The 144155-nt window shown below is 38.5% G+C and overlaps 3 protein-coding genes and 1 long non-coding RNA gene across 5 annotated transcripts; 3 read left to right on the top strand and 1 right to left on the bottom strand.

Annotated features, from left to right (window-relative positions):
- Nucleotides 1-28634: 28634 nt before the first annotated feature.
- On the bottom strand, nucleotides 28635-29238 carry LOC131475902 (uncharacterized). The gene is made up of 2 exons (XR_009242547.1): nucleotides 29169-29238; nucleotides 28635-29020 (listed from the first exon to the last, which is right to left on the bottom strand). It is a non-coding gene; the product is annotated as an uncharacterized LOC131475902 (long non-coding RNA).
- A 2539-nt stretch (nucleotides 29239-31777) lies between these two features.
- LOC131475568 (protein NYNRIN-like) lies at nucleotides 31778-39698 on the top strand. Its single transcript, XM_058653787.1, has 2 exons — nucleotides 31778-37495; nucleotides 37526-39698. Exons 1-2 carry the CDS (start codon nucleotides 34873-34875, stop codon nucleotides 38452-38454), a joined length of 3552 nt encoding a protein of 1183 aa, XP_058509770.1. The 5' UTR covers nucleotides 31778-34872; the 3' UTR covers nucleotides 38455-39698.
- A 6934-nt stretch (nucleotides 39699-46632) lies between these two features.
- On the top strand, nucleotides 46633-60720 carry LOC131475216 (sodium- and chloride-dependent betaine transporter-like). Its single transcript, XM_058653172.1, has 16 exons — nucleotides 46633-46749; nucleotides 46838-46883; nucleotides 50939-51047; nucleotides 51180-51319; nucleotides 51599-51726; nucleotides 51872-51975; nucleotides 52679-52791; nucleotides 52854-52966; nucleotides 54225-54362; nucleotides 54447-54549; nucleotides 55133-55233; nucleotides 55325-55492; nucleotides 55577-55672; nucleotides 57335-58005; nucleotides 58117-58235; nucleotides 60716-60720. The coding sequence occupies exons 1-16, from the start codon at nucleotides 46633-46635 to the stop codon at nucleotides 60718-60720; spliced, it is 2271 nt and encodes a 756-aa protein (XP_058509155.1).
- A 1721-nt stretch (nucleotides 60721-62441) lies between these two features.
- Nucleotides 62442-75365, top strand: LOC131476044 (apoptosis regulator BAX-like). Of its 2 annotated transcripts, none has more exons than XM_058654507.1 (6): nucleotides 62442-62847; nucleotides 62931-62961; nucleotides 64643-64807; nucleotides 64895-65027; nucleotides 66490-66594; nucleotides 73957-75365. In XM_058654507.1, exons 1-6 carry the CDS (start codon nucleotides 62820-62822, stop codon nucleotides 74092-74094), a joined length of 600 nt encoding a protein of 199 aa, XP_058510490.1. In that variant the 5' UTR covers nucleotides 62442-62819; the 3' UTR covers nucleotides 74095-75365. The 2 variants fall into 2 exon arrangements, with proteins under 2 accessions (XP_058510490.1, XP_058510489.1); XM_058654506.1 differs by having other exon boundaries at nucleotides 62448-62847; nucleotides 64895-65033.
- The last annotated feature ends 68790 nt before the right edge of the window (nucleotides 75366-144155 follow it).

The following is a 144155-nucleotide window of genomic DNA, read 5'->3' as shown; positions in this document are numbered from 1 at the left end:
TATTAAAGCAACAATAACGATCTTCAATGAGATAAATAAAGCTGTTCAATCAACCTCTGCATGTTTTTGGACTGTGGGAGGAAACCCACGGCCACAGAATGACAACATGCAAACTCCACACAGAAGACCCCCAGTCCACCCAGGATTTGAACCGGCTACCTTCTTGCTGTGAGGCAACAGTGTTTGCCACTAATCCCCCGTGTCTTAATCACTGCAGATTCTCACGCACAGTCTGATGTAAGCGTTCAGATAGTTTATCGGTCCAGACGCCTGGTGCCTTTGTATCTAGTGAGGGAACCTTGAAAGAGCATAGTTTGTGATTTATCAAACAAGTTTTTTTTAATTATTAAAAGAAGTTTTCTGATTTTGCTGCGTCTTAAATGTGAATATGTTTATGTTTCATTTAACAAAGAAAACAGAAACATTTTCTGAGAAACATCTGAGAACATCATCTCCAGGTTTGAATAACACCCTTCAACATTTTCTAAAGCAAACAAATACTCGGTTCATGGTGAAAATAATGGACAGATTAAGCCATTATGAAAATAATCATTATTTACAGCTTTGCTGTAAAAAAGTCTTAATATTCCTGTTATTGTTATTGTTACCATACAACATCCTCACACCATGAATAAACATTACATTACATTACATTACATGAATACACATGAATAAACACAGCAGACTGATAACAAACACATTCTGATATTGAGTCCCTGTATGTCCACATGTGTTTGTCTCAAAGGTCTCGCCGGGTCACACAGAATAGCATGTCGGACCTAATTGGCTTGCTGTTGACCTGCAGTGTTTCCTGTCAGCGCAGTAGGACATGTTTTGTTGGGATCAGGCTGGAAGCCAGCTGCATTCTCTCCAGGATTCTCATGTGTTTAACCCGACATGAAGACATGTTTGAAAATAAATATCCTTTTATAAAATACTTCGGATTCTAATCGATGTGGCTTTTTCACACACTTCCTTGACCAATAATCCTTGTGGGAAGCTTGAAGACAAACACCCGTGTATGACATTTAAACCTGTCATTGCTGCTTGTTTGGCAAGTAAAACAAGGTGTGACTACAACATGGATGTACGTCACTATTCAAGTGTATGTACAAGCTTTTATTTCCACATGATTTAGCTTTGTGTTTGAATCCAACAGGGAAGTATTTGTCTCATTGCTCCTTTATAATGAACAGCTGCTCTCTGACTGTGTATGAACCCGTGTAGTTTGTGGACTGTGCTGCTGTATGCTCAGGCCAGATGCCGCCTCACACACTCTTTCATCAGGTGCAGGCAGGACCCGGCTCGCCTCAGTCACATGGTTTGCTTGTGCCCAAAACTGACACCATTTTGGACAGGCATTGTATGTATGACCCTTCAGGGCTTCCGTAGGTTACTAAACCTGTATATATATCATCTAAAAGTGGTTACCATGCCTCACCACAAGGGGGCGCACCATCCCTTTACCCACTGTCAAGTCTATGCCCTCGCTCTGACTATAGAGACCCCGTTAGTGAGCGAGCTGAATGAACATCGGTAAGAAATACTTAGAGGTGGAAACTCCATGATTAATCACTCAAAGCACCGTCTAATAAGTCTTTCACTGATTAGGAATAAGTCTTGTGTTTTCTGAAGTTAGCATGGCTGCTACATGCTAACAGGCTAAGCCTCGTTCTCAGCACTTTTCTTAAACCAGTCGGAGCTACAGCAAGAGTCCTCTCTGTATCACTGTGAACAGTGTTAGCACAATGCTAACACTAATTGTGAGTGGCGTTACCGCTACGCTAGCTCAGATTTTCATGAGAATAGACATATATACGTAGACTTCGCACTGAGCGATGAATCGTACGTCGACGTTGACGCCATATTGGATATGGCAGATCTGCCCCATAAACTAATAAAAGGAAATGGACTGAACTTCATAAAGCACCTTTCTACAAAGTGCTTTAGGTTAATGCCTCTTATTCACCCATTCACACACACACTAATATATCTGGGAAACAAATAGGCACCAAAAACATGTAACGTTTAAAGTGTTGATTATAAATGTTTACTCCTTATGTTTAGGATATAAGTAAGCACCAAACCAACGTATGTATTTTTCTAATGCTGAGTGTTTACAGCTACTAATGTGTGTAACACTGTTACTGTGTTGATAAATATTGAAATATTTATATTTAACATTTAATGTGTGTCTATAATAACCAGATCCTGAAATATAGATGTGACATGAGGGTTTTCTGAATAAAGAGCACAAACGTTTACATTTAACGGATTTTAATTCATCGTTTTATATTCACATTGATGAACATATATATGTATATATGTTCATCAATGTGAATATAAAAACGATGATAAAAACCCCCATAGAGACTGTGTCTGTCCCTCGACCTACTAAAGTAAAAACTAAAGTAAATAAAGTAAATAAATCAATAACAAACAGAAGAGGAGTTAGACATTCTAACTTAATAAAGATTATTACCAACAATAAAATAGAGTCAAATAATAGCACTTTTAAATGTGGACTATTAAATATAAGGTCTCTCACCTCACAATCTGTTCTAATAAATGAACTCATTTCTGACAATTGTATTGATTTGAAACTGTGTAACTGAAACTTGGTTACATGAAGAAGATTACGTTAGTCTAAATGAGTCAACTCCACCCACTCATGCTAATACCCATATTCCTAGAAGCTCAGGCCGAGGAGGAGGTGTAGCAGCCATTTTTAATACTAGATTATTAATCAATCCCAAACCCAAACCAGGATATTCATGGTTTGAAAGCCTTATTCTTAATCTATCTCATCCTAGTTGGAAATCACAGAAACCAATTATGATAGTCACAGTTTATCGTCCACCTGCACCTTATTCAGAGTTCCTATCAGAGTTCTCTGAGTTCTTATCTGAGTTAGTGCTTAAGACAGATACAATCATAATTGTAGGGGATTTCAACATCCATGTAGATGTTGACCGTGATAGTCTTAGCTGCGCATTTAACTCGCTGTTGGAATCAATAGGTTTTATTCAACACGTTAATAAACCAACTCATCGCCTTAATCACACCCTCGACCTTGTTTTAACTTATGGTATTGATATTGATAACTTAAACATAGTTCCTCAAAACCCTCTCCTTACTAATCATTATTTACTCACATTTAATTGTACAATAATGAACTACAATAACATAAATAAGAAATACTGTCTGATAATAATATGAATACATTCAAAGAGACAGTGCAACCTTTATTTAACTCGGTGCCATATGTCAGTACATCTGAAGGTACCTTTTGTGATTTTACTCCCGCCCTCATAGATAACCTTGTTGATAGTACAGCAGCCTCACTGCGTACTACATTAGATTGTGTTGCCCCTCTGAAAAAGAAGGTGGTGAATCAGATGAGACGAGCACCATGGTTTAACTCCAATACTCGTGCTCTTAAACAGGCGTTACGTAGATTAGAAAGAAAATGGCGTTCCAATAACCTAGAGGAATTTTATGTAGCCTGGAAAGATGGTTTTGTAGCTTACAAAAAAGCCCTACACAAAGCTAGAGCTGCCTATTATTCTTCTCTAATTGAAGAAAATAAGAATAATCATAGATTTATTTTCAGCACTGTAGCCAGGCTGACACAGAGCCACAGCTCCACTGAACCATCTATTCCTTTAACACTGAGCAGTGATGACTTTATCAACTTTTTTGTGAATAAAATAACATCAATCAGAGAAAAAAATAATCATCTCCTCCCTCATATTGGGACTGACTCATCTTTTAGCACAAGAGCTTTAGAAGCACCAGGTGTTCAACTCCAGTGTTAGCTTCTCTACACTGGCTCCCCGTACAGTTTAGAATTAAATTTAAAATCCTCCTCCTCACGTACAAAGCACTTAATGGTCAGGCCCCTACATACCTGAAAGACCTAGGCCGTTTCTCAATACTCAAGTAAGCAAGTATGTACTTGCTTACTTGGGAAGTATATACTTGCCAAGTACGGGAGTACACAAGTATGTGGTTGTTTCTCAATACTCAAGTATGCAAGTATGTATGTATTGTTCTGCTGTTTGAATGGTGGCTGGCGCCAAGTGCTGCAGCCTCATTAGCGCCACCTACAGTGTTGATAAATGAACATATGAAATACTTTTAATAAATGCATATATATGTTGTTATTATTTTTACATTTTAAATATTTAACTTCATTTATTAATTTATTTCTATTAAAATATACAATACAAATAATACAATGTGGAAAATAGATTAGTAGTATATATATATATATGTATATATGTATGTATGACGTGTACAAATATATACTACTCTACGTACTATACTATACAAATATAATATTTACATATTATATTTAAATACAGATACAATGACCGTGCGACTTTAATATAAATCTAAAATTCAAAGTTAAAATAAAAAAAAAACATTAATAATATACAAACTTTCAAACTGTCAGGTCAAAACGTTTCCATTAAAAACAAAATAACACGTCAACAACAAATCTATGGATCACACCGAGCATCTAATGACAGCGACGTCTGAGTCAGCGGATCATTTCATCAGGACAGGCCTAGGTAACGCTGCTCTGTGCCGGGCACAGTGAGCGCCGGGCGTCCGCAGAGGCGGAGCTTATCACCTCCGGCAAACGTCGCTGCCAAACTATAAATACGTCATATCTTCATACACAAACCACATGTTTGAATTCTAAATGACTCATTTCTCGCCTCAGATGATGTTAAAACTTTGTTCCGGGACACAGAAAAATATTAATTTCAGATTTATATTTATATTATCTGCTGCTATGCTCCGCCGAAATGTATTCTGGGATACATGGCCATCGCAAGTACGCTTAAGTCACCTCCGATGCATACTTGGTATAAATGGGCGGAGCGAGAACACTTCCGGGTTTGAGAACCGTCCTCGCTGTTCGCTTACTTGAGAATTGGAACAGCACTTGGACTGAGACTGATGACGTTTTCACAAGTACGGGAGTACGCAAGTACGCACAAGTACGCACAAGTATGGATATTGAGAAACGGCCCTAGTCTTACCTTATCACCCTAACAGACCACTTAGGTCACAAAGTACAGGTTTACTTGTGGTTCCCAGAGTCTGTAAGAGCAGAATGGGAGGCAGAGCCTTCAGTTAGCAGGCTCCTACTCTCCTGTGGAACCAGCTCCCAATGATAGTTCGGGAGGCGGAGCCTCTCTCTGTATTTAAAGTTAGACTTCAAACTTTCCTTTTTGATAAAGCTTATAGTTAGAGCTGGTTCAGGGAAACCTGGACCAGCTCTTAGTTCTGCTGCTATAGACCTAGACTGCTGGGGGATTTTCCTGTGGTGCACGCACATTCACTCTGTCACACTCAGGGTATGAATATGACTTTTTATATGTCATTAACCTTGTCTCTTTCTCTCCCTAGTTTGTGTCCTTCCTTCCTTCCTTCTCTCTCTCTCTGTATCCTCATCTTGCAGGTTGCAGGATCCAGATCCAGTTTTCGAGGCTATCCATATCATACATATCATCACCATTATTATTGTGCTATAATTAAAAGTCGATATCATTAACTGTATAAACTTGTAACTTGATACAGTTGTTGTGTATCTGCTCCTGGTCTCTCTCTCTCTTCTGTCTCTACCTCATCTCCCTCTTGTCCTTTCTCTCCCCCCTTTCTGTCCCCCTCCTCTCCGCTGTCCCCCATTTTCCTTTAACCCCAACCGGCCGAGGCAGATGACTGCACATCTCTGAGTCTGGTTCTGTCAGAGATTTCTTCTTCTGTTAAGAAGGAGTTTTTTCTCTCCACTGATGCCTAGTGTTTGCTCATTGTGTGAACTGTTGTGTTTCTCTACTCTCCTTGATGTTGTCTATGTACAGTGCCTTGAGATAATGTATGTTATGATTTGGCGCTATTCAAATAAAATTGAATCGAACTGAATTGAACTTTAAAAGTTACATAGACGAAAATACTCACATAAAGAACACAATTACTGATCTACAGGCACGCAGTATGAGAGACAATCTAGTTTTCTCTGGGATCCCGGAAAAAAACGAAGAAGACGCAGAAGCGACAGTTAAGAACTTCATTATAAAACAACTCAAACTCCCGGCAGACACCGTCAAAAACATTTCATTCCACCGGGCCCATCGTCTAGGAGGGAGACGACAGGAAGGCCAGCGACCACGTCCGATTGTTGTCAAATTCGAACAGTTTAAACAAAAGGAGTTGGTCAAGAGCCGAGGCAGGGAGCTGCGAGGAACGACTTCAGCGTAAACGACCAGTTCCCGAAAGAGATCCTGGAGCGACGCAGGAGACTGTTCCCGGTGAGAAGAAAGTTTATTGACGGCGGTTCCCGGGCAGTAATAGCAGTGGACAAGCTCTATGTCAACGGTCAGTTATACCGGGACAAAGAGGTAACCCCCTGGCTCTACTAAACACACAGTAAACCGATATATCGCTCACATTAAATCAATACAATAAAACCATAATTAAATCCACACTCACATTATTCCCTCGCTCCCTCATTTAATCCGCCACTAAATTCACAATCACTGCACATCTGCGTAACGTACACCAAGGTAAAAAAGAAGACGGTAAGAATATTGTTGGACTTTGGTTGGTTATTTCTGTCACTGTATCCCTCTATGTGTTTTTCATGTTTATGTTTTTATGTTTTTCTATGTTCATGTATTTATATGTATACTATGTCACAATCTACAGCATGTATCCTTTAATTAATGACCACATCAAAACGAGGCCCCTGCATATAACAGCACAAACACATGCACTCTCTCTCTCACACACGCACATATACATACATACACATGCTGAACGCGTAAACTCACGCACATATGTACATCCACATACAAGCTGTAGTATTGCAGTTTATCAGACAGACAGACGCACACACATGCACATAATACACACACAAACACGTTACAAGCGCGTAGACACATACACACACATCCACATACAGGCTGTAGTTTCGCACATAGGCTGTCAGACAAGCACACATGCACACACACACATGCATACACGCACACACATACCCTATCCTAGACAACAGCACTCGCACATAGGCTGTCAGACAGGCACACACACACACACATACTTACATGGGAGCACACACACCCTGTGTTAAACATCAGCCTGTGCACATGCACAGAAAACACACACAGGCTACACTAGATAAGTAAATATGGTTAATAAGATGAATACACTCAGGCTTGTCACTTGGAATGTGCGTGGAATTGGCTCGAAACATAAAAAACTTAAAGTCCTCAACCACCTAAATAGTCTCCAAGCAGACATTGTCTTACTACAAGAGACTCACTTAGCTAAGTCAGATTGCCAGCTCACCTCATCACAATTTCCCCACATATACACAGCAAGCTACAACTCTAGACAGAGAGGAGTCGCCATCATGATCACTAGAAAATTAAACTTCATACATAAGAACACTATGATAGACCCAGAAGGTAGATTTATAATACTTCACTTATTAATCAATAATACAAACTTCTGTATATCTAACATATATGGTCCTAATGTTGATGACCCCTCCTTTTTTCACACTTTCTTCTCCTCACTGTCCACTCACTTAGACACAACACTGATAATAGGAGGGGACTTCAACATGGTACTCAACCCAGAACTTGATAGGCTCAGTAAGGCAGGAACAACACAGAACTGGCAATCAACAGAAACACTTAAACAATACATGAGTGATTATGGTCTTTGTGATGCTTGGCGCTCCTGTCATCCAGCTGATAAAGAATACACCTTCTTCTCACCTGTACACAATTCCTACTCTAGAATTGACTTCTTTCTCACCAACAGCTCAATTCTATCAGACGTCACAGACACTTTGATTCACCCTATCACCATTAGTGACCATGCACCAGTTTCACTAAAGATAACTAATAAGGCCATCACACCACCAATCAGAAACTGGAGATTTAATACATCATTACTAGATGATCCAAATTTCATCAAATACTTTGAAAAAGAGTGGTTAATATTTCTAGAAACAAACGACCTGCCAGGAACACAACCAGATGTCCTCTGGGAGGCAGCAAAAGCAGTTATGAGGGGTAGAATAATCTCATACTCCTCATTTAAAAAGAAGAAAGAAAACCTACTGGAATTAGAACTACAACATAAAATAAAAACATTAGAGACTGCCTATGCTGCATCCCAAGATGAGAACCTGCTGAATAATATAAGAAAATTAAAACTTGAATTAAACAAAATAATAGAAAGGAGAACGCAGTTCCAACTGGAGAGATTACGCTTGGAAAACTTTGAACATAACAATAAATCCAGTAAATACCTAGCTAACCAACTTAAATTAAACAAAGAAAAAACAACTATCCACTCTATAAAAGACTCAGACGGTAAACTAACCCATGCACCGGAAGAAATAAACAACATTTTTAGAGATTTCTATAAAAACTTATACTCATCAAACAATAACTCATCAAGTACAGACATAAACACATTTTTAAACTCCATAGATCTACCAAAACTTAATAATGAACAGGTTAAGTCTATGGAGTCCCATATCACAATAGCTGAACTAAATGAGGCCCTACACCATATGCCAAACAGGAAAGCCCCAGGACCAGACGGATTCCCAGTGGAATTCTACAAAACATTCTGGTCCATATTAGCACCAACATTCTATAAAATGATAATAAAAATCAAGGAAAGTAACACTCTCCCCACACACATAAATACAGCACATATCTGTCTCCACCTCAAACCTGAGAAAGACCCTTACTCCCATCCAGCTATTGCCCCATCTCACTCATAAACGCAGATCTTAAAATCATCTGCAAAGCCTTAGCAAGGAGACTGGAAAAAATCACCCCCTTCATAATTCACCCAGATCAGACAGGATTCATTAAGGATAGACATTCAACTAATAATACACGCAGATTAGTAAATATAATAGACTACTGCACAATCAATAAATTTAGAGCAGCAGTGGTTTCACTAGATGCAGAAAAGGCATTTGATAGAGTAAACTGGAAATTCCTAATTGCCACAATGGAAAAATTTGGATTCGGAGAAGAACTCATCTCCTGGATCAAAATTTTATACAGTTCTCCCATTGCCTCTGTCAGAACAAATGATCAAACTTCTCCAAGCTTCACTCTCCAGAGAGGCACCAGACAAGGCTGTCCACTCTCCCCATCGCTTTTTGCCATCTTTATTGAACCACTCGCAGCGGCTATTCGCACAAACAAAAATATCAAAGGTATTCAAACAACAAAACTACATCACAAAATACGCCTCTATGCTGATGATGTATTACTTTTCCTCCAAAACTCACAAAGCTCTCTTTCCGAGACTATTGCACTTCTTAATAAATTCTCAGCCATATCAGATTACTCGATAAACTGGGCAAAATCGATCATCCTACCAACCATGACTTCAAATCATCACCATCTTGTCCTCTGAAATCTGGAAACATTAGATATTTGGGTGTAAATTTTTCCTCCAGGCTGTCAGATCTAGCACAATTAAACTATACTCCACTACTTAAATCAATAGAGGATGACCTCCTACGATGGAATTCCTTACCTATATCACTTATGGGAAGAGTTAACACCATGAAATGATGTTCTTACCAAAAATCAGTTACCTCTTCTCAATGATTCCAACTAAACCCTCACCAATCTGGTTTAAATCCTTAGACTCTGCCACCACAAAATTCCTCTGGAAAACCAAACCAGCACGCATCAGTTTAAAAACACTCCAAAAAGCAAAAGCCTATGGTGGTCTGGAACTTCCAAACTTCCACAACTACTTTCTTGCAAATAGGCTTCACTATGTCCAAAAATGGTTTCAACCCAAACCACTGGACAGTCTGTGGCTACACATCGAACAAACACTCTGTAATGAAATTAAAATCTCCGATCTACCATTTATAAGCAAAACCATCAAACGGCATCAGTGCTTTAAAAGCATAAATATAAATACCTCCTTGTCTGCCTGGTGGGAATTTATCAAACTCACTGGGTCCTCGCATATCCCATGTAAATATACCCCAATCTGGAATAATCCAGACATACTACGGAATAAAACAACACTAAAACTCAAATCATGGCAAGAAAAAGGTATAAGGCACCTGGAACAAATTATTCAAGATAACAAATTCATTCCATTTCATAACTTAGTGGAACAATATGGCATTAACAGCAACACGTCCTTTGATTATCTACAAATAAAATCTGTAATCCAGACGAGGTTTAAAACCAGTAAATTGGATCTAGAACTACCTCCAATGATCAAACAATTTCTAAACCTTATGTCTCCCAAAATGGTGTCTAAAACACATGCACTATTGACTAAAAACGATTGTATAATCTCTTTACCAACCACAAAATGGGAGGCGGACCTATCCATCAGCCTAGATGAAAATTTCTGGTTACAGATATCATCTAACACATTCAAATTGATAAAAAATCCAGACCTACAACTAATACAATACAAAATCTTACACAGAACACACTACACAGGACAAAGGATGTTCAGAATGGGGCTCTCACAATCAAATATCTGCAGAAACTGCAACGAAAACACAGCAGATAGCTACATGCATGCTATATGGCTATGCACACCGGTGTATAACTTCTGGTGTAGGATATGCGAGGACCTCTCAGCATGTCTCGAATACACCATACCACCTTCCCCCATGCTATGCATACTGGATGATTTAAACGGAATACATATAAACATGGAAAAATCACACATATTAATCAGTTGCCTAAGCATCGCCAAGAAAACTATCCTCCTGAATTGGATAAACAAGAAAAACTTAAGTTTAAACCAATACAGCAATTTAATTTTAGATCACATCTCTATGGAGAGAATGTCTGCTTCCATAAAGAAACAATTACCTATATTTGATTTGACCTGGACACCTCTAATTGATTATATTTCCTAGGGCGGGTTGGTGACTGTGTCTTCCCTGGTCGGTCTGTGGTGCTGCGGGCCGTGCATCTGGGGTGCTGGGGATGTCTGGTGGTCTGTGTGGGTTGGTGGCCCTGGGTCTACCGTCCCTCGGTGGCTGTGGGTCTGCCCTACAGGGGTCGGGGTGGATTTGTGGGGGGGCTGCCACCTTGGCCTGGGGGGCCCGTGGAGGTTGGGGGGGTGGACCGTGGGCTCGGGCTGGCGCCGCGCTGCGGGTGGGGGTAGGGGCTCTGGGTCTCTGTGCGCTGGGGCCTGCGGGGCGCTGGGGCGGACTTGTGCGTCCTCCATCCCTTGGGGAGGGCATGGTGGGAGGCACACGGGGGGCCGCCTTGCTTTGGGGACCCTTGGGCTGGGAGATGGGGTGGGGCGTGGGCCTGGTCTGGACTGTTCCTGGGCTGTGGGCGGGGCCGGGGTCTGGGGATTAATGCCGTAGTGGCCTGGGTGTGGGCCCGGCCTCGTCGGGGATGGTGTGCTCACCGGGGGCCTACCTTCTGGTCGGGTGTGGGGTATCTGGTCCTCCGCCCCGGCGGCGCTCATGGGGTGCCATGGCGTGTCCCTGGCCTGGACGGGTTGCTCCCTTCTTGGCCGGGGGTGGGTGGGATTGGGGCATATGGCCCTGCCAGTCAGGAAACTGGCAGGCTACTTGGGGGGGGCACTCTTGCCCCCCCCCCCCCACCGCAGATGATACATCTAAACACACACATCTAGGGCACCGGGGGGGGTTGTGGCTGAGCTGATGGGGGGTCGGGGGGTGGGACCATCACATGGTCAAGGTGGTTGCCAGCTTTGTGAGTTGGTGGAGAAGGAGCAAGTGAGAGAGAAATAGAGGAAAATAGAAGAAGTAGATCGGATGACTTCTCTGACTGGATGTTGAAGTCACCAAGAAGAACAAGTGGTGGGCCATTTTCTGGGATGTTTGAAAGGAGGACATCTAGTTCCTCCAAGAAGTGTCCCAATGGGCCTGGTGGACGGTAGATGACAACAATGATTAGTTTGACTGGGTGAGTTACAGTTACAGCATGAAATTCAAACGACTGTGAAGAGAAGTGTGGCAGTGGGTAAAGAGTGAAAGTCCAGTTGGGGTTGATGAGCAGACCTGTCCCGCCACCCAGTGGATCTGGGTGTGTAGGAGAAGGAGTGGGCGGAGGAGAGAGCCGCAGGAGTGGATGTGTTGGAGGGTGTTATCCAAGTCTCAGTGAGAGCAAGGAAGTCCAGGCATTGCTCTGTAGCAAAGCCAGAGATGAACTCAGTCTTGCGGGTAGCTGACTGGCAGTTCCACAGGCCCCCTGCAACAAGGTGTTGGATGTGTGTGGGTTGGATAGAGTGAGGACAGATTATGGTGATGCTGTGAGTGAATGTGAGGTTTGTAATATCTACGAGAAGAAACATGAACAGGAATGGAAAAAGTGCACATATGTGAAAGGGAGAAAAACAATTACAGGCAGGTACTTAGCCTCATTAGCCTCCTTGTTAGACTCATTAGCCTCCTTGTTGTGACTCCAGTGTTTGGTTTACTCTGTCTTTAAGAACAGTGAGCAGGCAGTCTGGGTGTTTCTGATCAGCCAAATGTTGATTGAGGCTGAGAAACTTCTATCTGTCTCGCCATCTTTGAAACTATAAATAACCCTACTGGTTCCCTTTCCCCCTTACAATGCAATTTTTTTTTAAACTTGAGAAAAAAACCCAATAATATTCCAAAAAATATAAAAGATAGGAAAGCTTCAAAATACATTGAAAATGCAACAGCTCCACAGAAATCAATTTCCCAAACCATTTCCCCATGAGAGCTGTCAGATCAAAGCAGAGGACAAGGATATCAAGTTCAGTGATCTGACGTTTTTTTCAGTTAGTTTCATAAAGACTGAAGAATAGAGACTAAAATGATTCATGTGAGCTATTGTATTGACCACTATGTATAACAATTTGTATTCGCATGGAGTTAATTGTACCTACAGATCATAGAGGATGAAATACCTGCCCAGTAAATTATAAGGGAAACTACATCATCTAGAAAGTATCTCAGCAAACTTATACTTGTGCCCACAGTTTATCATCTGACATTTGAAGGAGGAGCAGGATTCATGACGGCATGAATCATGTCACCACATGTTTCATGACGGCATAAATCCTGCTTGTGTAGGTGAACATGTGCTTTGGGAGAATCAGAAAAACTCAGCTTTCTCACACTTGTCAAAGGAAACAGGAAATTCCTTTAAATCCCTGCGAGCCCCACAACATAAGGACCCTTAAGTGCCACAATTGATGTCAGTGATCCGTATTGCATGCTGTTTTACAACAACATTAGGTGAAGTGGATTCCACATGGGAGAAGAACACAGGAACTGCTCACAGCTGCACACACACAGCATGACAAATACTAGGAAGCAGTTTGGAAGCACAACTGCTCTCCTCATGTTAGTCCCTGGCCAGCAGAAAGGGAGAGGTTTGTGTTAAATCAATGATGCACATCAGAAAAGACACAGAATGGGATGAGAGAGGGCATGGCATTCCATGCCCTCTCTCATCACATTCTGTGTGGGTAAAGGAAAAAGATATGTAGGATAGGAAGGAATGGAGGTGAAGAACCTTGGAGCAGCGAAAAGACACAAGAGAAAGCTCATGACAGAAACAAGGAGGTAGACATCTGCCATTATTTTTGTGGCATTTCCTGTCAGTAGCTAGTAAGCTTTACACAGCAGGCTTCAAAAGAGAACATGACTTCTAGAAAAATGGGAAAGTTTTGACCAAAAACAAGCAACACATGAACTTTTTCCTTCTGCGAGGAAACACTTCACTTGTGGCTGAAAACCTTACATTTGAAGAAACCGTCCCTATGTGTGTATATTATTTATATAATTTCTACCTCCACCTCTCCTATAATTAAAACAAATATCCACATACATAATATAAGACTTCTTGCTCATGGAAGTGACCTGCGATTTCCATATAAAATGTCCTTGTTTAGTGTGTTCCAACAACATTGATAAGAGAGGAAACAAACATAACTCAAATGATATTCTGGTCCAAGTCAACTTCTGTAACTTGGCATCAAACCCCTTTGGTCGTACCTGCAACCCTGTGGTTATCGCTACACTTAAGATATGGTTTCAATTTAGGAAACAGTTTAAATTTACTGCTCCCACAGTTTTAACTATGTTTTTAACACTGTTAAAAAATCCAGCGTTTAAGCCCGATTCCACTTTTTCCTTATGGCAGGATAAGTGACTGAAATGTGAGGATTTCTATAGACGAATCTGGCAAAGTACCGGAAGTTAACAAGCTGCCATTGCTGCGGTGGTGTCTCCCTGCAGTATACTGGGACCTGTCATAAGAAGTGTACATTTCTACTTTTACCTGTACTTTTTATGCAGCATTCATTTTGACAACAAAGTCCGGTAGAACATGTGCAATTCCCCGCTGCTTCGACAGCAGTGGGAAACTTCAAATTACACAAACTACACGTACCTTTACCTCATGAAGAGTGACCCTGTCGATTCCCTGGGTGTGCAGAGGACCACGATGTTCGCCAGAAGTGGATCAAAATATTAACAGCACAATAACTTTTGGTTAACACTCGTCAATCTCACCATGAACAGGAAGTGGCTGCTGAGGTTAACACAGTGGAAAAGTCATGTCAGCTAAGCTAACTTGGCTTAGCTAGCTCACGTTAGACTGCTGGTCTAGAGTGTGGTGTTATTGTGAAAGTTGCTCTAACTCGGGCAAACTAATGACCACAATGTAAACGTCAAGTATCTGAGTTCATCCACAACCACTCACATTACTGTCATTACTGTGGAGTACTCGTACTTTTGGTAGTTTTTCTTAAGTCTGTCATTTTACATGACATTGTCATCTATTAATTACTAAAATCCTAATTTGCTCCTGAGTAGTCGACAGTTTGAATGAATCTCCAGACGCTGAGCTGCAAACGCTGACCGTGACTGTGACCAATGTGCAGAACAGAGCAGGACAGACGATCAGGACGGACGACAAACGTTTTTTGATGAATATTGGTGGGAGTCCGCACTGCAACCTCTATTTGTGCCTGTTTGACCTTGATACAGTTTAAAGTTGTATTTAGATGTCTTTATTCGAAGACAAGGTAGTTGTTGTTGATTTAGAATTCCATAAGTCAATATGACATTTGCTCAATTGACCAAAGCACAGGTTGGATCTAAAAAACATACTGACACACACTCGAGTACAGACTCTTTCCCACAGCGGCACACACACACACAAACACACACACACACACACACACACACACATATACATACATGAGCACACCACTAGAATCACACACACACACACACACACACACGTCTGTTACCACTTATAAATGACTGTTTACATTAATACATTCCAACTCTTCTGGACAGACTCCCAGTCTCAGCTCCAGATGGTCAGCTCATCACTGATCTTTCTCCCACTTTCTCTCTCTATGACCTCGGTGTGTCTTCCTCCTCTCATGCTTTTATTTATACTTAACCCATTACTGTCTGAAAGTATTCTAGCCAAGCTAAATTAGCTAACCTCTGTGGAAGATTCCATCCATCTTCTACTGCTTTATGCACCACATGCTCTGCTGTGAAGGATCCTGTAATTCATGAAACTTCAGAAATGATAACTTTTATATGTATGTATTTAGTTTTTGTTTAAAGCTTTATTGAAGAGAACAACCAAACATATGGAAATTTACCATTAAAATAACAGACAACAGAAGAGATATTAGTGCCTATAATTGTACAGACAAAGGCACACCAACAGAACATATGCAGCTCACCACCGTGACCAACACGAGCTATGTCTACAGCAGAGGTCACCAACGTGGTGCCCGCGAGCACCTGGTAGCCTCCCTTCACTTCACCTCACTTGCATGTAACCATATGATCACTCGGTAAAATATCATTGATATTGTTTATAAAAACTGTGATAATCGTTATGAGTAAGCACAGGAATTAATGTGTATACAATTGAATGCATATTTAAATGGTACATAGCATAAAATGTTAATATAGTAGCCCTCCATGTTATTCTCTACCCTTCAGGTAGCTCTTGGTCTCAAAAATGTTGGTGACCCCTGGTCTACAGTGACCTGCGAGTGGCAGTAATGAGCCCAAGGGTGGGCCTGATATTTTAATTATGTGTGTAATAAAGAATATTTGATTATGCCATGTTTATAAGTGTGTATAGTTTTAAGTTATTCATGTTTACAATTAAATGTTCATGATGATTGATCAGCAATTATTGCATTTTATGAGGGCTAAGGATGTACAGGTGATGAGGGGCCCCAATTACACACACACCAACTGTGGGGCTCCGCAGGGAGTATATGCTTAAAAAGGGTTGGGGCGACAGGTGCTTATGGTATTTATGGCAGAAAGGTTGAAATTGTTCAAACATCTTGTTGAAAAATATCCCAGGATTAAAAGTCAGTTTTAACATTTATTTACATTTGATGTAGTTTTTTGTTCAGATGTTTTACCAAATCTAAAGTTACATTATTGTTTTATAATAATTAGTGCTGTCAAGAGATTAAAAAAATTGAGCGATTAATTATGATCTGTAATTAATAATCTAATCTAATTAATCTCTTAAGAAAAGCCCTTAACTTGAGGTATTTTCATTTTTCATTATTACAGATCAAAGGATATAACAAAAAGTGGTTTTATAAAGTCATTTAATGTTTTAACAAACTTGAACAGATGCATCCATTTACATTCTGCTGTGTCCTTTTGTCAAACTTCAGATAATACAAATATAAAGTAGCCTGTCAGTCACAGACTTGTTCTCCTCCAGTTTAATTTGGTGAAGAGCTTTGCTATGGCTCGCTAAATTGCTAACGTCAGCAGCGAAGACGTTAGCAATTTAGCAGACACACACACACACACACTTGTTTGTACAGTGGAAAGACCTGGCCAAGATTAAGGAGGTGTCACATGTGATGTTATGAAATGAAGTTGAACTCCTGTGTTCAGTCCTTATACAGAGTAAAGTGCAGTGTCTGCTCTTTGTCCACACATCTTTTGTCACTTGAGCCTCACAAACACAATGGAACTATTTACATTTCAGTTCCTTTCCAGCTTCAGATCCTTTTTTGGGAAAATCCTGGAAGGAGCCACACTATATGCCGCAAGACTTTGTTAGAAACACATTTACTGTAGGTTCACTTTTGTTTGCCCGTACACTGGCACACATAGTGACAGGTGATCTCATGCTTACATAGATAGATAGATTTATTGATTGAATGAAGAGGAAGATTATAAGAATATCACTGACATCGGTACCATTTAAGTTTTGGACTATTCCTCGTGTTGCTAATGAATGACTACCAATGTTAATGGCGTGTGTTTTTACAGTTAAGGAGAAGCAGGCTTGTTGGTGTTGTTGTCGTTCTGGGGCACGAAATGTGCTCAGAAAAGGTTAAAGGTGACATCGAATGCTTGTATCACACATATATGTTAGTTATGGAGGTCTACTTACATATATTAACATGTTTTCATGATTAAAATCCTCCTAATCGCTGCAAACGAGCCGATCAAAATATCTCCTCACTGACACTCTCGTCAGCCGCGCTGTTTCAGACCAAACAGTTGCTGTGATTGGCCAGCCAACGAGAGCTTTACAACTGTCTTGTGATTGGCCAGGTACCTGGAAGTGACGTAATAGATAGGCCAGCTCTCAGATACACAGCTCCCCCTCTGGCACGGTGGATGCTCTGCATCTCAGCAGCTACAACGAGAGTAGTTCTTCTTCTTCTTCTGCGGTTGAATGTACGCAACCGGATGTGCCCGGACTAGTGCCCGCACCAGGAGGCGCTACGGTGGTGAGAGGAGTGGTGAGGATTTCTGATGACGACATCAAATTAAGGAAGTGTCGATCCGCTTCGCAGAGCCCAGGAAAACAATACAACACTATTTTCTCAGCAGTGGCTGAACTGTTTGTTCTGAAACTTTAGGGTTTCATAAACGAGGTAATGACGCAGATACACACACAAACGCAGCGTTAATTGGAGCTTCCGGTCTATGTCACCTTTAATGAGACTTTCACGCAGTGTGGTTAAAGTTATTTTTTAATAAACGCACAATTGCAAGCACAAACTGTCCCAGGCACGATGTTACAATACCACTGAATATTCGAAAAAACATTTTTGCTAGAAATGCTTCTATGAGACTGCCTTTGGAACGACTGACACTATTACACAAGCCTACTTTGAAATGTGAACGATAGTTAGTCTGTACTGAAGAAGCCTCTTGGATGAGTGGTGAAATGTCTTCAGTCTACAGCTAACCACAGAAGGCAGCTGATGCCAGATTATGTTCTGTGACTGGATCTGAGGAGGATATCAGAATGGCTTACTGGGATTCAGAAAGTACTGTCCACATATGATTGGATCCATTAGGGTGTATGTAAATGATCAGGTCTGAATACAGGGAAACTACACCATGATGTAGCAAGGTGCTACAGAGCTAATCCCAATCACAGAGCGCAATAGTGAAGTAAATATCCCACCACCAACACCATAGCTGCATTTACTGAGCTGAAAATAAAGATTGTGCACATACCTGGCACAGAGACCCTCTGAATGTAAAACACATTGTTGAGAATGAAGAAAGCCCACATGGCAAATGTGCAACACCATGAAACCACTAACCATGAGCAAATATCCAAATGGAACTGCAAACAACACCAGAGGTGATTCCTGAAGGGAGAATCCGAAAGAAGGAGAATTATTATTATTGTTATTATCATCATTATTTTTTTTATTTTAATTTTTTTAACACTTTATTTATTGATTTTTGTTACATATACGACAGTAAAAACAAACAATCAACAACCCCCCCCCCCCCCCTCCCCCCACAACAATCTCAGCAAAGGTTCAACTCAACATAAAGCATACATAAAAAATATACACCAGTATATACCATATACATACATACACTGACCCACACATATAGCTCAGGAGGTGCCACACACGCGAGCAGACATATCATATCCACTCACATACACGGCCCACACATACTCAGAGTATATACATATCCATTAGGGTTTATCAAATCAGTAAATAAGAATTCTACAATATATAAAAATAAATAAATAAAAAGTAATAATAATAATAATCATAATAATAGTAATAAGGAAAAAAAAGAAGAAAAAATCCTCTTTTTTTTTTTTTTGCCCTTTAAGCCCTTTCAAAATCTCTATGCTCCAGCTTCAACACAAGTTACCTCGAGGTGGATGTAGTAGTAACACTTATTGTTGGATTACTGGTGATTACTTTTCCTCTTACTGTTAATTTTTCCAACGCCAGAGAGCTGGACATTTCCTCAATCCATTGACTAGAATGAGGTCTCTGAATGTCCTTCCATTTTAAAGCTATTACACGTTTAGCTTGTAACAGACGAAAGTTAATAAGTCTATGTTTTCTTGCATTTATGAGGACATCTTTGGGATAAATATGCAATAAACACAATTTTGCATCAACTGGGATAACAGATTCTGCCAGTTTAGAAATCAACACAACAATTTCCCTCCAGAATATCCAGAGCTCGCTACACTCCCACATACAATGGAACAAAGTACCAACCTTTTCATTGCATTCGATGCAAATATCTGGTATACTGGGATTGAAATGATGCAATTTAACAGGAGTAATGTAAGTCTAAGCCTAAATAGCCATTTATACTGTAACAGTTTGCATCTGGTATTTATGGTTTGGGTTTGAGCCTCAAGACACGACCTTGTCCCATTCCTCTAGAGCACATACTGTATGTCAGAGTCAAGGCCCGCAGGCCGGATCCGTTGTCTCTGGCCCGCGGGATGATATTTAATTACTATTAAAACTGGCCCGCAGTATTATGTGCCCGCAGCACCATAATACTACAAATCCCAAGATGCACTGCGAGTGCATTGGCGCGTACCGAGTGCCCGCAAGCGAGCGCGATCCCGCGTCTTCTCTTCATGAGCAGCAGCACAGTCACAGTGGAGGACTAAAGATCGCCGTCAATTTTCATCTCCCTCTCCCCCAAAATGGCAAGGTAGAAGGTAGACGCTGAAAACAGGGGGTTTCAAGACAGGTGGGAGACAGAATACATGTTCCCCGAAGTAAAAGGAAAGCCTGTGTGTCTTGTGTGTGGAGACAGCGTGTCTGTTATGAAAGAATATAACTTAAGAAGGAAGTATGAAACATCAATGAAACACACAGACGCACAGAAAGACAAATCTTGCCTAAGAAATTAATGCAACTGTTTTGCACTTTTTCAAGTTTGCACTAACTTTTCTAATTTTATTATAAAAGACAGACATTGGTGAGGATCAGAGCAGCACACTGATTTGTTTTTAATGCATGCTGTTTCATTTTTGCATTTATCTTGCCATTGAGCTTTGAAGGAAAATTACATTTTGCTGTTTACCTGTTGAAAAAAAGAAGAAGAAAAAACGTTTTCAATTTGTTACTGAAAGAGCCTTGAGAAAATATTGCAACTGATTTTATTTATGTTTTGCTTAATTTAATTCAATGATTAATGTTAAGTGCAATATAGGCTGTGTTATTGGTAATGGTTCAATATGTGCAATAATTGCGAGTTTTAATAAACATTGAACCAGGCCGGCCCTCCACTTGTACCATTTTTTTTTATTTTGGCCCCCCGTGTATTTGACTTTGACATGACTGCTGATATCAAGCTGAAGATCATTCTTCCATGCAGACAGATAGGAGTGGGAATTCTCTTTTAAACCGACTAAAAGTATATTGTAGAAGTTAGACAGTTGACCCCTGCCATGTAAATGACTTGCTGTATACTGTTCAATTGTTGACAGTAAGGGTTTCATTGTGGTTTTAATTTGAGAATGCACAAAGCTCCTTATTTGTTAGTACTTAAAGAAATGTTTCCTTGGAAGGTTATAAGTGTGTTCCTTTAGCATTTTTATTTGGGATGAATAAACGTACAAGTACAGTGGGAGTTTTATTGTATTACTTTCTATCTCCACCCAAGCTGGAACCTCTTTACTGAAAAAGTAAAACATAGCTGCTCTAAGTTGGGCTGCCCAGTAATAAAGCTTCATGTTGGGTAATTTAAGCCCTCCCCAGTCATATGGTAAATAAAGAAGAGAAAGACGCAGTCTAGGACGTTTGTTATTCCATATAAAACAAGTAAAGCGTTTTTTTAACGTAGAGAAAAAGGAAGTTGGCAGAGGAAGTGGAATTGATTGGAACAAATACAGAAATTTCGGCAAGATCGACATCCTGATAATATTGATGCGCCCTATCATAGAAATTGGCATTGTGCTCCATCGTTCTAGCAGATCCTCTACCTTTTTTACCAAAGGATCATAATTGATTGACATGATGTTTTCAATGTTTAGGGGTAATTCTAATACCCAAATAAGTAAACCCATCTGGGGCAGCAGCCAACTGTGTATGAGTTGTTGGGCATTCTCTTTAGTCCTGATTTAATAGTAATAGAGCACTTTTACTATCGTTAATTTTATAGCCAGAAAACTGTCCGAATGTGTTCAAAAGTTGATGGAGTGCTTCAACTGAGGTATTTAGGTTTGTCAAGAACACAACAATATCATCTGCAAAAAGAGCCAAACGGTGTTCTATCCGTCCTATTGTTATGCCTGAGATTTCAGGAGATTGACGTATTGCTATGGCCAAGGGTTCAATGGCAAACAGGAACAACAAAGGTGACATGGGGCAACCCTGGCGTGTTGATCTACATAACTTAAAGGGTTTTGAGATATGGTTGTTTGTTATCATTTCTGCTTCCGGTTCAGCATACAATAATCTAATCCATTTGAGATATCCTTCCCCAAATCCAAATCTTTTCAGAACTTCGAAAAGGTATCCCCATTCAACCCTGTCAAAAGCCTTTTCGGCGTCTAATGACAGGATCGCATGCCCTTTAGCATTCTCTTTTGCATATATTATATTCAACAGTCTACGTGTGTTGTAAAAGGCTTGTCTGCCCTGTACAAAACCATTTTGGTCATTAGTAATCAGGTGTGGAATAATTGTTTCTAACCGTCTAGCCATGGCTTTACATAAAATTTTAGTGTCACATGACATCAAGGATATAGGACGATACGATGCTTTTTCTGTGGGAGATTCACCGGGTTTTAATAAAAGAGAAATTACTGCAGACCTTAAAGATGGAGGTAATATTCCTTTTTCATAGGATTCATTAAACATTTCAAGAAGGTGTGGCAGCAATTTTCCTTCAAACCTCTTATATAATTCTACAGGCAGGCCATCAGGCCCAGGTGCCTTCCCGCTGTTCATACTTTTTAGCGCTTCTTTTGAATCCTCAATACACAAGTTTTTTTCAAGATTGGTTTTAGCTCCCTCAGTCAAGGTTGGGAATTTAATACTGTCAAGAAAAACATTTTGTCTTTCTGGATTATCAGGGCACTCAGATTCATATAGATTTTCATAATAACTTGCAAAAGCAGTATTTATCTCAACTGGGTCTATTAGATCTTTCCCATCATCTAGTTTAATAGAGTTAACAGCTCTGTCTGTCTGTCTGTGCCTTCTCCATGCCAAAAGTTTGCCAGCCTTCTCCCCCTGGTCATAATAAGACTGTTTCAACCACAACAAATTGGAAGCTATTTTATTTGTGGTGAGTTCATTGTACTGAGATTTCAATCGTACAAGCTCCTGTTGTTTTTCTGGATCGTCACTGTGGTAAAGTTGTTGTTCTAATTCTTTAACTTTTTGTTCAAGGGTGTTCAGTTGTTCATAATACTGTTTGGATTTGTATGAAGTACAACTTAATATCTCACCTCTTATAAAGGCTTTGAATGCCTCCCATTTCACTGAGGCACTAGTTTGATTTGTATTTAAAGAGAAGTAATCATCTATCTTCCCCCCAAGAAACTTGGGGGGGTATTGAAGCCACTTAGTTTGAAAACGAAATCTCGGTGGTGAGGAAAATATACTAGACACTTGCATCGTCAGTGAGACTGGAGCATGGTCTGACAACAATATACTGTCATACCAGCATTCCTCAATTTCCAATAGTAAACCAGGAAGTAATCAATCCTAGAATATGTTTTATATGTATTCGAGAAGCATGAATATTCTTTTTTAGCAGGGTTGAGGTATCTCCAAATGTCTGTCAAATTCAAGTCCACCATTAATTTCATGATTGTCGTTCTCGTTTGTTGGTGGGAAGTATCAATACCAGTAGATCGATCCCGTATTGGGTCCAACACACAATTAAAGTCACCTCCAATTATACACTGACCAGAATATGTTGATAAGGAAAGAAAAAGATTTTGATAGAAGGCGGGTTCATCGCCATTCAGGCCATATAGACTAATTAGATTGATCTGGGTAGATATTATCGTGCCGTTAAGTAAAATGTACCTCCCTAACGGCTCTATATGTTTATTTTTTATTTGAAAGGGAAGTGATTTATGAATTAGTATCATGACACCCCTCGCATGGGAAGTAAAGCCAGCTGAGTAGATTTGTCCTGGCCACCTTTTCTTAACACTCTTAATATCGTCATTTGTCAGGTGTGTTTCCTGTATAAAGATTATATTGGATTTAATTTGTTTAATTCTTCTCAAAACCTGTTTTAGCTTAACTAATGTGTTTAGTCCTCTTGTATTCCAGCTAGAGATTCTCAGTTCAGAACCACTAATCATGGGACATTAAAATGATTGTCATCAGTTTAGGATATGATGAGCTAAATAATGAGAAAACGAGAAAAAATAAGGCAAAAGTAAAAACAACACACTGAGATCCCATCCCTTTCCAGAACCCCCTCATGCTCTTCTCCAAATGAAGTGCATGCACTAAACACATTGAGGTATTAACTCTGGTTATGTAGAACATTTGATCCACATCAAGAGGAGCAACGTCATTTGAACACATGATCGAAAAATGAAATCGACTGCGAAATCGACTGCAAGCTCGACTTTCAGCGATTCGAAAAAGAGATAAAGTAAAACAATAATAGTACTAATAATAATACAAATAAATACAACCAACTTATTACCATAATTATTTCCCTTAAACTGAATTATAATAATACGTATTTATTAAAGTTATCATACTCAGGGAAAAATTGTGGAAGGCAGAAAAAGAAGAACAGAGGCTGGAGTTTTTACGTTGTCCATCACTAAGTTAACATGTATCCACAGATACCATGCAATATGTGGGAGTAAGAATAAATAATATTATTGAAATAAATTCAAAAGAGAGGGAGAGGTCGAATAAAAAGAACAAAAACAAAAGGAGAGATTATATGGTTACTCACAGCCCGTTTCAGACCAAGATCCTCCTGTTCTCACCAAATTACTGTCCAAGCATAACCGCTAGTTCTCCAAGAAGTTACACATATCCGGACCTTCGGTTTTCTCGGGGAGACTGACCAGTCTCAAATTGGAACGTCTTGCTCGGTCTTCTTGGTCTTGGATTTTGCTAGTTAACAGACCCACTTTTTCCTCCAGCTTCTCAACTTTTTGTTGGAGGGCTGCTGCGTCTTCCTCCACCAGCGAAACTCTCTCCTCCACCTCTCCTATTCTCCTGGAGTGAGACAGCAGCTCTCCTTTAATATCTTTAATTGCCTCCATCATGTCAGATGATTGTTTAGCGATGTCTCCTTTCAATGCGTGAATCGCACCCATTATGTCGCTGTTTGTAGGCACGTCTGCTACAACTTCTTCTTCATTAGCATTAGCAGCGTTGCTACCACTGCTCGTGGCCATGTTAGCATCCATGCTGGCGGCGCTCTTTTGCGTCGACGACTTAGATGCTTGCTGTCCTGATTTAGCGTTTCTTAAAGGCATAGTACTCGACAGGGTTTTTGAAAAATGAAATGTATAATATATTCAAGCCCGTAATCGATATTGCAAGTATTTTTCAGAAAGTTAGTGCAGAGCCAAGTTTACTGCGACTTGTCAGCGGCGCGCCATAACATTAGCTTTGAACTTCTCAGTGTACAACCCAACAGAAAGAATTATTATGAGAAGAAGAATGGTCTTGTTCTTCCTTGTGTTTGTGTAGGTATTCTTCAGGTTCTCCAGTTTCCTGCCACCATCCAAACACATGCAGATTTGGGGATTAGGCAAATTATACACTCTGACCATAGATGTGAATGTGAGAGTGAATAGTTGTTTGTCTCTATGTGACCCTCATGTGGAGGATAAAGCCATAGAAGATGAGCCATAGAGGTGAGTGAGTGAGTGAGTATGAAAAACCTACTGGTCATCTGCAACCCAAGCCTCCAACTCAAGGCTCCACATATAAAAAGCCGGCAAAGCACCTACATCCTTCATCAAGAACACCAGTAATTGACTTTCTGGTCTTGATGACACTCAAAGCTGCTTTACACTACAGTTTTTTACACTACATTCACCCATTCACTCGTACTTTCATAGAGCGCAGCACATTTTCTCATCTTTCACACCCATTCACATGCTGCTGACACAGCCATCAGGAGTTTAGGAGCTGGGGTTAAGTGTCTTGCCCAAGGACACATTGGCATGTAGACTAGCGGAGCCGGGAATGGAACCGACATCCTTTGATGAGTTGAAAGAAGACTCGGTATACCACTTTTGAGGAGCCAGTACATTATGCAGTTAGATAGGTGAGTACACATGGTGGCAAATAGAGGGAATGTTAATGGGATTGAAGGATCCAGGAGTCTAACGATGCAGGGGAAGAAATTGTTATGTAATCTGACTGTTTTGTATCGTATGCCATTAAATGATGAGCATGGATGGCATCTTTTGGGACTGTTGCTGACCCTTGTGTCTTCTGCAATGTCCTGGTTTGAAGGAAGTGAAGTCCCCATGATTTTCTCACTGGTGTTCAGGTAGGAGTCTGGGTGGAGCCTCTGGAGCTCCCTAAAGTGGGGCTCCAGTGAACCTTTAGGGTTGCAGTGGACTTGTGTGGTTGGGCAGGCCACTCTAGTTCTATCTTTTCCACAAGTCATATAGAGCAGTGGGGGCGCCAGAGATCACATGGAGGGGGCGCAGATTTTTGACTGCTCTAAGTTTGTGAAGTTAATATAATTATATTTGTGCATCCCAATCAGACACTCTACTGGATAATTAGAAGTCAGTATCACCCAAATAAAAACTATCATTTTTTTGGTCCACCTTTCAATTTATTAGGCTATTTTATCTATGTACACTGTGAGAATAGGAACAAAAACCTAAAACTGCTGTTTAGTTTAGCATAAAAACCTTTAACTTTTATTCTTTTTTGTATGCGTGCCCTGGACAGGTGTTCCGGTCGGGGGGGCCTGGTTTGTCCTGGACACAAGCAAAGGGGGCTTCAAGGAAAAAAGGTAGAGGATCATAACAGTTAATACAGAGAGAGGCATAACTGTGTGAAGCAGATCACCACTGGACCAAAGCAGTCATGACCAGTCTGGCTGATTTTGTTTTGATTAATTTAATTATAACTTACTAATTATTTATTTAAAATGCAGAGAGGATATGCAAAATGGACATGGAAGTGGAAGGGAGGGTTGGAGGAGCCTTTTGAGAAAAGAGAACATTGTTCCAACCTACTTTAAGTAAATATAAGTGTGATGCACCAGTGTGGTGTGGTTCATCCTACTGGGGATTATTCCAAAATCAAAAGGTAGAGAAACACAGTAGCTGTCTCAATTCAGGGTTTCTCTTCTTCTTCTCCTATTAAATTCTGGCAGGCTGCACACCGAGGGCTTAAATATCCCCCTCCAAAGTTCAAAATGTTTCATTTCAGTACTTTTCCACCTGCAAAGCATGATCACTTTATAAGAATAAGAATAATAAAGATTGTTGTAGAACTAATAATATTATTTCTTTAGTGGGTTTCCAATTAGTTTTAGTTTAATATTGTACTAGTTTTGTTAGTTTTAGTGATGGACACTCCACATTTTCTTGTTTTTATATTTTGTTTAATTTTGCAAAAAGTTAGGATGGATCAACAAAGACACCAGCGTGTGAGAGACAATCAGGAAGAGGTCAAATAAATGTACTTATGCTGTGACATGAGATAGTATTTGTTGGCATGAAATAGTATTTGTTGACATGACATAGTATTTGTTGGCATGAAATAGTATTTGTTGACATGACATAGTATTTGTTGGCATGAAATAGTATTTGTTGACATGACATAGTATTTGTTGACATGACATAGTATTTGTTGACATGGGATAGTATTTGTTGACATGGGATAGTATTTGTTGACATAAGATAGTATTTGTTGAAATGACATAGTATTTGTTGACATGACATAGTATTTGTTGGCATGAAATAGTATTTGTTGACATGACATAGTATTTGTTGACATGGGATAGTATTTGTTGACATGAGATAGTATTTGTTGAAATGACATAGTATTTGTTGGCATGAAATAGTATTTGTTGACATGACATAGTATTTGTTGACATGGGATAGTATTTGTTGATATGACATAGTATTTGTTGACATGAGATAGTATTCGTTGACATGAAATAGTATTTGTTGACATGAAATAGTATTTGTTGACATGAGATAGTATTTGTTGGCATGAAATAGTATTTGTTGACATGACATAGTATTTGTTGACATGGGATAGTATTTGTTGATATGACATAGTATTTGTTGACATGAGATAGTATTTGTTGACATGAAATAGTATTTGTTGACATGACATAGTATTTGTTGACATGAAATAGTATTTGTTGACATGAGATAGTATTTGCTGACATGAAATAGTATTTGTTGACATGAGATAGTATTTGTTGACATGAGATAGTATTTGTTGACATGAGATAGTATTCGTTGACATGAAATAGTATTTGTTGACATGACATAGTATTTGTTGGCATGAAATAGTATTTGTTGACATGACATAGTATTTGTTGGCATGAAATAGTATTTGTTGACATGACATAGTATTTGTTGACATGAAATAGTATTTGTTGACATGAAATAGTATTTGTTGAAATGACATAGTATTTGTTGGCATGAAATAGTATTTGTTGACATGACATAGTATTTGTTGACATGGGATAGTATTTGTTGACATGAGATAGTATTTGTTGAAATGACATAGTATTTGGAAAGGAAAGGAAAGCAAAGGAAAGCAACTTTTATTGTCATCATACTGGTATTGTACAACGAGATGTCGAGGTCAGATGGAGGGTTGATCATAGAGCCGCTGTGACTGAGCGCGCCGCCACAAGGGACCAACCTGACCGAATGTAACTAACATTCTAACATGTTTTGATGGTGGGAGGAAACTGGTGAGCCCAGGGGAAACCCACGCAGACATGGGGAGAACATGCAAACTCCACACAGAAAGGTTCCAGACCAGAGGGGTATTCCAGAAAGCGGGTTATGTGAGAACTCTGAGTTTGTTAACCCTGAGATGAGGGAAACTCTGAGTTATCCGTTCCAGAAAGAGAGGTAACTTAAACTCTGGGTCTGTTACTGCGGTAACTTACTCTGTGAACATAACCTGCTCGCTGGCAGGTTTACTATAAGAAACCCAGAGTTTCTACCTGTCTCCTCCCACACGAAGAAAGCAGTTAGACATGGATTGCCCATTCATTAGAAATCCAATCGACATCGAAGCCGTATTGATTAGAAATGCATTACGTCGTGAGAATCTTCCGACCCAGATTAGACGTTTTGATTAAAAATAAAAGACAAATTCACATGTGATTTGGTTCTTTTTTATTCCCTAAAAGTACAAAAGCAACAGTCAGGATTTGTAATATAGTTCCAACTATTAACATATTTCACATATTCACCTGTTTCACCATGACAATGCCCCCACCTCAACTGGCGTTCAAGTAATAGAATTTCCAAGTCTGTTTTTCTGATTTGCCGGTCCAGGTACACCATTTCTTTCTCGGTTTTTTGAATGGTTTTCATTAGGTGCACCCTGTACAACTCTTTTACCGGCAACTCGGAAACATATGGACGACATTTAATTCCTGCAGTTCTACATACAGATTTAACATGGTATTGACCGAAAATCTCACTGTGTCAAGCTGTGCTCTAGAAGTTGATGGACCCTCCTCTTGGTGATGCCCAGCCATGTTCTGTTGAAGGACAAGAATGTGCTAGTTTGTCCATTATCTATGCTCATCACTTCAGTCTGCATGTCAAACTCCAAATTCCACTCAAGAATGTAAATGAATATGAATGGGTAGAGCAGTGCCAGTAGCTATACATAATATTAAGACACACTTCAGTAGGCCCCTCCGGATCTCTCCCTGTGGCAGCAGACAGCGTTTCCTCATCATCATCATCATCCTCCTCCTCCTCCTCCACCTCCACCACCTCTGTCAGAGGTTTTTCGGGCTTCTGCCTTCATTCTGTTGGCTGAGCAGAACTCAATGTTTGCAATCTGAATTAATATTTATGTTACGTTTAATAGCCTTAGTCAATTAAAAATAAAAAAATAAATCAAAGTGAGGTGCAATCATAGCCTAGCAAAATATGCCTTACCTTGTTGAATGATGTTTTTATGTTTCATTTTGAGCTGCATGCTTCCAAGTCCTTCTTTCTCCTGTTGGATTGCACCTAAATGAAAAACTCAGATTTCATTCCTACTTATATTCATAACTATAGACTATGCTACGATCTTACGGTTAAATGTTACGTCAATGGAATAGTAGATTCAAACTTACGCGTTGACTCGGGCAGCAATTTTCTCCCATGAGGTCTCTCTCTCCTTCGCTGCTGCAGCTGTGTTGCATTCGCGGCGAAATATGTGCTCATATTCTCCGTAGCCCAGCAAAAGGATCTCCAACTCCTTCTCACTGAAATAAGTTGATCTTTTTTTTTTCTCGGTTGTCATGGTGACTCGTGGTATCGGGGCTCCATTGATGATGGCTTTTTATAGTGGTTGTGCACGCACGTACCTCGAGGTTAACATACTCAGAGTTGATTGAACTAACTCAGATCAGCTGTTCTGGAACCGGATATTCAGAGTTTCCCGACTCAGAGTAAGTCAACTCAGAGTTCAGGGATAGACTCAGAGTTTGTTGAACCTGCTTTCTGGAATACCCCTCAGGAATTGAACCCAGCACCTTCTTGCTGTGAGGCAACAGTACTAACCACCGCTACTAACCACTGCGCCACCATGCCGCCCTAATTTGTTGACATGACATAGTATTTGTTGGCATGAAATAGTATTTGTTGACGTGACATAGTATTTGTTGACATGGGATAGTATTTGTTGACATGAGATAGTATTTGTTGAAATGACATAGTATTTGTTGGCATGAAATAGTATTTGTTGACATGACATAGTATTTGTTGACATGGGATAGTATTTGTTGATATGACATAGTATTTGTTGACATGAGATAGTGTTTGTTGACATGAGATAGTATTCGTTGACATGAAATAGTATTTGTTGACATGACATAGTATTTGTTGACATGAAATAGTATTTGTTGACATGAGATAGTATTCGCTGACATGAAATAGTATTTGTTGACATGAGATAGTATTTGCTGACATGAAATAGTATTTGTTGACATGAAATAGTATTTGTTGACATGAAATAGTATTTGTTGACATGACATAGTATTTGTTGACATGAGATAGTATTTGTTGACATGAGATAGTATTCGTTGACATGAAATAGTATTTGTTGACATGACATAGTATTTGTTGACATGAGATAGTATTTGCTGACATGAGATAGTATTTGTTGACATGAAATAGTATTTGTTGACATGACATAGTATTTGTTGACATGAGATAGTATTTGTTGACATGAGATAGTATTTGTTGACATGACATCGTATTTGTTGACATGAGATAGGACAAACACAAATTACTTGGGGATCCACTCCAGATTGGAGGTTGTGCTATTGTTTAAAAGTAAGTGTATTACACACTGATTACTTGACACAGTTAAAACCTGTAGAAGCTGAAAATTGTGTTACTTAATTAACTGCATACACATTTTCTGGATGTGTTTCAAAAACATGACTGAGAGATAGATACATTACATTACATTACATTACATTTAGCGGACGCTTTTCTCCAAAGCGCCTTACAATAAGTGCATTTCAACATTTGGGTAAGTAAGTACTTTAAATATGCCAAACTATGTGGGTTAGAAGAGGTCATATCCTTCTTATGAAGGAACCTGAAGTTATAATATAAGGTCATTATAGCATCACTGAACACAAATCTATAGGAATAGTTTTACTCATGCACTGTGCTTTACTATATTTGATGTACATATTTAACATAATAAATCAGGGAGGACAAACTTATCATGATCTTATACAGTCTAATCTGATGTGTCAATGTTGAATAAAACATCCATTGGTATATGAAGTACTAAATGAGCCCAAACTAGGGAATGGACACAGCAGTAATGTTGTTCCAGACACATCACATAAAAGAGAGAAACAAAGACATTTCAATGCAACATGAGAACTCTTTTCATGTTGGCATACTTGAGGTTTGTAGTGTAGTTTATCTGCCCACTTTACCACACTGAATAACCTTAATCTAACTTAAAGGAAAATGTTATCTTCATCAGTCAAGACTATTTATATTAAGATGAGGACAAAACCAGTTTCAGCTTCAGAAATTCATCTTTGTAACAGCATTAACAGATAGGACTACAGTTTTTGTAGGACTGGACTACAGTGCTGTAGGACTGGACTACAGTGTTTTAGGACTGGACTACAGTGCTGTAGGACTGGACTACAGTGTTGTAGGACAGGACTATAGTGTTGTAAGACTGGACTACAGTGCTGTAGGACTGGACTACAGTGCTGTAGGACAGGACTATAGTGTGTAATGGCATATTACATGCACAAAGACGTTTCTTTAGGTCACACAAGGTTCAGTGGATAGTTGTTTCCTGGGTCACACGAGGTGTAGCGGGCAATTATGAGTTTCCCGTTTTATCTCAAGGTCCCTGTCCTCCCTAGAAACTCCCTGTTCTCTATTGATATCTGCTCGTTCTCACAACACCTTATTGGCATCATATCAGACAACTACTCTGACGAATATCCTGTTTCTATATCACGTACACATATTGCTGAAGACATGTTTATATACGCCTTGTTTCTCTCTGCTCAGTGTTGTTCACTTTGCAGACTCTTCGACTCTGTAAACTGTGCTCCTCTGGTTGCAACTCAGATTAAATCAACTTGCTTGTATTCATCCGACTCAGTTCTCGTGCTTCATCTCACTCACAAAAGTTCCCATAACAATTTGGTGTCAGAAGTGGGATCGTCTGAGAGTCCGTTGGGATCAAAAGGACGCCGGCAGTGCACACCTGGAATCCAGGAGATCTTCCTCTACCTCCAACCAAGTATTCAGAGAGAGGGGACCGGCGATCCAATTGATTGACTGACTGGCTCCACGACGATCCAAGATAAAGCTAACGTCCGATTGAGACGGTGAGATGTTGACTTTCCAAATTCCAAATTTACCAATGATTCATGAATAATGATAATGATTCTGTAATCAATAGAGATAACTTCTTTTTTTATGTATTTTCTGAGTCTGTGGATACTTGCATTACTGCTGGTCATCATTTTCCATTGTTTACTTCCTTTTTGTTTTGGAACTTGACACGGAACTGTCATGTTGTAGGTTTTGATTGAAGGGGTTTATGCCCTTGAAATTGAAACTGAGTTTGTAGGTATAGGTTTTTATAACCTGATACTGAGTTTGTAGGTATAGGTTTTTATAACCTGATACTGAGTTTGTAGGTATAGGTTTTCATAACCTGATACTGAGATTGTAGGTACAGATTTTTATAATCTGATACTGAGTTGTAGGTACAGATCTTTATGGTCTGATACTGAAGTAGGTGAGAACTTTCCACTCTCACTGAGGTAGGTGAGAACGTTCCATTCTCACTGAAGTTAGGTGTGGGTTATAGGCGTCAAAGACCTACACCTAGGATTATTTACTAGAAGTCAGGGACTTACCGGTAGACAGGGTCTATACGAGGTAAATAATCAAAAGAGTCAGGGACTCTTGGTAAAAAGGAAACATGGGTACCCAAGGAAGTAAACAAGCGAAAAATGATCCGGACAGTCCAATTATTCTGGCCATGAAACAAAAATATGGGGATCAAAGTGTTGAATGTTTGAATTACTGGGTGACAAATCATGGATTCCCAGAAGGGGGATCGTTGAGCAAAAATCAACTGAAAAAAATTACGTGAAAGTCTTGAGAAAGAAAGACAGACAATTATGAGCAAAAAGAGAGTGAAAAGTGATAAAATGAGAGAGATTGAAAAAAATGAAGGATGTCTGAAAAAGTGGGAAGATGAATGTGAAACGAGAGAAAGGAGACAAGTGTGCAAAATGATAACATGTATGAAAGTCGATAAGAAAGACAAAGAAAGTGATTTTGAACCTAAGAGTAAAAAGAATTCTCTCTATCCTAAACTGACAGGGTGCGGTCAGAGCTCTCTGGTTGATGACGCTTCCTGGTCCCTCCCTCGAAGACAACCCCCTCCCAAGGCAATGGCTCCGCCTTCGGTTCCTCCTCCATACAACGCCTCATCTGCCATGTCATCACCGATGTCATCCACATCCTCTTTTATGAACACTCCCTCACCAGGCTCCAGTGTCCTCACTTCCTCCTCCCTCTCCCCTCCAATTGCAGCACGCACCAGACAACAATCAGATTCAGCTTTTACGATGCCAATGGTGCAAGTTATGGGTCCGGATGGAAATCCAGGTTTTGTCTACCGCCCATGGACAACTCAGGACCTGATTGATGCAGCATCACACCTCCCAAAGCCTGCACAAGGTGGCGCCGCCATGGCACGAGCCTATGTTCAGTTCATCAAAGACTTCACACCAACCTCAGGCGAAATCCAGAGAGTCATGATGAAATACATGAAACCATCTGATTTCTCCAAGGTGAAAGACATTTTCCAAAGAGATGGCGACTACAGACCCCAAGCGGTGAATTGGGACACTAATGACATGCTGACCATGCATACAAATGCCTGCAGGACAAGAAAGACGCTGAAAAAAAAAAAAAAAGAAAAGAAAAGACACTGAACACAGAGCTATGTTAACTATGCTCTCCCTGAACAAGTTGCAGTACCATCAACTCAACCACTTCCAGTTCAGCATTACGGTGTTTCACAACGAGGAGGAAGAGGCATGCAGAGAGGACGCAGGCCATGGCAAGGAGAGAGATCAGGTCCAAGAATGGGACCGCCACCAGGCTACGATGTGTGCTTCCTGTGTGGCAATAAAGGACATTGGGCAAAGGATTGCACACAATTCCGAGGCCGAGGCAGAGGAAGAGGTGCTCCACCTAGAGGCAGAAATGACCGTTGGCAACAATCATCTGACTGATCTGAGAGACGAGGGAGGGGAGGACCGGATGCGTGCGTCACCCAGACAGCCTACCCTGAACCTTCAGAAAAGGGGAGTGAGAATGACACACACACATACACCACTCACACGCTTACATTGCAGCAACAACACCAACTACTCACAGAGACTATTGAAGTTTTACAGAGAAAATCTGACTTTAAACCTATAGGAACATACACCATGTATGATGACTCAATGGTGCAGAAACTGCCCACTATGATTTTGAATGTTGCAGGAAAAGATGTTACATTTATGGTTGACTCGGGTGCAACACGCACAGTGTTAAAATACTCTGAAATACCTAAGGCCAAACTCAGTGGCAATTTCATGTATTCCATTGGTGCATGTGGAACAACAGTCAAAGAAAACTATACATCTCCAACTACGTGTTCTCATCCTGAACCATTTACTAAAGTAAAGCACTCATTTTTGCTTTCCCACGTCTGTCCTTTCAACTTGTTAGGACGAGACCTGATGATGGCTTTTGGCATCGACTTATTTCGACACCAGAAGGAGTTAAAGTTGTGAGACGAACAACTCCACCCAATCCTGAAGCCTATATAATGGCTAAGTATCAACCTGATTTAATCTCCTCACTGCTCTACATATACCAATGGAAAGTTGAGAGTGTTTTGGCTCTATCTCTGACTGAACGTGCACATGCACTGGTTAGCCCAACTGCAGTTTTCATGCAGCCTGAGGCACTCCATTGCACGTCACACGTGACAACTGACCTTGACAGAGACTATGAAACTGAATGGTGGACTGACATCAACGATACTCTACTGACTGACTCTCTCTACTGGACAGACCTACGATGTGCACTTTCTGTCAGCTTAACAGCTGAACAACAACAATTTTTTCTGATTAACGATTCACATCCACATATTTCGCTTTCCAAAGGACAAACTGATCAATGGAGATATTTAGGTCCATGGACAAAATCATGCATTGAGCTCAAAGATTGGCAATCTACACCCGACCCACATGTGTCATACTCGCCAAAGGGGGGTGTTTTCAAAACTGCATGCAAATTAACCGTGGCTGCTCTGAAATCTGTCTACTTGCTAGACCACAATCTTGATAAAACCGAACACATACACCAAATGCTCTCCGCAGAACAGATCCATCCAGCCCTTGCACGAGTCCCACCCAAATTGTGGGCACAAGGCAAATATGATGTAGGTCTCACAAAAAATTGTGAACCTGTAATAGTCAATCCTAAGTCTGACTACAGGCCAAAACGAGTTCAGTACCCTCTGCGTCCGGAAGCCGTCGAAGGCATTAAACCTGTTTTTAAATCCTTATTGGAAGCTGGTGTTATTATCCCATGTGATAACTCACCTGTCTGCACTCCTATTTTTCCAGTTCAAAAAGCTAGAGAACCACCAACCCTACCCGAGTGGCGATTTGTTCAAGACTTAAAAGCAGTTAATGCAGCTGTTCATGCCAGAACACCAAGTGTTCCTAACCCGTACACTTTGCTTTCACAAGTCCCATCTTCTGCTAAGTGGTTTTCAGTTGTTGATCTATCAAATGCATTTTTCAGTGTTCCTGTTCACAAGGATTCTCAGTACTGGTTTGCATTCCAGTTCAACGGGAAAGGTTATACTTTCACCCGTTTATGTCAGGGTTTCACTGAATCACCAACAATCTACAATCGGGCTTTATGCGAATCATTGTCGCCTCTAGTGCTCTCTGATGGCACTGTGTTACTACAACATGTAGACGATCTTCTGATCTGCGCTCCAACTGAAAAACAATGCATAACTGACACTATCAAACTGCTCAAACATCTGGCAGAAGAAGGTCACAAAGCCAGCTTAAACAAGCTACAATTTGTCAAACAAGCTGTGACCTTCCTGGGTCACATAATTTCTGGTGAAGGCAAAACCATGTCTCCAAAACATATTGAAGCTATCCAAAAGATTCCAAAACCAATTACCCAACAACAAATGCTATCTTTCCTGGGGATGTGTTCCTACTGTCGCGCTTTTGTCCCTAATTTTTCTGAGGTTGAAAGACCCCTCAGGACCTTGTGTCACCAATCAGGCATGACCTCTCGCTCACAACTTGAGTGGACACCGGAAGCAGAAACTGCATTCCTAAACTTGAAACTTCAACTTCAGTCTCCTCCTACACTTGGACTTCCTGACCCAACCAAACCATTCACTCAGACCGTGGATGAACGTTCGGGTTGCATGACTTCTGTCCTCCTACAACCTCATGGTGACAGGCTTCGTCCTGTGGCATATTGCTTGGGTAAACTCGATCCTGTAGCAGCAGACATGCCAAAATGTCTCAGAGCTGTAGCAGCTGCTGAAAAAGCCCTTTTGGCCTCAAGAGATATAGTTGGCTACGCTCCTTTGACTCTCCTTGTGCCACATGCGGTCTCTTTGATCCTTTCTGAGCAGAAAACATCACACCTTTCGGCTGCTAGACACCTTAGGTATCATACGTGTCTTCTTGACATGCCTAATGTCACTCTTAAGAGGTGTACTGTTCTAAACCCTGCTACTCTGCTCCCTCTTCCACAGGATGGTGAGCCTCATGATTGCATGGCTGAACTTTCAGCATCTTGTTCTCCAAGACCTGATCTGACAGAAACGCCCTTGACAAATCCTGACCTTGTCCTCTATGTAGATGGCTCTGCTTCAAGAGACCCAGCTACAGGTCTCTGCCGTGTTGGTTTTGCTGTTTGTTCTGACTATGACGTGATGATGTCATCATCTCTTCCACCTCACTTCTCAGCTCAAGCTGCAGAACTTGTGGCCTTAACAACTGCCTGCCAATTAGCTAAGGGTAGATCTGTAAATATCTACACTGATTCCAGATATGCTTTTGGTGTTGTTCATGACTTTGGTGCACTTTGGAAACATAGAGGTTTTCTGAAATATGATGGCAAGCCCGTTTTGCATCACACACTCATTGCAGATCTCTTAGATGCCATCCTTCTTCCTTCTGCCATTTCTGTGTGTAAATGTGCTGCTCACACTAATGCCTCTGACCCAATTTCTACAGGTAACGCTCGAGCGGATGCAGCTGCGAAGGCAGCTTCTCTTCTCCCTTTGTTTGACTCTTCTGTATCACGTACTTTGGTTTCAGTTTCTTCTGACGTACCATCTTCCCTCAGTGCTGTTCAATCTTTTGCGTCTCCAAAAGATAAGCAACTTTGGAGAAACGCAGGTGCTTCATGTCATTATGGCATCTGGATAGGCCCCGACAACAACCCGTGTTTGCCTTCCCATTTCTTCCCTCACTATGCTAAATTGACGCATGGGTCTGACCATGCATCAAAAGGAGGGATGCAGCAAATGATTAATACATTTTGGTTCACAAAAGGGTTTTCTGCCTATGCTCAAAAACACTGCCAAGCCTGTGTTATCTGTGCTACTCACAATGTAGGCAGGGCAATCCAACCTTCCCAACAAGCTGCTCATCCTCAACCAACTCGACCTTTTGAGCATGTCATGATGGATTTTGTAGAACTAACTCCATCAGAAGGAAAGTCTCATTGTTTAGTGATGGTAGACATGTGGAGCAAATGGGTTGAAGTGTTCCCAGCCTCAAAACAATCTGCCTCAGTAGTAGCTAAAGCCCTTCTTACTGAAATCATTCCCAGATGGGGAATTCCAGCTAAAATCTCCAGTGATAATGGTAGCCATTTTGTTAATTCAGCTATCACTGAACTGAGCCTATACTTAGGCATTAACCTGAGAACACACTGTGCCTACCACCCAGCTAGTGGAGGTGCAGTAGAGAGGGAGAATGGAACACTAAAGAACAAGCTGGCCAAGTGTTGTGAAGACACAGGTCTTCCATGGACAAAAGCACTTCCTCTAGTGCTTATGTATATGAGAATGCGAAAACGAAACAGAACTAACTTGAGCCCCTTTGAGATTCTTTTTGCAACTCCTCCTTCTGTAGGTGTGGAAACTCCCCGATCTCCACCCCCATCAACAGCTCTTTGTGATCACAACACACTAACCTACTGTACCAATCTATCCAAACAGCTCTCTGATATAAAGAAACAGGTGATCGCAGCCCTCCCTGTTCCAGCCAGTGGTCCCCTGCACCAGCTCGAACCAGGTGACTTCGTGGTCGTAAAAGACTTCAGGAGGAAGTCGTGGAGGAACAGGAGGTGACAAGGTCCGTTCCAGATCCTGCTGACAACCCACACTGCTGTGAAGGTCGCTGAGCGGGCTACCTGGATCCACGCCAGCCACTGCAGAAAGGTTCCAGCACCCCCTGCTGGTTCGACTGAAAAAAACTACAAACTCCGGAGGCTGCTAAGTAAGACTTTGCGTTCACAACAGGCACACAGGTGACCAAGGGCCCGAGGAAAGAAGACAACAAGTGGCGTGCAGACGTAGTTTCTGTGTCACCTTCGTGGGCGCAAGAAGACCTACACCACACCACACCCTACACCTGTTACAACATTTCACTGTCTTTATTTTTCACACAGTGACTCTCCCCATGCAAGTCTGTATATTTTTATGTGCTGTTTGTCCAGCTGTATTATTCCTATGGTTAAGAAAGTTGTGGGCTCCTTGTTCTCGTTGCAGATGGTGCGCTATCACATGCTTTCTGTCTCTGCTCCTGCTCCCCAAGTGACTTTGGACGACATAGCTGCTGCTTATGCCCTGACCGAGGACACGAGCACAGACGACTCACACACTGATGCTGACTCTGATGAATGTGTATAAAGGATTTTGTTTGACAGTAACCCAGTTCTCTCTTTGCTATGCTCTACTCAGGATGCTTTCATCCACAAAAACAGCTTGCAACTTTTAACTTAAGGTTTTCCATTGAATTGTATTCTGTGTGACGACTGATCGTAAACCAGTTGGAATGCTCAGTCTGAAGTTTTTGAATACTGTTCTTTTCTCCTATTTGATTGTCATCTGGGATTTTGTTGTGTTATATGATGTGTGCATATTTTGGTAATTCTATTGTTGATTGTGTTTTATTGGTTGTTTTTCTCTTCCTCGTTTATCCTTAAGGATAAAAAGGGGGGAAATGTAATGGCATATTACATGCACACAGACGTTTCTTTAGGTCACACAAGGTTCAGTGGATAGTTGTTTCCTGGGTCACACGAGGTGTAGCGGGCAATTATGAGTTTCCCGTTTTATCTCAAGGTCCCTGTCCTCCCTAGAAACTCCCTGTTCTCTATTGATATCTGCTCGTTCTCACAACACCTTATTGGCATCATATCAGACAACTACTCTGACGAATATCCTGTTTCTATATCACGTACACATATTGCTGAAGACATGTTTATATACGCCTTGTTTCTCTCTGCTCAGTGTTGTTCACTTTGCAGACTCTTCGACTCTGTAAACTGTGCTCCTCTGGTTGCAACTCAGATTAAATCAACTTGCTTGTATTCATCCGACTCAGTTCTCGTGCTTCATCTCACTCACAAAAGTTCCCATAACAAGTGTTGTAAGACTGGACTACAGTGTTTTAGGACAGGACTATAGTGTTGTAAGACTGGACTACAGTGCTGTAGGACAGAACTCACAGACTCTGTTGATCCAGGATCAGGCCTCTGTCATTTTAGGCAAATAAGTCAGTGCCTCAGGTATACATCGTTCGTTCTTTAGGAGACCTCCAGCTGTGTTCGACCCCCTGCTCTGCACAATTATTTCTATTCCCTTTAAATCATGTGGTTCTCTTTATCTCCCTGGTCTTGCAATGCAAAAAGGGATTTTCAAGAAAGTAAAATAAGCCTCGTTTCTGAAAATTGTCCTTGTATTTTCCCTTTAAAGAAAAAGAATCTTTTTGCCCGAGAAAAATGTGCTCATTTTATTTTGTCTTAGTGAGTTACTACAGCTTACTTTAAGCTTGAATCGCCAGAAAACAGCTAAAACAGTGGTTTGGATCAAATCCCTACGGCTCCTGGTCACTACTGTGTGTTCAATACTGGTGTATGTTTAAGAAAAGCAGAGTCTTCTTAAAAAAGAACATTTAAATCAGTCATATATCTGTAGGACGGTGCTTTCCTTTGTGTGCGTTTAGACTTGATAAGCAGCCCCTGCTGGCCAGTAAAATCTAAATGACAACTTTATTAAGAGCAAGCAAGCGTTGTTATAAGCTAATGACGAAACAAACATTTCAGCAATTGTATTACCTTTATTTGAAATAATAATTCTTTACCGTCCAAGAGTTAGAATTTTCTTTATATTAGCTGCATAAAATGCAGCTTGAAGCAGAACTTTGCAAGTCTGGTCGCTTCATCTCTGTGAAGCGCCCCCTACAGTTTCGGAGTACATAGATTAATGACACCATCACAAACATCCATTGTCTACTGTTTTATCGTCATGTAAAGCTCACTGATGATGGTCCCTCTCCGGGCCATGTGCATTTGTTCATGTCCATGCAGGTCACCCTCTGTTTTACATGTGTTATAACACGTGTTATAACACTGCCACAATGTCTGTTCTCACACTCAGTTCAGTCAGCTTCTCACACACACACACACACACACACACACACACCAGCCAGTCCTCTCTGCAGCTGCATTCATACTGTACATACATTTTTTGAACCTTTGTCTTCCTCTCTCACCCCTCATCATCCTCTATATATAACTCTCTTTGCAGACATGTCTATAGACTCTGTGAGAGTGGATCCTTGCTGCAGCAATAAACGACACAAAGACAGCTTCTTTTCAAGGAATCTTTATTTCTCTTCTCCATCGGTCAACCAGACGATTTCCATCAGATAGCCTGACAGTTTGCAGATGTTCCAGTGACACGTCAACGGGGATGAAAATCGTGAAATTCTATTCATTTGATAAAATTCATTGGTGTCAAAATTTTATTTTTAAACAATCAAGAGAGAAATGCCAGTCAGTCATCATCTACCGCTTTATCCTCTGCCAGAGGGTCGCGGGGGGTGCTGTGCCAATCTCAGCTACATCGGGCGATAGGCGGGGTACACCCTGGACAGTTGGCCAGTCCATCGCAGGGCCACACACAGATAGAGACAAACAACCATTCACTCTCACACTCACTCCTATGGTCAATTTAGAGTGTCCAATTTACCTAATCCCCACATTGCATGTTTTTGGACTGTGGGAGGAAGCCGGAGAACCCGGAGAGAACCCACGCACACACGGGGAGAACATGCAAACTCCATGCAGAAAGGCCCTTGTTCCAACAGGGGCTTGAACCCGGGTCTTCTTGCTGCAAGGCGAGAGTGCTAACCACTACAGCACCGCGTGGACCCAAGAGAGAAATGTCTGAAACATAATATTACAAACAGAAAACCTCATGTTTGAAGATCTGGTCCTGGTGCATGATTTGGTTTTTACTGGAATTGATTTGAATAATTAGTCATTAATGTTCATATGTAATGGGAAAAACAAGAGTGACGCCTGCCTCGTAGAAGCCTACTGATCATATTGGTGGAGTATTTGTAATGATGAGCTGTAGATGTCAACAGTGAATCCTTTCACTCTTACATATTACACTCTAGGAGTGTTGGCTTTTACCTTTGATTGTGTCATGAAACAGATCCAAGACTCGAAGTGACGATTGCTTACAATTTCAAATGATTGTGACACAGTGAAAGTGACATATTTGGGGACAGGAATAGTAAACTAGGGGTCCCTGAATAGCCCATAGTAGACATTATGATTTTGCATATCCTCTCTGCATTTAAAGAAATATGATTTTCTTTTATCAAGTCAAAACTACAAGTAATAAGGAAGGAACTGAATGATGAAAAAAGCAAATTGAGGGATAGAGAACACAAATAGGGAAAAGTGTTTTATCACAAAATAAGTAAGAAAAACAAAAAGAAAGTGAAAAGACTGTTCCATAGTGTCCACTCTGTATCCATCTCTCAAAGGTCATGGCGGCCCTCTCCTTAATATGGCCGACCCCCCCTTCCTACCACCATGATGACAATCTGCACTAACCCCCCTCCCCCCAGTCCAACATTACAGCTGTTTCCAGATTCCCCTCAGATCCTGCAGCCCGACTCAACCACACCTTGTGGTTTAGCGCCCCACAATCCCATCACGTGGTCCATTTGACTGAGCATGGCCCCCTTCAGTGTTGAAGGTGTGTGTGCTGAGGTGTGTGCTGAGCAGTAGACGGGACACAACTGAGACATGCGGGACTCCGTGAAACAGAGGGAGCAATGGACCAAGAAGGAGAGAATATATTCTGGCTGTAGCAGGAAATGTGGTGGGTCTGGGCAATGTGTGGAGATTCCCCTACCTGTGCTATAAGAATGGAGGAGGTTAGTGTCAGTGTCACACTTTTGTACCTGTATACAGTGGACAGTGGGATGAAAGTGAGAACTCGGAGAAAACCCACGCACACACGGGAGAACATGTGACCTCCATGCAGAAAGAGCCTTGTAGCAACCGATAATGTAATAACTGTCAATAACATAATACGTCATTACGTTATTGGCTCAACAACTTTATTACATTATTGGCAAGTTATTACATTATTGGTTTTATTACATTTAAATTATTACATTATTGGCCGTTATTACGTTATTGGTTTTATTACATTTAAATTATTACATTATTACGTTATTGGTTTTATTACATTTAAATTATTACATTATTGGCCGTTATTACGTTATTGGTTTTATTACATTTAAATTATTACATTATTACGTTATTGGTTTTATTACATTTAAATTATTACATTATTGGCCGTTATTACGTTATTGGTTTTATTACATTTAAATTATTACATTATTGGCCGTTATTACGTTATTGGTTTTATTACATCTAAATTATTACATTATTGGCCGTTATTACGTTATTGGTTTTATTACATCTAAATTATTACATTATTGGCCGTTATTACGTTATTGGTTGCAACAAGTCTTGTTAAGGCTGGGTCGTGGACCCGGGTCTTCTTTCAGTGAAGGCAGGAGGTGAATGTTTTATAGCTACAGAAATATGTTGTCCACGTCTTAAAAGTGAAAATAATTAGTATCTGGGTATACTATAATATTATACAGTATTATATATATTGTATGTGTGTAAAATAATTGCAGTTTAAAACTGTAGAAATGTTCTATTTGTAAACAAGTCTGAGACACAAATGGGATCATGATCACAGGAGTATATCCTTGGTACAGTGGCCTTGAAAGTGCAAACCAGTATTATAAAGCTGGAAACAAATTTACAAAAGTTAAAACAAATTTACAAAATGCAAAACACTTTTACAAATACCAAAACAAATGAACAAAAGTTAAAACAAATTTACAAAAGTTAAAACAAATGAACTAAAGTTAAAACAAATTAACAAAAGTTAAAACAAATTAACAAAAGTTAAAACAAATTAACAAAAGTTAAAACAAATTTACTAAAGTTAAAACAAATTAACAAACGTTAAATAAAATTAACAAAGGTTAAATAAAATTAACAAACGTTAAAACAAATTTACAAAAGTTAAAACAATTTAAATTTCCCAAAACATTTTTTTACAAATCCTGAAACAAATGTACAAAAGCCACAGTTCTTACGGAAAGGGAAATGTCCCAAGGTCTGCGCGTGACCTGGAATAATCATACTGTGAGCGTTCAGTTGTGACTTACTATATGTGTCATAAGAATGAATACTTGTGAAAGAGTGAGGTTTTGTCATGGATGCTTTATAAGAACTGGATAGAGCTCCGCCCCTTTGGCTCCGTTCATTCCTATAGAGTTGCTCACACAGCGCATATGTCAAAAAAGTTGTGCACAGTCATGATCATATTATTGAGCTCGCCAGACCGTGACCAACACGCAATGCATTCTGGGGGGTAAAGGAAAAATGCTGGTAATGATTTCAGGATTTGTAAAAGTGTTTCGCAGTTGATTTGTTTCTGTATTTCTACATTTGTTTCAAGTTTTGTAATACTGCAGTTCCAGGCCACCGTACCTTGGACACATGAACTAAAAATGTTCTTTGTGTACTTTGGTGCAAAAGAATGAGCAGTTTACAAAGTGACTGCAGATATATGCTTATTTTATTTCAGGCACAATGCAGTCAGCTGATGAGATGTCAACACTTATATCAACCACACTTCATCAAACATGAACTATCTCTCTGAGTTCTCATGTGTGAGCCCATGCGTAAATCAGCAAATCCAATATCAGATTTTCTCAACAAATTTATTCCTGACGATTACAAACGTCCTGCACAGCAGCAGAAAAACCCATGAATCCACAGTCCGATGCTTTGTCATCAGTCGATGTGTGTGTGTGTGTGTGTGTGTGTGTGTGTGCAGGCGTCTTTCTGTTCCCTTACCTCTTCTTTGCTGTGCTGCTGGGTGTTCCTCTCTTCCTGCTGGAGACTGCAGTTGGTCAGTACACACAGGAGAGTGCCATCACCTGCTGGACCAACATCTGCCCACTAGGAAAAGGTAATCGTCATTACTGTTTATATCAATCAACGATCTAAACTCTGTTTGTATTAGCTTACATATAATATAAATTCAAGAAATAAAAAATCCAAATGTTTTTCACAAGTCAAAGACATAATGTGTTTTTTTTTCAGTGAGCATTTCACTTTTTGGTCAGGTTTTCCATCCACCTGGCCAGTGAGGCATATGCTGCTTGAACAGCATGATTAGTGCCTTGCAGTGTAGTTCTTCCATGAGTTGGCGACCACCACAGAGTAACAGCAGCAGACGGGAGAAACACCAGAGCATCAACTTTTCTCTTTCTCCGTCTCACTCTAATTTCACTCACACCATTCGAGTGATGCACATCTAAGCGAGAGTACAATGAGGGATCAATCCCACTCTAACAGCTCTGTGAGCAATGAGCTGAAAATCACATCTTTCCTCGCTGATCACATGCTCTGCACCAGACCTGAACATTCATTTTACTACAATAAGACACCTCAGGGGCCAGACACACTGTTGCCAATATTTACTCAGGGTTTGTACTCAGTATTTAGTATTTAACTGGTGGCTATGTGGAAGGGTTAGGGTTTCAAGTCTTCATTTTGTTAGTATCACAAATATACTTCCTCAGTTTAACAATTAAGTCTGTTCATTCTTAGACTCTCCCTTCTATTTGTATTACATCCCCTCTATTATTATGTATATGTATAGTATTATATCCCCGCTATTATTATGTATATGTATAGTATTATATCCACCTATATTATTATGTATATGTATAGTATTATATCCCCGCTATTATTATGTATATGTATAGTATTATATCCACCTATATCATTATGTATATGTATAGTATTATATCCACCTCTATTATTATGTATATGTATAGTATTATATCCCCGCTATTATTATGTATATGTATAGTATTATATCCACCTATATCATTATGTATATGTATAGTATTATATCCACCTATATTATTATGTATATGTATAGTATTATATCCCCGCTATTATTATGTATATGTATAGTATTATATCCACCTATATCATTATGTATATGTATAGTATTATATCCACCTATATTATTATGTATATGTATAGTATTATATCCACCTATATTATTATGTATATGTATAGTATTATATCCCCGCTATATTTATGTATATGTATAGTATTATATCCACCTATATTATTATGTATATGTATAGTATTATATCCCCACTATTATTATGTATATGTATAGTATTATATCCACCTATATTATTATGTTTATGTATAGTATTATATCCCCGCTATTATTATGTATATGTATAGTATTATATCCACCTATATCATTATGTATATGTATAGTATTATATCCACCTATATTATTATGTATATGTATAGTATTATATCCCCGCTATTATTATGTATATGTATAGTATTATATCCACCTATATCATTATGTATATGTATAGTATTATATCCCCGCTATTATTATGTATATGTATAGTATTATATCCCCGCTATTATTATGTATATGTATAGTATTATATCCACCTATATTATTATGTATATGTATAGTATTATATCCACCTAAGTATAACCTACCTAAGATGTGGAAAATAAAAATAAAGAAATATACAGTTATACAGCATAACAGGGGTGTATTGCACATTTCTGACATTGCACATTTATCAGGGAGGGAATATTGCACATAATATTACACGTGGTTAGGTGAGGTAGTGTCTGGTTATTTTACAGAGAGTTCAGTGGTTTTGATTTGCCATCAGTCTGACTGTGGCCGGGAAGAAACTGTTAAAGAAGCGAGTTCTGTGTGTTTTGATGCTGTCCACTCTGCTGTGCCTCAGGTTGTACTTGCAGCGTTTGTGTTTGAGCAGAGTGTGAGCGGGGTGGAGTGAGTAGATGTCTGATGATTCCCTCTGCTCTTTTCCTACAACGCTGCATATACATGGAGTCCATGGTAGGAAGTTTTGTCCCAATGATCCTCTCCGCGGTCTCTATGACTCTCTGCAGGGCCTTCCTCTCTGCCTGTGTGGTGTTCCCGTACCAGACAGTGATGCCTGCAGTGAGGATGCTCTCTATCAGTCCTCTGTAGGCCAGGGTGAGAAGGCGGTGGTTCAGTCCAGCTTTCCTGAGCAGCCTGACGAAGTAAGAAAAGCATTCTGCCTTGGGCAACCTGCAACAATCCCTGGAACACAGGTCAGCATAGGTATTGAGAAAATGTCTAATGTAATGTCTAAATGCTATCACTTTCAACCCAGCATGTCACAAGATGATTCATATTCGGATATCATACAGTTAAGATGTGTGTATGAAATATGAGAATAGACTCTTCTGCAATCCCTTCCCTGTATCGTGGGTCTTTGGTGGCTTTTGTACTTTTGTAAAGAACTTAAAACACTTTCATTCCTTTTACTCCCGACTCTCTGTCTCATGGCACAATTCTAGCACCACTCACACATTGTTCTCCATTACTTCATCGTAACTTCTCAATGTGGGCGAGGTCGTCATAGAAAGGCTGCGTGAAACAGCTGTGACGTTGTATTCTACGTGACATAACCACACAAACTAGTGACTGAATCATTATCATTGTCACAAATACTTGCGTACTTGTGCCTACTTGTCCGTACTTGTGCATACTTGTGCTTACTTGTCCGTACTTGTGCGTTCTTGTGCGTACTTGTGCCTACTTGTCCGTACTTGTGCGTTCTTGTGCGTACTTGTGCCTACTTGTCCGTACTTGTGCGTTCTTGTGCGTACTTGTGCCTACTTGTCCGTACTTGTGCGTACTTGTGCTTACTTGTGCCTACTTGTCCGTACTTGTGCGTACTTGTGCTTACTTGTCCGTACTTGTGCGTTCTTGTGCGTACTTGTGCCTACTTGTCCGTACTTGTGCGTTCTTGTGCGTACTTGTGCCTACTTGTCCGTACTTGTGCGTACTTGTGCTTACTTGTCTGTACTTGTGCGTCCTTGTGCTTACTTGTCCGTACTTGTGCGTCCTTGTGCTTACTTGTCCGTACTTGTGCGTCCTTGTGCGTACTTGTGCGTACTTGTGTACTCCCGTGCTTGTGAAACGTCATCAGCCTCAGTCCAAGTTCTGTTCCAAATCTTAAGTCCGCGAGCAGCGAGGAGAGTTCTCAAACCCGGAAATGTTCTCACTCCGCCCATTTTACCAAGTGTGCATCAGGTGGTGACTTGAGCGTACTTGGGAAAACCATGTATCCCAGAATGCATTTCGGCAGAACATAGCAGCAGATAATATAAATATAAACCTGCAATAATATTTTTCTCTGTCCCAGAACAAAGTTTTAACATCATTTGAGGCGAGAAATTAGTCATTTAGAACTCAAACATGTGGTTTGTGTATTAAGATCTGACGTATTTATGGTATATGTTTTAACAGTTATTATAAACAGTTATTTTAATTTAACTGATATTTTAATTTAACAGTTCGGGATTGCTCGGTTTGATTCTTGTCACACGTGGCACTCATGGCAATCTCTGACCATCAGATCAGTCTGGCGGCAGTCTGCTGATGTCACATCTTATATCAGCTCGTTTGGAATCTCACCAGAGCAGGAGTCCAGCCAAGTGGTGCTAGAACTGTATCATGAAAAAACACCATTAGGTTTCAGAAGGCTACTGTACAGATGTGTTGGCCTTTTTTAAAAGCTTGAAGTCTACAACAGAGGTCACTAACAGGCGGACCGTGGTCCGAGTCCAGACGGCGTCCAATATGGACCTGGACCGACAGTCAATAAATTATATTTAAGTATTTAAAATGGGGCGCTTCTATTTTGACCGACGCAGCTTCTCTAGACTTTACGGTACTGGTTTAGCGAATCAGGAAATTCACTGACCAATTGCATTGGAGTTAAGCCATCCCATGTGATGCCATTAAAGCCAATCAAATGTCTGTATTCCGTGTGAAAGAAATTCTTGAGTCATCAGTGTTGAGTTAATCATATCTTTACTGCATGCATGGATTTTTGCATGGAGGAGAGACACTGTCACTAAGGACGGTCTAAAATGGTCTCTCCCCTTCCTCCAAAAAGCTTCACCACTTATACACAAACAGAGTCAAAGTTACAAACAGAACAAACACCATACCTAATGTTTATGACCCTAGTAAATGTTATCGGATGTTTTACCAGATGCCATCATGTGCAACCCTCATGTTGACCCTAACTGGTGACCTTTCCCTTTCATATAATCACCCCAGCATTCATTCACAGCTTGACTGTTAATTGTTGTCTTAGAACATTACAGGAAACAAGAAGAAAACCAGTTATTTCCCACTCATTCATGTTCATTCTTCCCTCTGGAAGCACAAAACCAGTCTGTCTCATATGCTCAGAGACCGTGAACTCATAAAAAGTGGCAACGTGAAACTGAGACAAAGCACAAAGTTTTTGACCAAACATACCCACTCAAGTCTGAACTGAGGTCACAGAAAATAAGCACTTAAAATAAATTAAAAACAAATAAATAGCGAAGAAAATATCCCGTGTGGGTGTGTGCGTGTATGTGTATGTGTGTGTGTGTGTGTGTGTGTGTGTGTGTGTGCGTGCGTGCGTGTGTATGTGCGTGTGTGTGTGCATGTGTGTGTTTGCAGTAGTGTACCGTGCGGTTTCAGTCAGTAAAAAAAAAAAAAAAACGCGCACAAACACAAGCACATACAAAACACACTATTATGCACTATATTCACGAGACAGTTGATCTGCAACACGCACACCACTGCGCATCGATAGGCTGCTGCATCATTACCACCACATCTTCCGTTATGTCACTCAGCAACTGCAATTTCACAAGCCACTATATGACACAAAAACAAGCTTCCACATGAGCATAGGCGTCAGATACACGGGGAACACGTCCCCGGCACTATTTATGATCAACAGTTTTGTCCTCACCACTTCTAAAAAATGTTATAAATGCATCATTAACACTCCAACTACCGTAAATGATGTACCTCTTCGGTGTAGGTCTTCCTCTTGAAATAATTTCCTTCTTTTCTCCAAACTATCGCTGTGAAAAGTTCACACGAAGGAGATCAGAAACATGATGGATCGGTGGTGTTAATGCAGTGACCATAGCTTACTGCAAAACCCGCCAAAGGTTCAAACGTCGTTGATGACAACAGACAGACAGCGCCAGACACATCGCTGGGCCTGGGGCGTTCTGTCACTATGCAGCAAATTTTGATTGGCTGACGACACCCGTCAGTCAAAGTTATAACCAAATAGGAAATGGCAGCTTCAACGAAAGGCCAGCAATGATACTAGAGCAGGTCCACGGAGCTATGATGCGTTTAATGACATATGGAAAATCCAGCTCAGCTTCACAAAAAATAACCATATTCTTTCTGGAAATATAATCATAACATACTGAAAAAGTAATTGAATTCAGACACGTTCAGACACACATTAATTTGATTATTAATAAATAAATAAATAAGTTAATGAATTAATAGATTATTAATAATAATAATAATAATAATAATAATAATAATAAATACTTTTTTGATATTGTCAGGGCCAGCAGAGAAATCAACAGAGTCCAACACGGACCCAAGTCTGTGTCCGTGTGAGAGAGGAAGGAAGGCTTCTTCAAACATGAGGCGTGTCCAGGTGATGATAACCCCACCTCCAGGCCTGAAACAAAACAAAGAAGGCCAGCAACACAGTCATCACAGGGGCCAGCGTGCTCATAAAGGACAATCTCCATTGTCCTTTATGAGCACGGCCTACATGGTAAAAGTCTACAGCCCATGTGAGAGGGATTTCAGCGAGCGTCCTTTTCCAACGCAAAGGACTGTTTGAAGAACTCCTGCTCTCAGCGCCGCCCACCTCTGCTGGACAACATACTCTACTGGCTGAGAGCATCAATACAACTGCTGCTCATTTTCACTTCTCTCTCTTCCTCCCAAACGTCTCCACACTCCAGAATATGAAGTTGCGGTAACTTTACTCTCTACGGACGGCCTCGATGGTCAGAGCAGCACCTACGCTCTTGTCATCCATCCATCATGGTTCCCTGCAGCAGATTTCAAAGATATTTAATAAATTAATAATTATTAATTGTAGTTATTTTATGAACTGTTGTCCCCCAACAGTACTTTATTCAATGTCAGCAAAATAGTACTCCTAAATTTGACATATTGGACCTTTAAGTCACTAAGGGCTGTCTTAAGCTGGTTTTAGGCACAGGGAACCTGAGCAATGCCTTTAATGAAGATGATGATTTGCTTACAGACAGATGTGTGGACCTCACCTCTGTAAACCTGACAGCAACACGCAGTGGCAACCACACAGTCAACGTTACATCTGGAAATCTCACATCTTCAGTCTCAGAGTTTTGGGAGTGAGTGTTCTGACACACACACACACACACACACACACACACAGAAGCAGCAGCAGCAGCAGAAACAGCAGTAAAACACATGTATGAAGTACATTCTGGTGTCACATGTATAATCTCTGTGTCTCTGAACAGGAGAGGAGTGTTGTCCATGTCTGGGGTAATAGAAGAGGTCGGCACAGTGCAGTGGGAGCTGGTGCTGTGTCTGCTGGCCTGCTGGGTGACCTGCTACTACTGCATCTGGAGAGGTGTCCGCTCTACGGGAAAGGTCGCTCAACACATTCTAATGAAGCCTAAAGATTAGAGAACCACATGATCTACTAATGAATCCACCTCGCTGATTCTGCTGGGGGCCAAAGACATACATACTGTACACTTTTAATCTAAGGGGTCGAAGATAATTCCAAGATAACACCTTCATAAAGGACAGTCATAAGGAAGCCTGGTTTTTTTTACTCCTGCATCCAAAACAAGCCAGAAGAATAAAAAATAAATAAACACCACCACCATGGAGCTCACTTTTTCTGTTCATCTTTTAATCGATCTTTGAGTTGACGTCAGTGCTGTCTGGCCCTACATAATGCTGGCCGTCCTGCTGGTCAGGGGGCTGACGCTGCCGGGTGCCTGGCTGGGTGTGATCTTCTACCTCTACCCAGAACCTTCTCGTCTGGCAGACCTTCAGGTGAGAGGTTGAGAGGTTGCTTTAGTGAAGACAGTGTTCTGCTCTGGGACTGACAGAAATTCCATGGTTCATTTCTAAAAAAAGTCGGTTGTTATTGATGGGAAACAAAGAGCTGTGGTGTTTTGTTCTTACCTTTGTTGAACAGGTGTGGATGGAAGCTTGTGCTCAGGTCCTTTTCTCATATGGTGTTGCAGCAGGAGCCATAATTACTCTGGGCAGCTACAACAAAGTCAACAACAACTGTTATAAGTGAGTCATGTGATCAGTGTTATTCCAATTTAAGTCAGCATAGTCCAAACATCAGTTTATCAGTTTATTGCTGTCATAATAGTGAATATATGTATATATATATGTGTATATATGTACATATATGTATATATATATGTATATACATATATATATATATATATATATACACATATGTATGAACACACATTCTCTGTTGCACACACACACACGTCCCTGCAAACATGCACTGAACCATACAGAAAAGCTCACACACACAACATTAACGTCGTTTCTTAGAAACTAAGACTGTTCCTAAAGCACCAGTTATTCAGTCTGCCACGCTCTAACAGATGGACCTCAGTAGTTTGCTGTTAGTTTTTTGCTCCTTGTGTTTTAGCCACACTCCACCTTGATGTTGCTTTTAGGTACATTATAGATACAGAGAGACACAGGAATAGACACGTAGAACTGACAACGCTTCATCTGCATTGTGTAAACTAGTACATGTATGTAATTGAATGTAATGGATGTTTTCTTTGTATTTAAAAAATAACACACTTCAGTTTTAATTTGAGTTTAGTTTATCACTGCAGACATAAATGGTGTGCAGGGATAATTCCACATGGGCATAATGAACAGAATCTTCTGTTCATGTATGAATTCAGTGTAGTTTCTTCAGTCAAATCTCAGATATTAAAATGAACACTGTTATGTGTGTGTGCAGGGACACTCTGTGGTTGTGTGCACTCAACAGTGGCACCAGCTTGGTTGTCTTCTCATCTCTGGGCTTCATGGCTCAGGCTCAGGGAACGACGATCGACATGGTCGTGGATTCAGGTGAAAGACACTCACTCACACATTTGCTGCGAGGACAATGATCCTGAGTCATGTCTTCTCAGGTCCTGGGCTGGCGTTCATTGCATTTCCTCAGGCTGTAGCCATGATGCCTCTGCTTCAGTTGTGGGGGGCGTGCTTCTTCATCATGCTCATCATGCTGAGGCTGGACACGGTGGTAAGGCTGAAGAAAGTGCTCTCAGACTTTTGTCTGTATTTGTCATAAGCTGCCCTCAAACATGTAGTGAACTGTGGAGATTCCCTGTCTCACCCTGACAACGTGTAACGGGTTTAGACTGGACCCAATTGCAGCACAAACAAGCAGGTTTACTTGAACCACAGTCTTTATTTGACACCAAACCAAATGAAGCAGCAGAGTATAGCAGGATTCGAACCTGGGTCTTCCAGGTGCCAGGTGAGCGAGTTAGCGGAGGACCACAGGGCAGGCGACAAACCTCGGACCCGTGAGCAGGAACGGGCTGAGTGCCACTCAGCCGCAGGCAGACGAATAGCAGGAAACAGGCAGGCAGGGCTTGTAGTCAGGGACAGAAGGCAGGTGGGTTTACCGAGGCTGAGGCGTGAAGCAAAGGTCAGGGGGAGATCAGGTCGATACCAGGTAAGCAGTCCGGGAATGATCGCTGGAGAGTCAGGCATGAGAGCAAAGACAATCTGGCAAAGAGTGAGTGGAGAGAAGCTGCATATACACTGGCTTGATTGGAGATGATGAGCAGGTGAGAGCAGCAGGTGGAAGCAGTTAGCTGATGAGGGGTGTGGCAGAGCAGCAGAGCAGACTGTGACACAACGTCCTGTAAACGGCAGTGGGAAGAATATTAGACCACGCCCCGGCCGGCGCTTTGAGATTTTCTCACTCTGGGAGTTCAAAAAATTCTACAAATACTATTTCCCCGAAAATGCTGTGTCCATGTGGACGGCCCCTGAGACTCACATCTCACAAACAAGCAACAGTTTAGTGCAGCTGATCCTCGCGCTCAGGGACGTCAGTGATGGGCGGGGCTTGTAGTGGAGGAACACGGGTCTGAAGCTCAGCTGCCTGTTACACTTACGCTATACCCTGGACTACACCACTGCTATATATATATATATATATATATACTATAATATAATAAGAATAATATCCACTGCGACTTTAATTATCAAAGGAAAACTTTATGTCAATCATAGCAGCAGCATTCGGATCTTTTTTTAGTTTTTGGACAATGTGGATGTTCTCTGGGAGCAACAGACCACACCATCAATCAGGCTTTGGGCCCAGACTCTTCTCTTCACACACACACACTTTCTATTCCAACATGACTCTCTAAAGTCTCTAAAGTTTTGTGTGGAAGAACTGGACTGACCCGCACAGAACCCTGACCTCAGACACGTCAGTAAACTTCTCTGTCACTGATGCAATGATGGCTGTCTGTCTGTGTTAGTTTACAGGTTTAGAAACAGTGATCTCATCGGTGACTGACATATTCCCAGAAATGTTACGGAGACTGTGGCGCAGAGAAATATTACTCCTCCTCTTCTGCTTGATCTGCTTCATCACACAGATCCCTCTGACTACCCAGGTATTACACAATCACAATCAAACAATGAACCAATCCTTGTAGTTCAGGAATTGTAGTGGATTTTTTTTGTTCTCTGTTGTCCAGGGAGGAGTTTACCTGTTCCAGCTCATTGATTACTATGGTTGCAGTGGAGCCTGTTTGTTATTTGTGTCCCTGATCCAGTGTGTGACTGTTGGGTGGTCTTTTGGTAAGAGAGAGTTCAGTCCTCCTCCGAGTTAAATGACATATTTCCACCGGCTCGCCTCGCCACAGCACGGTTCAAGTAGTGTTTCCACATGTGATGATTGGTCAGAGTGTCGTCACAGACGTCGGACACAGAAATCAAGCCGAACAGCGCCGAACTGTAGATCAGTTCAAACTAAATAACAATCCTAAAAACGTGGCTTAATCTCCAACAACTGCAGGAGTCTGCTGTATTTAGGGACAGCTGCATGTGTTTGTGTCAGAGTCTGTGCTCGGGTCACGGAGCAAGAACTGTCCTAATATGTTTAATGAACTGATTCTATTGATTTGATTCAGTTACACTGAAAACAACTGCCTTACACGAGGAGAGCTGGTGGAAATACGGCTAAAAGTGTCCATGCACCCTTCTGTACTGATCAGTGAAGATATCAACAACACGGAAACTGGACCAACCTGAAATATATTTCTATATGTATTATATAATACAACAGACTCAAAGTGGAACCCTGGTGCATGCGCTCATATTGACAAAAATGAAGCCACGTACAGCATGTCCTGGCTGAAATAACACCATCTTTGTCCTCCAGGGGCTGAGAGGCTGTGTGATGCAGTTGAAGATATGAGCGGTCAGAGGCCGTGTGTGCTTTTTAAACTGTGCTGGCAGTACATCACCCCTCTCATATGCATGGTGAGTTACACTTTGACCAAACATCAGTAACAAATGCAGTGACAGCTAAAGACAGAGTCCAACAACAGTGTTTGTTGTATGTTGTTTCCAGGTTTGCTTCGTCGGCTCTTTTCTGGACCATAAACCCCTGAAGTCTGGGGACTATGTGTATCCACACTGGGCCTACTATCTTGGCTGGGCCATTGCTTTGTCCTCTGTAGTTTTAGTGCCCATGTGGGCCGTTGGCAAAGTCTGCCTCAGCGAGGGCACCCTCAAACACGTACGGTCTTCATAATCAACATCCTGCCTGTGATTGGTCGATGTTTTGATTGAAATGATGGAATAAACATTTTGTCCTCAACAGCATCTCATGCTCCTGTGGGTTCCTGTTGCAGAACCTGACGTTACCAAGACAACAAAACTTCATGCCAAGCTCCCGTCAATAACATCGTCTAGGGAGGTGAGTTTCTGTGGAATACCCGTACCTGGCCTCCACCTACTTGCAGTCGATGCCTTGGCTTTAGATTTAAACAAGCGAGCCAGCACAACGGCGGCGGCGCTAGCGGGGGGAAAAAAAACAAACTCTACTCCTAACGCTGTTAGGTCTATCAATCTTGCTGTCAAAAAACAAAGCTCTATTAAAACATTTCAAACAGTTAACCACGCAAAGGTCGTTTGGGATCCGAAGCGGAAACCGAGAGGACTTTTGGGCGGCCATTTAAACATCAGGAGTGTCGTCTCAAAAACTGAATAGTTGACTCATTTACTTGCGAACTCAAACTTGGACTTTTTATGCATATCTGAAACATGGCTTCAACATTCTACCCCCACCAATGTATTTGTGTCAGTGTATGGGTTCCAATGCTTCAGACGAGACAGGGCCGTAGGAAGAGGGGGCGGGGTACTTGTGTATGTGAAAGACTCTATCAAATGCGAACGCATATATTTCAAGCCGGAAATCTCTCTTGAGTATGTCGCACTAAAAGTTAGGCTTTTATAGACCCCCGACTGCCAATGACACATTTTATGACGAATTTGCTGATATTCTTAAAGAATGTGACCATAACAAAGAAATTATTATTATGGGGGATTTTAATCTCAATTGGGAAGATAAGTCTAAGAGGAGAAAGTTAAAAGTTATACAGACAAATACCATCTAGAACAACTGATAAAGGGCCCAAGCAGAATCACAAAATGTTCAAGTACACAACTTGATCTTTTCTTCTCCAATAAACCTGAAAGGATAACTAAAACTTATAACCTGATCACTGGCTTGTCAGACCACAATCTAACTCTGGTGGCAAGGAAATGAACCAGTAAAAGATTTAAGATTAATGCTTCAGCTTCACGCCACACAAATGTTTACTGTATACTTAAAAGTAAACAGGAAACATTTGATAATGAGATAAATAACTTGGACTGGGGAGACATTTTATCCTCTGAAAATCTGGAGAATAGTTGCCAGCTATTTACATCAAAAATCAACATTGTCAGAGATAAACACATCGTTAAATACAAGAGAAAAAATAAGAACAAGGTCAACCTGCCTTGGTTTAGTGAAATTCTATGGCAACTGATGAAGAGTAGAGACGCTGCCTTAAAAAAGGCCATTAAAACCAAAAGAGACACAGACATTTTGGTCTATAAAAACCTAAGGAACAAAGTCATAAACGAACTTAGATTGGCCAAGTCACACTTCTTTCTCAAACTTTTGAATGATGCTAAAGGGAACAAAAGCATCAACAGTCTCTTAGGGAGAGCTCAACATCACACTGAAGATATCCAGCTCACAGTTCAGGGCCAGACAATAGATGACAATGCCAAAATTGCCTCCATTTTTAATTCTTTTTTTATTGACTCTGTTCAGAGACTAGGAAATAATTTTAAGACTGGTGAACAACTCACTGACCTAAATGTTGCGGGACAGGGTTTTGACCTAGTCACAGTGACTGAAGAGGAAGTGAAGAAAGTGATTTGTTCTTTAAAAAACTCAAAAAGCAAAGATGTCTCTCATCAGGACACAGTGTTTATCAAAAAACATTCAACCACACTAATTCCTCCAATTACTCACTTGGCAAACCTCTCCATTATTCAAAGTTTCTTTCCTCCACACTGGAAACAGGCCATTGTAACTCCTATCTTTAAATCTGGTGATCGCAATATAGTCACTAACTACAGACCCATTAGCATCTTACCAGTAATTTCCAAAATTGTAGAGAAAATCGTCATAAACCAACTTACAGACCACATAATCATGAGGCAGCTGAAGAGACTCCATGCAGGCAAGTCTGCAGGACCTGATGGTGTGAGCCCCAGGGTTCTGAAAGCTTGTTCCCTCCAGCTATGTGGAGTGCTACAACACATCTTCAGCCTGAGTCTGAGTCTTCACAGGGTCCCCGTGCTGTGGAAGACGTCATGCATCGTTCCTGTGCCCAAGATACCACGCCCCAGCGGATCCAAGGACTACAGACCGGTGGCACTGACGTCACACATAATGAAGACCCTGGAGAGACTCATCCTGGATCAGCTCCGGCCCATGGTGAGACCACTGCTAGACCCCCTCCAGTTCGCCTACCAGCCCCGACTAGGAGTTGAGGATGCCATCATCTACCTGCTAGACCGTGTCTACGCTCACCTGGACAAGCCGGCGAGCACTGTAAGAGTCATGTTTTTTGACTTCTCCAGTGCATTCAACACCATCAGGCCAGCTCTACTGAGTGAGAAACTGACAGCTATGCGGGTGGAGCCCCCCCTTGTGTCCTGGATTGTGGATTACCTGACTGGCAGACCACAGTATGTGCGCCTGCAGCACTGCACATCAGACAGACTGATCAGCAACACTGGGGCACCGCAGGGGACGGTCCTCTCTCCCTTCCTCTTCACCCTGTACATCACGAACTTCAGCTGCTGCACAGAGACCTGCCATCTTCAGAAGTTTTCTGACGACTCTGCAGTAGTTGGACTTATCAGTAAGGGTGAGGAGACTGAGTACAGGGGTGTGGTGGACAACTTTGTCACGTGGTGTGAGCAGAACCATCTGCAGCTCAACGCGACAAAAACTAAAGAACTGGTGGTGGACCTGAGGAGGACCAGGGCTCCAGTGACCCCTATCTCCATCCGTGGGGTTAACGTGGACATAGTTGAGGATTACAAGTACTTAGGGGTGTACTTGGACAATAAACTGGACTGGACTAAAAACACAGACGCACTCTACAGGAAGGGTCAAAGCCGTCTCTATTTTCTGAGGCGGCTGAGGTCCTTCAACATCTGCCGGAAAATGCTGCGGATGTTTTACGAGTCTGTGGTGGCCAGTGCCATTCTCTACGCTGTGGCGTGCTGGGGCAGCAGACTGAAGGTGCGGGACGCCAACAGACTTAACAAACTCATCCGCAAAGCCAGCCATGTTGTTGGAGAGGAGATTGACTCCCTGACAGCAGTGTCAGAGAGAAGGATGTTGTCCAGGATTAGGTCCATACTGGACAACTCCCTCCATCCTCTACATGATGTGCTGACCAGCCACAGAAGCACATTCAGCAAGAGACTTATTCTACCACGCTGCACCACAGAGCGCCACAGGAAATCATTCCTGCCTGTGGCCATTAAGCTGTACAATTCCTCTGTATGATAAATAGGCTTATACTTCCTCTGTATATATTGTTAATATGGGGGGAGGGGGAGGTACAAGTTTTGAAGTATATTCTGGAAATGTTTAACTCTGTAAATTTATTCTTATTTTAATAGTATTCTTTAACTTTGTAATTTTATTCTTATGTTTACTCCTACTTCTTCTTATAGTTTGTAATTTTGTAATTTCCAAAAAAAATTGCTGTTACAACATTCGTTACCTTTGTACACTGGAGCGCTGTGACGAAAGAATTTCCCGCAAGGGATTAATAAAGTATTTTCTATTCTATTCTATTCTAAATAGCTGTAACCCTGGTCTTGACTCAGCACAATTTGGATTCAGAAAACACCACCACAGAAACAGCCATCCTCCACCTAACAGAGCAAATCAGACTAGGTCTGGACAAAGGTGGAGTTGTTGGAGCTGTGTTCTTAGACTTAAGTAAAGCCTTCGACACAGTTAATCATAAGGTCCTTTTGTCTAAGCTCTCCAACGTCAACCTTTCGTCCAACACACTTGCATGGATATCGTCCTACCTATCCGATAGAAGGCAGTGTGTGAAAATTAAAGATGCAGACTCCAGCTACTTAAGGTGCACATTGGGTGTACCTCAAGGATCTGTGTTAGGCCCACTACTATTCAGTTTATACATTAATGACCTCCCACTGTTTGTCATGACGTAGAGGTACAACTCTATTTTCAATTCAGTTGTATTTGTATAGCACCAATTCATAACAGAAGTTATCTCAGGACACCTTTCAAATAGAGCAGGTCTAGACTGAACTCCTTCTAACATTATTTACAGAGACCCAACAGTACCACCATGAGCAAGCACTTGGCGACAGGGGCAAGGAAAAACTGCCTGTTAAAAGGCAGAAACCTAGGACAGACCCTCACTGCTACTGCTACAAGTATAATCAGTCTGATAATAACTGGTTTTATTTATAAAATAGTAGCACAGGTCTATGCTTGAGACACATTTATTTGAGCCTTTTTGTAAAGCAAACTGTGGATAAAGCTGACTTTATTTGCATACAAGCAAACAATCATAGCCCGTTAGCTGAGGTAGCTCACATTTATCTGAGCCTAGCTGAGGAGCTAGCCAGCATACAAAAGTAGCAAACTAACTTGTTAAAAAGTTGGCATTATGTGTGTCCCTCCACCCCACATCAAATGCCTTACCTTTGTCCTGTGAATGTTGCTCTTCATCGGTTTTCTTCTTTTTGCGTTTCTCTGCACATGACGCACACGTCCGTTTTGATGACATTGTAATAAGCGTCTCCCGTTATTCTCATCACTTCAGTGGAAGGTGGGCGGCTGTCAATCATCCTGTCAGACTTACCACATGACAGCCCAGCCCAAAGGGGATTTTTACCTGATTACCCCACGAGCACTTACATGCTTTGCAAATATATGCATAATGAATGCATGCAATACATGCAAATAAAGACAGGAACTTTTAATTCTCAAAAATATAATAAAATATGAGTCTGAACATGCAGTTTGGTGGCTGCTGGTGGCTGCCCTATGCAGCTGCATAGTCCGCATATAGCAAGAAAGGGCTCTGGGGATATGCAAATCAGCACCAGAAACAAACACCATATCTCACAATTTTAAAGAAAGCTGGAAATACTTGTATCCATCCCTATACAGTGGTCCCTCACTATAACGCGGTTCACCTTTCGCGGCCTTGCTGATTTTTTTTTTTAATACAATTTTGCATGCTTTTTTAAAAATAATTTTTAAAAAAATGTACTAACGTGCATTGTGTTCTGACACCTGCACCGAGGTCTTCAGTGGAAAAAGACGCACGAAGAGGACTTAGAGGCCGCGGCATCGTCAGAGGAACTATTAATAATGTCTTATGTGTCCTCGTAGGTTAATCATTAAAATTAAATTTGTTATTTCTAATAGCTAGGAAAACGTTTATATTTTTATTTCTCAAACAAATGTTTTTGCCTGAAAACAACTTTTGATTATCGGTTTCATTCTATAATACTTTTATGTTTTAAAATCTACAAAGGTTTGAACTTTGAGAGTGTTTAAACTAGTGAGAAATGTGAGAAAATGGTAATGTCTGTCTGAGAAAAGTGTATAAAGTGTGTGGTGACGGGTTTTACAGCCATAAAACAAATATAATAATTGTAAAAAATAAAGCTGACTGACTTTGCGGATTTCGCCTGTTGCGGGTTATTTTTAGAATGTAACCCCCGCGATAAACGAGGGATGTTCTCCCATCAGAAGTGTCCACTTGATAACATTTATTCCATTTCAACCGTAATTATTTGTCTTATAGCAGAATTTGAAAATATTTATAGGTCATTTTATTGTTTCTAACAAACGTAAATATCTCGTATAGTGGATATAGACCAAAGATATCCAGATATTATTTATAAGCCATATCACACAGCCTTGCCTTTAAGATCGTTTTTCCATATCATCCCCGGACTAAATTAAAACATGTTTTAAAAAAAAAGGGTTCCCAAATAAAAAGTTTGTGAAATGATACTGAAGCAAAAGTGGTTTCTCTCCTTAATCTGATCTCAGTATATGTATATATACTGTATATATATATATATATATATATATATATATATATATACTGTATATGTGTATGTTTGGATGTTTCCTGTATGTACACATGCAGCAGGTTACTGCCTCTGGAACTTCAAGCTGCTTTCTCTAATGTTTCTCTCATGTTTTGTGGATTCGTCTGCCCCAGTGATTTGCAATGACGTCTCAGTATGAAACCTCCCTAAAGCGGCCCCACGTCAATCCCATCATCCCACCTCACGTTAACCTGTGTGAAGTTATCGTTCTGCAAGTTTGAATGAAGCTGACGTCAAATGAAGAAGAACTATCATATATATGTATATATATATATATATATATATATATATATATATATATATATATGTCAGGTAGTGAGAAGAGAAAGAAGACAAAAGAAAAAAGAGAGTGGTACGTGACCGTGGGACATATACACGCTGGCTCAGATGCGAATGTTGCACCTTGTCATTTGACATATTCATGAGAAGGAGTATTATTGTAACATCTGCATTGAAGCCCCTAACAGCTATTTATATGCGACACTTTTTATTCACTTTGAACTTGTTTTTAACTTCGTATGCAGTATTTATTGTAAAGGTACAAAATGTATTGGAGTGATTTTGATTGTAACTAATAAAGTTGTGTAAGAGTTAATAGGTAGTGTTAAGCTATGAATGCTATGATAGCAATGAATAAATAAAGCTATGCCCAAGGAGAACAAACCTGTCTCTTATCTCTCCTCAGGATCATTACTTGCTGGGTCACGTGGGTCTCCTCTGAATCCACCTGAATAAGTACTTGCACATGTGTCACAGCCACCTGTGCACTCGATGGGACTGCTTCTGCACTCGATGATGATGATGATGATGACGCTGGAACTTGTTGTAGCGGCAAATAGATCCGTCGTTTTAGTGCATTTTGCTGCGCTTTAATTGGACTCGCTCAATGTCCTGATTCAACCTGATGGCCAGATCATGTCTGCTCACAGCGCCCGCGCCCGCGCCCGCGCCCTCTGCCGCCTTGATTTTGGAGCACATCGTCAGAGTGTTTTATTTTGGATACACAGAGGGACAGCGACACATTATTTGCTGTTTGATAATCAACTTCTCTTTTTCTTTTGTCAGTGCACAGCAGTGAAACACATGAGTGAAAATAACCCTGAGCTGAGTGACATGATTCGATCCCAAACTGCTGTTTCCACACGGATGTTTTAACTGAGGGACAATGGTCACGTGGGTCTGTGGAGGAAGTTTTACACGGAAGTTTTATCAGAACTTTGTTTAGTTTGACGTTATTTGTTTGTAAACAGTTGTTATAAATTATCCGTGGGAGGATTTCACTTCACGTAAACACAAACTCTTTTTCTCATTGAAGTTTGAGCAAGAACAAGAGGTTTCTTTGAAAACGATTTTTCAAGTTGTTTTTTTAAACGATGGCATGTGAAGGAAACGGGATGTCCGGTACGTTTTTAACTCTCACTTCGATTCAGAAATTAAGTGATTTCCAGCTCTAAAGTCATGTTTTCTACCTCATTCCGACACAGATGAGAGAATAGGAGCAGCCCTAATCAAAGAGTAAGTTTACATTTATTTCCCTTTTTAAAAACAAGCAAAACTATGTTTTAAAAACGTTTGAAAAGTCTTATTATCGGTGTAAACGTGTACAGGCATTGACGTCACAACATTCATGCTGTCATTTTCAAACAATAGTTTGTAAATATTCAGCCACAGGGACAGACACTAACACTTAAAGGAATCATCTTTTTATTTATGCATGCATGACAAGGCTATATAGTGTGTTTAATGAAAGGACAGGCAATGACGATACTTGTTGAACCTTTTACGTATGTAATCATATTGAAGGAAGTTTGTGAGAGCTGATCAACTCTTACCGTAACTTATGTTGCACCTGTGCTCTGTCATGACTCATAAAAGAAGACAATAAATGCATAAATCAGCTTTTATGGTGTTTGTACTGGTTTGATACACGTACATATGTGTAATTAAGAATATTGGAAAGGTAACCTGAAATAACTTCTGTTGTGATCTGGTGCTAAAACCAAACTAACTTGACTTTTACCTTTTTTGACAAATCAAAACTGCTGATTGATTTATGGAAACTGTAATTATGAAGAAAAGAATCATTAATTGCAGCTTTTGCAGTTACTCTATAATATTCCAACATGTTAAAGACCAAATGATGATGCAAGCTGAGCAATAATGATCAAAACAAACCTAAAACCTAACCTGTCTTTACATATGTAATCATTTTGAAGGAAGTTTGTGTTGCACTTGACAGTGAGAGCTCGTAACTCTCTGTCTGTTAATTAATTAATGTTGCACGTATGCTCTGTCATCACTCATACAAGGAAGACAAAGTGAAACTTGTCTTTTCTCACTGGAAACAGGATTTAGGTTCACTGTAAACCATTTACGGTTCTTACCAATGTGCATACCAAAATCACTCATTTTACATGACAGCACACATGAGTCATTCATCCACTGCTGCCGTCATTAGTAAGTTTAACTGTGTTGTTTTGTCACTTCTGTGTTCGGGGTAACCTAAGTAACACAAAGTTACCACACGAGGCAGCAGTAGACCAGCAGCTCCTGTGTTCCTGCCAGCTGAAAGCACTTTGGTATGTGAGAGGTGGCAGTTTACAACGTTAAGTTTCCAGTCAGAAAAGGCTGTTAAACAGCAAGATAGATATTAAAGACTGGCCATATATTTGACTCAGTATGCCTTTTGTTTAGTAGCTAAAATCAGTTATTCCTTGCTTCCCCACTGACAGCCATGTTTTCAGTGAGAATGAGTCTTCATGTCCTCGGTACAGGGGGCACACACACACACACACACACACACGCTCTGCGGTCAGTGCTGATTATGTGTCAGTAGTATTTTATACAACCACACTGCAAAAAAAACCTTGTAACATACCTAATGATACTATAATTTGTATTGGATAGCTAGCTTGTATCATTTTACAATATGTAATTATAATAATAATGATGATGATAATACCCTATAGCAAATCATTTATTCAAAATCAGATCTAGTCATGGAGAAGAATTAAAAATGGGAAAGTAGACAGCTACACATCTGTTCATTAAATGGATTTCTAAGCTCTTAAAAAGTGAATTTTCTCTTGATTTTGATAATTGTAGATGGTAAAACCCTGCTTTGATTAGTTGGGGGGATAGTTACAGTAAACCCCATGTACCACTACTTGTGTTTTAACTTCCTGACATCTTCCAGAGTCATTGAGGAGGAGCTGAAGGAGATTCCCTCAGAGGATGTTCCGCCCCTTACCCCACTGACTGTGCAAGTAAAGACTGAGCAGGAACGCAAGATGGTGACCCAACTGGGCATAATGATCCGCATTATCGGCGACAAAGTGCGAGATGATAAGGAGTTCCAAGAGTGAGTCTCAAAATAGTCAGAACTCACTCAGTAAAGTGTTAAAATAACTAACACTGTCATCGTCTTCCCTCATGTCTCCGTTTACAGTGCAATAGACGGAGTGGCACAAGGCAGTGACTCTAAATGGGACCGCTTTAAGGAAGTGGCAGACAAAGTGTTTGAGCATGGGATCACCTGGGAGAGGATCGCTGTGCTCTTCTATGTGGCTGGAAAACTGGCTGTAAGGGTGGGTTCTTGTTTTCTTTTGATTCACAGGAGGATGGACACACATAGAAACAGTTTTTGCCTTAAATGCTTTCTGGAAAATGTTTCAGATTTGGAACCAACTTTGATCTAGACGCAAAGATGAGCCGTGATTAGTGACAAAGGTCGCTGTGACATTACAGCAAGAATGTGTTGTGGCCCACGGTATAACAAAGATGTGGGACTGTTGGACTAAAGCTTTTAGGAATACAATGTGAAAATATAGTGTATAGAGTATAAGAAAAAATATCAATCTTTTATACTTTATAGATGCTTTGATCAATTGCATTTTGCAACATGATGACTCTGACAGAACATTAAAAAACAATAAACACGGTATGGTAGAATCATGTGCTCCTGCCACCTATGCCCAGTACCTTTACGTTCACCTGTGATGATAAATGACCTGACAGACACCACATTAATCTGACCTCATATGTAGGTAAACAACACCATCTAGTGGTCAAAGTGTTGCAGTCAATAATATAATCTAGGGACGGGCATTTCCAGCTAAAGTCTGAGTTTACAGGAGCAATTTTTAGATGCATTCAAGAAACCTTGTAAATGTCATTACTTCTGCAAACACACTCCCCTGAGTGCTTGCTGCTGCTGCCATCTTGTAATCAATTCACCAAAAAATGGGTATGTTATGAATGCAATCATTGATAAAATATTTATTGTTCAGATGCATAACATAACAAATAGGTGCAGTCACAGATTGACTTTTTATAATCTAGCAATCTAGCAAATACTGGAATACTCAAGATCAGGGGTCTTCAATGTTTTCCAGGCCAAGGACCCCCAAACTGATGGAGAGATGGAGCGGGGACCCCCTACTTATATACTGTATTTTGTATAAAATTGTGTTTTATATTAAACTGGTCCTATAGTGCCATGTATAAATGTACCTTGTTATTGTGCAGTCACTACTAAGATATTCAAATAATACACAGGTTCATATATTCATGTTTTTATTTTAAACATGTGCAAGGTACAGTGAGTAGGGTGGCCATGCCACTGCCATTCATAAACATAACATAACATAACACAATAAACTGATAGCTGCCAAGATCAACAATGTCTGTAAATTGCATGTAATCATGCTTAAAAGCTATTCAAATTGTCATTTTTAAAACATAAATGTGGAAAAAAAAAAAATGTGCTGCCTGTTACGTTACTCCAGCCTTTCAGTTTCATTTTGTGGAAACAATTGTGGGTGGAATTTAAAAAAATGTCTAATCAAACAAAACTTTTGCGACCCCCCTTGCAGTACCTCCTGTTGAAGACCTCCGCTCAAGATTATTACTAACTGTAGTGATGGGTCTCCTGTCAACACACAGTAAATGACCACAATAATTAAAGGTTCACTCACCTGTCCTTGATTTGATTCTGGCCAGTGAAAGTAAATCTGCGTCATCCATGTTTTTTGTGTTCATCAGATGGTGGAAGCTCATCTGCCTCAATCCGTGAGGGAGATCCTGATGTGGACTGTGGACTTTTTCAAAAATAATCTCCTGGGCTGGATTCGGGAACACGGTGGATGGGTATGTCATTTGTTCCACTTCCAAATGAGTCAGTGACCTATGTTATGAGCTGTTTATCGACATATTTGACTGAGTGCTCTACCTGTTACTGGACAGAAACTCTGTCCTTCTGTGTAGTTGTTGCTTGGTTGTCATTAGAGTCTATATATTTACCACAAATTCTCCTTTAAATAAATAAAATGTGTGTAAGATCATGACTTCAGCCTTTTGGTATTATGCTGCTGCTGTACTAGAACTTTTAACAGGTTAATAAGAACCTAATCCACTTTAATCGCATTTTTTTTTTTCAGATTTAACAGTAGATTAAATGCATAGTTAAAGTTTTCTAACTGTTTTAAGCATCTACAACCAGCATGAAACCAACAGACGAAATCTCTGCCAAAACATGGTTTAAATTTTAAATCTACACCAACTCAAAGCTTGTGTGTGTAGAACTTAAAAGAACCACAATTATGTTTATAATTGCTTTAAAAAATGAAAATGTTTCAGTTTTTGTTACCTTAGAACAAAAAGAATTTATGAACTTTAGACAACTTTGTTTAGAGGCGATCAACTTGTGCCGCTGCCATGTTTCTACACCAGCTAAAGCAGCTGGTTTTTTTTTTACATAGGAGAGGAAACAGTGAGTGGACGACTTCTTTATTAAAGTCTAATCTTACCAGTAAATGCCAATTTCTATTTATAAACCATGTAAAAAATTAATGAAAGGGGATAAATAAATAAGAATGAAGAGTCAACCTGAATCAGATACTCTGCTGTTACATGTAGAGATACACAGATACTCTGCTGTTACATGTAGAGATACACAGATACTCTGATGTTACATGTAGAGATACACAGATACTCTGCTGTTACATGTAGAGATACACAGATACTCTGATGTTACATGTAGAGATACACAGATACTCTGCTGTTACATGTAGAGATACACAGATACTCTGCTGTTACATGTAGAGATACACAGATACTCTGATGTTACATGTAGAGATACACAGATACTCTGCTGTTACATGTAGAGATACACAGATACTCTGATGTTACATGTAGAGATACACAGATACTCTGCTGTTACATGTAGAGATACACAGATACTCTGCTGTTACATGTAGAGATACACAGATACTCTGATGTTACATGTAGAGATACACAGATACTCTGCTGTTACATGTAGAGATACACAGATACTCTGATGTTACATGTAGAGATACACAGATACTCTGATGTTACATGTAGAGATACACAGATACTCTGCTGTTACATGTAGAGATACACAGATACTCTGCTGTTACATGTAGAGATACACAGATACTCTGATGTTACATGTAGAGATACACAGATACTCTGCTGTTACATGTAGAGATACACAGATACTCTGATGTTACATGTAGAGATACACAGATACTCTGCTGTTACATGTAGAGATACACAGATACTCTGCTGTTACATGTAGAGATACACAGATACTCTGATGTTACATGTAGAGATACACAGATACTCTGCTGTTACATGTAGAGATACACAGATACTCTGATGTTACATGTAGAGATACACAGATACTCTGATGTTACATGTAGAGATACACAGATACTCTGCTGTTACATGTAGAGATACACAGATACTCTGCTGTTACATGTAGAGATACACAGATACTCTGATGTTACATGTAGAGATACACAGATACTCTGATGTTACATGTAGAGATACACAGATACTCTGCTGTTACATGTAGAGATACACAGATACTCTGCTGTTACATGTAGAGATACACATATACTCTGATGTTACATGTAGAGATACTCTGATGTTACATGTAGAGATACACAGATACTCTGATGTTACATGTAGAGATACACAGATACTCTGATGTTACATGTAGAGATACACAGATACTCTGCTGTTACATGTAGAGATACACAGATACTCTGCTGTTACATGTAGAGATACACATATACTCTGATGTTACATGTAGAGATACACAGATACTCTGATGTTACATGTAGAGATACACAGATACTCTGATGTTACATGTAGAGATACACAGATTCTCTGATGTTACATGTAGAGATACACAGATACTCTGCTGTTACATGTAGAGATACACAGATACTCTGCTGTTACATGTAGAGATACACAGATACTCTGATGTTACATGTAGAGATACACAGATACTCTGCTGTTACATGTAGAGATACACAGATACTCTGCTGTTACATGTAGAGATACACAGATACTCTGCTGTTACATGTAGAGATACACAGATACTCTGATGTTACATGTAGAGATACACAGATACTCTGCTGTTACATGTAGAGATACACAGATACTCTGATGTTACATGTAGAGATACACAGATACTCTGATGTTACATGTAGAGATACACAGATTCTCTGATGTTACATGTAGAGATACACAGATACTCTGCTGTTACATGTAGAGATACACAGATACTCTGCTGTTACATGTAGAGATACACATATACTCTGATGTTACATGTAGAGATACACAGATACTCTGCTGTTACATGTAGAGATACACAGATACTCTGCTGTTACATGTAGAGATACACAGATACTCTGATGTTACATGTAGAGATACACAGATACTCTGCTGTTACATGTAGAGATACACAGATACTCTGCTGTTACATGTAGAGATACACAGATACTCTGATGTTACATGTAGAGATACACAGATACTCTGATGTTACATGTAGAGATACACAGATACTCTGATGTTACATGTAGAGATACACAGATTCTCTGATGTTACATGTAGAGATACACAGATACTCTGCTGTTACATGTAGAGATACACAGATACTCTGCTGTTACATGTAGAGATACACAGATACTCTGCTGTTACATGTAGAGATACACATATACTCTGATGTTACATGTAGAGATACACAGATACTCTGCTGTTACATGTAGAGATACACAGATACTCTGCTGTTACATGTAGAGATACACAGATACTCTGCTGTTACATGTAGAGATACACAGATACTCTGCTGTTACATGTAGAGATACACAGATACTCTGATGTTACATGTAGAGATACACAGATACTCTGCTGTTACATGTAGAGATACACAGATACTCTGCTGTTACATGTACAGATACACATATACTCTGCTGTTACATGTAGAGATACACAGATACTCTGCTGTTACATGTAGAGATACACAGATACTCTGATGTTACATGTAGAGATACACATATACTCTGCTGTTACATGTAGAGATACACAGATACTCTGATGTTACATGTAGAGATACACATATACTCTGATGTTACATGTAGAGATACACAGATACTCTGCTGTTACATGTAGAGATACACAGATACTCTGCTGTTACATGTAGAGATACACAGATACTCTGCTGTTACATGTAGAGATACACAGATACTCTGCTGTTACATGTAGAGATACACAGATACTCTGATGTTACATGTAGAGATACACAGATACTCTGATGTTACATGTAGAGATACACAGATACTCTGCTGTTACATGTAGAGATACACAGATACTCTGCTGTTACATGTAGAGATACACATATACTCTGATGTTACATGTAGAGATACACAGATACTCTGATGTTACATGTAGAGATACACAGATACTCTGATGTTACATGTAGAGATACACAGATTCTCTGATGTTACATGTAGAGATACACAGATACTCTGCTGTTACATGTAGAGATACACAGATACTCTGCTGTTACATGTAGAGATACACATATACTCTGATGTTACATGTAGAGATACACAGATACTCTGCTGTTACATGTAGAGATACACAGATACTCTGCTGTTACATGTAGAGATACACAGATACTCTGATGTTACATGTAGAGATACACAGATACTCTGCTGTTACATGTAGAGATACACAGATACTCTGCTGTTACATGTAGAGATACACAGATACTCTGATGTTACATGTAGAGATACACAGATACTCTGATGTTACATGTAGAGATACACAGATACTCTGATGTTACATGTAGAGATACACAGATACTCTGCTGTTACATGTAGAGATACACATTTACTCTGCTGTTACATGTAGAGATACACATATACTCTGCTGTTACATGTAGAGATACACAGATACTCTGCTGTTACATGTAGAGATACACAGATACTCTGATGTTACATGTAGAGATACACAGATACTCTGATGTTACATGTAGAGATACACAGATACTCTGATGTTACATGTAGAGATACACATATACTCTGCTGTTACATGTAGAGATACACAGATACTCTGATGTTACATGTAGAGATACACAGATACTCTGCTGTTACATGTAGAGATACACAGATACTCTGCTGTTACATGTAGAGATACACAGATACTCTGCTGTTACATGTAGAGATACACAGATACTCTGCTGTTACATGTAGAGATACACAGATACTCTGCTGTTACATGTAGAGATACACAGATACTCTGATGTTACATGTAGAGATACACAGATACTCTGCTGTTACATGTAGAGATACACAGATACTCTGCTGTTACATGTAGAGATACACAGATACTCTGATGTTACATGTAGAGATACACAGATTCTCTGATGTTACATGTAGAGATACACAGATACTCTGCTGTTACATGTAGAGATACACAGATACTCTGCTGTTACATGTAGAGATACACAGATACTCTGCTGTTACATGTAGAGATACACATATACTCTGATGTTACATGTAGAGATACACAGATACTCTGCTGTTACATGTAGAGATACACAGATACTCTGCTGTTACATGTAGAGATACACAGATACTCTGATGTTACATGTAGAGATACACAGATACTCTGCTGTTACATGTAGAGATACACAGATACTCTGCTGTTACATGTAGAGATACACAGATACTCTGATGTTACATGTAGAGATACACAGATACTCTGATGTTACATGTAGAGATACACAGATACTCTGATGTTACATGTAGAGATACACAGATACTCTGCTGTTACATGTAGAGATACACATATACTCTGCTGTTACATGTAGAGATACACATCTACTCTGCTGTTACATGTAGAGATACACAGATACTCTGCTGTTACATGTAGAGATACACAGATACTCTGATGTTACATGTAGAGATACACATATACTCTGATGTTACATGTAGAGATACACATATACTCTGCTGTTACATGTAGAGATACACATATACTCTGCTGTTACATGTAGAGATACACAGATACTCTGCTGTTACATGTAGAGATACACAGATACTCTGATGTTACATGTAGAGTGAACACAGATACTCTGATGTTACATGTAGAGATACACAGATACTCTGATGTTACATGTAGAGATACACAGATACTCTGATGTTACATGTAGAGTGAACACAGATACTCTGATGTTACATGTAGAGATACACAGATACTCTGATGTTACATGTAGAGATACACAGATACTCTGCTGTTACATGTAGAGATACACAGATACTCTGATGTTACATGTAGAGATACACAGATACTCTGATGTTACATGTAGAGATACACATATACTCTGCTGTTACATGTAGAGATACACATATACTCTGATGTTACATGTAGAGATACACATATACTCTGCTGTTACATGTAGAGATACACATATACTCTGATGTTACATGTAGAGATACACAGATACTCTGCTGTTACATGTAGAGATACACAGATACTCTGCTGTTACATGTAGAGATACACAGATACTCTGCTGTTACATGTAGAGATACACAGATACTCTGCTGTTACATGTAGAGATACACAGATACTCTGATGTTACATGTAGAGATACACAGATACTCTGATGTTACATGTAGAGATACACAGATACTCTGCTGTTACATGTAGAGATACACATATACTCTGCTGTTACATGTACAGATACACATATACTCTGCTGTTACATGTAGAGATACACAGATACTCTGCTGTTACATGTAGAGATACACAGATACTCTGATGTTACATGTAGAGATACACATATACTCTGCTGTTACATGTAGAGATACACAGATACTCTGATGTTACATGTAGAGATACACAGATACTCTGATGTTACATGTAGAGTGAACACAGATACTCTGATGTTACATGTAGAGATACACAGATACTCTGCTGTTACATGTAGAGATACACAGATACTCTGCTGTTACATGTAGAGATACACAGATACTCTGATGTTACATGTAGAGATACACAGATACTCTGATGTTACATGTAGAGATACACAGATACTCTGCTGTTACATGTAGAGATACACAGATACTCTGCTGTTACATGTAGAGATACACATATACTCTGATGTTACATGTAGAGATACACAGATACTCTGATGTTACATGTAGAGATACACAGATACTCTGATGTTACATGTAGAGATACACAGATTCTCTGATGTTACATGTAGAGATACACAGATACTCTGCTGTTACATGTAGAGATACACAGATACTCTGCTGTTACATGTAGAGATACACATATACTCTGATGTTACATGTAGAGATACACAGATACTCTGCTGTTACATGTAGAGATACACAGATACTCTGCTGTTACATGTAGAGATACACATATACTCTGATGTTACATGTAGAGATACACAGATACTCTGCTGTTACATGTAGAGATACACAGATACTCTGCTGTTACATGTAGAGATACACAGATACTCTGATGTTACATGTAGAGATACACAGATACTCTGCTGTTACATGTAGAGATACACAGATACTCTGATGTTACATGTAGAGATACACAGATACTCTGATGTTACATGTAGAGATACACAGATACTCTGATGTTACATGTAGAGATACACAGATACTCTGCTGTTACATGTAGAGATACACGGATACTCTGATGTTACATGTAGAGATACACGGATACTCTGATGTTACATGTAGAGATACACGGATACTCTGATGTTACATGTAGAGATACACGGATACTCTGATGTTACATGTAGAGATACACGGATACTCTGATGTTACATGTAGAGATACACAGATACTCTGGGCAAATTGTTATTTTAATGAACAAATGAAGGAGCTCTAAAGTAAGCAGTCCTTGACAGTTTCACTTGCCGGAGAATGAGGAAAACAGTTGGAAGTTTCCTGAGTTTACAGCGCTACAATGGCAGAGAAAGCTACGATAAGAGATGCTCCATCCACGTCCAAGACATAGATTTTATGTACTTTGTTGTTGTGTTGTGAGAAAATAGAGAAAATCCTGCACTTTCACATCGTATCGTGAGTTACTCTGCGATTCCCACCCCTTGTTTTAAGGTTTCCAGAGATGGGTAAAGACAGGTAAAATGTCTTTCTCTCTCCACAGATCAACAGTTTCTCAGAGCTGGCAGTGGTGTCCATGCACAGCGTGTCCTCCATGAACTCCCACACAGGAGGCCTGTTCGTCATCTTCATTGCCGGCCTGGTCCTTGGAAGCTTCATCACCTGGAGACTGACCAGATGACTCTTGAGACACACACACACACACACACAGAGGGGGAGAGAAGAGAATTATTTCTACCTACTTTTCTACTTTTCTACAATAGTCTATGCATGACATTGAACACTTGAAGAAGACAACAGTCATATCCTCATCAAATACGTACTGTAACCCTCCTGCTCACACAGCCCATGAAGGCTTACTATTTATCTGTCTGTCATGAAGCTTTGAAAGAAAGCATGCATGGTTTCATGATGTGTGGCTTCAGCAGTGGATTATCGTCTTCTAGTCACATGTTTTTGGTGTTTTTAATTTAAGATCCCCTTTTGTTAGAAATATGTAAATAGAAATGACTAAGTCCACCCCTTTTATTTTTTTGGTATACATTAGTTTTTTTACATTTTATTTGCATATTTATAGCTTTTGTTCATTCATAACAAAAAAAAGAAATCTTCAAAACAATCTGTTATGATTATAATGGTTTGAACATGTGTAAACTGTGAAACAGCATGTGTTTACAAATGTCAGAAATGTGGTTTGATCAAAGGAAACAACAAACACGTCTACTTATAAAAAGTCAAGAAGTCATTAGTTTAAAAAAAGACGAATTTGCTACATAAACCCATTAAAGTGGCTTTTAACTAACTAAATAATTATATGGTTCTCCCTGATATAAAAACGAGACTAATATATCAGTTTGACCAGCCGGAACACAATGAGCATGCACTTGCAACGGTTGAGAGAAAGAAAAGTCCCTTTTAACAGAAGAAGAAATCTCTGATGAAACCAGACTCTGAGTGTACGAAACAATTGCCTCGACCGGCTGGGTTAGAAGAAAGGAGGCAGGGTTAGTGAAGTACAGATGGGTTGTCTTAAAAGTGCTTTATGAACAAAGTTGGATTGGATTGATTACCATCATGCACTCCTTTCTGCTTCAAAGCTTGGATCGTCTGACCAGTCTTTGTCAGATTGTTTGACATCTAACCGGTAACTCTCGTCAAGTCTGTCCTTCGCTGCAGCGTTTTCTTCCGAGGATCACCAGCTGTGCCTGTTCAGCCTGCCACACACAGTAATCTTTTCTCTCATGTTTGTCTCACCAGTGAGATAAAACTGCTTGGAGAAGAGCTTCACAAAGCTCAAACTTCAAAGCTTCACTATCAAATTCAGAAAAGTTAAAGTCTTATGAATTCATCTTCCATCCTGACCATGTTCTGCTTGTTTCTTTTTGGGAATATTTACGTAGTTAATTGTACAGTCGGCTGTTCATACAAATCAAAATCATGCATGATACATGACTTGTGTTTCAGTGCTTTTGTGTTACATTCATCAAAATACCTGCTACCTTACACATCTCATCCTGGACTTGGTAACAAATCCTCAATGATAAGAAGTTGTAAATTCCAATATTTAGTTCATATTTTATACCCAGGCAAAACAAGAAGCACTCTAAATCTGTTCAATGGTGACACATCTTAAATATCAGCTATGAGAACACATTTCTTGAAATATCCAATTCCCCCCAAGAAATACATTTTAAAACAACAGACAACTTCTACCCGTCCAGTAAACCCATAAGAAATTATTCAAGTTTGATGTGGGGAATTGTTACAATTGCAGCAGGTTTAGAAACAACAGAGCATGTGTTCTATGCTTGTGACACAATCCACAACGTATGGAAAGCATTTCACAACTGGACGTCTTCCAAATCCATAAATAAAGATTTCTTCTCCTTTCAAAATATTCAGATGGGAGTGTCTCCAAACAGCAACAAGTGGGAATTTCTGCTAAATAATCTTCACAAGTGTCCATTTGCCCAATCCTCCTCCTCATGGTCTGCACCTAAAAACAAACTTATTTTGCTTCACAGGTCGATAATGCCCACGCTAGAAAGTCACGCTCTAACTTAATGCAGTAACAGCTTCAGGCCCGGAGAAGCTCATGGCACAGCGGAAGCAGACATGACGTAAATAAGAACATTTGGTCACAGAAACCTTTAGAGCAGGTGTCATTTCCAACTCCTTCAATAACCTATACAATTCTAAATGAAGTGAAGAGGCTTCAACTGTATTTTTAAACTCACTTAAGAACTCTAGAACTATTGATAAGACGGACAGAACCTTTTGTGACACCTCTATTGCTGGGGAGTAGGTTGTTGATTCCTTTGCCTCAATAAGAAAATACTAAATCTCCCGGTACCGATGTTATAACTGCAGAGTTTTATAAATCATTCTCAAACCACTGAATGTTACAGGCATTCATTGAACGCACAATCACAAAAATGCAAATATTGAAAACCTGGACACAGCAGTGAGCACTCAAAGGTAGCTTCATGCTACTGGATCATCATGTGATACAGTACATGTAACTGTCCTGGACAGCACTACCTCACCCTGTAATGACTTAAATAGGGCCCTGCTTTATTGACTTTGGGTTTACATAATATTGCCTGCTCCACTGCCTTATTCTGACCAGTTTCTAAATAAAAGAAATCCCAACATGCAACGACTGCTTTGATGAGGTTTATTGACAGCTCGCACACATAACTTGATGAACCCATAATTGTGTTTGCAACAGCATTTTTGCAATTTAAAAAAGTAAACTGAGGGAAAACACAAAGAGCCCCTCAGCAGGCTGCCCATTCTTCAATTCAATTCAAAAAAATTCAACAACAGTTTTTCTTTCATTCTCAGAGACACAAGAAAAGTTCCACGACAAGTTTGGTGTCAGAAGTGGGATAGACTGGAAGTCCACAGGTGTCCTACGGAGACGTCAGAGGGGGACGGAGACGTCCGGCCTCTACCTGGACGCAGAAGACAGTCAGAGTCCTGTGTGGACATAAGTTGGCTCCGCGTTATCTCTGAACAGGAACCATTTATGTACAAGATGTTGAAATTCTAACTTAAAACAAAAACAAACATTTTATCTGAATCATAAATGCAGATTCAAATAAATAAAAAGGAGAAACTTTAATATTTTAAATATTTTAAATTCTGACTTTATTCTGAGTTTAAACTCAAAATTCTGACTTTAATCTCAGAATTCTGACTTTAATCTCAGAATTCTGAGTTTAAAGTCAGAACTATGGGTACCCTGTAAGGACCACTTCGGCAGGAGAGTCCCTTTCCAGCTATATTTATCAATGAGGCCGGATGAAATAAATCAGGTTGTTCAACTCCAGGAATGTCTCAGAGACATTAAGTCCTGGATGACCTGTAACTTTCTACTTTTAAACTTTTATACTCGGCCCTAAACACCTCAGAGAAAAACTTTCTGATCACATTGCCATGGCTTCCAGGTCCACTGTGAGGAACTTTGGAGTTACTTTTGACCAGGAAATGTCATTTGATTCACACATAAAACTCATATCCAGAACAGCCTTCTTCCACCTGCGGAACATTATGAAAATTAGAAACATTCTGTCTTTACAGGATGCTGAAAAACTAGTTCATGCTTTTGTTACATCTAGATTAGATTACTGTAACTCCTTATTATCAGGATGTTCCAACAAGTCTGTTAGAACCCTTCAGTTCATTCAAAATGCTGCAGCACGAGTTCTGACAGGAACTAGAAAGAGAGACCATATAACTCCAGTGTTAGCTTCTCTACACTGGCTCCACCCACAGTTTAGAATTCAATTTAAAATCCTCCTCCTCACGTACAAAGCACTTAATGGTCAGGCCCCTTCATACCTGAAAGACCTAGTCTTACCTTATCACCCTAACAGACCACTTAGGTCACAAAAATACAGGTTTACTTGTGGTTCTCAGAGTCTGTAAGAGCAGAATGGGAGGCGGAGCCTTCAGTTACCAGGCTCCTCTCCTGTGGAACCAGCTTTCAATGACAGTTCGGGAGGCGGAGCCTCTCTCTGTATTTAAAGTTAGACTTAAAACTTTCCTTTTTGATAAAGCTTATAGTTAGAGCTGGTTCAGGGAAACCTGGACCATCTCTTAGTTCTGCTGCTATAGACCTAGACTGCTGGGGGATTTTCCTGTGGTGCACGCACATTCACTCTGTCACACAATTTTAGCACATAACAATCATATAGTAGTAAATGTCAGAACTTTAAAGAGAATTTGTAAAAGACTTGGTCTCTTCAGAAGGAAGAACCAGTCTTTTTTATTGTGTCACAAGATACTGTGACACAATAATTCTCTGTGCAGGGGTCTGTGCAGGGACCTGAGCGGAGGCTTTTGGGTGCTGAGTGGGGGCCTGTGCGGGGATAAGACGCATTATCAAGTTAGTTGATCCACAAGGTTTGGAATTAAGGCGAGGACGACGCTTGAGAAGACGACAGTTACAGCTGCAGGGCCAAATGCACTTTGGCACATGGACGGCTACGATAAGTTAAAAGCCCTATGGCATTGCAATCAATGGCTGTATAGATGGTAACTAATGCACTGTGTTTGTGTGTGTTTCTACCCTAGAATATGTCTGAGAGAAATAAAGAAAGTAATCAATAAATCATTTACTTCAATTAGAGTATGATAAGGCACAATAACAGGATTTGAATATCAACATTTAATGCATGGCCTTAGTCTTTGTGTAGTGCATTACATTTTGATATTGTAATTCTGCGTTGTCAATAATCAAAATAAATGTATTGAAATACATTCCTTCATTCATTCTCTGTGTCCATGGGATACCAACAGCTACTTTGATTGACCTTGTGTTGCCTGTGTGTTTTAGTGTGTGCGTGTGTGCATGACAGGTGTAATCGAGGCCTCTCATCAAGCGTAGGCCGATTCAATTCCTCTTCCTGAGGCCATCGTTGATGAGGTAAATGTGGTAAAAAAAAACACACAGAAAAAAAACCGATACATGTCACTTTCAGATGGTAAAAGTTATGTTTTAGCTGGGGTTTAAATGATGCTTTATATGTATATTCTTTTTCCCTCTGATATATAGAGACACATTAATGTACTTGTTGATGGTGAAACAGCAACCATCCAGAAATGCACCGACAGTGAACTTTTTCACTGTCCATTCTGTCAGTATGTTTACAACCATATAAAAGGCCATTCATCCATGAAACACAAAGGTGCTTATCTTACATATTTACACAAATTAATTAATTAGTATTTTTTCACAAGTATGAATCTTACTCCCTTCATTTCTGTCTTACAGAGTACAGGATGATTAAGTGTGGCTTAAGTTGTCGGAAAGCAACTAATTTTCATTGCTGCTATTGTGCAGCAACAATATTAAATAGAATGCAATTTATAAGGCACAAGAGGAGGATCATGCTGCAGGCCCTGCACAACACTTTGTGGCCCCTGTGCAGCAGTTTTTTCTCCCTGCTCTGCACCCAGAGGCCCCCACACAGGCCCCCACACAGGCCCCTGCACAGGCCCCCACTCAGCACCCAAAAACCTCCGCTCAGGCCCCCGCACAGGCCCCTACTCAGCACCCAAAAGCCTCCGCTCAGGCCCCCACACAGGCCCTCCCACAGGCCCCTGCACAGGCCCTCACTCAGCACCCAAAAGCCTCCACTCAGGCCCCCGCACAGGCCCCTACTCAGCACCCAAAAGCCTCCGCCCAGGCCCCTGCACAGGCCCCTGCACAGGCCCCCACTCAGCACCCAAAAGCCTCCGCTCAGGCCCCCGCTCAGCATGCAGAGGCCCTCACTCAGGCCCCCGCGAGGCACCCATTGGCTCCTAAACCATATAATAGACAAAAGAAATTCAGTTGTCCTCACTGCAAGGTAATTTTAAACAAAATAACACACTGCAGGAGAAAACACACCCACCTCTTTGTGACGGTGTCGAAGGACAGGTTTTGGCCTCTCAGTGTGTTGATGCTACGCATGGTTTGTTTGCAGTTGAGAAATCCTTTTCTGGTCCTGCAAGGCATGAAGAATAATAACAATGTCATGAAGAATATGTGGGGGCCAACACAAAAGATCATGTGTGAGGTCGACCAGTGTCGTCTAAACGCTGACTTTGCTCGAAGGAGCGGGATGTTGCCTTTTGAGTGCCACCACATACAAACTTTATTGTATTGCCCACGCACTGACGGTCAAACCGTGACACTAACAGGTGAGGCCTTGGAAACCATGGTGGACAATAAATGGTTTGGTGACGAGCGTAAAGCCGGCCTCTCGCGTTGGCAGCAAAATGCTGATGCAGAGGGCGTGCCTCTGTCTGTGCACCTGACTGTGGGTGGTCCACCATCCAAATTTCATATCTCCGTTTATGAAAAAAAGACAACCTATTACAGTAGGTTGGGAAGAGCGATTGTGTCATATGACTCAAAGCAAAACAACTGGCATTGTCCCTGCTCTAAAGCGAGACAGTCTTGTATTCACAAAGCTGTTGCAAAATGGCATCTGTTTGTCACAAAGAGGGAGCTATTTCGAGGCGTAGACACTCAATCTTACCCAGATCACCACAGTCCAACATGTCAGTGACTCTAAAGACAACAGTTATCCACCAGATGACAGATACATAGCGAGGATACTTGAATACCTCCTCACCAGCAGATATACCTCTGGCTATCATAGTGCAGTCGAGAGAGGGAAGAACACAGGACAGCTTTCCATAACAACTCGTAACATCAAAAGGCAAGATCCTGACAAGCACAGGTGTAGTTGAAGGTTGGTACCGTCACAGGTCTTTCTATTGTGTTTTCAGTTAGTGTGTTACATAATTTATATGTACATGAGAAACAGAAAAAAAAATTCTACTCTTCTCAAATGACATGCAAGCAATAACCATCATCTTTGGTTGGACTGTGTTTTTAGGAATATCAACATATAGGAAATCCTGCCTGAACTGTGGCATGATATACAGACACCAGGAGTGGGAGGAGGGTATCCACATCATCCTGTCTCTGCACTTGTGCCTGATGGTCAGGAATGCACTACAGGTACTCACTCACGCACACATACATACACATGCGCACACAGACAAAAAAATGTGGGTAGAATAATACGATAAAACGGTTAGATGTGCTTTGCTCCCACAAGCACACTAATAATATATATTTATCCTTGCTTGTTCCACCTTTATTATAATTTATAAATTACAGATCATTACTGTAAAATAAATGATGAAGATGCAAGTCTAACTTTTATTTTGAAATTTTATAACATTGGAATACTCCTGTTTCTCATCATTTTCCAGACCCATACAGCTATCAGTAAAGTGATAGAAATTATAGAGACAACAGAGAAGGTGAAAGAATTCTGCAGGCATACCTTCACTTTGAGGCCCTAACCAACCATGATTACACGTACAGTTGTGTTTCATGTGGATACATCCCAGCGGTCATTGTAATGGTCCTCCAGAAAAAAGGCGTTTTTAATATGCCAGGTGAGCTTCATAATCTATTCTCTCACATAATGTATCTTCATTGTTTGTATAGTACCTTGTATCTATCTGAATTGTGTAACATCATATTTATTTATTATAAATAATTATGATGCCCTTGAATAATGCTGCATAAACTGTTGTGTTCACAATGTTTTTCGGTTTAGTAATCGAGCGATGAATAAAAAACTGTTATTTTAACAGTGAGTGAAATCCCAAGACCACCTGATGGTTATGATGGTAATGTGGACATAAACCTGGTATATGCTGTGGCCACAGAAATAATCAGTCGGCGATTCATTCCATGTAAGTCTTGTCAAAATACAGAACAGCTTAAGAACAGTTTGAGAGAGAGTAAAGTATATTAATATGTGTTTAATGTTGTGATAATAATAGCTAATACTCATCACATTTGTTCACAAAGATGGTCGGAAGAACCCCTTTGTTGTGCCCCCTATCATCACTGGGCCCCCTGGATTGGCCCACACACCCGGAGGTGTGCAAAAAAGTGCACAAGCCCCAAAACGGCCAATGATGGGGATGATAACCTTAATGAGGATGAACAAATTAATGAGGAGCGCCTCACGGATGAGTGTGTGAACTTGAAGGGGAATTAGTCGATGCTTACAAAAAATATGTCAGCTATATTAACAATATCAATTTCATTGCATTTTCACGACAGGTAGAGGAGGTCAGGGCACTGTGCAAACAATGTGGCATGGACGACAAAGGGTCCAAGGTGGATCTTGTCATCAGACTGTCAGAGAAAACTACAACAAGGTGTGAGAAAGGTGTGAGAAAGGTTGAGAAAGTGTGGGGAGCCTCCGTAAGTGAAATGATATGGAATGTTGAAAATAATTCCACTTTGTTATACGTTGATGTGTTAAAGAAATTAGATTATCATTATGTAGTAGGTTAGCTGTAACTGCTCCTAATGTCAGTTATTTCACAGGAGGTTGGGCAGTTATCACTCACCCATGTGGGATTGTGTATTCTGTCAAATTCAACCTCAGAGCAGAGAGTCCACGTGACTTTGTGGAGCTCTTGCTGTCCTGGAAACACTTTCCCAATGTGTCAGTGTACGATTATTCCAGGGGGCTGGCGCTGCATGCCAACCACAGGCAGCCAGGAATCTTTGCCCCTTTTCAATGAAGGTTACTTGATCCCACCCCAGAGAATGTTAAGCAGGCCTCAGAGGGTAAGGTTCATGTCAACATGCCTTGGCTGAAATTTCCAAAGATGCCAGCTGACAAAGATGGTCACCCTCTCACTGGGTCCTCACAGCATTTTGCTCTGAATGATGTGTTCCACCAGGGAAATAGCAAAGACCAGAGAGAGGTTCTGAGAAAGCTACAGCTTGTGCCTGAACTTGCTGGTCTTATTAACAGCCAGCGTGTGGAGCAGCTGTTTTCAGGGATGAGAAAGAACAATTATTTTTTGAATCTGACAACTCCATCAATGCACAGATTTCTACAACAAAACATTCTCCATCACTACAACATGGCAAAGAACCAAAAATTAAACACCAGTACAGCAAGATTGTTCCTCCAGATGTTGCAATGCAGTGTGACAGCCATGGAAGGGTAGTCTTAGGTATGCTATTGAATCTTTATGCACATTTGTTGTCTTCATCTACTTTGCACAATAATGTATGAAGCATTTTTTCCTTATAGCTCACTCCCCATCAGCTGCAATGTCAACAGGGTCATCTGGCAAAGAACAAGTCGAGTGTCAAGAGTGTGAGTCATTACTCTATTTTACATGTCATTAAAAGGAGAAATGTAACAGTTCACACCTTAATTTTATGTTTTTTTGTTGCTGCTTTTTACAGCAGTAAATGATGACAGTGAGCAGAGATCTCATGGAGACTTCACCAGTCTCCACAAGCTATCAGCACACAGAGCATGCTGGGGACAGGAACTCCAAGACAGCCAGGAACAACTGGTAAAGACAACCATTGTGTCACTGTGGTTATCTATATATGTCATTCATATAATTCTGTCTACGAGTGTCCTCACTAAGAATGCTGTACAAGAGTGTGTGTGAATGTGGGGCGTGGGGCTTCAGATGTATGGAATGACTCAGCTCTTATGAAACTAAGACACTGATCCTGGTCAGGCCCCCACACAAAATGAAAAAAATCAGAAAACAGCCGTATCCCAGCTGAATGCGCACAAAAACAGACACAAATAGAAAAACCCATCCAAACAGTGAAATCATTGTAAAATTAAACACTGAAGGTATATAACTATATCTTATGAGATGTTTACTTCATTTGTGAGGTTTATGTTATGGGACAGTAGAAAAATAAAAAAAATCAGAAAAAGCCGTATCCTAGCTGAATGCGCACAAAAACAGACACAAATAGAAAAACACAGAGCATGCTGGGGACAGGAACTCCAAGACAGCCAGGAACAACTGGTAAAGACAACCATTGTGTCACTGTGGTTATCTATAAATGTCATTCCTATAATTCTGTCTACGAGTGTCCTCACTAAGAATGCTGTACAAGAGTGTGTGTGTATGTGGGGCGTGGGGCTTCAGATGTATGGAATGACTCAGCTCTTATGAAACTAAGACACTGATCCTGGTTTGGGTTTTTCCAGACAGAATTCAATTCAATTAAATTCAATTTTATTTGTATAGCGCCAAATCATAACATACATTATCTCAAGGCACTGTACATAGACAACATCAAGGAGAGCAGAGAACCCTTACAGTTCACACAATGAGCAAACACTAGGCATCAGTGGAGAGAAAAAACTCCCTCTTAACAGGAAGAAGTCTCTGACAGAACCAGCATTTTGAATGAACTGAAGGGTTCTAACAGACTTGTTGGAACATCCTGATAATAAGGAGTTACCGTAATCTAATCTAGATGTAACAAAAGCATGAACTATTTTTTCAGCATCCTGTAAAGACAGAATGTTTCTAATTTTCATAATGTTCCGCAGGTGGAAGAAGGCTGTTCTGGATATGAGTTTTATGTGTGAATCAAATGACATTTCCTGGTCAAAAGTAACTCCAAGGTTCCTCACAGTGGAACTGGAAGCCAGGGTGATGTCATCTAAAGTGACAATGTGATCAGAATGTTTTTCTCTAAGGTGTTCAGGGCCGAGTTTAATGACCTCAGGTTTTTCTGGGTTTAAAAGTAGAAAGTTACAGGTCATCCAGGACTTAATGTCTCTGAGACATTCCTGGAGTTAAACAACCAGATTTATTTCATCCGGCCTCATTGATAAATATAGCTGTGTGTCATCTGCATAACAATGAAAGTGTATGTTGTGCTTCCTAATAATGTTCCCTAGAGGAGGCATATATAAGGTAAAAAGTATAGGCCCAAGCACTGAGCCTTGTGGAACTCCACAATTAACTGTTGTTTGTAGTGAGGCTTTATCATTAACATGAACAAACTGGAATCTATCAGATAAGTATGATTTAAACCAGCAGAGGGCAGCATCTGTGATCCCAAGAGTCTGCTCCAATCTCTGCAGTAGAATATTATGATCAATGGTGTCAAATGCAGCACTAAGATCTAACAGGACAAGTAAAGAAACTAGTCCATTATCTGAAGCCAAGAGGAGATCGTTACTAACTTTAACTAGTGCTGTTTCTGTGCTATGGTTTCTAAAACCTGACTGAAAATCTTCAAACAGGCCATTAATGTGCAAATATTCACATAATTGCTTAGCAACTGCCTTTTCTAAGATTTTAGAAACAAAGTGAAGATTAAATATAGGTCGATAATTAGCTAAAATATCTGGGTCAAGGGTCGCTTTTTTGAGAAGGGGTTTAATAACTGCTATTTTAAACGTTTGGGGCACATATCCAGTTAATAAGGATAGATTAATTAGAGTTAATATAGAGCTGCTAATTAAAGGAAACACATCTTTAAACAGTTTGGTGGGGATAGGATCTAACTGACAGGTTGATGACTTAGATGATGAAACTAATGATGTTAACTCAGGGAGATCTATAGGGGAGAAACTGTCTAACTGTGCACCTGGTGCTTCTAAAGCTCTTGTGCTAAAAGATGAGTCAGTCCCAATATGAGGGAGGAGATGATCCATTTTTGATGATCTCTAATTGATGTTATTTTATTCACAAAAAAATTTCATAAAGTCATCACTGCTCAGTGTTAAAGGAATAGATGGTTCAGTGGAGCTGTGGCTCTGTGTCAGCCTGGCTACAGTGCTGAAAAGAAATCTATGATTATTCTTATTTTCTTCAATTAAAGAAGAATAATAGGCAGCTCTAGCTTTGTGTAGGGCTTTTTGTAAGCTACAAAACCATCTTTCCAGACTATATAAAATTCCTTCCTGAAAACCTTTTTCTCCAGTATGTTAATGTCGTATTCCAGTTGTCTAGTTATTTTATAAATTCCTTTGGTTTTACTGCTTGTGTAACTAATTATCTGACCTCGAATAAATGCCTTAACGGCCTTGTAGAACCTGATAATGTAATAAATCCCTGATAATGTAATAACCCCGATAATGTAATAAAAATTTGCACTTGAGTCCATTGGAAATGTAATAAAACCTGATAATGTAATAACAGTGCATTTCCCAAAAATGAAATACACTTTTTACCAATAATGTAATAAAGTATTACATTAACGGGAGGTTATTACATTATAAGGTTAGCCTTCATTTCGCAGGTCCTGATAATGTAATAATTCCCCAATATTGTAATAATTTAACAGCAGACCACCCGTTACTTGGGTTCAAGTGGTGATACTGTGTAAGCAACGCAAGCTCGAGAGCTCTAGCACCAACAACAGGACAAAGTTGGACATGCATGTATGTACATTAACTTTTGACTTGTTCATCCATTTTTCACAAAAACGATGTATCACTGGAACCCTTGGGCCAAGCCGAGTTCAACGCATCCTTAATGTTTTTTTCGGCCATATTGGATTTTCTGCCATCTTTGATTTGATCCATAACCTTTTAATGGCTTCTCTTGTCACACATTTTGTGTAATCTTCTCAAAACATCGTTCAGATGATCTTCAGACCATGCCACACGAATGCATTCAACATCTTGAAATTCAAAGGCACTTGGCCGTGGCAGCCAATCAAACATGACGTTGAGGTCACCAAACAGGAAGTAAGCCAATTTCTCTGCAAGCCTTTAAAATAGTTAACCAAGCTCTCGAAGTAAACTTACTGGTGGGGTGGTAACATTCGTGGTGAAATGCGCATGCTGCCGTCATAAGCGCAGGGAATTCAACATCGAGCGTTTTATCACCTATACTTACACTAAGGGGGACAACGAAAAAAGGACTGGGTATTCTTTTTCCACACTTTGGCGACTGGTAGGGCCTCCAGAGTCGCAAATATAAGTATTAAAATGATTAAAAAGTTGATTTTGCATATTATGTCCCCTTTAATTTCAACACACAACCGTACACACACAACACACAAGTAACTAATATCCAGAAAAGCAACCTCATTTTAAAGCCAACATTTTAGAACTTAGAACTCTATGGTTGATGTCTTCATCATGACTATTTTTAACATGGATTTGAACTTTCTTTCGGCATCCAGGCTCTCCAAGCACAAGCATTTGAACTGGATGGAACATGCTAACATCAGTTTCATAATTAATAAGTAATAGATTGACTGTGATATGATCACACTCACTGTGATTATAATGCTCTTATAGAGTTCAAAGGTCACCAAGTTATTCGTACATCATCAGGATGGGGGTCATAAGACTATGTGCCAAGTTTGGTTTGGATAAATAAAAACCTTGCAGAGCTATGAGCTAACTTCCTGTTTAACATCCCCCCAGATGTCAAAGGTCACCAAATGATGATGTCATGAATCTATGTACCAAGTTTGGTTAAAATATGTTAAAGGGTTGCAGGGAATTTGGCTTACTTCCTGTTTGGTGACCTCAGCGTCATGTTTGATTGGCTGCCACGGCCAAGTGCCTTTGAATTTCAAGATGTTAATACTTTATTACATTATTGGTAAAAAAGTGTATTACATTATCGGGAAGTTATTACATTATCAGGTTTTATTACATTTTCAATGGACTCAAGTGCAAATTTTTATTACATTATCGGGGTTATTACATTATCAGGGATTTATTACATTATCAGGTTCTACATGCCATAACCAAGCAGTGTTATTTCCGGTTTTCAAACCAAAGTCATATCGGAAGCGATTAGGACATTCTGAAAAATAAATAAATAAATGTTAATTTAATTTATTATATGAAAATGATATCACGTTATAGTCATTAGATGTAAAATAATTGTTGAATATTTTCCACTTTCTGTCATTTTTAAGCTTCTTAAATGTGAATATTTTCTACTTTGTGACATTTGCAGCTTCTTAAATGTGAATATTTTCTATTTTCTGTCATTTTACAGCTTCTTAAATGTGAATATTTTCTACTTTCTGTCATTTTTCAACTTCTTAAATGGGAATATTTTCTACTTTTTACTACTTTTATAAATGTGAATATTTTCTACTTTCTGTCATTTTTCAATTCTTAAATGTGAAAATGTTCTACTTTGTGACATTTTTCAGCTTCTTAAATGTGAATATTTTCTACTTTGTGACATTTTTCAGCTTCTTAAATGTGAATATTTTCTACTTTCTGTCATTTTTCAGCTTCTTAAATGTGAATATTTTCAACTTTCTGTAATTTTTCAGCTACTTAAATGTGAATATTTTCTACTTTCTGTAATTTTTCAACTTCTTAAATGTGAATATTTTCTACTCTGTGATTTCTCAGCTTCTTAAACGTGAATTTTTCTACTTTGTGACATTTTTCAGCTTCTTAAATGTGAATATTTTCTACTTTGTGACATTTGCAGCTTCTTAAATGTGAATATTTTCTACTTTGTGACATTTGCAGCTTCTAAAATGTGAATATTTTCCACTTTCTGTCATTTTTCAGCTTCTTAAATGTCAATATTTTCTACTTTCTATCATTTTTCTGTCATATGAGGTGTCTCAAGATTTAGGAAAATACACTTTTATTGAACACAATAATGTATAATCGTTTAAACAATTATTGACAATAATTTAACAAAGAAAGATTTTAACAACCAATCATATACAGTAAAATCACATAACACAAATACAAGAACAATCTAAAACAGACCTGGGCATTTTACGGCCCGCGGGCCACATACGGCCCTTTAAGCGTCCCTGTCCGGCCCGCGGTATGTCAGTCATAAACACAGATGGAGTATTTATGCTGAGCATGCACTACAACTGTGTTGCTTTTATTTTGAAAAGCCTGACGTATGGACGCACGTATCTGTGTCTGTCTGCACAGCGACAGGTGACGCTAGCCAGTTACCCCTGGCCCCCTAAAAATGTCGACTCACGTTAAAAAAAGAAAAGTTAATTCCGAATGGTGCATTTTCAACAAGACATGGACTGCTAAATATTTCTTTACAGGCGTCAAAGGTAACGCCGTGTACACAAGTCGTTTGTGGTACACAAGTCGCTGTGTTTAAGGATTACAATCTGAATCGCTACTACGTGACCAAACACGAAGAGAAATATAAGAACTTATCTGATGACGAGCGCGCAAAGGAGTCGGAGGCAGCCTATATAGAAGACAACGTTAAGAACGAGGTCCGTAGTACTTTTATGCTACAAGTGTCTCGGTTTAAGTTCAGGAGTTATCATTATCTCCCTCCCTGTTCATTATCTAACCAGCGAAGCACCGTCACTCGTATGTAAACTCGTACGGTGTGATTGCAGCATTAGTGTGTAAGCGTGCAGGTGCGCTCTGCGTGTGTGTGTGTGTGTGTGTGGGTGTATATTCACTGCACTACACCACACCACACCACAGTAGTATAGTATAATAGTATTCATTATATAGTGTAGTCATTTGATATTTTCAATAGAGTTGGTTAGTAATTGTGTTTATTGTGTGTTTGTATGCTGCCCAATTTACACCAAAACAATACAATTTACTGCTTTTTTTTTAGATGAAAGTGATACAATTAAATTAAAATGAATTCAAATTTGGATCGGCCCTCAACGATATTTTTTGTTTCTCATGTGGCCCCTTGTGGAAAATAATTGCCCACCCCTGATCTAAAAGGTCTGTATCTCCAACCCATGCATCTTCCCACTCCCTCCCTCGCCATCACAATCCTCCCCTCCATCCATCTTAACACCGCTGGCCCTCCCAACGTTTCTTGGATAATCCCATCCAAATAATGTGTAGGCTAACGCATCTCTGTGAAGTAATCTGTCAGTAATTTGAGATTGACAGCTTTCGCGGATCACAGTAATGCTGCGTTTGAGACAGTAGGAATTTTCCATACTTACTAAAAGAAGTACACTGGAACTCCACTCACAGTTGGAGTCCTTACTTGTGAACTCAGCACGAATCCATCTACCCCGACTTCAGTTTGAATCAGTTTCTGATGCCACACAGCAATGGGAATGACATGCATCTGGAAATTTTGACTGGGAAATTCTGAACCTCTGATTTTCTAACGTTACCTCTGTTTTGCTGTAGCCTATGCTGAGAGCATATTTATTTTCATGAATAAAATCGTTTCAAACAGGTGTGTGATTGACCTGAAGCGTCCACAGCGCGAAATAATATAACGTTAGTTTCCAAAGAGACAAGACTGAGCCCACTCTCCACATCTCCTCGTTATAATAACATTAAAAAAAGGTGAAGGTGGTGAACCTGAGCCTTGAGGGTCTGCAGCAACAGTTTGACGTGTCCAGCCCGTCAGTGTTTGTCCAAAGGGCCCAGATCCCCATGAGAGAGGTGAATCCTCAACTACTGACCTCACTGGTCTCTTGATGTTTCATTGAATTATACTTCAGGGAATCATTTAGTTCTAATTGAAATGGCTTAGGGCCACACGGTGGTCTAGTGGTTAGCACTCTTGCCTTGCAGCGAGAAGACCCGGTTCTCCGGCTTCCTCCCACAGTCCAAAAACATGCAATGTGGGGATTAGGTAAATTGGACACCCTAAATTGACCATAGGTGTGAGTGTGAGAGTGAATGGTTGTTTGTCTCTATGTGTGTGTGGCCCTGCGATGGACTGACCAACTGTCCAGGGTGTACCCCGCCTAAATCGCCCGATGTAGCTGAGATTGGCACAGCACCCCCCGCGACCCTCTGGTGGAGGATAAAGCGATAAGTGTAGATGATGACTGACTGACTGAAATGGCATAATGTGCTGGTTAGTCTATGTTAGAACACAATGGGAAGTTTCTATTTTATGAGAGCTGATCATTTTTTTGACACTCAGAATTTTCCTACACTGTAGCTATTGTTTGACCAGAGTTTGTCAAATAGTTGGATGATGAGGTTCTGACTATGGCATTGATCAAAGACACAGTAGTGTTAAATGCATGAATGTCACAAAGTTAGGTACAAAACTACAAATTGTGTTTTACTTTAGCTTGTTCATTTTTGCAACTTTTTGGCATAATAAGACACTTTTGTGAGCATTTGTGCCCACAGCAAACGGACAATGCTGTGTAGATGTTTGAGCAGATCCTTCATCAGAGTCTCAAGTCTCAGGGTACAGAGGAGCTGTGTAAGATCATCCAGCACTGCCAGGACAGAGTCATTAAGGTAATACACAAAGAAAACAGGCTTGTGCATCAAATTCTTGCATAACATCCACATTAATATCTAATAATATCTATAATCTGGCATATTCCAGCCCTGGGAGTGAAACTTTTGCTCTGGCCTTGTTTTAGTGTTAATGAAAATTTAGGGTTTTGTTTCACTTCAGATGAGCACAAATTAAGACGTCAGGAAACGTAAGTGACTGCCACTGCCTGTGTCACTCCTACACAAGGTGTATCTATTGTAAAACAAGATGTGAATCAGTATATGAAATCAGTGTTTTTCTCTTTCTCGTTCTGAAATATGATGTCATCATCCCAGTTTCTTTAATGTCTAGTGAACTAAACATCATTTAGGGAGATAACCACGTCCTGTGCCAAATTAATAAAATGGAAAGAGTGACACCACTATTGTTCATGAAAGATTGCACCAAAACAACTCAAAATTAAGTGAACAAATTTCAAATGTACCAGTTTCTTAACAGTTGACCTTTCACAATGGCAGCATTCAGTGTTTTTTTTGTTTTTTTTCTGGAGCCTTTAACTCAAATAATGCAATAATATATGTAGAATATTATCAAACCTCTTACTGACCTGAATGACGGTGGTCTAATAATGACCACCGTAGGCATGAATGATTGTAAAATTGATTACAGTCAAAATAATATAAGATGTAGCTACTTGTTTGAATAACATACAACATAAAATTTTCATGGGGGTTAATTCAATTATTTACCAATCAGAGTGACAGCTGACCAAATGGAATCATCAGCAGGATTAATCTCTACTGGCTCTTACCCTGGTCTGGCAGAGCTTCAGAGAATAAATCTCCATGGCAACCTAACTTTATCAATTTATTAATTTTTGAGCAAGAGTCAAGGATACCGGGCATATCCCAGCTTAATCCCTTCTGTGCATGGTCCTCTGATATTTTCAAGCCTCAACTTGCCAGCTCCATGTTTATTTTTATTATATCAGAAAGTATGAGTGTGTGGATGAGCTAACTCATGCTTTTGAAGCATGATGATGGTCGCCACAGCGGTCGTCTTCCAGATAGAGATTAGATAGAAAATAAAAACTCCAAACTCAAGGAATAAACACTTGACTTTTGCGAGAACAGGTGAACGTCACATAGTGTACCCTGAGACATTATTGCTCTGGACCATAATCAAGTGGACTGATAAGAGATTACCGGCATCTTGTGAAATGTGCCAGTACACAATTAAAAGTGCCAGTTCTGTGTACTGGACAGTACCGGGCCACTTCTAGTTAATAATTGTACTTTAGTGACAGTGATGGTATTTTATGTACACTTAATGTCTCTTATGTGATGTTATTCTTTAACAAACAAGTGCACAATAAAAATTCACTGGGAATTCTAAACAGCACATTGTAATTTCTACAATTATTATCAAAGTATTGATCAGTAATACAGTGAAAATGAGGGGAAATGTTTAAGGTGTGCGCCCCTAAATGTTCTGCTTGCTCTCCTAAAACATTCAGTTATAGGGGGGGCTACTGTGCTCCTAGTAAAAAGTTAGTCTGGTGCCCTGCATACATTGTTCTAAAGGGTTTATGGTCTTAGTTCCTCTTCAGTAGAGCTGCATGTCCACAATGTAAATTTAATTTTACATTTAAATGCAGAGCTGTCAGTCCCACCGTGTGTGATTGACAGCTCTGCATTTCATGTTTGCAAAGTTGCAGTTATAGGTGGATTTGTAGTGGACAAGCTATCAGTATCCATCCCTTCTCTTATAACTATGGTTGTTTCAGGTTGCAAAAACTAACATGGTGTTGCCCAAAATACTAAACTCCAACATTTAAACAGGGGAGTCTACCCATCAGTGGCAACCCAAATAGTTGACACATCCCAACCTTATGAGAACCTGCCTCTCAAAATGGGTTATGGATTCATATTTTATCTGAATGACAAATGGAATGTGAACTATGATGAGGAAGGCTGGGCCATATTATATCTATATCATGACATGAGACAAGATATGATCTTAGAAATTTTGATATTGTCATATCGTGATCGGGTATTTGTGATGAATTTTCCTGGTTTGAGAATTTTGGAGAAAATCAAGCTCAAAAATCAAGATTTTGACAAATATTTTGCAACAATTCGTGACGTTGCACTGCCCTCTAATGGCCTGATATGATTTCCCATGAAATATGTCACCTGCTTTTCATACTACAGCTCCTTATTTTTCCAGTGATCCCCTACATGTCCATATCTACTGTGGACTATAGGAGAAAGTCCATCTCAAATATGAATGCTGACTGAATTCTATTGCAACCATTCCTGAATTTGCACTTCTCCCTACTGGCCGAAACGTGCATTTTTTTAAGGTGGAATCGAAACTTAATGAAAATTGGAGGCGAATGTGGAGCCACCTTCAGCATCATCATGTCATTGTTCCCAATAGAATGAGTGCGCAAGTTTTTGTTTTTTTATATTGATATAATGTCAATGTATTAATGATATAAATATAATGATGGTGATGATAACAATAATAATATTAACAGCAATAATAATAATAAAAATTAATAATGATATGATTACAATAATAATGTGTGTTGTGAAAGCAACATTTGTTGAAAATAAAAAAATAATTTAAGGGCGACATAGAATGCTTGTATCACACATATATGTTAGTTATGGAGGTCTACTTACATATATTAACTTGTTTTCACGGTTAAAAACCTCCTAATCGCTGCAAACGAGCCAATCAAAATATCTCCTCACTGACGCTCTCGTCAGCCGCGCTGTTTCAGACCAAAACCACACCCCCAGAACGTGGACTGTGTTGTGATTGGCCAGCCAACGAGAGCTTTCCTACTGTCCTGTGATTGGCCAGGTACCTGGAAGTGACGTAATTGATAGGCCAGCTCTCAGATACACAGCTCCCCCTCTGGCACGGTGGATGCTCTGCATCTCAGCAGCTACAACGAGAGTAGTTCTTCTTCTTCTGCAGTTGAATGTATGCAACCGGATGTGCCCGGACTAGTGCCCGCACCGGGAGGCGCTACGGTGGTGAGAGGAGTGGTGAGGATTTCTGATGACGACATCAAACTACGGAAGTGCCGATCCGCTTCGCAGAGCCCAGGAAAACAATACAACACTATTTTCTCAGCAGTGGCTGAACTGTTTGTTCTGAAACTTTAGGGTTTCATAAACGAGGTAATGACGCAGATACACACACACAAACGCAGCGTTAATTGGAGCTTCCGGTCTATGTGGCCTTTAAAGTTTGATTATGACAAATAACCATACAGTTAACTGAACAAATGAAGTTAACATCTTAAAAGATAAACTTCTGCACCCTCAGTGTTTGATTTTGCAATGATTTCACTGTTTGAATGTGTTTTTCTATTTGTGTATGTTTTTGTGCGCATTCAGCAGGGATACGGCTGTTTTCTGATTTTTTTCATTTTTCTACTGTCCCATAACATAAACCTCACAAATAAAGTTAACATCTTATAAGATATTCTTCGGTACCCTCAGTGTTTGATTTTGCAATGATTTCACTGTTTGGATGTGTTTTTCTATTTGTGTCTGTTTTTGTGCGCATTCAGCTGGAATACGACTGTTTTCTGAATTTTTTTTCATTTTCTACTGTCCCATAACATCAACCTCACAAATAAAGTTAACATCTTATAAGATATACTAATGTACCCTCGTCGTTCCGCTCGTCTTGGGACCCCAAACGACATATGAAATATTCACACTCCTGCGACCTGTAGAAATGTAGTTCCTCCAAAACTTCCACTCTGGCCAAAGAGTCTAAGACTGTATAGAGTCTGACATGACCTGATTTTCAGTTTTTGGACACAGGACTTTGGGCTTTTTTCCCCCGGCCAAAAAAAACTGCCAAAAACACAGTCTGTAAAATTCAAACGTAAGAAAGGTGGGAAACTGTCTTTTCTTCAATAATTCCTAAAGGCAATGAACCCGGATGCTGATTTCTCCGTATGTGTATCAGGGACTCCTGGCTGATCCAGGGTGCCGAGTTTCAGACCTGTGCAACCTTTGGAAAGGTCAAAGGTCAGCCATTTGGGTGTGTTTTTTGTAATAATTCCTAAAGGCATTAAGCCAGGAGTCTGATTTTTCCGTATGTGTATCAGGGACTAAAGCTTATCCCGGTTGCCGAGTTTCAGACCTGTGCAACTTTCGGAAAAGGTCAATGGTCAGCCGTTCGGGTGTGTTTTTTGTAATAATTCCTAAAGGCATTAAGCCAGGAGTCTGGTTTTTCCGTATGTGTATCAGGGACTAAGGCTAATCCAGGGTGCCGATTTTCAGACCCGTGCAACCTTTGGAAAGGTCAAAGGTCAGCCGTTTGGGTGTGTTTTTTGTAATAATTCCTAAAGGCATTAAGCCAGGAGTCTGATTTTTCCGTATGTGTATCAGGGACTAAGGATAATCCAGGGTGCCGATTTTCAGACCCGTGCAACCTTTGGAAAGGTCAAAGGTCAGCCGTTCGGGTGTGTTTTTTGTAATAATTCCTAAAGGCATTGAGCCAGGAGTCTGATTTTTCCGTATGTGTATCAGGGACTAAGGCTGATCGAGGGTATTTTAATCTTTTTTCTACTGTCCTATAATATGAAGTTAACATCTTATAAGGTATATTGATGTACCCTCAGTGTTTGAATTTATAATGATTTCACCGTTTGGATGTGTTTTTCTATTTGTGTCTGTTTTTGTGCGCATTCAGCAGGGATACGGCTGTTTTCTGATTTTTTTTCATTTTTCTACTGTCCCATAACATAAACCTCACAAATAAAGTTAAAATCTTATAAGATATATTTATATACCTTCAGTGTTTGATTTTGCAATGATTTCACTGTTTGGATGTGTTTTTCTATTTTTGTCTGTTTTTGTGCGCATTCAGCTGGGATACGGCTTTTTCTGATTTTTTTAATTTTTCTACTGTCCCATAACATAAACCTCACAAATAAAGTAAACATCTCATGAGATATAGTTATATACCTTCAGTGTTTAATTTTGCAATGATTTCACTGTTTGGATGTGTTTTTCTATTTGTGTCTGTTTTTGTGCGCATTCAGCTGGGATACGGCTGTTTTCTGATTTTTTTTATTTTTCTACTGTCCCATAACATAAACCTCACAAATAAAGTTAACATCTTATAAGATATATTTATATACCTTCATTATTTGATTTTGCAATGATTTCACTGTTTGGATGTGTTTTTCTATTTGTCTCTGTTTTTGTGTGCATTCAGCAGGGATACGGCTGTTTTCGAATTTTTTTCATTTTTCTACTGTCCCATAACATAAACCTCACAAATAAAGTTAACATCTTATAAGATATAGTTATATACCTTCAGTGTTTGATTTTGCAATGATTTCACTGTTTGGATGTGTTTTTCTATTTTTGTCTGTTTTTGTGTGCATTCAGCTGGAATACGACTGTTTTCTGATTTTATTTATTTTTCTACTGTCCCATAACATAAACCTCACAAATAAAGTTAAAATCTTATAAGATATAGTTATATACCTTCAGTGTTTGATTTTGCAATGATTTCACTGTTTGGATGTGTTTTTCTATTTTTGTCTGTTTTTGTGCGCATTCAGCTGGAATACGACTGTTTTCTGATTTTTTTAATTTTTCTACTGTCCCATAACATAAACCTCACAAATAAAGTTAACATCTTATAAGATATATTTATGTACCCTCAGTGTTTGATTTTGCAATGATTTCACTGTTTGGATGGGTTTTTCTATTTGTGTCTGTTTTTGTGCGCATTCAGCTGGAATACGACTGTTTTCTGATTTTATTTATTTTTCTACTGTCCCATAACATAAACCTCACAAATAAAGTTAAACTCTTATAAGATATATTTATGTACCCTCAGTGTTTGATTTTGCAATGATTTCACTGTTTGGATGGGTTTTTCTATTTGTGTCTGTCTTTGTGCGCATTCAGCAGGGATACGGCTGTTTTCGAATTTTTTTCATTTTTCTACTGTTCCATAACATAAACCTCACAAATAAAGTTAAAATCTTATAAGATATAGTTATATACCTTCAGTGTTTGATTTTGCAATGATTTCACTGTTTGGATGTGTTTTTCTATTTTTGTCTGTTTTTGTGCGCATTCAGCTGGAATACGACTGTTTTCTGATTTTTTTTATTTTTCTACTGTCCCATAACATAAACCTCACAAATAAAGTTAACATCTTATAAGATATATTTATGTACCCTCAGTGTTTGATTTTGCAATGATTTCACTGTTTGGATGTGTTTTTCTATTTGTGTCTGTTTTGGTGCGCATTCAGCTGGAATACGGCTGTTTTCTGATTTTTTTCATTTTTCTACTGTCCCATAACATAAACCTCACAAATAAAGTTAAAATCTTATAAGTTATAGTTATATACTTTCAGTGTTTGATTTTGCAATGATTTCACTGTTTGAATGTTTTTTTCTATTTGTGTCTGTTTTTGTGCACATTCAGCTGGGATAAGGCTGTCCCAGATTTTTTTCATTTTTCTACTGTCCCATAACATAAACTTCACAAATGAAGTAAACATCTCATAAGATATAGTTATATACCCTCAGTGTTTGATTTTGCAATGATTTCACTGTTTGGATGTGTTTTTCTATTTGTGTCTGTTTTGGTGCGCATTCAGCTGGAATACGGCTGTTTTCTGATTTTTTTCATTTTTCTACTGTCCCATAACATAAACTTCACAAATGAAGTAAACATCTCATAAGATATAGTTATATACCTTCAGTGTTTAATTTTGCAATGATTTCACCGTTTGGATGTGTTTTTCTATTTGTGTCTGTTTTTGTGCGCATTCAGCTGGGATACGGCTTTTTCTGATTTTTTTCATTTTTCTACTGTCCCATAACATAAACCTCACAAATAAAGTAAACATCTCATGAGATATAGTTATATACCTTCAGTGTTTAATTTTGCAATGATTTCACTGTTTGGATGTGTTTTTCTATTTGTGTCTGTTTTTGTGCGCATTCAGCTGGGATACGGCTGTTTTCTGATTTTTTTTATTTTTCTACTGTCCCATAACATAAACCTCACAAATAAAGTTAACATCTTATAAGATATACTAATGTACCCTCGTCGTTCCGCTCGTCTTGGGACCCCAAACGACATATGAAATATTCACACTCCTGCGACCTGTAGAAATGTAGTTCCTCCAAAACTTCCACTCTGGCCAAAGAGTCTAAGACTGTATAGAGTCTGACATGACCTGATTTTCAGTTTTTGGACACAGGACTTTGGGCTTTTTTCCCCCTGGCCAAAAAAAACTGCCAAAAACACAGTCTGTAAAATTAAAACGTAAGAAAGGTGGGAAACTGTCATTTCTTCAATAATTCCTAAAGGCAATGAGCCCGGATGCTGATTTCTCCGTATGTGTATCAGGGACTCCTGGCTGATCCAGGGTGCCGAGTTTCAGACCCGTGCAACCTTTGGAAAGGTCAAAGGTCAGCCGCTCTGGTGTGTTTTTTGTAATAATTCCTAAAGGCATTGAGTCAGGAGTCTGATTTTTCCGTATGTGTATCAGGGACTAAGGCTAATCCAGGGTGCCGAGTTTCAGACCCGTGCAACCTTTGGAAAAGTCAAAGGTCAGCCGTTCGGGTGTGTTTTTTGTAATAATTCCTAAAGGCATTAAGCCAGGAGTCTGATTTTTCCGTGTGTGTATCAGGGACTAAGGCTGATCGAGGGTATTTTAATCTTTTTTCTACTGTCCTATAATATGAAGTTAACATCTTATAAGGTATATTGATGTACCCTCAGTGTTTGAATTTATAATGATTTCACTGTTTGGATGTGTTTTTCTATTTGTGTCTGTTTTTGTGCGCATTCAGCAGGGATACGGCTGTTTTCGGAATTGTTTTCATTTTTCTACTGTCCCATAATATAAACCTCACAAATAAAGTTAAAATCTTATAGGATATAGTTATATACCTTCAGTGTTTGATTTTGCAATGATTTCACTGTTTGGATGTGTTTTTCTATTTTTGTCTGTTTTTGTGCCCATTCAGCTGGAATACGACTGTTTTCTGATTTTTTTTCATTTTTCTACTGTCCCATAACATAAACCTCACAAATAAAGTTAACATCGTATAAGATATAGTTATATACCTTCAGTGTTTGATTTTGCAATGATTTCACTGTTTGAATGTGTTTTTCTATTTTTGTCTGTTTTTGTGCGCATTCAGCTGGAATACGGCTGTTTTCTGATTTTTTTCATTTTTCTACTGTCCCATAACATAAACCTCACAAATAAAGTTAAAATCTTATAAGATATAGTTATATACTTTCAGTGTTTGATTTTGCAATGATTTCACTGTTTGGATGTGTTTTTCTATTTTTGTCTGTTTTTGTGCGCATTCAGCTGGGATAAGGCTGTCCCAGATTTTTTTCATTTTTCTACTGTCCCATAACATAAACTTCACAAATGAAGTAAACATCTCATAAGATATAGTTATATACCTTCAGTGTTTAATTTTGCAATGATTTCACTGTTTGGATGTGTTTTTCTATTTGTGTCTCTTTTTGTGCGCATTCAGCTGGGATACGGCTGTTTTCTGTTTTTATTCATTTTTCTACTGTCCCATAACATAAACCTCACAAATGAAGTAAACATCTCATAAGATAAAGTTGTATACCTACAGTGTTTGATTTTGCAATGATTTCACTGTTTGGATGTGTTTTTCTATTGGTGTCTGTTTTGTGTGCGCATTCAGCTGAGATAAGGCTGTTTCCGGATTTTTTTCATTTTTCTACTTTCCCATAACATAAACCTCACAAATGAAGTTAACATCTTAAAAGATTTAGTTTTGTACCCTCAGTGTTTGATTTTGCAATGATTTCACTGTTTGGATGTGTTTTTCTATTTGTGTCTGTTTTTGTGCGCATTCAGCTGAGATAAGGCTGTTTCCGGATTTTTTTATTTTTTCTGCTGTCCCATAACATAAACCTCACAAATGAAGTTAACTTCTTAAAAGATTTAGTTCTGTACCCTCAGTGTTTGATTTTGCAAAGATTTCACTGTTTGGATGTGTTTTTCTATTGGTGTCTGTTTGTGTGCGCATTCAGCTGAGATAAGGCTGTTTCCGGATTTTTTTATTTTTTCTACTTTCCCATAACATAAACCTCACAAATGAAGTTAACATCTTATAAGATATAGTTATTTACCCTCAGTGTTTGATTTTGCAATGATTTCACTCTTTGGATGTGTTTTTCTATTTGTGTCTGTTTTTGTGCACATAGAGCAAGTATACAGCTGTTTTCTGATTTTTTTCAATTTTCTACTGTCCCATAACATAAACCTCACAAATAAAGTTAAAATCTTATCAGATATACTTCTGTACCCTCAGTGTTTGATTTTGCAATGATTTCACTGTTTGAATGTGTTTTTCTATTTTTGTCTGTTTTTGTGCGCATTCAGCTGGAATACGACTGTTTTCTGACTTTTTTTCATTTTTCTACTGTCCCATAACATAAACCTCACAAATAAAGTTAACATCTTATAAGATATACTAATGTACCCTCGTCGTTCCGCTCGTCTTGGGACCCCAAACGACATATGAAATATTCACACTCCTGCGACCTGTAGAAATGTAGTTCCTCCAAAACTTCCACTCTGGCCAAAGAGTCTAAGACTGTATAGAGTCTGACATGACCTGATTTTCAGTTTTTGGACACAGGACTTTGGGCTTTTTTCCCCCTGGCCAAAAAAAACTGCCAAAAACACAGTCTGTAAAATTCAAACGTAAGAAAGGTGGGAAACTGTCTTTTCTTCAATAATTCCTAAAGGCAATGAGCCCGGATGCTGATTTCTCCGTATGTGTATCAGGGACTCCTGGCTGATCCAGGGTGCCGAGTTTCAGACCCGTGCAACCTTTGGAAAGGTCAAAGGTCAGCCGCTCTGGTGTGTTTTTTGTAATAATTCCTAAAGGCATTGAGTCAGGAGTCTGATTTTTCCGTATGTGTATCAGGGACTAAAGCTTATCCCGGTTGCCGAGTTTCAGACCCGTGCAACCTTTGGAAAGGTCAAAAGTCAGCCGTTCGGGTGTGTTTTTTGTAATAATTCCTAAAGGCATTAAGCCAGGAGTCTGATTTTTCCGTATGTGTATCGGGGACTAAGGCTAATCTAGGGTGCCGAGTTTCAGACCTGTGCAACCTTCGGAAAGGTCAATGGTCAGCCGTTCGGGTGTGTTTTTTGTAATAATTCCTAAAGGCATTGAGCCAGGAGTCAGATTTTTCCGTATGTGTATCAGGGACTAAGGCTAATCTAGGGTGCCGAGTTTCAGACCTGTGTATCCTTCGGAAAGGTCAAAGGTCAGCCGTTTAGGTGTGTTTTTTGTAATAATTCCTAAAGGCATTAAGCCAGGAGTCTGATTTTTCCGTATGTGTATCAGGGACTAAGGCTGATCGAGGGTATTTTAATCTTTTTTCTACAGTCCTATAATATGAAGTTAACATCTTATAAGGTATATTGATGTACCCTCAGTGTTTGAATTTATAATGATTTCACTGTTTGGATGTGTTTTTCTATTTGTGTCTGTTTTTGTGCGCATTCAGCAGGGATACGGCTGTTTTCGGAATTGTTTTCATTTTTCTACTGTCCCATAATATAAACCTCACAAATAAAGTTAAAATCTTATAGGATATAGTTATATACCTTCAGTGTTTGATTTTGCAATGATTTCACTGTTTGGATGTGTTTTTCTATTTGTCTCTGTTTTTGTGTGCATTCAGCAGGGATACGGCTGTTTTCTGATTTTTTTCATTTTTTTATTGTCCCATAACATAAACCTCACAAATAAAGTTAACATCTCATAAGATATAGTTATATACCTTCAGTGTTTGATTTTGCAATGATTTCACTGTTTGAATGTGTTTTTCTATTTTTGTCTGTTTTTGTGCGCATTCAGCTGGAATACGACTGTTTTCTGATTTTTTTTCATTTTTCTACTGTCCCATAACATAAACCTCACAAATAAAGTTAACATCGTATAAGATATAGTTATATACCTTCAGTGTTTGATTTTGCAATGATTTCACTGTTTGAATGTGTTTTTCTATTTTTGTCTGTTTTTGTGCGCATTCAGCTGGAATACGACTGTTTTCGGATTTTTTTTCATTTTTCTACTGTCCCATGACATAAACCTCACAAATAAAGTTAACATCGTATAAGATATAGTTATATACCTTCAGTGTTTGATTTTGCAATGATTTCACTGTTTGGATGTGTTTTTCTATTTTTGTCTGTTTTTGTGCGCATTCAGCTGGAATACGACTGTTTTCGGATTTTTTTTAATTTTTCTACTGTCCCATAACATAAACCTCACAAATAAAGTTAACATCTTATAAGATATTCTTCGGTACCCTCAGTGTTTGATTTTGCAATGATTTCACTGTTTGAATGTGTTTTTCTATTTTTGTCTGTTTTTGTGCGCATTCAGCTGGAATACGACTGTTTTCTGATTTTTTTTCATTTTTCTACTGTCCCATAACATAAACCTCACAAATAAAGTTAACATCTTATAAGATATACTAATGTACCCTCGTCGTTCCGCTCGTCTTGGGACCCCAAACGACATATGAAATATTCACACTCCTGCGACCTGTAGAAATGTAGTTCCTCCAAAACTTCCACTCTGGCCAAAGAGTCTAAGACTGTATAGAGTCTGACATGACCTGATTTTCAGTTTTTGGACACAGGACTTTGGGCTTTTTTCCCCCTGGCCAAAAAAAACTGCCAAAAACACAGTCTGTAAAATTCAAACGTAAGAAAGGTGGGAAACTGTCCTTTCTTCAATAATTCCTAAAGGCAATGAGCCCGGATGCTGATTTCTCCGTATGTGTATCAGGGACTCCTGGCTGATCCAGGGTGCCGAGTTTCAGACCCGTGCAACCTTTGGAAAGGTCAAAGGTCAGCCGCTCTGGTGTGTTTTTTGTAATAATTCCTAAAGGCATTGAGCCAGGAGTCTGATTTTTCCGTATGTGTATCAGGGACTAAGGCTAATCTAGGGTGCCGAGTTTCAGACCTGTGTAACCTTCGGAAAGGTCAAAGGTCAGCCGTTTAGGTGTGTTTTTTGTAATAATTCCTAAAGGCATTAAGCCAGGAGTCTGATTTTTCCGTATGTGTATCAGGGACTAAGGCTGATCGAGGGTATTTTAATCTTTTTTCTACTGTCCTATAATATGAAGTTAACATCTTATAAGGTATATTGATGTACCCTCAGTGTTTGAATTTATAATGATTTCACCGTTTGGATGTGTTTTTCTATTTGTGTCTGTTTTTGTGCGCATTCAGCAGGGATACGGCTGTTTTTTTATTTTTTTTCATTTTTCTACTGTCCCATAACATAAACCTCACAAATAAAGTTAAAATCTTATAAGATATAGTTATATACCTTCAGTGTTTGATTTTGCAATGATTTCACTGTTTGGATGTGTTTTTATATTTTTGTCTGTTTTTGTGTGCATTCAGCAGGGATACGGCTGTTTTCGAATTTTTTTCATTTTTCTACTGTTCCATAACATAAACCTCACAAATAAAGTTAAAATCTTATAAGATATAGTTATATACCTTCAGTGTTTGATTTTGCAATGATTTCACTGTTTGGATGTGTTTTTCTATTTTTGTCTGTTTTTGTGTGCATTCAGCAGGGATACGGCTGTTTTCGAATTTTTTTCATTTTTCTACTGTTCCATAACATAAACCTCACAAATAAAGTTAAAATCTTATAAGATATAGTTATATACCTTCAGTGTTTGATTTTGCAATGATTTCACTGTTTGGATGTGTTTTTCTATTTTTGTCTGTTTTTGTGTGCATTCAGCTGGAATACGACTGTTTTCTGATTTTTTTTATTTTTCTACTGTCCCATAACATAAACCTCACAAATAAAGTTAAACTCTTATAAGATATATTTATGTACCCTCAGTGTTTGATTTTGCAATGATTTCACTGTTTGGATGTGTTTTTCTATTTTTGTCTGTTTTTGTGCGCATTCAGCTGGAATACGACTGTTTTCTGATTTTTTTCATTTTTCTACTGTCTCATAACATAAACCTCACAAATAAAGTTAAAATCTTATAAGATATAGTTATATACTTTCAGTGTTTGATTTTGCAATGATTTCACTGTTTGAATGTTTTTTTCTATTTGTGTCTGTTTTTGTGCGCATTCAACTGGGATAAGGCTGTCCCAGATTTTTTTCATTTTTCTACTGTCCCATAACATAAACTTCACAAATGAAGTAAACATCTCATAAGATATAGTTATATACCCTCAGTGTTTGATTTTGCAATGATTTCACTGTTTGGATGTGTTTTTCTATTTGTCTGTTTTTGTGCGCATTCAGCTGGGATACGGCTGTTTTCTGATTTTTTTTATTTTTCTACTGTCCCATAACATAAACCTCACAAATAAAGTTAACATCTTATAAGATATATTTATATACCTTCAGTGTTTGATTTTGCAATGATTTCACTGTTTGGATGTGTTTTTCTATTTGTCTCTGTTTTTGTGTGCATTCAGCAGGGATACGGCTGTTTTCGAATTTTTTTATTTTTCTACTGTCCCATAACATAAACCTCACAAATAAAGTTAACATCTTATAAGATATTTTTATGTACCCTCAGTGTTTGATTTTGCAATGATTTCACTGTTTGGATGGGTTTTTCTATTTGTGTCTGTCTTTGTGCGCATTCAGCAGGGATACGGCTGTTTTCGATTTTTTTCATTTTCTAGTGTCCCATAACATAAACCTCACAAATAAAGTTAACATCTTATAAGATATATTTATATACCTTCAGTGTTTGATTTTGCAATGATTTCACTGTTTGGATGTGTTTTTCTATTTTTGTCTGATTTTGTGCGCATTCAGCTGGAATACGACTGTTTTCTGATTTTTTTTATTTTTCTACTGTCCCATAACATAAACCTCACAAATAAAGTGAACATCTTATAAGATATATTGATGTACCCTCAGTGTTTGATTTTGCAATGATTTCACTGTTTGGATGGGTTTTTCTATTTGTGTCTGTTTTGGTGCGCATTCAGCTGGAATACGGCTGTTTTCTGATTTTTTTCATTTTTCTACTGTCCCATAACATAAACCTCACAAATAAAGTTAAAATCTTATAAGATATAGTTATATACCTTCAGTGTTTAATTTTGCAATGATTTCACCGTTTGGATGTGTTTTTCTATTTGTGTCTGTTTTTGTGCGCATTCAGCAGGGATACGGCTGTTTTCTGATTTTTTTTCATTTTTCTACTGTCCCATAACATAAACCTCACAAATAAAGTTAAAATCTTATAAGATATAGTTATATACCTTCAGTTTTTGATTTTGCAATGATTTCACTGTTTGGATGTGTTTTTCTATTTTTGTCTGTTTTTGTGCGCATTCAGCTGGAATACGACTGTTTTCTGATTTTTTTAATTTTTCTACTGTCCCATAACATAAACCTCACAAATAAAGTTAACATCTTATAAGATATATTTATGTACCCTCAGTGTTTGATTTTGCAATGATTTCACTGTTTGGATGTGTTTTTCTATTTTTGTCTGTTTTTGTGCACATACAGCAAGTATACGGCTGTTTTCTGATTTTTTTCAATTTTCTACTGTCCCATAACATAAACCTCACAAATAAAGTTAAAATCTTATAAGATATAGTTATATACCTTCAGTGTTTAATTTTGCAATGATTTCACTGTTTGGATGTGTTTTTCTATTTGTGTCTGTTTTTGTGTGCATTCAGCTGGGATACGGCTGTTTTCGATTTTTTTTCATTTTTCTACTGTTCCATAACATAAACCTCACAAATAAAGTTAAAATCTTATAAGATATAGTTATATACCTTCAGTGTTTGATTTTGCAATGATTTCACTGTTTGGATGTGTTTTTCAACATTGTCTGTTTTTGTGCGCATTCAGCTGGAATACGACTGTTTTCTGATTTTTTTTATTTTTCTACTGTCCCATAACATAAACCTCACAAATAAAGTTAACATCTTATAAGATATATTTATATACCTTCAGTGTTTGATTTTGCAATGATTTCACTGTTTGGATGTGTTTTTCTATTTTTGTCTGTTTTTGTGCGCATTCAGCTGGGATACGGCTTTTTCTGATTTTTTTTATTTTTCTACTGTCCCATAACATAAACCTCACAAATAAAGTTAACATCTTATAAGATATATTTATATACCTTCAGTGTTTGATTTTGCAATGATTTCACTGTTTGGATGTGTTTTTCTATTTGTGTCTGTTTTTGTGCGCATTCAGCTGGGATAAGGCTGTCCCAGATTTTTTTCATTTTTCTACTGTCCCATAACATAAACTTCACAAATGAAGTAAACATCTCATAAGATATAGTTATATACCTTCAGTGTTTAATTTTGCAATGATTTCACTGTTTGGATGTGTTTTTCTATTTGTGTCTCTTTTTGTGCGCATTAAGCTGGGATACGGCTGTTTTCTGATTTATTTTTATTTTTCTTCTGTCCCATAACATAAACCTCACAAATAAAGTTAAAATCTTATAAGATATATTTATGTACCCTCAGTGTTTGATTTTGCAATGATTTCACTGTTTGGATGGGTTTTTCTATTTGTGTCTGTTTTCGTGCGCATTCAGCTGGGATACGGCTGTTTTCTGTTTTTATTCATTTTTCTACTGTCCCATAACATAAACCTCACAAATGAAGTAAACATCTCATAAGATAAAGTTATATACCTACAGTGTTTGATTTTGCAATGATTTCACTGTTTGGATGTGTTTTTCTATTGGTGTCTGTTTTGTGTGCGCATTCAGCTGAGATAAGGCTGTTTCCGGATTTTTTTCATTTTTCTACTTTCCCATAACATAAAACTCACAAATGAAGTTAACATCTTAAAAGATTTAGTTTTGTACCCTCAGTGTTTGATTTTGCAATGACTTCACTGTTTGGATGTGTTTTTCTATTTGTGTCTGTTTTTGTGCGCATTCAGCTGAGATAAGGCTGTTTCCGGATTTTTTTCATTTTTCTACTTTCCCATAACATAAACCTCACAAATGAAGTTAACATCTTAAAAGATTTAGTTCTGTACACTCAGTGTTTGATTTGGCAAAGATTTCACTGTTTGGATGTGTTTTTCTATTGGTGTCTGTTTGTGTGCGCATTCAGCTGAGATAAGGCTGTTTCCGGATTTTTTTATTTTTTCTGCTGTCCCATAACATAAACCTCACAAATGAAGTTAACATCTTAAAAGATTTAGTTCTGTACCCTCAGTGTTTGATTTTGCAATGATTTCACTGTTTGGATGTGTTTTTCTATTGGTGTCTGTTTGTGTGCGCATTCAGCTGAGATAAGGCTGTTTCCGGATTTTTTTATTTTTTCTGCTGTCCCATAACATAAACCTCACAAATGAAGTTAACTTCTTAAAAGATTTAGTTCTGTACCCTCAGTGTTTGATTTTGCAATGATTTCACTGTTGGGATGTGTTTTTCTATAAGTGTCTGTTTGTGTGCGCATTCAGCTGAGATAAGGCTGTTTCCGGATTTTTTTCATTTTTCTACTTTCCCATAACATAAACCTCACAAATGAAGTTAACATCTTATAAGATATAGTTATTTACCCTCAGTGTTTGATTTTGCAATGATTTCACTCTTTGGATGTGTTTTTCTATTTGTGTCTGTTTTTGTGCACATAGAGCAAGTATACGGCTGTTTTCTGATTTTTTTCAATTTTCTACTGTCCCATAACATAAACCTCACAAATAAAGTTAAAATCTTATCAGATATACTTCTGTACCCTCAGTGTTTGATTTTGCAATGATTTCACTCTTTGGATGTTTTTTTCTATTTGTGTCTGTTTTTGTGCACATACAGCAAGTATACGGCTGTTTTCTGACTTTTTTCAATTTTCTACTGTCCCATAACATAAACCTCGCAAATAAAGTTAAAATCTTATAAGATATAGTTATTTACCCTCAGTGTTTGATTTTGCAATGATTTCACTGTTTGGATGTGTTTTTCTATTTGTCTCTGTTTTTGTGTGCATTCAGCAGGGATACGGCTGTTTTCTGATTTTTTTCATTTTTTTATTGTCCCATAACATAAACCTCACAAATAAAGTTAACATCTCATAAGATATAGTTATATACCTTCAGTGTTTGATTTTGCAATGATTTCACTGTTTGGATGTGTTTTTCTATTTTTGTCTGTTTTTGTGCGCATTCAGCTGGAATACGACTGTTTTCTGATTTTTTTTATTTTTCTACTGTCCCATAACATAAACCGCACAAATAAAGTTAACATCTTATAAGATATATTTATGTACCCTCAGTGTTTGATTTTGCAATGATTTCACTGTTTGGATGTGTTTTTCTATTTGTGTCTGTTTTTGTGCGCATTCAGCCGGGATAAGGCTGTCCCAGATTTTTTTCATTTTTCTACTGTCCCATAACATAAACTTCACAAATGAAGTAAACATCTCATAAGATATAGTTATATACCTTCAGTGTTTAATTTTGCAATGATTTCACTGTTTGGATGTGTTTTTCTATTTGTGTCTCTTTTTGTGCGCATTCAGCTGGGATACGGCTGTTTTCTGTTTTTATTCATTTTTCTACTGTCCCATAACATAAACCTCACAAATGAAGTAAACATCTCATAAGATAAAGTTATATACCTACAGTGTTTGATTTTGCAATGATTTCACTGTTTGGATGTGTTTTTCTATTGGTGTCTGTTTTGTGTGCGCATTCAGCTGAGATAAGGCTGTTTCCGGATTTTTTTCATTTTTCTACTTTCCCATAACATAAACCTCACAAATGAAGTTAACATCTTAAAAGATTTAGTTTTGTACCCTCAGTGTTTGATTTTGCAATGATTTCACTGTTTGGATGTGTTTTTCTATTTGTGTCTGTTTTTGTGCGCATTCAGCTGAGATAAGGCTGTTTCCGGATTTTTTTATTTTTTCTGCTGTCCCATAACATAAACCTCACAAATGAAGTTAACTTCTTAAAAGATTTAGTTCTGTACCCTCAGTGTTTGATTTTGCAAAGATTTCACTGTTTGGATGTGTTTTTCTATTGGTGTCTGTTTGTGTGCGCATTCAGCTGAGATAAGGCTGTTTCCGGATTTTTTTATTTTTTCTACTTTCCCATAACATAAACCTCACAAATGAAGTTAACATCTTATAAGATATAGTTATTTACCCTCAGTGTTTGATTTTGCAATGATTTCACTCTTTGGATGTGTTTTTCTATTTGTGTCTGTTTTTGTGCACATAGAGCAAGTATACAGCTGTTTTCTGATTTTTTTCAATTTTCTACTGTCCCATAACATAAACCTCACAAATAAAGTTAAAATCTTATCAGATATACTTCTGTACCCTCAGTGTTTGATTTTGCAATGATTTCACTGTTTGAATGTGTTTTTCTATTTTTGTCTGTTTTTGTGCGCATTCAGCTGGAATACGACTGTTTTCTGACTTTTTTTCATTTTTCTACTGTCCCATAACATAAACCTCACAAATAAAGTTAACATCTTATAAGATATACTAATGTACCCTCGTCGTTCCGCTCGTCTTGGGACCCCAAACGACATATGAAATATTCACACTCCTGCGACCTGTAGAAATGTAGTTCCTCCAAAACTTCCACTCTGGCCAAAGAGTCTAAGACTGTATAGAGTCTGACATGACCTGATTTTCAGTTTTTGGACACAGGACTTTGGGCTTTTTTCCCCCTGGCCAAAAAAAACTGCCAAAAACACAGTCTGTAAAATTCAAACGTAAGAAAGGTGGGAAACTGTCTTTTCTTCAATAATTCCTAAAGGCAATGAGCCCGGATGCTGATTTCTCCGTATGTGTATCAGGGACTCCTGGCTGATCCAGGGTGCCGAGTTTCAGACCCGTGCAACCTTTGGAAAGGTCAAAGGTCAGCCGCTCTGGTGTGTTTTTTGTAATAATTCCTAAAGGCATTGAGTCAGGAGTCTGATTTTTCCGTATGTGTATCAGGGACTAAAGCTTATCCCGGTTGCCGAGTTTCAGACCCGTGCAACCTTTGGAAAGGTCAAAAGTCAGCCGTTCGGGTGTGTTTTTTGTAATAATTCCTAAAGGCATTAAGCCAGGAGTCTGATTTTTCCGTATGTGTATCGGGGACTAAGGCTAATCTAGGGTGCCGAGTTTCAGACCTGTGCAACCTTCGGAAAGGTCAATGGTCAGCCGTTCGGGTGTGTTTTTTGTAATAATTCCTAAAGGCATTGAGCCAGGAGTCAGATTTTTCCGTATGTGTATCAGGGACTAAGGCTAATCTAGGGTGCCGAGTTTCAGACCTGTGTATCCTTCGGAAAGGTCAAAGGTCAGCCGTTTAGGTGTGTTTTTTGTAATAATTCCTAAAGGCATTAAGCCAGGAGTCTGATTTTTCCGTATGTGTATCAGGGACTAAGGCTGATCGAGGGTATTTTAATCTTTTTTCTACAGTCCTATAATATGAAGTTAACATCTTATAAGGTATATTGATGTACCCTCAGTGTTTGAATTTATAATGATTTCACTGTTTGGATGTGTTTTTCTATTTGTGTCTGTTTTTGTGCGCATTCAGCAGGGATACGGCTGTTTTCGGAATTGTTTTCATTTTTCTACTGTCCCATAATATAAACCTCACAAATAAAGTTAAAATCTTATAGGATATAGTTATATACCTTCAGTGTTTGATTTTGCAATGATTTCACTGTTTGGATGTGTTTTTCTATTTGTCTCTGTTTTTGTGTGCATTCAGCAGGGATACGGCTGTTTTCTGATTTTTTTCATTTTTTTATTGTCCCATAACATAAACCTCACAAATAAAGTTAACATCTCATAAGATATAGTTATATACCTTCAGTGTTTGATTTTGCAATGATTTCACTGTTTGAATGTGTTTTTCTATTTTTGTCTGTTTTTGTGCGCATTCAGCTGGAATACGACTGTTTTCTGATTTTTTTTCATTTTTCTACTGTCCCATAACATAAACCTCACAAATAAAGTTAACATCGTATAAGATATAGTTATATACCTTCAGTGTTTGATTTTGCAATGATTTCACTGTTTGAATGTGTTTTTCTATTTTTGTCTGTTTTTGTGCGCATTCAGCTGGAATACGACTGTTTTCGGATTTTTTTTCATTTTTCTACTGTCCCATGACATAAACCTCACAAATAAAGTTAACATCGTATAAGATATAGTTATATACCTTCAGTGTTTGATTTGCAATGATTTCACTGTTTGGATGTGTTTTTCTATTTTTGTCTGTTTTTGTGCGCATTCAGCTGGAATACGACTGTTTTCGGATTTTTTTTCATTTTTCTACTGTCCCATAACATAAACCTCACAAATAAAGTTAACATCTTATAAGATATTCTTCGGTACCCTCAGTGTTTGATTTTGCAATGATTTCACTGTTTGAATGTGTTTTTCTATTTTTGTCTGTTTTTGTGCGCATTCAGCTGGAATACGACTGTTTTCTGATTTTTTTTCATTTTTCTACTGTCCCATAACATAAACCTCACAAATAAAGTTAACATCTTATAAGATATACTAATGTACCCTCGTCGTTCCGCTCGTCTTGGGACCCCAAACGACATATGAAATATTCACACTCCTGCGACCTGTAGAAATGTAGTTCCTCCAAAACTTCCACTCTGGCCAAAGAGTCTAAGACTGTATAGAGTCTGACATGACCTGATTTTCAGTTTTTGGACACAGGACTTTGGGCTTTTTTCCCCCTGGCCAAAAAAAACTGCCAAAAACACAGTCTGTAAAATTCAAACGTAAGAAAGGTGGGAAACTGTCCTTTCTTCAATAATTCCTAAAGGCAATGAGCCCGGATGCTGATTTCTCCGTATGTGTATCAGGGACTCCTGGCTGATCCAGGGTGCCGAGTTTCAGACCCGTGCAACCTTTGGAAAGGTCAAAGGTCAGCCGCTCTGGTGTGTTTTTTGTAATAATTCCTAAAGGCATTGAGCCAGGAGTCTGATTTTTCCGTATGTGTATCAGGGACTAAGGCTGATCCAGGGTGCCGAGTTTCAGACCTGTGCAACCTTCGGAAAGGTCAATGGTCAGCCGTTCGGGTGTGTTTTTTGTGATAATTCCTAAAGGCATTGAGCCAGGAGTCTGATTTTTCCGTATGTGTATCAGGGACTAAGGCTAATCTAGGGTGCCGAGTTTCAGACCTGTGTAACCTTCGGAAAGGTCAAAGGTCAGCCGTTTAGGTGTGTTTTTTGTAATAATTCCTAAAGGCATTAAGCCAGGAGTCTGATTTTTCCGTATGTGTATCAGGGACTAAGGCTGATCGAGGGTATTTTAATCTTTTTTCTACTGTCCTATAATATGAAGTTAACATCTTATAAGGTATATTGATGTACCCTCAGTGTTTGAATTTATAATGATTTCACCGTTTGGATGTGTTTTTCTATTTGTGTCTGTTTTTGTGCGCATTCAGCAGGGATACGGCTGTTTTTTTATTTTTTTTCATTTTTCTACTGTCCCATAACATAAACCTCACAAATAAAGTTAAAATCTTATAAGATATAGTTATATACCTTCAGTGTTTGATTTTGCAATGATATCACTGTTTGGATGTGTTTTTCTATTTTTGTCTGTTTTTGTGTGCATTCAGCAGGGATACGGCTGTTTTCGAATTTTTTTCATTTTTCTACTGTTCCATAACATAAACCTCACAAATAAAGTTAAAATCTTATAAGATATAGTTATATACCTTCAGTGTTTGATTTTGCAATGATTTCACTGTTTGGATGTGTTTTTCTATTTTTGTCTGTTTTTGTGTGCATTCAGCAGGGATACGGCTGTTTTCGAATTTTTTTCATTTTTCTACTGTTCCATAACATAAACCTCACAAATAAAGTTAAAATCTTATAAGATATAGTTATATACCTTCAGTGTTTGATTTTGCAATGATTTCACTGTTTGGATGTGTTTTTCTATTTTTGTCTGTTTTTGTGTGCATTCAGCTGGAATACGACTGTTTTCTGATTTTTTTTATTTTTCTACTGTCCCATAACATAAACCTCACAAATAAAGTTAAACTCTTATAAGATATATTTATGTACCCTCAGTGTTTGATTTTGCAATGATTTCACTGTTTGGATGTGTTTTTCTATTTGTGTCTGTTTTTGTGCGCATTCAGCTGGAATACGACTGTTTTCTGATTTTTTTCATTTTTCTACTGTCTCATAACATAAACCTCACAAATAAAGTTAAAATCTTATAAGATATAGTTATATACTTTCAGTGTTTGATTTTGCAATGATTTCACTGTTTGAATGTTTTTTTCTATTTGTGTCTGTTTTTGTGCGCATTCAGCTGGGATAAGGCTGTCCCAGATTTTTTTCATTTTTCTACTGTCCCATAACATAAACTTCACAAATGAAGTAAACATCTCATAAGATATAGTTATATACCCTCAGTGTTTGATTTTGCAATGATTTCACTGTTTGGATGTGTTTTTCTATTTGTCTGTTTTTGTGCGCATTCAGCTGGGATACGGCTGTTTTCTGATTTTTTTTATTTTTCTACTGTCCCATAACATAAACCTCACAAATAAAGTTAACATCTTATAAGATATATTTATATACCTTCAGTGTTTGATTTTGCAATGATTTCACTGTTTGGATGTGTTTTTCTATTTGTCTCTGTTTTTGTGTGCATTCAGCAGGGATACGGCTGTTTTCGAATTTTTTTATTTTTCTACTGTCCCATAACATAAACCTCACAAATAAAGTTAACATCTTATAAGATATTTTTATGTACCCTCAGTGTTTGATTTTGCAATGATTTCACTGTTTGGATGGGTTTTTCTATTTGTGTCTGTCTTTGTGCGCATTCAGCAGGGATACGGCTGTTTTCGATTTTTTTCATTTTCTAGTGTCCCATAACATAAACCTCACAAATAAAGTTAACATCTTATAAGATATATTTATATACCTTCAGTGTTTGATTTTGCAATGATTTCACTGTTTGGATGTGTTTTTCTATTTGTGTCTGTTTTTGTGCGCATTCAGCTGGGATACGGCTGTTTTCTGATTTTTTTCATTTTTCTACTGTCCCATAACATAAACCTCACAAATGAAGTTAACATCTTAAAAGATTTAGTTCTGTACACTCAGTGTTTGATTTGGCAAAGATTTCACTGTTTGGATGTGTTTTTCTATTGGTGTCTGTTTGTGTGCGCATTCAGCTGAGATAAGGCTGTTTCCGGATTTTTTTATTTTTTCTGCTGTCCCATAACATAAACCTCACAAATGAAGTTAACATCTTAAAAGATTTAGTTCTGTACCCTCAGTGTTTGATTTTACAATCATTTCACTGTTTGGATGTGTTTTTCTATTGGTGTCTGTTTGTGTGCGCATTCAGCTGAGATAAGGCTGTTTCCGGATTTTTTTCATTTTTCTACTTTCCCATAACATAAACCTCACAAATGAAGTTAAAATCTTATAAGATATAGTTATTTACCCTCAGTGTTTGATTTTGCAATGATTTCACTGTTTGGATGTGTTTTTCTATTGGTGTCTGTTTTTGTGCGCATTCAGCAAGTATATGGCTGTTTTCTGATTTTTTTCAATTTTCTACTGTCCCATAACATAAACCTCACAAATAAAGTTAACATCTTATAAGATATAGTTATATACCTTCAGTTTTTGATTTTGCAATGATTTCACTGTTTGGATGTGTTTTTCTATTTTTGTCTGTTTTTGTGCGCATTCAGCTGGAATACGACTGTTTTCTGATTTTTTTAATTTTTCTACTGTCCCATAACATAAACCTCACAAATAAAGTTAACATCTTATAAGATATATTTATGTACCCTCAGTGTTTGATTTTGCAATGATTTCACTGTTTGGATGTGTTTTTCTATTTTTGTCTGTTTTTGTGCACATACAGCAAGTATACGGCTGTTTTCTGATTTTTTTCAATTTTCTACTGTCCCATAACATAAACCTCACAAATAAAGTTAAAATCTTATAAGATATAGTTATATACCTTCAGTGTTTAATTTTGCAATGATTTCACTGTTTGGATGTGTTTTTCTATTTGTGTCTGTTTTTGTGTGCATTCAGCTGGGATACGGCTGTTTTCGATTTTTTTTCATTTTTCTACTGTTCCATAACATAAACCTCACAAATAAAGTTAAAATCTTATAAGATATAGTTATATACCTTCAGTGTTTGATTTTGCAATGATTTCACTGTTTGGATGTGTTTTTCAACATTGTCTGTTTTTGTGCGCATTCAGCTGGAATACGACTGTTTTCTGATTTTTTTTATTTTTCTACTGTCCCATAACATAAACCTCACAAATAAAGTTAACATCTTATAAGATATATTTATATACCTTCAGTGTTTGATTTTGCAATGATTTCACTGTTTGGATGTGTTTTTCTATTTTTGTCTGTTTTTGTGCGCATTCAGCTGGGATACGGCTTTTTCTGATTTTTTTTATTTTTCTACTGTCCCATAACATAAACCTCACAAATAAAGTTAACATCTTATAAGATATATTTATATACCTTCAGTGTTTGATTTTGCAATGATTTCACTGTTTGGATGTGTTTTTCTATTTGTGTCTGTTTTTGTGCGCATTCAGCTGGGATAAGGCTGTCCCAGATTTTTTTCATTTTTCTACTGTCCCATAACATAAACTTCACAAATGAAGTAAACATCTCATAAGATATAGTTATATACCTTCAGTGTTTAATTTTGCAATGATTTCACTGTTTGGATGTGTTTTTCTATTTGTGTCTCTTTTTGTGCGCATTCAGCTGGGATACGGCTGTTTTCTGATTTATTTTTATTTTTCTTCTGTCCCATAACATAAACCTCACAAATAAAGTTAAAATCTTATAAGATATATTTATGTACCCTCAGTGTTTGATTTTGCAATGATTTCACTGTTTGGATGGGTTTTTCTATTTGTGTCTGTTTTCGTGCGCATTCAGCTGGGATACGGCTGTTTTCTGTTTTTATTCATTTTTCTACTGTCCCATAACATAAACCTCACAAATGAAGTAAACATCTCATAAGATAAAGTTATATACCTACAGTGTTTGATTTTGCAATGATTTCACTGTTTGGATGTGTTTTTCTATTGGTGTCTGTTTTGTGTGCGCATTCAGCTGAGATAAGGCTGTTTCCGGATTTTTTTCATTTTTCTACTTTCCCATAACATAAAACTCACGAATGAGGTTAACATCTTAAAAGATTTAGTTTTGTACCCTCAGTGTTTGATTTTGCAATGACTTCACTGTTTGGATGTGTTTTTCTATTTGTGTCTGTTTTTGTGCGCATTCAGCTGAGATAAGGCTGTTTCCGGATTTTTTTCATTTTTCTACTTTCCCATAACATAAACCTCACAAATGAAGTTAACTTCTTAAAAGATTTAGTTCTGTACCCTCAGTGTTTGATTTTGCAAAGATTTCACTGTTTGGATGTGTTTTTCTATTGGTGTCTGTTTGTGTGCGCATTCAGCTGAGATAAGGCTGTTTCCGGATTTTTTTATTTTTTCTGCTGTCCCATAACATAAACCTCACAAATGAAGTTAACTTCTTAAAAGATTTAGTTCTGTACCCTCAGTGTTTGATTTTGCAATGATTTCACTGTTGGGATGTGTTTTTCTATAAGTGTCTGTTTGTGTGCGCATTCAGCTGAGATAAGGCTGTTTCCGGATTTTTTTCATTTTTCTACTTTCCCATAACATAAACCTCACAAATGAAGTTAACATCTTATAAGATATAGTTATTTACCCTCAGTGTTTGATTTTGCAATGATTTCACTCTTTGGATGTGTTTTTCTATTTGTGTCTGTTTTTGTGCACATAGAGCAAGTATACGGCTGTTTTCTGATTTTTTTCAATTTTCTACTGTCCCATAACATAAACCTCACAAATAAAGTTAAAATCTTATCAGATATACTTCTGTACCCTCAGTGTTTGATTTTGCAATTATTTCACTCTTTGGATGTTTTTTTCTATTTGTGTCTGTTTTTGTGCACATACAGCAAGTATACGGCTGTTTTCTGACTTTTTTCAATTTTCTACTGTCCCATAACATAAACCTCACAAATAAAGTTAAAATCTTATAAGATATAGTTATTTACCCTCAGTGTTTGATTTTGCAATGATTTCACTGTTTGGATGTGTTTTTCTATTTGTCTCTGTTTTTGTGTGCATTCAGCAGGGATACGGCTGTTTTCTGATTTTTTTCATTTTTTTATTGTCCCATAACATAAACCTCACAAATAAAGTTAACATCTCATAAGATATAGTTATATACCTTCAGTGTTTGATTTTGCAATGATTTCACTGTTTGGATGTGTTTTTCTATTTTTGTCTGTTTTTGTGCGCATTCAGCTGGAATACGACTGTTTTCTGATTTTTTTTTATTTTTCTACTGTCCCATAACATAAACCGCACAAATAAAGTTAACATCTTATAAGATATATTCATGTACCCTCAGTGTTTGATTTTGCAATGATTTCACTGTTTGGATGTGTTTTTCTATTTGTGTCTGTTTTTGTGCGCATTCAGCTGGGATAAGGCTGTCCCAGATTTTTTTCATTTTTCTACTGTCCCATAACATAAACTTCACAAATGAAGTAAACATCTCATAAGATATAGTTATATACCTTCAGTGTTTAATTTTGCAATGATTTCACTGTTTGGATGTGTTTTTCTATTTGTGTCTCTTTTTGTGCGCATTCAGCTGGGATACGGCTGTTTTCTGATTTATTTTTATTTTTCTACTGTCCCATAACATAAACCTCACAAATAAAGTTAAAATCTTATAAGATATATTTATGTACCCTCAGTGTTTGATTTTGCAATGATTTCACTGTTTGGATGGGTTTTTCTATTTGTGTCTGTTTTCGTGCGCATTCAGCTGGGATACGGCTGTTTTCTGTTTTTATTCATTTTTCTACTGTCCCATAACATAAACCTCACAAATGAAGTAAACATCTCATAAGATAAAGTTATATACCTACAGTGTTTGATTTTGCAATGATTTCACTGTTTGGATGTGTTTTTCTATTGGTGTCTGTTTTGTGTGCGCATTCAGCTGAGATAAGGCTGTTTTCGGATTTTTTTCATTTTTCTACTTTCCCATAACATAAACCTCACAAATGAAGTTAACATCTTAAAAGATTTAGTTTTGTACCCTCAGTGTTTGATTTTGCAATGATTTCACTGTTTGGATGTGTTTTTCTATTTGTGTCTGTTTTTGTGCGCATTCAGCTGAGATAAGGCTGTTTCCGGATTTTTTTCATTTTTCTACTTTCCCATAACATAAACCTCACAAATGAAGTTAACATCTTAAAAGATTTAGTTCTGTACACTCAGTGTTTGATTTGGCAAAGATTTCACTGTTTGGATGTGTTTTTCTATTGGTGTCTGTTTGTGTGCGCATTCAGCTGAGATAAGGCTGTTTCCGGATTTTTTTATTTTTTCTGCTGTCCCATAACATAAACCTCACAAATGAAGTTAACTTCTTAAAAGATTTAGTTCTGTACCCTCAGTGTTTGATTTTGCAAAGATTTCACTGTTTGGATGTGTTTTTCTATTGGTGTCTGTTTGTGTGCGCATTCAGCTGAGATAAGGCTGTTTCCGGATTTTTTTATTTTTTCTACTTTCCCATAGCATAAACCTCACAAATGAAGTTAACATCTTAAAAGATTTAGTTCTGTACCCTCAGTGTTTGATTTTGCAATGATTTCACTGTTTGGATGTGTTTTTCTATTGGTGTCTGTTTGTGTGCGCATTCAGCTGAGATAAGGCTGTTTCCGGATTTTTTTATTTTTTCTGCTGTCCCATAACATAAACCTCACAAATGAAGTTAACTTCTTAAAAGATTTAGTTCTGTACCCTCAGTGTTTGATTTTGCAATGATTTCACTGTTGGGATGTGTTTTTCTATAAGTGTCTGTTTGTGTGCGCATTCAGCTGAGATAAGGCTGTTTCCGGATGTTTTTCATTTTTCTACTTTCCCATAACATAAACCTCACAAATGAAGTTAACATCTTATAAGATATAGTTATTTACCCTCAGTGTTTGATTTTGCAATGATTTCACTCTTTGGATGTGTTTTTCTATTTGTGTCTGTTTTTGTGCACATAGAGCAAGTATACGGCTGTTTTCTGATTTTTTTCAATTTTCTACTGTCCCATAACATAAACCTCACAAATAAAGTTAAAATCTTATCAGATATACTTCTGTACCCTCAGTGTTTGATTTTGCAATGATTTCACTCTTTGGATGTTTTTTTCTATTTGTGTCTGTTTTTGTGCACATACAGCAAGTATAAGGCTGTTTTCTGACTTTTTTCAATTTTCTACTGTCCCATAACATAAACCTCACAAATAAAGTTAAAATCTTATAAGATATAGTTATTTACCCTCAGTGTTTGATTTTGCAATGATTTCACTGTTTGGATGTGTTTTTCTATTTGTCTCTGTTTTTGTGTGCATTCAGCAGGGATACGGCTGTTTTCTGATTTTTTTCATTTTTTTATTGTCCCATAACATAAACCTCACAAATAAAGTTAACATCTCATAAGATATAGTTATATACCTTCAGTGTTTGATTTTGCAATGATTTCACTGTTTGGATGTGTTTTTCTATTTTTGTCTGTTTTTGTGCGCATTCAGCTGGAATACGACTGTTTTCTGATTTTTTTTATTTTTCTACTGTCCCATAACATAAACCGCACAAATAAAGTTAACATCTTATAAGATATATTTATGTACCCTCAGTGTTTGATTTTGCAATGATTTCACTGTTTGGATGTGTTTTTCTATTTGTGTCTGTTTTTGTGCGCATTCAGCTGGGATAAGGCTGTCCCAGATTTTTTTCATTTTTCTACTGTCCCATAACATAAACTTCACAAATGAAGTAAACATCTCATAAGATATAGTTATATAACTTCAGTGTTTAATTTTGCAATGATTTCACTGTTTGGATGTGTTTTTCTATTTGTGTCTCTTTTTGTGCGCATTCAGCTGGGATACGGCTGTTTTCTGTTTTTATTCATTTTTCTACTGTCCCATAACATAAACCTCACAAATGAAGTAAACATCTCATAAGATAAAGTTATATACCTACAGTGTTTGATTTTGCAATGATTTCACTGTTTGGATGTGTTTTTCTATTGGTGTCTGTTTTGTGTGCGCATTCAGCTGAGATAAGGCTGTTTCCGGATTTTTTTCATTTTTCTACTTTCCCATAACATAAACCTCACAAATGAAGTTAACATCTTAAAAGATTTAGTTTTGTACCCTCAGTGTTTGATTTTGCAATGATTTCACTGTTTGGATGTGTTTTTCTATTTGTGTCTGTTTTTGTGCGCATTCAGCTGAGATAAGGCTGTTTCCGGATTTTTTTATTTTTTCTGCTGTCCCATAACATAAACCTCACAAATGAAGTTAACTTCTTAAAAGATTTAGTTCTGTACCCTCAGTGTTTGATTTTGCAAAGATTTCACTGTTTGGATGTGTTTTTCTATTTGTCTCTGTTTTTGTGTGCATTCAGCAGGGATACGGCTGTTTTCTGATTTTTTTCATTTTTTTATTGTCCCATAACATAAACCTCACAAATAAAGTTAACATCTCATAAGATATAGTTATATACCTTCAGTGTTTGATTTTGCAATGATTTCACTGTTTGGATGTGTTTTTCTATTTTTGTCTGTTTTTGTGCGCATTCAGCTGGAATACGACTGTTTTCTGATTTTTTTTATTTTTCTACTGTCCCATAACATAAACCGCACAAATAAAGTTAACATCTTATAAGATATATTTATGTACCCTCAGTGTTTGATTTTGCAATGATTTCACTGTTTGGATGTGTTTTTCTATTTGTGTCTGTTTTTGTGCGCATTCAGCTGGGATAAGGCTGTCCCAGATTTTTTTCATTTTTCTACTGTCCCATAACATAAACTTCACAAATGAAGTAAACATCTCATAAGATATAGTTATATACCTTCAGTGTTTAATTTTGCAATGATTTCACTGTTTGGATGTGTTTTTCTATTTGTGTCTCTTTTTGTGCGCATTCAGCTGGGATACGGCTGTTTTCTGATTTATTTTTATTTTTCTACTGTCCCATAACATAAACCTCACAAATAAAGTTAAAATCTTATAAGATATATTTATGTACCCTCAGTGTTTGATTTTGCAATGATTTCACTGTTTGGATGGGTTTTTCTATTTGTGTCTGTTTTCGTGCGCATTCAGCTGGGATACGGCTGTTTTCTGTTTTTATTCATTTTTCTACTGTCCCATAACATAAACCTCACAAATGAAGTAAACATCTCATAAGATAAAGTTATATACCTACAGTGTTTGATTTTGCAATGATTTCACTGTTTGGATGTGTTTTTCTATTGGTGTCTGTTTTGTGTGCGCATTCAGCTGAGATAAGGCTGTTTCCGGATTTTTTTCATTTTTCTACTTTCCCATAACATAAACCTCACAAATGAAGTTAACATCTTAAAAGATTTAGTTTTGTACCCTCAGTGTTTGATTTTGCAATGATTTCACTGTTTGGATGTGTTTTTCTATTTGTCTCTGTTTTTGTGCGCATTCAGCAGGGATACGGCTGTTTTCTGATTTTTTTCATTTTTCTACTGTCCCATAACATAAACCTCACAAAGGGTGATTTAGATTTCTCTTTTGTTTATTCACTGCATTTTGTTGATTGATGATTGATTCATTTTTTTCACAACTGCCTAAAACCTTTGCACAGTACTGTGGACAGTAGAAAAAAATCCGCCAGACAGCCTTATCTCGGCTGGATGCGCACACAAACAGACACCAATAGAAAAACACATCCCAACAGGGAAATCATTGCAAAATCAAACACTGAGGGTACAGAAGTATATCTTATATGATGTTAACTTCATTAGTGAGGTTTATATTATGGGACAGTAGAAAAAAGAAAAAAATCCGAAAACAGCCTAACCTCAGCTGAATACGTCCAGTGAAAGTAAAATCATAAACTACTGATAAAAAATAAGGATTTTATACTTCATCAAAAAATGTTACCCTATTGTTTGTTGCAAAAAGTGAACTTTGACCCTATATTCCTCCAAAACGTATACAGTAAAAGTACTCCATACTACTAGTATATGAAGTATAAGTGGTACTGAGTTCAGTGAAAGTGAAATCATACACTACTAATACAAATTATGGATTTTAAACTTCATCAAAAACGGATGATCACACAAGTCATACAAAACATCTAGCTTATGTTTGATTTGATGTAATTATTTTACATGTAATCACTATAATATGATAGGGTTAGGGTTAGTTTTGATAAATTATTTAACCTTTTTCTTTTTCAGTACATTGTGACTGATGTTGATGAGGTCGAGGTCTTCAGCGTCTGAGGCTGTGTCTTTGACAGTCAGGATGAATTGAGCCCCAAACAAAGTGAAACATTGTGTTTACCTGTAATTGCACCTGTGTAAACAAAACCAGACTTTTGTTTGGGTTCACGTAGAGGGCAAGTCTTTGAAGTCCCTCAAGATGCCTGTTTCTTTTTTTTACTCAAAGGAGTGAATGTGTGTATGAGCCTCTCGTAGGTGTAGGTGCCTGTGTATCATGTCGATTTGAACTTGATGTGAGAACAAGAAGTGCCTGGAGTTGCACATACACACAGACACACAGACACAGACACACACACACACACACATTTGTTCCTAAACCCACATTCACACCATACTATGATATCCCTAAAATACACCCACATCATTTTAGCTTCAGATATTGATTGAATAGTGTGTTATATGATAATGAAAAATGTTGATATTCCCTGACAGTGGAAAATAACTTCACCTACACCAAATTTGAAGCAATTTGGTGTAAGATATCCTCAAAAAAAAATCCAAACGCACAAAGAATGCAGAGGATTAATCTGTTATGTTTTTATTACAAAAAATCTTGGAAGCGAACATTTCTGCCATGCATGTATGGTGAAACAAAGGGGCAGTTTATTTCAACTACTACTGTAGCTTTAAGATAATTATCGACCATCATCACACTCCAACGCAACGTAGTTCCCCACCACAGCAGCAGCGGATTAATATCCAAAACGTGAACAGGTTAGTGTCTGCTCAGCAGGTGGATGAACATGTAATGGAGTTGCAGCATCAGTCGCTGACCAAGGAATTACTGGGGAAGTTGGTGGTAGAGGGAGGCTATTGACATGTCACAGGAAGATGCTCAAAAATGTAGAGGTAAGTAAAATTTTACATTATTATAATGAGCTAAACAGCAGGCCATTGCTAAAATGTGTTCGTTAATTACAGTAACTACGTCTTTTCACTACATACATACACATGCATTTAAACACACACGCATTAATCGAAATATAGTTAATACTAATATATGCACATGTAAATGTTCCATGCTCTTTTTTTTCTTTTTCGCTTTGCTGTTTTTTCGAAAGTTTAGTGTTTAAATGCAGTCAATATCCTATCTCTGAGATGGTGTTGTCTGCGACGTTACACGGGAGCCAGACTTGCTGTCTGAACAGTTCCACTGTGAGAACCGATGTCCTCTCACCCGGACCCGCAGCTGCAAAGCTCCCGTTTTCGCGGAACCGCTTGCTGTGTTTCGGCTGCGTCTTCGGTTGTGAGGACTGTGGGTCACATTGCTGATCTGTTCAGAGAGCTTCGCTGGTGCTGCTGCTGCACTGTCCTGTCTATTTAACAAGTAGGCTATACACTAAATATATCCCTCTATTCTTAAAAATTAGGTCCACTCTGAATGTTGATACAGTGTGGGTGTTGTAATTATTATTTTTTTTTTATGACAGTCTTTTCCATTCTTACAACGCACAGTTAACGTGACTGGATTCTGCTTCATCCGGGGAAAGAGGCTGACCCTCAGGCTTTGGACACCTACAGTATTTAGTTGATGACAAACTGTTTCCTTAACCCTCAGGCTTCATTATGATTCATTTCCACTGTGTTAGTGCATATGGCACACTTTCTTGTAAGAAGGTCTCTTGGCAAATTGGAATTCAAATGAAAACATTTTATTAATAGATCAATAGAACACTGAACATTGTTTTCACCATACACTTGAGTATATGGCAGGAATGTTCACTCCCAAGAATTGTTGTCATAAAAGATTAATACTTTTGTCCTGCATCAGTCCTCCTCAAAACCACCAAATATTCAATCATTTCCATATTACAAATGTCCTCTTTTCAAATTAAGAGGGGAGGGAGTACATGTTTTAGCTGATGCTACACAAAACTAACAATGCTTCAAAGTTAATATTGTGGGTAATCTTTGACATATTCAAGACTGATTAAAAAAAAATCTCCCAGCCACCCAACATTTGTCATATCTGTTGCCAGTACAACCCATGAAATGCTCATTTGTACTTGTCAGGAAGTCACTGCAGCTCTGGCCTTGTAACCTAAATATGTTTCTGCTTCAAAATCACTTTGTTTCATACATGAGGCTAATGTCTGGCAGATTATACCAATCTTAGCCAATCTTCATCACTAAGTTTTATGTTAAATCCTGATTCCCATCTTTTTTTTATGTATTTTGTAGCATTTTTTTTTATATATTCCCAATATAATTCTAATTGTGGTTTCTTTGTATGCGTTGATTATGATGATCTGGATCACACTATTCACTTCTCAGGAGGGGTCCATCCTGATCTCTTTCATATAGTAGACTCTAAGTTGCAGGAATCCACAGAATTCATGATTGATTATCTAAATCCTTTTTTTCTGTCATATTTTGGAAACTCTCAAGCTGTCCATCTTTCACCAAAACACACCATGCTGTGATTCCCTTGGTTGTCCACTGTTTAAATCCTATATCGTACCTAGTCGGTGTAAAATTGCTATCATATTCAATAAATTAGTGTCTTTCTGTATCTTATATTTTTTTATTATGCTGAACCATATTTTGTATGTGAACATCGTGATTGTGTCTATTTGGTTTTGAATCTTCTTGTATGTTTCTTTATCCCCAATTATATTCTGTACTGGGTTTTCTCCAAACTCTTTTTCTATTTCATTTCACTGTGTCTGGTTTGCACCAACCTACAATATATCTCAATTGGGCCGCATGGTAGTATTCCTTTCATTTTGGAAGTCTCATCCCTCCTTCTTCTTTTGGCAGCTGGAGAGTTTCCAGTCTTATCGTGGGTCTTTTGCCACCCCAACTAAACTTTGATATCATTTTATTCCAGCTCATAAATTGGGGTTTGGGGGACCTCTACTGGTAGGGCTTGGAATAGGTATAAGGGTCAGGGTCAGCGAGTTGGCAGCACCCCGCTTTACCCACAGGCTGTAGCAGAGAGCCCCCCTAACAGCAACAACTTTGGCTCTTTCTCTCCCACTCCTGAATTCCCCGCCCCAGAGCCTGGTGATGATCATAAAACACCTTTTGTAGAGGTAGAGAAAAAGAAAAGAAAAGCTTGTTATAAAATAAATATATATATATATATATTATAAAATCACGACAAACCCACACCATAACCCCCCAAACATTTATGACCTTCCCCAAAGTTTCATCTTGGAATGCCCATGGCATCCAATCAAATTCTTTTAGAGCCCAACAAATTAAATTCTTGTTGAAAACTGACTTTGACATATTATGTTGTCAAGAACTGAGACTGAACACAAGTAAAGAGTAAAGGTATCCAGCATGTGGAACAAAGGTCTAAGTGTAATTTCTATTGGCGAAAGTAAAGCTGATGGTGGGATCTTTTTTCTAAAACTGATGATGTCACTATTATTCGTAAAACGAATGATTTCCTAATTTAATTCCTTGTAGATTGCTCATGTTGGATTGTTTTTACCGAGGAGAAAAAATACGAACGATACACGTGTACACCTCTCATGAGAGAACAAACATTTTTCAACTTTTTAAAAGACTTAAAGAACCGCTATTGGTCGGATACAAAATTATTTTATGTGGCGACTTTAACACTGTCATCGATGTAAACGACAGAGTGAGCTCTAAAGTCTTGAAACTCAGCTCTGATGGTAATCGCTTGACTCAATTCAATTCTTATGTAGACTAATTGTGATCTTAACAAGTCCTGGCAAATTAAAGTAGGCACAAGCACCATGACGTCCAATCTGAAGCAGCATCCTGCAATTTGTCTTCTTATGTCATCACTTTTTTTCAAAGGATGTATGTTACAGTATTTTAAATAAAATACACATAATGGAAATATATTGGTACAAAATCTGAAGGAATTTTTCATCATCTCCAGAAAAGAGCATATTTCGTATTTTAAATATGTATTTTTTTTAATACATGTATCAGAAATACTTCCCATCCCTGCTTAGAGACATTACGTGAAGGTTGAAAATTGTGTTGCTTTAAATAAAACCCATAACATGAGAATGTGCTTAAATTGAAGCACAATATATAATGATTATGTATAGAAAATGCACTCTGATTTTCGCAGTTGAAGCACAAGAATCTGGATCTTTACAAAACAAATGTTATCTATCCGCAATTCCTATACTCCTATTCCAAATATGTTTGTGATTTAAACAGCATTTGTCTAGTGTAACATTAGTGATACTTTTGCAGTAGTATATTTATTGTGAGACACAATTATACATTTTTCCCAAATCTGTCCATGCCTCATCCATCTCTTCCTCTCCCTTCTTGTCTTCCTCCTCAGCACATGGAGAAGATCTCCATGCTGGCTTTCCATCCAGTTAAGATGCACAGCTGCTATGAGAAGGTGGTGAACCTGAGCCTTGAGGGTCTGCAGCAACAGTTTGACGTGAGCAGCCCGTCAGTGTTTGTCCAAAGGGCCCAGATCCCCATGAGAGAGGTGAAACCTCAACTACTGACTAACCAGTCTGATATAGGTTATTGGTTAACTGGTTAACACAATGGGAAGTTTCTATGAGAGCTAATCATTTTATTGACACTCATTATATTGCTTGATCATTTTCCTACACTGTAGCTCCTGTTTGACTAGAGTTTGTCAAATAGTTGAATGATGAGGTTCTGACTGTGGCATTGATCAAGGACACAGTAGAACTAAAGGCGAACATCTTTTGGCGGTTTGATAACTCAGTGGACAGTTAAACAGTTAAACATGCCACAATACAGACTGTGGACCTGGGTCCACATGTGATAAATAACATTATCACATTATTTCATGGGATATTCCTATATGAGTCAGTTTGTCTGGTGTTACATGCATGTATGTCACAAAGTTAGGTACAAAACTACAAATTGTGTTTTACTAGATGTTTGAGCAGATCCTTCATCAGAGTCTCGAGTCTCAGGGTACAGAGGAGCTGTGTAAGATCATCCAGCACTGCCAGGACAGAGTCATTAGGGTAATACACAAAGAAAACAGGCTTGTGCATCAAATTATTGCATCACATCTACATTAATATCTAATAATATTACACCTGGCATACTCCAGCCCTGGGAGTGAAACTTTTGGTCTGGCCTTGTTTTAGTGTTAAGGAAAATTCAGGTTCAACTTTATCAATTTATTAATTTTTGAGCAAGAGTCCAGGATACCGGGCTATTGCCCAGCTTAATCCCTTCTGTGCATCTTCCTCTGATATTTTCAAGCCTCAACTTGCCAGCTCCATGTTTATTTTTATTATATCAGAAAGTATGAGTGTGTGGATGAGCTAACTCATGCTTTTGAAGCATGATGATGGTCGCCACAGCGGTCGTCTTCCAGATAGAGATTAGATAGAAAATAAAAACTCCAAACTCAAGGAATAAACACTTGACTTTTGCGAGAACAGGTGAACGTCACATAGTGTACCCTGAGACATTATTGCTCTGGACCATAATCAAGTGGACTGATAAGAGATTACCGGCATCTTGTGAAATGTGCCAGTACACAAATAAAAGTGCTGTTTCTGTGTACTGGACAGTACCGGGCCACTTCTAGTTAATAATTGTACTGTAGTGACAGCGATGGTATTTTATGTACACTTAATGTCTCTTATGTGATGTTATTCTTTAACAAACAAGTGCACAATAAAAATTCACTGGGAATTCTAAACAGCACATTGCAATTTATTCAATTATTATCGGAGTATTGATCAGTAATACAGTGAAAATGAGAGGAAATGTTTAAGGTGTGCGCCCCTAAATGTTCTGCTTGCTCTCCTAAAACATTCAGTTATAGGGGGGGGCTACTGTGCTCCTAGTAAAAAGTTAGTCTGGTGCCCTGCATACATTGTTCTAAAGGGTTTATGGTCTTAGTTCCTCTTCAGTAGAGCTGCATGTCCACAATGTAAATTTAATTTTACATTTAAATGCAGAGCTGTCAGTGTGTGATTGACAGCTCTGCATTTCATGTTTGCAAAGTTGCAGTTATAGGTGGATTTGTAGTGGACAAGCTATCAGTATCCATCCCTTCTCTTATAACTATGGTTGTTTCTGGTTTCAAAAACTAACATGGTGTTGCCCAAAATACTAAACTCCTACATTTAAACAGGGGAGTCTAGTGGCAACCCAAATAGTTGACACATCCCAACCTTATGAGACCCTGCCTCTCAAAATGGGTTATGGATTCATATTTTATCTCTGACAAATGGAATGTGAACTATGATGAGGAAGGCATGACAATATTATAGCTATATCATGACATGAGACAAGATATGATCTTAGAATTTTGATATTGTCATATCGTGATCGGGTATTTGTGATGAATTTTCCTGGTTTGAGAATTTTGGAGAAAATCAAGCTCAAAAGTCAAGATTTTGACAATTATTTTGCAACAATTTGTGACTTTGCACTGCCCTCTAGTGGCCTAATATGATTTCACATGAAATATGTCACCTGCTTTGCATGCTACAGCTCCTTATTTTTCCAGTGATCCCCTATATGTCCATATCTACTTTGGACTATAGGAGAAAGTCCATCTCAAATAGGAATGCTGACTGAATTCTATTGCAACCATTCCTGAATTTGCACTTCTCCCTACTGGCCGAAACGTGCATTTTTTTTAAGGTGGAATCGAAACTTAATGAAAATCGGAAGCGAATGCTGAAGGTGGCCCTACAGCATCATCATGTCATTGTTCCCAATAGAATGAGTGCGCGAGTTTTTGTTTTTTTATGTTAATATAATGTCAATGTATTAATGATATAAATATAATGATGGTGGTGATAACAATAATAATATTAACAGCGATAATAATAATAATATTAATAATAATGATATGATTACAACAATAATGTGTGCTGTGAAGCAACATTTGTTGAAAAAAACATTGTAGAAATATTTTTTTGAAGTTTGATTATGACAAATAACCATACAGTTAACTGAACAAATGAAATGTACATCTTATAAGATATACTTCTGTACTCTCAGTGTTTGATTTTGCAATGATTTCACGGATGTGTTTTTCTATTGGTGTCTGTTTGTAAGCGCATTCTGCTGAGATATGGCTGTTTCCGGATTTTTTAAAATTTTTCTGCTGTCCCATAATATAAACCTCACAAATGAAGTTCACATCTTAAAAGATTTAGTTCTGTACACTCACTGTTTGATTTTGCAAAGATTTAACTGTTGGGATGTGTTTTTCTACAAGTGTCTGTTTGTGTGCGCATACAGCTGAGATAAGGCTGTTTACGGATTTTTTTAATTTTTCTACTTTCCCATAATATAAACCTAACAAATGAACTTAACATCTTATAAGATATACTTCTTTACCCTCAGTGTTTAATTTTGCAAAGATTTCACTGTTTGGATGTGTTTTTCTATTGGTGTCTGTTTGTGTGCGCATACAGCTGAGATAAGGCTGTTTTCGGATTTTTTTAATTTTTCTGCTGTCCCATAACATAAACCTCACAAATGAAGTTAACATCTTAAAAGATTTAGTTCTGTACCCTCAGTGTTTGATTTTGCAATGATTTCACTGTTGGGATGTGTTTTTCTACAAGTGTCTGTTTGTGTGCGCATTCAGCTGAGATAAGGCTGTTTACGGATTTTTTTCATTTTTCTGCTGTCCCATAACATAAACCTCACAAATGAAGTTAACATCTTAAAACATTTAGTTCTGTACCCTCAGTGTTTGATTTTGCAATGGTTTCACTGTTGGGATGTGTTTTTCTACAAGTGTCTGTTTGTGTGCGCATTCAGCTGAGATAAGGCTGTTTACGGATTTTTTTAATTTTTCTGCTGTCCCATAACATAAACCTCACAAATGAAGTTAACTTCTTAAAAGATTTAGTTCTGTACCCTCAGTGTTTAATTTTGCAAATATTTCACTGTTTGGATGTGCTTTTCTATTGGTGTCTGTTTGTGTGCGCATTCAGCTGAGATAAGGCTGTTTACGGATTTTTTTAATTTTTCTGCTGTCCCATAACATAAACCTCACAAATGAAGTTAACATCTTAAAAAGATTTAGTTCTGTACACTCACTGTTTGATTTTGCAATGATTTCACTGTTTGGATGTGTTTTTCTATTGATGTCTGTAAATGTGTGAATGTGTGCGCATTCAGCTGAGATAAGGCTGTTTCCGGATTTTTTTCATTTTTCTGCTGTCCCATAACATAAACCTCACAAATGAAGTTAACATCTTAAAAGATTTAGTTCTGTACACTCACTGTTTGATTTTGCAATGGTTTCACTGTTGGGATGTGTTTTTCTATTGGTGTCTGTTTGTGTGCGCATTCAGCTGAGATAAGGCTGTTTACGGATTTTTTTAATTTTTCTGCTGTCCCATAACATAAACCTCACAAATGAAGTTAACATCTTAAAAGATTTAGTTCTGTACCCTCAGTGTTTGATTTTGCAATGATTTCACTGTTGGGATGTGTTTTTCTACAAGTGTCTGTTTGTGTGCGCATTCAGCTGAGATAAGGCTGTTTACGGATTTTTTTCATTTTTCTGCTGTCCCATAACATAAACCTCACAAATGAAGTTAACATCTTAAAATATTTAGTTCTGTACCCTTACTGTTTGATTTTGCATTGATTTCACTGTTGGGATGTGTTTTTCTACAAGTGTCTGCTTGTGTGCGCATTCAGCTGAGATAAGGCTGTTTACGGATTTTTTTAATTGTTCTGCTGTCCCTTAACATAAACCTCACAAATGAAGTTAACATCTTAAAAAATTTAGTTCTGTACACTCACTGTTTGATTTTGCAATGATTTCACTGTTTGGATGTGTGTTTCTACAAGTGTCTGTTTGTGTGCGCATTCAGCTGAGATAAGGCTGTTTTCGGATTTTTTTCATTTTTCTACTTTCCCATAATATAAACCTAACAAATGAACTTAACATCTTATAAGATATACTTCTTTACCCTCAGTGTTTAATTTTGCAAAGATTTCACTGTTTGGATGTGTTTTTCTATTGGTGTCTGTTTGTGTGCGCATTCAGCTGAGATAAGGCTGTTTCCGGATTTTTTTCATTTTTCTGCTGTCCCATAACATAAACCTCACAAATGAAGTTAACATCTTAAAAGATTTAGTTCTGTACACTCACTGTTTGTTTTTGCAATGATTTCACTGTTTGGATGTGTGTTTCTACAAGTGTCTGTTTGTGTGCGCATTCAGCTGACATAAGGCTGTTTTCGGATTTTTTTCATTTTTCTACTTTCCCATAATATAAACCTAACAAATGAACTTAACATCTTATAAGATATACTTCTTTACCCTCAGTGTTTAATTTTGCAAAGATTTCACTGTTTGGATGTGTTTTTCTATTGGTGTCTGTTTGTGTGCGCATTCAGCTGAGATAAGGCTGTTTACGGATTTTTTAAATTTTTCTGCTGTCCCATAACATAAACCTCACAAATGAAGTTAACATCTTAAAAGATTTAGTTCTGTTACCCTCAGTGTTTGATTTTGCAATGATTTCACTGTTGGGATGTGTTTTTCTACAAGTGTCTGTTTGTGTGCGCATTCAGCTGAGATAAGGCTGTTTACGGATTTTTTTAATTTTTCTGCTGTCCCTTAACATAAACCTCACAAATGAAGTTAACATCTTAAAAGATTTAGTTCTGTACACTCACTGTTTGATTTTGCATTGATTTCACTGTTTGGATGTGTTTTTCTATTGGTGTCTGTAAATGTGTGAATGTGTGCGCATTCAGCTGAGATAAGGCTGTTTCCGGATTTTTTTCATTTTTCTGCTGTCCCATAACATAAACCTCACAAATGAAGTTAACATCTTAAAAGATTTAGTTCTGTACACTCACTGTTTGATTTTGCAATGGTTTCACTGTTGGGATGTGTTTTTCTATTGGTGTCTGTTTGTGTGCGCATTCAGCTGAGATAAGGCTGTTTACGGATTTTTTTAATTTTTCTGCTGTCCCATAACATAAACCTCACAAATGAAGTTAACATCTTAAAATATTTAGTTCTGTACCCTCAGTGTTTGATTTTGCAATGGTTTCACTGTTGGGATGTGTTTTTCTACAAGTGTCTGTTTGTGTGCGCATTCAGCTGAGATAAGGCTGTTTACGGATTTTTTTAATTTTTCTGCTGTCCCATAACATAAACCTCACAAATGAAGTTAACTTCTTAAAAGATTTAGTTCTGTACACTCACTGTTTGATTTTGCATTGATTTCACTGTTTGGATGTGTTTTTCTATTGGTGTCTGTTTGTGTGCGCATTCAGCTGAGATAAGGCTGTTTACAGATTTTTTTAATTTTTCTGCTGTCCCATAACATAAACCTCATAAATGAAGTTAACATCTTAAAAGATTTAGTTCTGTACACTCACTGTTTGATTTTGCATTGATTTCACTGTTTGGATGTGTGTTTCTACAAGTGTCTGTTTGTGTGCGCATACAGCTGAGATAAGGCTGTTTTCGGATTTTTTTCATTTTTCTACTTTCCCATAATATAAACCTAACAAATGAACTTAACATCTTATAAGATATACTTCTTTTACCCTCAGTGTTTAATTTTGCAAAGATTTCACTGTTTGGATGTGTTTTTCTATTGGTGTCTGTTTGTGTGCGCATTCAGCTGAGATAAGGCTGTTTTCGGATTTTTTTCATTTTTCTACTTTCCCATAATATAAACCTAACAAATGAACTTAACATCTTATAAGATATACTTCTTTTACCCTCAGTGTTTAATTTTGCAAAGATTTCACTGTTTGGATGTGTTTTTCTATTGGTGTCTGTTTGTGTGCGCATTCAGCTGAGATAAGGCTGTTTACGGATTTTTTTAATTGTTCTGCTGTCCCTTAACATAAACCTCACAAATGAAGTTAACATCTTAAAAGATTTAGTTCTGTACACTCACTGTTTGATTTTGCAATGATTTCACTGTTTGGATGTGTTTTTCTATTGGTGTCTGTTTGTGTGCGCATACAGCTGAGATAAGGCTGTTTAAAGATTATTTTAATTTTTCTGCTGTCCCATAACATAAACCTCATAAATGAAGTTAACATCTTAAAAGATTTAGTTCTGTACACTCACTGTTTGATTTTGCATTGATTTCACTGTTTGGATGTGTTTTTCTATTGGTGTCTGTTTGTGTGCGCATACAGCTGAGATAAGGCTGTTTTCGGATTTTTTTCATTTTTCTACTTTCCCATAATATAAACCTAACAAATGAACTTAACATCTTATAAGATATACTTCTTTACCCTCAGTGTTTAATTTTGCAAATATTTCACTGTTTGGATGTGTTTTTCTATTGGTGTCTGTAAATGTGTGAATGTGTGCGCATTCAGCTGAGATAAGGCTGTTTCCGGATTTTTTTCATTTTTCTGCTGTCCCATAACATAAACCTCACAAATGAAGTTAACATCTTAAAATATTTAGTTCTGTACCCTTACTGTTTGATTTTGCATTGATTTCACTGTTTGGATGTGTGTTTCTACAAGTGTCTGTTTGTGTGCGCATACAGCTGAGATAAGGCTGTTTTCGGATTTTTTTCATTTTTCTACTTTCCCATAATATAAACCTAACAAATGAACTTAACATCTTATAAGATATAGTTCTTTTACCCTCAGTGTTTAATTTTGCAAAGATTTCACTGTTTGGATGTGTTTTTCTATTGGTGTCTGTTTGTGTGCGCATTCAGCTGAGATAAGGCTGTTTTCGGATTTTTTTCATTTTTCTACTTTCCCATAATATAAACCTAACAAATGAACTTAACATCTTATAAGATATACTTCTTTTACCCTCAGTGTTTAATTTTGCAAAGATTTCACTGTTTGGATGTGTTTTTCTATTGGTGTCTGTTTGTGTGCGCATTCAGCTGAGATAAGGCTGTTTACGGATTTTTTTCATTTTTCTGCTGTCCCATAACATAAACCTCACAAATGAAGTTAACATCTTAAAAGATTTAGTTCTGTACCCTCAGTGTTTGATTTTGCAATGATTTCACTGTTGGGATGTGTTTTTCTACAAGTGTCTGTTTGTGTGCGCATTCAGCTGAGATAAGGCTGTTTACGGATTTTTTTAATTTTTCTGCTGTCCCTTAACATAAACCTCACAAATGAAGTTAACATCTTAAAAGATTTAGTTCTGTACCCTCAGTGTTTGATTTTGCAATGATTTCACTGTTTGGATGTGTTTTTCTATTGGTGTCTGTTTGTGTGCGCATTCAGCTGAGATAAGGCTGTTTACGTATTTTTTTCATTTTTCTACTTTCCCATAATATAAACCTAACAAATGAACTTAACATCTTATAAGATATACTTCTTTACCCTCAGTGTTTAATTTTGCAAAGATTTCACTGTTTGGATGTGTTTTTCTATTGAAGTCTGTTTGTGTGCGCATTCAGCTGAGATAAGGCTGTTTACGGATTTTTTTCATTTTTCTGCTGTCCCATAACATAAACCTCACAAATGAAGTTAACATCTTAAAAGATTTAGTTCTGTACACTCACTGTTTGATTTTGCATTGATTTCACTGTTTGGATGTGTTTTTCTATTGGTGTCTGTTTGTGTGCGCATACAGCTGAGATAAGGCTGTTTTCGGATTTTTTTCATTTTTCTACTTTCCCATAATATAAACCAAACAAATGAACTTAACATCTTATAAGATATACTTCTTTACCCTCAGTGTTTATTTTTGCAAATATTTCACTGTTTGGATGTGTTTTTCTATTGGTGTCTGTTTGTGTGCGCATTCAGCTGAGATAAGGCTGTTTACGGATTTTTTTCATTTTTCTACTTTCCCATAATATAAACCAAACAAATGAACTTAACATCTTATAAGATATACTTCTTTACCCTCAGTGTTTAATTTTGCAAATATTTCACTGTTTGGATGTGTTTTTCTATTGGTGTCTGTTTGTGTGCGCATTCAGCTGAGATAAGGCTGTTTTCTGATTTTTTTTCATTTTCTACTGTCCCATAACATAAACCTAACAAATAAAGTTAACATCTTATAAGATATACTAATGTACCCTCGTCGTTCCGCTCGTCTTGGGACCCCAAACGACATATGAAATATTCACACTCCTGCGACCTGTAGTTCCTCTTTCACTCTGGCCAAAAGGGTCTAAGACTGTATAGAGTCTGACATGACCTGATTTTCAGTTTTTGGATACAGGACTTTGGGCTTTTTTCCCCCGGCCAAATAAAAACTGCCAAAAACACAGTCTGTAAAATTCAAATGTAAGAAAGGTGGGAAACTGTCTTTTCTTCAATAATTCCTAAAGGCAATGAGCCCGGAGGCTGATTTCTCCGTATGTGTATCAGGGACTCCTGGCTGATCCAGGGTGCCGAGTTTCAGACCTGTGCAACCTTTGGAAAGGTCAAAGGTCAGCCGCTGTGGTGTGTTTTTTGTAATAATTCCTAAAGGCATTGAGTCAGGAGTCTGATCTTTCCGTATGTGTATCAGGGATTTAGGCTTATCCCCGGTGCAGAGTTTCAGACCGGTGCAAACTTCGGAAAGGTCAATGGTCAGCCGTTCGGGTGTGTTTTTTGTAATAATTCCTAAAGGCATTCAGCCAGTGGTCTGATTTTTCCGTATCTGTATCAGGGACTAAGGCTTATCCAGGGTGCCAAGTTTCAGACCCGTGCAACCTTTGGAAAGGTCAAAGGTCAGCCGTTCGGGTGTGTTTTTTGTAATAATTCCTAAAGGCCTTAAGCCAGGAGTCTGATTTTTCCGTATGTGTATCAGGGATTTAGGCTTATCCCGGTAGCCGAGTTTCAGACCTGTGCAACCTTCGGAAAGGTCAATGGTCAGCTGTTCGGGTGTGTTTTTTGTAATAATTCCTAAAGGCATTGAGCCAGGAGTCTGATTTTTCCGTATGTGTATCAGGGATTTAGGCTTATCCCCGGTGCAGAGTTTCAGAACTGTGCAACGTTCGGAAAGGTCAATGGTCAGCCGTTCGGGTGTGTTTTTTGTAATAATTCCTAAAGGCATTGAGCCAGGAGTCTGATTTTTCCGTATGTGTATCAGGGATTTAGGCTTATCCCGGGTGCAGAGTGTCAGGCCTGTGCAACCTTCGGAAAGGTCAATGGTCAGCCGTTCGGGTGTGTTTTTTGTAATAATTCCTAAAGGCATTGAGCCAGGAGTCAGATTTTTCCGTATCTGTATCAGGGATTTAGGCTTATCCCGGGTGCAGAGTTTCAGGCCTGTGCAACCTTCGGAAAGGTCAATGGTCAGCCGTTCGGGTGTGTTTTTTGTAATAATTCCTAAAGGCATTGAGTCAGGAGTCTGATCTTTCCGTATGTGTATCAGGGATTTAGGCTTATCCCCGGTGCAGAGTTTCAGAACTGTGCAACCTTCGGAAAGGTCAATGGTCAGCCGTTCAGATGTGTTTTTTGTAATAATTCCTAAAGGCATTCAGCCAGTGGTCTGATTTTTCCGTATCTGTATCAGGGACTAAGGCTTATCCAGGGTGCCAAGTTTCAGACCCGTGCAACCTTTGGAAAGGTCAAAGGTCAGCCGTTCGGGTGTGTTTTTTGTAATAATTCCTAAAGGCCTTAAGCCAGGAGTCTGATTTTTCCGTATGTGTATCAGGGACTAAGGCTGATCTAGGGTGCCGCGTTTCAGACCTGTGCAACCTTCGGAAAGGTCAATGGTCAGCCGTTCGGGTGTGTTTTTTGTAATAATTCCTAAAGGCATTGAGCCAGGAGTCTGATTTTTCCGTATGTGTATCAGGGATTTAGGCTTATCCCCGGTGCAGAGTTTCAGACCTGTGCAACCTTCGGAAAGGTCAATGGTCAGCCGTTCGGGTGTGTTTTTTGTAATAATTCCTAAAGGCATTGAGTCAGGAGTCTGTTTTCTCCGTATGTGTATCAGGGACTAAAGATTATCCCGGTAGCCGAGTTTCAGACCTGTGCAACCTTCGGAAAGGTCAATGGTCAGCCATTCGGGTGTGTTTTTTGTAATAATTCCTAAAGGCATTGAGCCAGGAGTCTGATTTTTCCGTATGTGTATCAGGGATTTAGGCTTATCCCGGATGCAGAGTTTCAGACCTGTGTAACCTTCGGAAAGGTCAATGGTCAGCCGTTCGGGTGTGTTTTTTGTAATAATTCCTAAAGGCATTGAGTCAGGAGTCTGTTTTCTCCGTATGTGTATCAGGGACTAAAGCTTATCCCGGTTGCCGAGTTTCAGACCTGTGCAACCTTCGGAAAGGTCAATGGTCAGCCGTTCGGGTGTGTTTTTTGTAATAATTCCTAAAGGCATTGAGCCAGGAGTCTGATTTTTCCGTATGTGTATCAGGGATTTAGGCTTATCCCGGGTGCAGAGTTTCAGGCCTGTGCAACCTTCGGAAAGGTCAATGGTCAGCCGTTCGGGTGTGTTTTTTGTAATAATTCCTAAAGGCATTGAGTCAGGAGTCTGATCTTTCCGTATGTGTATCAGGGACTAAAGATTATCCCGGTAGCCGAGTTTCAGACCTGTGCAACCTTCGGAAAGGTCAATGGTCAGCCATTCGGGTGTGTTTTTTGTAATAATTCCTAAAGGCATTGAGCCAGGAGTCTGATTTTTCCGTATGTGTTTTAGGGACTAAGGCTAATCTAGGGTGCCGAGTTTCAGACCTGTGTAACCTTCGGAAAGGTCAAAGGTCAGCTGTTTAGATTCAAGATTCAAGATTCAAGATTTCTTCATTGTCATACTGACACACATTAGACATGAGGTCAGAACGAAAATCAGTCTCTCCAGAACCCGGTCGGCCCAGCAATAAGAAGAATAAGAAAATAAGAAATAAGAACCAACAGTTTAACTTAACAAAATATAAATTAAAAGAGATCAAAACTTTAAACCTCTGGAGGTAAGGTGCTGTGCAAAAAAGAATTTGGTGCAAGGGTGTGTACGGTACTGGGGGCATGTGCAAAGTACAGTACGTGGGGGGTGGGGGCAGCAGGGCTATGGGGTTACAGAGAGTTAAGGAGTCTGACAGCTCCAGGGAAGAAGCTGTTCCTCAGTCTCGTAGTGCTGCTCTTGATGCTCCGTAGCCTCCTGCCTGAGGGGAGGGGGGTGAACAGTGTGTGTGCCGGGTGAGTGGGATCTCTCATGATGCAGGTGGCCCTTTTCCTGCATCTGGAGGTGAAGATGTCCGTGATGGTGGGGAGGCTGCTGCCCACGGTTCTCTGTGCAGCTTTCACCACTCTGCTGCAGAGCAGCTGCCGTGCCACACAGTGATGCAGGAGCACAGGACACTCTCCACTACACATCTGTAGAAGGTGATAAGGGCTGACCTTCCTAGTCCAGCGCGTCTCAGCCTCCTGAGGAAGTAGAGGCGCTGGTGTGCCTTCCCGACCAGGCTGGAAGTGTTGCTGCTCCAGGTGAGGTCGTCCTTGAGATGCACGCCCAGGTACCTGAAGCTGGAGACCACTTCCACCGCTGTTCCTCCGATGTGCAGGGAAGAATGGGGGGGATGTCTGCGCTGATGTTTAGGTGTGTTTTTTGTAATAATTCCTAAAGGCATTAAGCCAGGAGTCTGATTTTTCCGTATGTGTATCAGGGACTAAGGCTGATCGAGGGTATTTTAATCTTTTTTCTACTGTCCTATAATATGAAGTTAACATCTTATAAGGTATATTGATGTACCCTCAGTGTTTGAATTTATAATGATTTCACTGTTTGGATGTGTTTTTCTATATGTGTCTGTTTTTGTGCGCATTCAGCAGGGATACGGCTGTTTTCTGATTTTTTTCATTTTTCTACTGTCCCATAACATAAACCTCACAAATAAAGTTTAAATCTTATAAGATATAGTTATATACCTTCAGTGTTTGATTTTGCAATGATTTCACTGTTTGAATGTGTTTTTTCTATTTTTGTCTGTTTTTGTGCGCATTCAGCTGGAATACGACTGTTTTCTGATTTTTTTTCATTTTTCTACTGTCCCATAACATAAACCTCAGAAATAAAGTAAACATCTTATAAGATATAGTTATATACCTTCAGTGTTTGATTTTGCAATGATTTCACTGTTTAAATGTGTTTTTCTATTTTTGTCTGTTTTTGTGCACATTCAGCTGGAATATGAATGTTTTCTGATTTTTTTTCATTTTTCTACTGTCCCATAACATAAACCTCACAAATAAAGTTTAAATCTTATAAGATATAGTTATATATCTTCAGTGTTTGATTTTGCAATGATTTCACTGTTTGAATGTGTTTTTTCTATTTTTGTTTGTTTTTGTGCGCATTCAGCTGGAATACGACTGTTTTCTGATTTTTTTTCATTTTTCTACTGTCCCATAACATAAACCTCAGAAATAAAGTAAACATCTTATAAGATATAGTTATATACCTTCAGTGTTTGATTTTGCAATGATTTCACTGTTTAAATGTGTTTTTCTATTTTTGTCTGTTTTTGTGCACATTCAGCTGGAATATGAATGTTTTCTGATTTTTTTTCATTTTTCTACTGTCCCATAACATAAACCTCACAAATAAAGTTTAAATCTTATAAGATATAGTTATATATCTTCAGTGTTTGATTTTGCAATGATTTCACTGTTTGAATGTGTTTTTTCTATTTTTGTCTGTTTTTGTGCGCATTCAGCTGGAATACGACTGTTTTCTGATTTTTTTTCATTTTTCTACTGTCCCATAACATAAACCTCACAAATAAAGTTAACATCTTATAAGATATAGTTATATACCTTCAGTGTTTGATTTTGCAATGATTTCACTGTTTAAATGTGTTTTTCTATTTTTGTCTGTTTTTGTGCGCATTCAGCTAGAATACGACTGTTTTCTGATTTTGTTTCATTTTTCTACTGTCCCATAACATAAACCTCACAAATAAAGTTAACATCTTATAAGATATTCCTCGGTACCCTCAGTGTTTGATTTTGCAATGATTTCACTGTTTGGATGTGTTTTTCTATTTGTGTCTGTTTTTGTGCGCATTCAGCTGGAATACGACTGTTTTCTGATTTTTTTTCATTTTCTACTGTCCCATAACATAAACCTCACAAATAAAGTTAACATCTTATAAGATATACTAATGTACCCTCGTCGTTCCGCTCGTCTTGGGACCCCAAACGACATATGAAATATTCACACTCCTGCGACCTGTAGAAATGTAGTTCCTCCAAAACTTCCACTCTGGCCAAAGAGTCTAAGACTGTATAGAGTCTGACATGACCTGATTTTCCGTTTTTGGACACAGGACTTTGGGCTTTTTTCCCCCTGGCCAAAAAAAACTGCCAAAACACAGTCTGTAAAATTCAAAAGTAAGAAAGGTGGGAAACTGTCTTTTCTTCAATAATTCCTAAAGGCAATGAGCGCGGATGCTGATTTCTCCGTATGTGTATCAGGGACTAAGGCTGATCTAGGGTGCCGAGTTTCAGACCTGTGCAACCTTCGGAAAGGTCAAAGGTCAGCCGTTCGGGTGTGTTTTTTGTAATAATTCCTAAAGGCATTAAGCCAGAAGTCTGATTTTTCCGTATGTGTATCTAGGGTGCCGAGTTTAAGACCCGTGCAACCTTTGGAAAGGTCAAAGGTCAGCCATTTGGGTGTGTTTTTTGTAATAATTCCTAAAGGCATTAAGCCAGGAGTCTGATTTTTCCGTATGTGTATCAGGGACTAAGGCTGATCGAGGGTATTTTAATCTTTTTTCTACTGTCCTATAATATGAAGTTAACATCTTATAAGGTATATTGATGTACCCTCAGTGTTTAAATTTATAATGATTTCACTGTTTGGATGTGTTTTTCTATTTGTGTCTGTTTTTGTGCGCATTCAGAAGGAATACGGCTGTTTTCGCAATTTTTTTCATTTTTCTACTGTCCCATAACATAAACCTCACAAATAAAGTTAAAATCTTATAAGATATAGTTATATACATTCAGTGTTTGATTTTGCAATGATTTCACTGTTTGAATGTGTTTTTCTATTTTTGTCTGTTTTTGTGCGCATTCATCTGGAATACGACTGTTTTCTGATTTTTTTTTATTTTTCTACTGTCCCATAACATAAACCTCAGAAATAAAGTTAACATCTTATAAGATATTGTTATATACCTTCAGTGTTTGATTTTGCAATGATTTCACTGTTTGAATGTGTTTTTCTATTTTTGTCTGTTTTTGTGCGCATTCAGCTGGAATACGACTGTTTTCTGATTTTTTTTCATTTTTCTACTGTCCCATAACATAAACCTCAGAAATAAAGTTAACATCTTATAAGATATTGTTATATACCTTCAGTGTTTGATTTTGCAATGATTTCACTGTTTGGATGTGTTTTTCTATTTTTGTCTGTTTTTGTGAGCATTCAGCTGGAATACGACTGTTTTCTGATTTTTTTTCATTTTCTACTGTCCCATAACATAAACCTCACAAATAAAGTTAACATCTTATAAGATATACTAATGTACCCTCGTCGTTCCGCTCGTCTTGGGACCCCAAACGACATATGAAATATTCACACTCCTGCGACCTGTAGAAATGTAGTTCCTCCGAAACTTCCACTCTGGCCAAAGAGTCTAAGACTGTATAGAGTCTGACATGACCTGATTTTCAGTTTTTGGACACAGGACTTTGGGCTTTTTTCCCCCTGGCCAAAAAAAACTGCCAAAAACACAGTCTGTAAAATTCAAACGTAAGAAAGGTGGGAAACTGTCTTTTCTTCAATAATTCCTAAAGGCAATGAGCCCGGATGCTGATTTCTCCGTATGTGTATCAGGGACTCCTGGCTGATCCAGGGTGCCGAGTTTCAGACCCGTGCAACCTTTGGAAAGGTCAAAGGTCAGCCGCTGTGGTGTGTTTTTTGTAATAATTCCTAAAGGCATTGAGTCAGGAGTCTGATTTTTCCGTATGTGTATCAGGGACTAAAGCTTATCCCGGTTGCCGAGTTTCAGACCCGTGCAACCTTTGGAAAGGTCAAAGGTCAGCCGTTCGGGTGTGTTTTTTGTAATAATTCCTAAAGGCATTAAGCCAGGAGTCTGATTTTTCCGTATGTGTATCAGGGACTAAGGCTAATCCAGGGTGTCGAGTTTCAGACCCATGCAACCTTTGGAAAGGTCAAAGGTCAGCCGTTCGGGTGTGTTTTTTGTAATAATTCCTAAAGGCATTGAGCCAGGAGTCTGATTTTTCCGTGTGTGTATCAGGGACTAAGGCTGATCTAGGGTGCCGAGTTTCAGACCTGTGCAACCTTCGGAAAGGTCAAAGGTCAGCCATTCGGGTGTGTTTTTTGTAATAATTCCTAAAGGCATTAAGCCAGGAGTCTGATTTTTCCGTATGTGTATCAGGGACTAAGGCTGATCGAGGGTATTTTAATCTTTTTTCTACTGTCCTATAATATGAAGTTAACATCTTATAAGGTATATTGATGTACCCTCAGTGTTTAAATTTATATTGATTTCACTGTTTGGATGTGTTTTTCTATTTGTGTCTGTTTCTGTGCGCATTCAGCAGGGATACGGCTGTTTTCGCAATTTTTTATATTTTTCTACTCTCCCATAACATAAACCTCACAAATAAAGTTAAAATCTTATAAGATATAGTTATATACCTTCAGTGTTTGATTTTGCAATGATTTCACTGTTTGGATGTGTTTTTCTATTTGTCTCTGTTTTTGTGTGCATTCAGCAGGGATACGGCTGTTTTCTGATTTTATTCATTTTTTTATTGTCCCATAACATAAACCTCACAAATAAAGTTAACATCTCATAAGATATAGTTATATACCTTCAGTGTTTGATTTTGCAATGATTTCACTGTTTGGATGTGTTTTTCTATTTGTGTCTGTTTTTGTGCGCATTCAGCTGGAATACGACTGTTTTCTGATTTTTTTTCATTTTCTACTGTCCCATAACATAAACCTCACAAATAAAGTTAACATCTTATAAGATATACTAATGTACCCTCGTCGTTCCGCTCGTCTTGGGACCCCAAACGACATATGAAATATTCACACTCCTGCGACCTGTAGAAATGTAGTTCCTCCAAAACTTCCACTCTGGCCAAAGAGTCTAAGACTGTATAGAGTCTGACATGACCTGATTTTCAGTTTTTGGACACAGGACTTTGGGCTTTTTTCCCCCTGGCCAAAAAAAACTGCCAAAAACACAGTCTGTAAAATTCAAACGTAAGAAAGGTGGGAAACTGTCTTTTCTTCAATAATTCCTAAAGGCAATGAGCCCGGATGCTGATTTCTCCGTATGTGTATCAGGGACTCCTGGCTGATCCAGGGTGCTGAGTTTCAGATCTGTGCAACCTTTGGAAAGGTCAAAGGTCAGCCACTGTGGTGTATTTTTTGTAATAATTCCTAAAGGCATTGAGTCAGGAGTCTGATTTTTCCGTATGTGTATCAGGGACTAAAGCTTATCCCGGTTGCCGAGTTTCAGACCTGTGCAACTTTCGGAAAAGGTCAATGGTTAGCCGTTCGGGTGTGTTTTTTGTAATAATTCCTAAAGGCATTAAGCCAGGAGTCTGATTTTTCTGTATGTGTATCAGGGACTAAGGCTAATCCAGGGTGCCGAGTTTCAGACCCGTGCAACCTTTGGAAAGGTCAAAGGTCAGCCGTTCGGGTGTGTTTTTTGTAATAATTCCTAAAGGCATTAAGCCAGGAGTCTGGCCAAAGAGTCTAAGACTGTATAGAGTCTGACATGACCTGATTTTCAGTTTTTGGACACAGGACTTTGGGCTTTTTTCCCCCTGGCCAAAAAAAACTGCCAAAAACACAGTCTGTAAAATTCAAACGTAAGAAAGGTGGGAAACTGTCTTTTCTTCAATAATTCCTAAAGGCAATGAGCCCGGATGCTGATTTCTCCGTATGTGTATCAGGGACTCC

Source organism: Solea solea, chromosome 16 (genome assembly GCF_958295425.1).
Source record: "Solea solea chromosome 16, fSolSol10.1, whole genome shotgun sequence".
NCBI classification, from domain to species: Eukaryota; Metazoa; Chordata; class Actinopteri; order Pleuronectiformes; family Soleidae; genus Solea; species Solea solea.
This window is presented reverse-complemented; position numbering and strand designations above follow the sequence as displayed.

Coding starts and splice junctions, on each gene's coding strand:
- LOC131475568 (XM_058653787.1), top strand. CDS start 34,873: ATGGCTAAGTATCAACCTGATTTAATCTCCTCACTGCTCTACATATAC. Junction 37,496..37,525: donor GCAACTTTGGAGAAACGCAG/GTGCTTCATGTC, acceptor GCATCTGGATAG/GCCCCGACAACAACCCGTGT.
- LOC131475216 (XM_058653172.1), top strand. CDS start 46,633: ATGGAGTCCATGGTAGGAAGTTTTGTCCCAATGATCCTCTCCGCGGTC. Junction 51,727..51,871: donor CTCGTCTGGCAGACCTTCAG/GTGAGAGGTTGA, acceptor TTTGTTGAACAG/GTGTGGATGGAAGCTTGTGC. Junction 55,493..55,576: donor GCGAGGGCACCCTCAAACAC/GTACGGTCTTCA, acceptor TGTCCTCAACAG/CATCTCATGCTCCTGTGGGT.
- LOC131476044 (XM_058654506.1), top strand. CDS start 62,820: ATGGCATGTGAAGGAAACGGGATGTCCG. Junction 62,848..62,930: donor TGAAGGAAACGGGATGTCCG/GTACGTTTTTAA, acceptor ATTCCGACACAG/ATGAGAGAATAGGAGCAGCC. Junction 66,595..73,956: donor TTCGGGAACACGGTGGATGG/GTATGTCATTTG, acceptor CTCTCTCCACAG/ATCAACAGTTTCTCAGAGCT.